General features: G+C 35.8%; 1 protein-coding gene across 1 annotated transcript; it reads left to right on the top strand.

Annotated features, from left to right (window-relative positions):
- Positions 1 to 72195: 72195 nt before the first annotated feature.
- Positions 72196 to 139141, top strand: LOC118184967 (uncharacterized). The gene is made up of 2 exons (XM_035354727.2): positions 72196 to 72377; positions 135639 to 139141. The coding sequence occupies exon 2, from the start codon at positions 135642 to 135644 to the stop codon at positions 138891 to 138893; it is 3252 nt and encodes a 1083-aa protein (XP_035210618.1). The 5' UTR covers positions 72196 to 72377; positions 135639 to 135641; the 3' UTR covers positions 138894 to 139141.
- Positions 139142 to 144179: the final 5038 nt, after the last annotated feature.

Here is a 144179-nt window from a genome sequence, read left to right as displayed (position 1 = left end):
TTTTGAGACTTTGTCTCTGCTTCAAGTCTTAATCTCTCTAATTCATACTGTTCTTTCCTTCTCCGCTCTTCCGCTTCTTCCTGTCTCCTACGTTCTTCTCTTTCCCTTTCCTCCCTCTCTTTCCGTTCTTCTCTTTCCCTTTCCTCCCTCTCTTTCCGTTCTTCTCTTTCCCTTTCCTCCCTCTCTTTCCGTTCTTCTATTATTGTGTCTAAGACTCCTTTGACGAATACTTCATCATAATCTCTACTTTCAACAATTTTCTGTTTTAAATCGACTATTTTCAAATCTGCAGTCACATGAACTCCCAGTTCAGCCGCGAGATTTTGCAAATCTTCCTTACGAGTTCTTCCTAAGTAAGACATTGTTTCTATGTTTAAAATTAACGAACACTGTTTTCTTTATATTTCCTCAAAATAGCTCAATTCAATTACTTTAATTAATTAATGCAGTCAGGAATCACGAAATTAAATGCACTTTGTTAAGTACGTATACCTCAAAAATGAAATATTTAAATTATATGAAGTTCATTCTCTCTACCACATTAATTGTGATTAAAATAAGAATAATAACATAGAGCAATATATATATATGTCTACCGTCTGCACAACTAAAATGAATATTAAATATAATATCAAATACGGTAATAAAATAAGACAATTTAATATTAACAGGAAATAATAATCTGGTATCGCTAATATTGCGTTCAGTGATGAACTAATAAAATAAAGCAATTCTATATGAACAGGAAGTAATAATCTGGTATCACTAATATTATGTTCAGTGATGAACTAATAAAATAAAAATACGCACGATTATTCGATCTTGGTCGGTGCCTCCAAAATAATTATGACTGTGATACTTCTTTGACGAAATGAAGCAATTCCAATGATGGAACACAGCAATAACTTTTATTTAACACTCAAAAAAATGGCGACATACAAACAAGAAAGAGAAAACATATTCTAACATTTAAAAATAAATTACATTCTTCGTGCGAGAGTCGCACGTGGCACTCGAGTCTGGTTTCGAATATTGCCATTCACAAATAACTTAATGTTCATCTATTTAAATTATTTAAACTACAAGATTTTAATACTATTTAAAGCTGTTACAACGTGTAAAACGTTTCTGCTAAATATTCCGGTTGAAGAATGCGAGCACTATAAAGTCCAGGATTCATTTCAAAGACACCTATTGTATATCCCGAACGTTCTCGGAAATGCGTCGCAAAAGGCAACACATACTCCGAACTCAATTGTCGATGAAGAAGGATCAAATCGAAAAAATGTTCGGGCAAGTCACAAGAGCTGCTGGCACTGTAAGATCTCCATTGCATCGAGTGGGATGTAAACAGGCAGTGGAATCGTCTTTGATTGAAATTATTTAAAATGAGAAAACAGGCATAATCAAAATGCCAAGGACATTTGGAAGGAGCATAATAAACAATTTCATTCACGTGTTCAATAATAGTATGAGTGGTGGATCGACTCATCTTCTTCTTTCTTTAAAAAAGAAAGATGGTGGTGGTCTGTGTATTAGATATGGATGAGACGCTTGGATACTTTGAAGGAGAAACATTTCAAACTCGACCCAAAACCAATTTCCTGATCCAGTTTTTACGTCTTTGCAATATCGATATCATTTTGTGGAGTAAAGGTTCGGATGATTATGTCGAGCGAGTGATCAACAGTTCATTGCACGATATTGCACGATATGCGTATCGGATATTTGGCCGCACGCAATGTGAAAAGTCGTGCCGAAAATATAATATTTCAAAATGTTCGGAACATATCAGAGTCTTGTACGATTACGACATTCTTTTAATTGGGGTCGATGATAACGTCAATGAAAATATGGACGAGCGCTATGATTTAAGAATTCACGTGAAGCCGTACAAGCAGATAGATCCCCGTGATCAAGAACTGTATAAAGTCGTGGAAAAAATTACCCAATTTTGTATAGATCATCAACGAGAGTTGTAGATGAAGCCAGATAGGGTTTCTGCTATGTCAGCTGGGAACCCCATTCCGTATAGAGAAGTGAGTACGAGAAAGTTATGTGTATATAGTTCTTGAAGCAATGACATCATTTTTAAACAAACCAATAGCGAGCCAGTTTTAAAAAATGATGATTGGGAAAAGGTCGGTTCAAAATCTGGCTGGAAAAAAATCTGTCAGGAAAATTTACAACTATTGAAAAAAAAAAAAAAAAAAAAAAAAAAAAAAAAAACTTTTTGTTAATTTTTATTATGTCTTCTAGACATGATAAAAATTAATGACCCCCTTTTTTGTTTTCAATGATGTCTCAGCACCATGTTTCTAAAATACACCATGACTCACCATTTCTAAAAATAGAATTCCAAGAAAAGAATGAGTCATAGTTTATTTTTAGAAATGGTAAGACATCATTCAGAGAAAAAAGGGTGGTAGTGTTAATTTTTATCATGTCTTAAGACATGATAAAAACTAACAAAAAGTTTTTTTTTTTTTTTTTTTTTTTACCCTCCAGATATTTTTTTTCCACTCGACTTCATCAACCAAACAAGACTGCAAAATTCTTTCTAGAATGAATTCTCGCTTATCTATTTAAGTCATGCTATTTTCGCTTCAAATCAGTTTTTGCTGCTGAAGAGGTAACATCTCCTAAGGCCAGTAGTCTAATAACCAAGATACTACATTCTACTTTGTTCGAAAAAAAGAAGTCTATTGAGTAAGAATGGATTATTCGTTGATTATCAAGAATATTCTTTCTTCTCCCATCCTTGAGAAAGCTATCAACGAATTAAAAGAACGACAAGGTGCTCTCAACTTAATATGTCCCGACTGGGAAGATGTTTTAAATCACGATCCGCTGTACGAGACACATTGTCAACAAAAAGTTCAATTTTCCAAAGGAACTCGAAAAGATACTGTTCACATCCGAAACATTATTGGTTTACAAAATTGCTATAATGTTCTCGTGGCTGGTTATTGGTATTTGAAACCGGGGGAGAACAATAAAACAGGAACTTCGTTCATGACTCGACTGTGTGCTCCTTTAACTAAAATTGGCGAAAGCATGAAAGAGAATCCGCAACACAAATTTGCGGAGAATTGTCGTTTTTTCATGGACCGGTGCGATCCCGCGTTTTGCTCTGCTTGTAAAGGAGCCCAAGATAAATTTCAAATTCATAGAAATATGTGGTGTATACGAGAGAGTCGGATCTTTAATGGAGAGGGTTTAAAAAATACTTTTCAGTGTTCGATTGAAAATATGTTTGGTACGCCGACTTCTTTTCTAGGTATTCTAAACCTTCAAATTTCTAACCGGTACACTTTCGGAGAAAATTCGTACAAGATAGGAGGTTTAGTTCGCGAATTTATCTTATTTAAAGAATCTGTTCTGTTCTCGACCGATCTGGATATCGAAACTCCTATTTCCCTCCCTGTAGTCGAAGAGATGGAAGAAGGGGAAGAGAAGTGTCCCGAAATTATCGGCATTCCCAATTACTTAAAACCCGTTACTCATTTTTAAATAAGAAGAAAGCATTTAGAAATGGATTTATGGAAAATCCATCGTCGACATTTATTATCCAAACGACGTTTGGATAATAAACGTTAACGATTTTTTGCCAAGATGGCTCAAAAAGAAATGGATCAACTTCCCTATCTCACCCCTCATAATATGTTTATTCATCGAGGTTTATCGGAATCGCTGTTGAGTAACAGTTTTGTGATTACCGATCATATGCTTTCCAGCATTATACACCGAAAAGAAAATATTGATCCTCAGTACAGTCAATATTTGAACAAAATCGTTCCTTGCCGCAATTTTAATCAACCTCTCCTCCTTCAGTTAATAGCCACCTCGATCGCGGAAACGGTGAAAACGGAACAGAAAGAATTACCGATGGACACAAGAGGACTTCCTAAAGACCCAATAGAGGATCCAAATGCTAGGAAAGTAAGTGTTATTAAGGGGGGTCCAGGAATCTCCACGGAGGATGCACTGAATCAAATGTTTGGCGTAAACAAGTCATTTAAAAAATAATGGACGACCCTGTCAAAATGGTGAAGGCTCAACGAAACGATATGGTCTACAGTGTTCGAAAGTATTTATTATTGATCCAGAATCTACAAACCAAATATAAATTTTTGCAATATTTTGAACAAATAGGGGCCCAACGAGATAATGCCGGTCTGGTGCATGAAGATCGAGGCGATAAAATAAAAGTTGTGAACCTCTATTGAAAAAAAGAAGATGACGCTTTGGATATTTCTTCTCGTCTTTTATCTTTACCTGATCATGATCTACCTGTTTCGAAACGAGTCACAAACGACTACAACCCCTCCTTGGCAATCCATTTCCTACCACCCTCCTCAGCGGACGACGCTTTATTCGACTTGCATTCACGCAACCGATTGTGACGACGATCAAATATGTTTTCGGGGTGAATGTCTTCCCAAACTCCTTCCCCATGCCACTTGTTCTTCAGCTACGGGAGAGTGGGTTCTGGTGAATCAAAAAGGATTGAAATTCGCGACCTGTTTTTGTAAATACCCTCATCTCGTCACGCAAAAAGAACGCGGGGGGAATTGTGACGTAGACATTGCTTGCGGACCTCACGGCCGATTAGAAAGTTTAGACAAAGATCCTTTGAAAGAAGGTAAATGTGTTTGCGATTTTGGATACAAGCCGCTTTTGCAAGGTTTCGGGTGTGAAGAAATGACCGCTCACGAACGATTAGCATTTTCGAAGGAAGAAGAAAAAAACAACGTATGGGATCCAACCGTATTTTCCGAAAAGTATCTCGCGTCTTTCCAAAAACCCGGTTACTTCCAGCAGCCCTGTTCCTTCGATGCTTTTACAGGTCAGCCTTTAAAACATACTTTTTATCATGCAGAATTTGGAAGTTGTGTGTGTGATCCGAGATATGGGAATATTGGGGTGCGACTCGATCATCCCTATTATTTGAAAAATAACGATAAGGGCTATAATGCTTGCGCGAATATTTTTAAAAGCGAACCCGATTCCCCGATCCATCATGTGAAACTGTTTGCCTATTTCTACATGTTTGATTATTCGCCGGTCGCGTTCATCGAATTTGAGAATTTAGACCCGATTCAATTATCCTATCCTTTCAATTATTACGTGGTCCAATCCAAGAAACACCATCTACAAATCGAAGAAACGTGGCCTTTTGACTACATGCAATATGTTTTTAAGTACCTTCCCTTTACGGTGCATACGCGTCACTGCCACGAAGATCCTATTTTTCATGTTAAAACGTGCTACGAAACCATTATTCGACAAAACCAGCTCACGCGTTGCCAGTTGATCGAGCAAGAACTGGATGGAAAATTAAGTCAACACGCGAACCCCTACACGCTCCTGTATCGATATCCCGTATGTCTTTTTTCAGAGGAGGATCGACGCGTTCCCGAAATTTATCAAGGCCATGTCGTTCTCAATCCTTTCCATTTACTGTTAAAAGCCCTCCCAAACCTTCTTCGATCGAACGGTATTCAGATGAAACCGAATGAGGAAGGCATGTGGCATGTTACGTTTGCTCGAGCTCCTTATGTAGAAACATATGCGGCGACGTTAGATCCAGTCGTCTTTCCCGATATTAAAGGAGAACCCACGAAAGCGTTGGAAAAAAATCATATCTTTTAAAGAGAAAGAGAGAGAAAATCAAAATAAAAGAAAGGGAGACATATAATCAAAATAAAAATGAAACGCGCTCATGAAGAATCCGAAAAGGAAATGGACCATGGAGAGGGGGAGAAGGAGGAAGAAGAACCTACCCATAAACGAATTAAAGAGTCGGACGTGTCTCTATTATTAGAGCTTCAAAATAAACACACAGATCCCGGTCAGCAAATGAATCGAGAATTGGAAACGGCTCGCGAAAAATATCTCGTTTCTTATCTACGGAAAGTCATTGAAAAACTGCCCATGAGTGAACATGTTCTAGATTCAACGACCGAAATTCCAGAAGGCTACGAAGGATTTTTAAAAATGTACAGTATCGCTAAAACATGCGTCCATTCGGAAATTCAGTTAAAAAAATTGATGGCGTTTAATTCCATCTTTGACATGTTGAATGGCGTGATCGGGAAAGTCATTCACGATAAATATATCGCTCCATATTTAACGAAACTAGTCACCGATCACGATTTGAATCGGGCTTTTGCCGTATTCCAAGAAACTCTGCAAGCAGACGATACGAACGTATCCACGGAACTTCATTGCGTTTCGTTTTTGATTCAAGACGAATTGTCAAAGAAGGAACCTCTCAAAGTCCCCAATCCTTTGTATAATCGTTTCACGCAGCAAATGTATGCCGTCAGTAAATACGTGACAAGTATATTAATGGCGATCGCAGCGAATCATGCAACTGCATCTACGCCTGACTTTGAAATTATCGGAACACCTAGAAAAGGAGAAAAATAACCAATGAAAAAAAAAACTTAGGAATACGAAAGTCCATTAGTAACAAAACATGACAATGTCAGATGGAAACATTTTCTAAGAGCTGAAAAAAAAAAAAAAAAAAGAAAAAAAAAACTTTTTGTTAATTTTTATCATGTCTTTAGACATGATAAAAATTAACTCTACCCCCTTTTTCTTTTTTGTTGTGAATGATGTCTCACACTTTCTAAAACTAGATTTCTAAGCAAAAGAATAAGTCATATCGTTCTTGGAAATTTATTTTAGAAACATGTTGACACCTGATTCAAACCAAAATAAGGGGTGAGGGGTGGCAAAGTTAATTTTTATCATGTCTAAAGACATGATAAAAATTAACAAAAAGTTTTTTTTTTTTTTTTTTTTTTTTTTTTTTTTTTTTTGCCAGTTTGATGTGGACAAGAAGTTACCCTTTTTTAACCAGAATAAACTTTCACTTAACTATTTAAATCGTCAGTCAGTGCTGTGGCCTGGATCCAAGCTTATACTCCATCATAGGAAAAACCTTCTTATTTGGGTCCATATTCTTAAAAGAATTTCTTTTTTTGAATGTCTATTCTCCATTTGATAAACCACGCAACCAACACCAGAAACACGATCCATCGAAACTGAAATATATAGAAGAGTATAGGAAAGAAATGAAATCCATGGAATATAGTTTCGGCCGCTTCATGGTACCGTAAACGCCGATCAAGGTTGACGAGCTGTTTAACCGGTTCAGGAGCGATTAATAATTGTCTGTCTTGATTCACCAGAATCACGGAATAAGCCCAATCCACCTCATTTAAAGAATCCACGTTGAATTTTTCTGCCGAGGGGTAATTGGGATAAACATGTTCCGTTACATATCGTAAATGCGCGTCTAAGAGTTGAGCTGTAAAAATAATATTTTTGGGATACGTCAATAACAATTGACTTCTTAGAAATTCTTCCTGGTAAGGAATCCAAGCTGATGAACGATCAAGAATCGTTTCCATCATGATATTATTTCATCTACTCTGTTTTTTTCTTCTTTACCTATTCCAATGTTTCATGTACAAAAATTTACTCGTCTATTATTCAGGACAATCGATCCCTTTACATTTCAATCTTCTTCAATGGTATCGACAAGTCCATCAAGAAATCACATAATAAAGGAATCATTAGTGGATAAAACAATGTTTGGTTTTAATCTTCGTTCGACTCTCGCCATAACCATTTTAATATGTCTGGTGACAACACTGGTCATCATGGCCCTCATCGTATATCGTCTCTCCTACGGCAGTGTGGCTTTCGTTTACGATGCTGCTGATCCGAATAAAGTCACGACCAAAGGAACGACAGCGAGCGATTTCTGGGCCAACAATAAAATGTTGCTCATTGCTCCAATGGTTGTCAATGTGATCAATATACTAATGGTCGGTTTATTACTTTAACCGAAAAGAGAATAAAGACTAGATTCAAAAATACATCACGATGGATACAAAGGCTATCATGGTAATTATCTTATTAGGAATTGTATTTGTCTCGTTACTCAATTTCGGCTACCTGGCAACAGCTATTTACAGTGATGCGACACCCAAAACAGGAGCCGAACATTTTAATCAACGCAACTGGATGTTTTACGGAAATATAATGCTACATATTATTGCTCTGATGCTAGGTGGAGGCATTTTTATGAAACAGTAATGATTTAATTAAAAAAAATATGACAAGACCTACCCAAGATGAATCCAAAATCTTTCAGAGAAATACTTTCATAGATAACGATGAGTCACTCCTATTCATAAACACGTTCAAGGTGATGGACGGGCGTAACTTCAATCCAAGAAGAAATATACCAACAACTGCTTTTATTGACATCTTGCCCACTCAAGAAGGAAGAACAAGAATGATCAGAGTCAGCTAGGAAAATTTCCCAAGAGCTAAAAAAAAAAAAACAAAAAAAAAAAAAAAAAAAAAAAAACTTTTTATTAATTTTTATCATGTCTTCTAGACATGATAAAAATTTAAAAATTCACTCTACCCTCCTTTTCATTTTGAATGATGTCAACATGTTTCTAAAAATAGATCTCTAAGAATGAATCATACTTTTCTTGGAAATCTATTTTTAGACACATGTTGACATCATTCAAAACGAAAAGGAGGGTAGAGTTAATTTTTATCATGTCTAAAGACATGATAAAAATTAACAAAAAGTTTTTTTTTTTTTTTTTTTTTTTTACTACTAGAGAATATTTTTCTCAGCTCTCAGAAATTTTCCCAGCCAACTCGATTGACCAGACATCACCATTTTCTTACAATAATGAACTTTCACTTATTTATTTAAACCATCCCAGTTTCACTTCAAAAAATCATTCTGTGCTATGACCTGAATACAAGCTTCTGTTCAGGTATGTTAATAATATATTTTTTGTTTCTTTGGCTTTTCGCGTTTAGTTTATGTGATTCGTCTTTCGCTATAGAGATCCAATATTTTATAATGGCAATTTTGATTTAATATGGTCACCATTTTCGCCATTTTCCGTAGCGCTTGATCTGCTCGAGTGTCCATGTTGCGTCTATCTTCATAAGACATATCTAAATACAGCTCATTGGCGTTCGGTTCAATATTTAGGTGATACACTTCATGATTGCGTTCTTTGTCCATGAGAAACTTGAACACATCAAATTCATTTGGCCGGCGATCTGATTTGAACGGTTTCAGGACTCTCGGACTGTAAAGTCGTTTCCCCTTCGGATCAAAGACGAAACCCGGACAACGTCCACCTTTTTGAGAACGAACTTCCACCTCGTCCGGTTCGACATCTTCTTCGACCTGTCGGCCATTGTCGGAACGATACTGTAATTTAAACCGTCGCCAATTGTCAATAAACGCGTCGAGAGTATCCTCCGATTCTGGAAAATATTGTCGGTAAAGCGTTTCGGCTTGAGTTTGTTCTTCGGGTAATAAATTGGCATAGTCCACATATTCAGTGAACAATTTCCGGAAAATAGGATCTTTCTCACTTAAATAAGTGGCCATTTCATCCAACGTCATTTCGTATAACTGTTCGACAAAATTCATGATGGAAGTGCTTTTTTCTTCTTATTATTATTATTGAATTTTCAAAGCGGACATTATATCTTCCATTCTCTCACATTGATAGGGTATTTTAAATATTTGAAAGATGTGATGGCCATGAGCGCTAGAAAAATGACGAGCGTTAAGACCGTGAAATGAAATTTAAAGTGAGTTTCTTCCTCATGCACAATCAACACGCAAATGGAATAGAGTAATCCGCCCGCTAAAGCAAAGATTCCGAACGGTTCTAGCTTCGAAATATTCATGGGGATCCTAAAAGCGACTGGGCAACTCTCAAGTTAGTAAATACTTTATTCCAAAATTCTTCGTGAATAGCGAGCGAATTTTCTAAAGAGGCCTGGAACGTTTCGTACTGAGGCAGAGTTTGAGCAAACGATAAAATACAGTCTTTGGGATTCTGCATCGGCGTATGAACTAACCATTCGCGTAACCGGTTCCACGTCTCGGGCCAACATTGAATTTCTTGGTTGAACCGATCGGCAATCGAGGGACCGAACGTTTCATTCAAAAACCAAGAAATGCAAGCTACAGTTTGTTTCATAATCGTTTCTGAATTCATGGTTCCTTATTTTTAAATATTTTTTTTTCATTTATTTCAGGAAAAGAAAAAGAAGAGCAAAGAATGAATCATTTAGACGAATTGTTTCAGTACCTTCTCCAACACAAGAAAACAATTGTGTTTGGGAACCTGAGTCGATTGCCCTATGTGATCAACGATTACATTTCCAAACATTTATCCCACCTCACCATTTTTGTCATTTGTCCCTTTTATACGTACCCGTCTTCCCCTCATGTGCGTGTGATTAAACCGGAAGAATTGAGCACAAACACGTGCGATTTATTATTCTACATTGAACCTTTTCCGCATGCCGTTTTACACCACGACATTAAAACGGCTCAACACCTCGTCATTTTAACAAGCCACATGATTTTTATCGATCGATACCATACGTGCTCCTATTTATCCTATTTTCATTTCCCGGGAAGTTTAGAAAGGTATATGGAAAAAACCAAACAGCTGATGGATTTGGAACAGACGTTCCTTTACAAAACGGATCTACCTGAAGTTAAAGAGTCCAAGAAAGCTCTTTCGATCGGTCCTAGTCCTACCCTGGATCGATGGATCAGTCCCGAGAATCCCGATCCGACTCCCTTAGAAAACATGTCATGGATTTTAATCGACCTCACGTCCTTCCGGAATACGTCGTCACTGTTATTTCATTTTTGGACAGCTTTTGATTACATGCTGAATCATATCGATCGCATTGAAGGCTGGCAATTGTGTTTTAAAACGTCCGCGGAAGCTCGTGCTTATAAGAAACTCGTTCAGAAATGGATCGATTATCTCTGTTGTAGGGAATTCCAGCACGGGAACGTGTTACAATTGAATGAAATTCTCTCCCTCACGCCTTTTTATCGAGCAGGGACGGTCGATCTTCCCATTATTTTAGAAAAGAAATGATTCGGACCTTTGGAATATATTCTTTGCATATCGGTTCAAGATGCGTATCGAGCTTCTATGCGATATAACTTAGATCCTGTCGTCGGATCCGTGTTTCGATTGAAATAAAGTCAGAATGAATGATCCTAACGAGGATGATGTTTCGAAGGAAATTCCACCTCTTGGAACACCCGAAGTTATTTATTATGACGATATTCTACCTTCACAAATTCAAAACCAAGTCGACCTTCCCGACGATTTCGAACTTCAATTTCCTCTCCACACGTATGCCAAATCCGATGTAACCACTAGCCCTTACATTATTCGACCTTCCGTTTCTCCTTCTTCTCGAAGTTCGAGTCCAAGTTCAAGAAGAAGTCCAAGAAAACGCAGTCCGAGTCCAAGAAGGAGCAGGAGTCCAAGTCTAAGCAGGAGCAGGAGTTCAAGTCCAAGAAGAAGAAAAAGTCGGAGAAATCGTAGTCGTAGTTTAGAAATACGTCATACTAGAAGAAGAAGTCCTGTAAGAAGAAATCGTTCGGCTTCCTTTTCATCGTCTGCATCTTCTTCTTCCTCTCCTTCCAATATGAATCGTAGAGGAACACAAAGACCCATTCGTAGAAAACCTATGAGAAAACGTCGAGGATACGTTCTTGGATCTCGAACCGTTCGTGTGGGTCCTAATCGATTGCTTCATAAATATGGTAACCATTCCATTACGTTTGTGACCGAAGGTGGGGCCCACATACGAAATAAGAAAATTCCCAATAAAGCTTGTCGATATCTATTAAGTCATTGCTCACGACGGCATCCAACAGCTCGAGATCGATTGCCACGACAAGCTCGTATTGTTTTGAGAAAGAAAAGAGCTTAAACACAACGAGTTGAAAAAGAAACAATATCCAAGCAATTCAGAAAAGCCAAAAAACAATTCAACAAAATAATAAAGTTCACTTACCAAAATGTGTATATAATAGACTTTAACTGAAGCTCTTTCGAGGCTGGTATCCAAAGCACAAACTGATCTGAAACCGAAACTCGAGTAATTTAAATAGTTAAATGAAAGTCCTTTTTCTGGTTTTATCGATCGAACTAACTGGGAAAAATTTTCAGAGCTATATTAAAAAAAAAAAAACTTTTTGTTAATTTTAATCATGTCTTCAGACACGATTAAAATTAACTATCCCCCCTTTTGTTCAAATGATGTTAATCTGTTGTCTCGATATGTTTCTAAAAATAGAACATGACTCATTTCTTTCTTGGAAATTTATTTTTAGAAATATGTTCGAAAGGATGAGACATCATTCCCAGACAAAAAGAAGAGAGAGTTAATTTTTATCATGTCTATAAGACATGATAAAAATTAACAAAAAGTTTTTTTTTTTTTTTTTTCGAAGCTAAATTTTTTCCTATTACCCAACTTTTGCTTCTCCTTTCTACCTCCCCCCCTTTCGTTTCACAGTATATAAAAAGCTGGAGCTGAGACGATTTTCTCATTTCATACTGAGGACAAGATGGATCAGGAAAACACTGTAACCCTGGAGCCTTTGACATTACCCTTGAAGGATCGTCTCAAGTACGTGTTGGATGAAGTCGTGCTGGAAGAATTTAGTCAATCTAATTTGTTTACGACTAAAACCACCGTTCAGTTGAGAGTTTTAAAAAGAATAGCTAATATGATGATGTTTCCGTGGACCTTGATTCAAGATTTGAAACCTCTTGTACCCGTCCATCGATACTGTTTAAATACCATTTGGCGTTTATGGATGGATGTGCAACAGCAGTTGGTACAAAATAAAACCATCTCCACGCCAGATGAATGGAATATGATCGAGAAAGTTTTATCTAAAGACTATTCTAGATCGACCGATCTAATAAGACTTTCCAACATCTTATTCAAACGACAGGAAATACCTAAGATAGAAGTGTATAAATTATTTGCCGTAGACGGATTGCTGGGCGAGGATCTGCAAAAGTATGTTTTTAATCTACAGTACGGAGGAGATGAAAAAACACCTTTAAACGAACAAGAAGCTCTAGATTTTAAAGCAGTTCATGCTCGAATCGTCCGTTGTTTATATCACGAAGTTTCCAAACGATCGGAATCTCTTCTCTACGTGGATGTGATTCGACGTACTATAGAAGAAATAATAAACACTACACCTTCTACCAGTGATGAAGTAAGCGAATGGGGTGCATTGTATTTAAAGTATCTTGGAGAGGATCTATTTTCAAATATATTTTACGAAATTAAAGTCTGGAAGACGAAAGAATTGGAACAATACCAGGCGAAAAAGAATCAACAAGAAAATAATTCTCAAAAGAGAAAGAATGTGAGAGAGGATCCTAGAATCAAGAAGAAAAACAGAAATAATATGTCGGACCCTACTTTAGCTTCGAGTGATTATTTCGACCCTTCGATTGTCGATTTGCAACCTGTTCGTTATCCTTCTCCCAAGAGTCCACCTCCATCGGAAAAGGGGGAAGAAGATCCTATTTCTCCCGAGAGTCCACCTCCATCGGAAAGGGGAGGAGAAGATCCTGTAGAAGCTTCCTTCGAAAGACTAGAGTGTGAAGACGAAAATGTAGAAACTACAAGTAGTGAACAAGGCAAAATGAACCCCTAGAGACTCGGAACATTTTTTCCATGGCTCTTTAATGGAATATAAAGAGTGGACAGTCCAATCATACATTGAAGGTATGTGGGAGACTATATATATATTTTTTTGGAATAGATTTGAATACTTTAGATGCACAAATATTAGACGAAATGAACTTGTTTTTGTCCCTTACAAGAAGAACTACTAACCATGATAAAATGTTTTTCGAATAGCATCCTTTCCAAAATATTTTTTCATCAGGTTCCATCCTCAACTGTAAAAACTGATTTTGACAAGATTTTATAGATAAGATAGTTCATTAAAAAAAATTTTGAGAACTGGTTTTTATCGCTATTCCATACGCAACTGTAAAAACTAAAATTTATAGGATTTTATAGTTGAGACAATTTATTTTTTAATTAAAAAATTTTTTTTCGAACTGGTTTTTGTATATGTTCCATACGCAACTGTAAATACTGAATTGAATCTCATTTTATACTTGTTACTATATAAAAAAAAGAATCCTTTTATTTTTGTTGTTAAAAAAGCAACAACATCGAACTTTTTTTCGATATATAGGAACAAAGCCCTCCTCCAAGATGAAATGGGATTCGTTTCAAAATAGAAATGAATATACTGTCACTTCTTACGATCTCGATCACGCTATTCGGTATGCTCAAGAAGCGACTCAACTCTATATTTACGAACAAGCTCTTCAAAGTCGGTACGCTTTTATTTTTAAACATACCACCTTCCAAATAAGAAAAGCCGACTCCAAACGGGATTACTACATACCTAAAACCCTCGATCCGGAACAATGTCACGTCGTCGAAAAATTTGTTTTTACGCAAACGGGATGTAACATGATTGCCTGCTTCCCTTTTCAAGAAAATTTAGAATCGTGTTTCCCGGAAGATGAACCGCGATGGATTCGACTCGGAACGGGTTTCAGTTTAGCTTGCCAACCCGCCTGCGATCGTTTATATTCCAACACGCAGCAGAGTATGGACACGGAATATCGAAATGGAAAATGTGTAGCCGTAAATCTCGCCAAGAAATTATTAGCTTTCTTGCCCGAACAAGTTTTCTTTCAATCGAATCATCCTTCTCTTCCTCGTCATCATGCCGGCCTCAATCTCGTCGAGGGTCATTTACGACTCAACCAGCCTTATTGTGAAGCGTACGGTCTTGTTTTCAACGGGTCTGATTGTGTGACGACGACGGGGCAAGATATTGGCGAATTTTTCTTGGGAAGCAGTATCTATCGATCTATTTCCACTCTGCAAAAAAATCATACGTTACCACCATATCCTCCTCATCTTCCCGACTTTGTACAAACCTGGCCCAAGAAACATGTGAAACGGTCCTTGGTTCATGAATTGGCGATTGATGTAGGGATCGATATCGGATTAGAAGCCGCGCAAAAAATCCTTGAAAAACGGATGCCTAAACTCTTAACCAAATTGAGTATGCAGTCTCTTCCCATTCAATCGGCCATCCTTCAAGCCGTCGTTCGGACCCAATTAAGTACGCTCGCAACACTTTCCAGAATAGCCGCGACAGGATTCTCGGTTACTTCCAATGTGCTGACGGGTATAAGTATTCTGTCCGCCGTACTCGATATATTGGATCCGTTTCATTTCAATAAAGTGCTGACCGCTCGAACTCTTTACGATATCGACTGGCGATTAGACGTTCAGTTTTATCAATCGGAAACGGACCATGTTCTAGAAATCACACCCGATCTTCTATGGGACGTGTTAGAAGAAGATGCGAGCGATCGATACCTCTTCTTTGCCGAGAAAGTGCAAGAATATTTAGATGCTATCCATAAAGTGCCCATGACCGATCGACCCCAAACGCGAATGTCATTTCTCCAAAAATCACGAACAGACGAAAGAGCCCCGAAAAATTGGATTTATTTCACGATAATTGTTTATTTGTTAACAGGATTCACCTTCCTATTTCAACCCTACATGCATTACTTATGCGTGACCATCTTTTTCCTATTTGTGTTTTATTTTTATCGTCATTCTAAATGAAAGCTGAAGATTTTTGGAGGGGAAAAAAACGAATGACTTGGAGGGGGAGTAACTAACCAGTGAATAAACTAAAAAATCAGTTAGTACTTACAAATTACAAGAAGACGTTTCTTCTTTCACAGCACAGAGTGATCTGAAGTGAAACTTGGAGTTTAAATAGATAAGCAAGAATCCCTTCCAGAAACAATTTTGACATGTCTGGTTTTGTGGATCAAGTCGGCTGGGAAAAACTCTAAGAGCTAAGAAAAATTTATAAATTAAAAAAAAAAAAAAAAAAAAAACTTTTGGTTAATTTTTATCATGTTTTTAGACATACTTTCTAAAAATAGACCATCACTCATCCTTTCTAAAGAATAGAATTCCAAGAATGGGTTCTGGTCTATTTTTAGAAACGGTGAGACAACATTCCCAGACAAAAGGGGGAACTAGTTAATTTTTATCATGTCTAGAAGACATGATAAAAATTAACCAAAAGTTTTTTTTTTTTTTCCAGCTGTAAAAAATTTTGAGAAATTTTTTCCCAGCCGACTCGATGGACAAGATACCATTTTTTAAGAATGGACTCTCGTTTACCTATTTAAGCTTTCCAAGTTTCGTTTCAAATGAGTTCGTGCTGCGGATACTGTTTTCCTGAAGATCTTTCAATAATACCACTTTCTCGGATAAAATTCATCACCATTCGCTTTTTTAGCATAACTTAGATAGATATAGAGAAATTCCTCGTTTTTATGATCTTTCGGGTAATACTCATTTCCATTTTCGTCTCGTGCATATCGGATGTAATTCGTCTCTGACTTTTCCCGAATTCTATCCTGTATATAATATTCTTTTCCAATGCTGGATTTAGGATAAATCTCTCCTCCCCTCGCATTGACAGCATACGTTTTCACATTTACATCCAATGAATTTAACGGGTATTCTCCTCCATTGTTTAATTTAGGATAAAACTCGTCTCCGGAATTGGATTTGTCGTACCGACGAGGAAGCGCTATATATTCATGACCCCGATATTCCACAGCGTAATATTCATTTCCATGCTCGTCTTTGGCAAAAATAGATCGATTGTCATTATCGAAATAATACAGCTCCTGTTTAGGTTTTTTAGGATCTTTCGGATATCGTTCTTTTCCAAATTCATCTATGGTGTAAACCGAAACCATGTTTTTTTCCTTTACCGATCTTGATATTTACATGAGTCACCTCCGATTATCCAGTTATCTTTTGATACATCTTTCGAATCCAGTCTTCAATCGATTGGCCCGTCGTTTTGAGATGTTCGGAATTATGAACGGTCAAATAAGCCATGTAAGCGGCTAGACCAAACGTGAGGACTAATAAAAATAAAAAGATGAGCCGGTTCGTTAAGAGGGTGACTGCGACTAGGACGATGCTGATATAAACCGTAGAGTAAAACAATATGCCTTGACCTAAATAACGATCCATTTTTTTTCTACTTTATTCCATTTGAATCAATGAGTCGGCCGAGACCGGATAGTCATCGGTCGTGACGGGCTTTTCGGTCATTTCACCCGTGTACAACAACGTCATGTCAGGATCGGGGAGGGCTTTTAATTTTCGGTCTTCCCAGTAAGCTGAACGAGGATGCGTGACGAGAATTCTAAAAAACAATTTCATGTCGCGCTCGGTCCAAATTTCATAGACTGAGGTAAGGAGGGGGATACCTTCGGGATGCTGCGTCGCATCAAAAACAGCTTCTCGTCCATCTATTTTATATCGCGCTCCATGTTCCGGTATAATACGACTCAGCTCTTGAACTTCAAGTCGAAGGGTTAATCCAGCCGGTAAAATCCCTTCATAGGCTTCTTCTTTGGGTACGCATACGTGATACCCGTACGGAGTGGCTCGAATTCCTTCTGTGGAGGAAGAAGGACAAAAGACAAAAGGTTGACGCCAATTACAAGTGGCGTATAATACGGAATCGGGAATAAATCGTCTCGATCGTATGCGATGGCCTTCACGACACGTTTCGGGAACGCTATAAGTCGAAGCCTGTTTCACGAATCGCTGCGACCAAAATTTCAAACCTTGCCGTCGAACGCGTTTCTTTCGAATTTTTCCCTTTTCGAAAAGACACATGTGAGGAGAAGTGGGTAAATAAATAGCCGTTTTCAATTGTTTGAGGAATGAGTACGGCGTGCAGTCGGGATGAGAACAAATATTATAGCCGGGAATATAAACTTCTTCGTTGGTTTCGTCACAAGAGGCACGAGGTTCAAGATCAAGAGTCGTCCAGGGCCGAATCCAATTCGCAACGATCGATAAATGATCGAATTTAAACACATCGAGATGCCGATACTGAAACGCGCCGGGGATGCGCGGTCGACATTCATTTCCGTCAAAAAATGTTTGAGGAGGACACGTTTGAATTTCCCTCCGAGCGCAATCAAAATATCGATCGCTCGTATCGCCTATCGCGAGTTTCGACGATGACGACTTATCCTCACAAGCCCATTCAACCGTATATTGATCCGACACTCGATAGCCTGGTTCTAGAACAGTACGTTTTCGGGTTGGATCACACGTGTAAGCTACAGCTCGATCCAAGGATGTTGAAAATGGATAGGACGGGAGATGTTTCGTATACTCGTGAGCGGGAACGACAGTTTCTTTCGAGCTCGGTTGAACATTTTCACAGAAAAGAGGCGGTTGGCATGTTTGGGACGTTTCGTCGTACACCATCGGTAAATGGAATAAGGCATCGCCGGTCCATGTGTCCCAGGAAAGAGGACAGGATACAGTGTCGCAAACCATTCCGTTTTCACAAATCGCGTAACCCGGAGAGTACAGAAATATCCTTTTTGGACGATGGGGAGAGGTCGTTGCGTATTATCCGGAAATCCGTCGCAGAAATCAGACACGCATCGCTGATAATGTGTCGAATATTTTTCTCCGGGCGGACAACGAATCATTTTCGGTCAATGGCCACGACACTCGATATACGTCACCTCGTCAATCGGAAAATGTTGACCGTCTTCACAGTAAAATACGAAATGTTTTCGCGAAGTGCAAGCGTCGTAGTAGAAAAATGTCTTGGGCGGACAGGCGATTCGAATCGGTTGTTCGTTCTATCATTCGTAATAAAAACGTCGATTGATTGGATCGGGTAAAACCGATCCGTCATGCTGATCGATGCAGGGATTGACAGGAATGCAGGTAGAAGGAGAATGTTCTTCTTGACACATGAGCACGTCTAGAACACGACCGTGCCGACATCGATAATAATAATACATCATGGACTTTTCGCGGGGTACAAAACTCTGCGATCGTAATAAAAACAGGTAGAGGTTTTTCCCCGTTGCGGGGAGCTGAGTATCATCGGGCTGTCCAAAACATTCATCCTTTTCTCAAATCCGTCCTTCCGCGAAATAATATTCGGGTGGGAGAGGAAACGTCCATGTTTTTCCCGTGGAGGTGTGAAACGAAACCTCGTTGTCGTTTGAGGTCTTGATCTGATATTGGAAACGCGTCGTTGTCGTCGGAGGAGAAGAAGGAACTTTCGGGGACGGGACCGAAAAATTATAGAAATACAAGTAGCAGTAGTATAAACCCAAAACGAATAAAAGTATGACGAGCATCCAGCCTTTATTCATAAACGAGATGTGCCAATTATGGAAAGAGCAAAAAATTCCGAAAAAGGACGCAGCAGCGTGTTGTTCCAAACCGAATTATCGACATTTTCTAAAACAAGATCGCGCGTTGGATGAAATGCCGGCTCTGTATCGTGAATGTTTATCCTGTCAACAAAAAAGAAAGATCTTGGCGCGATAAAAAAGTAAGTCAGAATGGATTCATATCGTCTAACCCGACGTTATTTTCGTCAATTGCAACGGCTTCACTTCCTCTCGCAAATGCGGCAACGCGATTGGTATCATCATATCGTCATCCGATACGTGATGGATCCCCAAAAAGGACGCCATTTCACACTTTTTCATCCGGCTATGGATACCCATACAGAAGAGTCGCTGGTTTTCTTTGGAAAACGTCGCTTGTTTCTTACGTTTATGTTGAAACGGATCGTTCACCAAGGTTTGAATGCCGAACAACGGTTACAACCGAACGTGTTATTGCCTCTCAAATCGCTCGACGATCCCGTCTATGAAACACAACGCAAGGCTATTCAAAATATTTGGGAGGTCGATGCTCATTGGTATACTACGGAGAATAAAAACGATATTGCCGTGAAGAATACGGCTCCTTTCATCAAAACCGAACCTCAAGCTCTGTAATTTAAAATATCCATCGGATGGGTGAGATGATTCGGATACGACACGATTTCAATCGTATGAGGCCATTTTAGCATGTATTTATAATGTAAAAGATCGTGCCGTCTCAGCGTATCGAGCCGGATAGCTGAAATATAGGTTTTTTCTTCGTTGGTTTTCTCGTACAAATAACAAATACCTTGATCGACGAACACGTAAACGTCTTGAGGAAACAGTTGCAGAAGCGACTTGTCCTTGGAAAAGTGTCGAATCACAGTATAATGAGAACTCGTAGGGATCGGAACCGGTTCTAATTTATAAAGGAGGAAAGAAAGAAAAATGATACACCCGAGCGCGATCATTCTATGCATTGTATTTCTAGTGACTCTCTTGAATCTTTTTTATAAACCCGATCTCCGGATGCCTTCTATTCCTCCCTCATCATCATTAGCCTTACCAGAAATTTCAACCGAGACGTATTGCCCTTTCCAAATCTTTCAGTGTCCCGATAGCCATTGCGATTGTTCTCAGCTCTGTGAAACAAATCCCACGTTTTACGAAAAACTCACTCTTTCTGATAAAACATGGAATCATCTCGAACCGGGTACTTATTGTATTCCCCAAGGAATCCGGACCGCTTGTCTTTCTTCCTCGCTTGTCCTTTTCGGCCTCGGGATGGCTCTGTGCTCCTCGTTCCTCTTTCACCCATCCCTGTCAACATCCAGAAGCCCGTGATCCTTCTCTCAATGTTTTAATAGATCGTCGAACCCAACAACCCACTCAAGAAGTAGCCGATTATTACGAAACGTTAGAAGATGGATCGTTCCGATACCAATGTCAATGCCATTCTTTAGATCGACGAGGTAATCGAATGATTCAAACATCTCCGTGGGTCTGTTCTGTCGATTACTGCGTTCGAGATTTGTGGAACGTGCCCGGATTAGGATGGGATGCCGAACGACACGTCTGTGAATGTGGACCCTACGTGCATCGAGTCCTGGGCGATCTATCTTCCCCCTGTGTTTTGGAATATACACACATAGACGAAAAGCATAGGTTAACGGGAAAACGAGAATGTATGACCGACCAATCTGTTGAATTCCGACCGATTTATTGTCCAGAGAATCAGTCGGTTTTACGGTTCACAAAACGGGTCTTGCGAGGCAACACAGCGTACGATTATGTCATTGTACATGGAACAAGTGTTCCTAAAATTTCGAGAGGTCAAGAATGACATCTCATTTCAAACGAATCGAGAAAAATTTTCAAACGGACCAAGAATTGAGTGGGTTTGAAAAGGAAGACGAAAGCCCCAAAGAGGAAGGATGGTCGAAGAGACAAACGTTCGCCATTCATTTACTACTGGTAACGGCGGGTCCTACGATTCTTTTCGCTTTACTGGGCAACGTATTGAAGATTCATTATTATGTCGTCTGTTTAATTCTATTATTTTACTTTGGAGCTCTGGCCTACTTGATACGATACCGATTTCAGTGGCTATTGCAAGCTTTTAAAGAAAGTCAGAAATATATTCGTTGAATATGGGACTTGAAGAGTGGATTATATAAAAAAACTTTGAAAAAAAATGAAGAGGGAGAAGAGTAATAAAAAGGAAGAAGCAATAATTTAACCATGGCGATGGATCCTGTACTTATTCATCTATCTCCCAAAAATTCTGAAGGTAAAGAGTTAGATTTGGAAATATGGATAAACCCCGATGATACGGATGACAAGATTATAGAAATACATCGTCATAATCGCAAAGACAAAACGAAAGAATTTGAACCCTGTTGTCAAAATCCTTTTTTAACTCCCGCTATCCTCCAACGCAGAGAAAATGAAAAGAATAAAACGATAGATAAAACATTAGAATTGACCAAAGAAGCCATCCACATGTTGAAAGAAGTCTTTTCGGGAAATGGAGAATTCAGTACAATGGAATTTGATGCATCGTCCACTGAGGTAAGAGCTGATTTTAGACAGCCGACCAAAGAACCTGAAGTTGAGAAAGCAACAAGTTGTCAAGGTCGTAAACATAAGAAAAGAGTTAATAAAAAGAAATAATACATTTAAAAAGACCTCCCCATCCTTCTATGAATTTCTTGAACAATGAACTGTTTTCACGAGACTCAATCCACATCTTTGCTGGATCTAAAGAGAATCTTGAGAGAAGACATGGCTTAAACTGTTTCCAGAAGAGTTGAAGTGCAGGCTTTTTCAACAGCGCAGAGGGATCTGAATCAAAAATTGAAATGCTGAAATATATAGAAGAGAAATTCCATTCTTAAAAAAAACTGGGATTTCTTGTCAATCGAATCAGGTGGAAAAAATTATAAAGGCTTAAAAAAAAAAAAAAAAAAAAACTTTTTGTTGATTTTTATCATGTTTTTAGACATGATAAAAATTAACTCTACCCTCCTTTTTGTTTTGAATGATGTCTCACCTTTCCTAAAAATAGATTTCTAAGAATGATCATGTTTTTCTTGGAAGTCTATTGTTTACAAACATGTCTAGACAACATGTTGACATCATTCAAAACGAAAAGGAGAGTAGAGTTAATTTTTATCATGTCTAAAAGACATGATAAAAATTAACAAAAAGTGGTTTTTTTTTTTTTTTTTTTTTTTTTTTTTTTTTTTTTTTTTTTTTTTACTGAAGAATTTTTTCTCCTAGTTCTTAAAAATATTTTTCAACGATATCTCGATACCTCTACCTATTTTATTCCCCCCCTCTCTTAGTATATAAATGGTTGAAAAAGAAATCGGGGTTCATTCTGTTTCGTAAAAAGATAGCGAACACATGGCAACGGATAACTTAGTCATTTCATGTGAAGAAGATCCCTTTGAGGATATTCCAGATACGGAACCCACTTTTTATGGACCATTTTCACCCGTTTTTAGAGTACCGAAAAAGTCTTCTCCTTCTCCAACTCATTCTTTGGAAATACTGTCTTCTCCTCCCTCGTTATCCACTCATCAGTGCTCTAGAAAGAAGAAGTCCTCACAGACCAAGCTCCACCAAAAAATTGTTGGTGTGTTGGCTGTCACCTCTGATGGATATACTCTTACGAACTGCGTCCGGTTTATAGCCAGAGACCTGAAAACACATACGAAGGAATTTATTCAGCAATTGAATGCGGATCTGGAACGACTTCATATTGAAAAACTCTACGTGGCGAATGAACCCACTCGAGAAAAAATTCATCAAAAGGTACCTCTCAAGTTTTTATGGACTGTTATTTACAAACCTCAACATCGTCAGCCACAGCAATGTCCATCTTGTCGATCGAAATCTTGTCATCGATTTATGGCCATGCTAGCGCTCCAACAATTAGTGAAATTTGCTGTTCATAAATGTATTCATTGAGTGGATAGGTAATCAAGGAATTTTTCTCTCTTTTTCCTTTTTTCAGATGATCCAGAGAAACAAATACTCTACTTCATATGGTTTAGTGGTAAAGACCTCATCAGGATAGGTGGTGATGATTCATCGAAAAATGCCATACTGTTTTCAAAATTATTTAATTCAGCTTTTAAAAAATAAACGTATCGAACCACCCTTCGATTTGGAAAAAATATCGGTGCTTCAAGATGAATTTGAAAACCATATTTATCCGACTCTCCATCCCAATTTACAAGACGATTATGATCGGTACAAGGCTAAATTAGCTTATGAAGATGAATGGGATTTCCCGCATGGACAAATGGATAAAAGACGCTTCAAGAAAGACGACAACCCTCGATTCAAATGGTTCAGAGTCGCGTATCAGGAATTTGAAGAAGAGTCCGGCTACCGATTCGCCTACCAACCCTCGGACGTGGCTCAGTATCCCTTAATCAAACTAGAATTTACGGGATTAGATCAATGCATTTATACACAATACTTTTTTATAGTCGAACATCCTAAACATTTACGCCGTAATACCTACTTTGATAATTATTCTCCTTTCCAATCTCAAGCTGCTTATAGAATGGCTCTCGAACGCAATATCGGGAGTATTGATGATCGGATGGTCTATCGGGGTTACTTAATTAAAATCGAAGAGGCTCTAAAGTATCTAACACGTCAACAGGAAATGAAAAAGGACGGGAAGGATCAAGTGTTGCTATATTTTTTAGAAGGAGATAAATGGAATCCACCCGATTCTATTTGTTATTTAGAAAAGTAAAAAAAATGGAATAAGATCCCTTAACCACCCCGCATTTCCCATTTGAAGAATCCATCCTATCTATTCTTTTTTTAAATGTCTCGGGATGTCATCCGACGCATTCTCTCCGCCAAAAAAAAACAAGTTCCTCCCACCTACCCCAAAAAGAAGAAGAAGAAGAAATTTCCCATGAGTCTTTTCGAGAACCCTTCCCCCCTCTCTCTTCCTATATATAAAAGAAGCCGAGAAAAATGTTGTCTTTTCTTTTTTTTTCCATCTCGTCCTCAGGAGAGAGAGAAAACCAAATGCCATGGAGTGGTTACGGCGAGAGTCTTTTTCCCTCGCGATTCGTTTCCGTTTCGCCAAGACAATTCCCCTCACGTTTTACTTGGGGTCGGGCACGCTCTATTTTCGAGGATCGGAACTCGTGACTTGCCTTTCCCAGCAAGGGACTTGGATGAGTCCGAAAGGTCAACGGACTATTCAGCAATGGATCTCTCGAGCCCCTTTTCATCCTTACCGATCCTTAACGACGGATCTCTGGATCGATACGTCGGACCGCCCCAGCCGGATTCTCCGCCATACTCCTTTTATCACCTTCGATTCCCTGGAAAGACTGCTCAACGATTTGGGTCCAGACGCTCTCCTCTTTTCAACCTGGCTTCAGAGTGTGATGAGAGAACCTCTTCAAATCCAAAAAGATTCTCAGACCGGGAAACTTATTTTAGTCCCGTGGAGAACAAGGTGATGGACTTTCAGTTTCAAAATTTATCGGAACTGTTTCAATGTGCTTTATGTTTTTATTCTTCTTAAAGAGTGGGGGGGAAGAAAAACTAAAAATTGTAGAATAATCATAAAAAATAATTTTGTTTTTCTTTAAAAAAAATATTGAGATAGTCCAATCTTGGGGAGGAGGTGGAAAATTCAAAACTATTATCTAAAACAGATGTGGCGGTCAGTCCATTTCGATCCACGGAGGAGGATATGCGTGAGATTCTCTGATCCATAGAGAGTTTCAGGAAAAAAACTGCGAAAGTTTCCCCCCTCTCTCCAAAAAATGGGTATCCAGGTTGAATGAACAGTACAGACTGATGGGAAGCCGAAACTCGAGTTTCTTAAATAGAAAAAAATGAGAGCTCCTTCTAGAAACAATTTTAGATGTCTTGTTTGGATGAGTGAGTCGACTGGAAAAAATTTCTCAGCGCTGTGGAAAAAAATTTTGTGTTTAAAAAAAAAAAAAAAAAAAAAAAAAAAAAAAAAAAAACTTTTGGTTAATTTTTATCATGTCTTATAGACATGATAAAAATTAACTCTCTCTTCTTTTTGTCTGGGAATGATGTCTCACCGTTTCGAAAAATAGAACATATCCCATTCTTGAAATTCTATTATTTTAGAAAGGATGATGAGTGATGGTCTATTTTTCAAAACGGTGAGACATCATTCCCAGACAAAAAGAAGAGAGAGTTAATTTTTATCATGTCTATAAGACATGATAAAAATTAACAAAAAGTTTTTTTTTTTTTTTTTTTTTTTTTTTCAATTCAGGAAATTTTTCTCTGAGCTTTGCCAATTTTTTTTCCCAGCCAGCTCCATCCATAAAACAACACCTCTCAAAATCTTTTCTCATTTATTTAAACCACTCGAATTTTTGCTTCCAATGAGTCCACGCATCTTGGCCTTTCTTCCACTCTGCTCTGAGAAAAATAAGGTAGATTGTTTTCCGTGGACCGTCCTGTTGACGCTTCCGATTTATATAGAGAGCTATATATAGATAGGGTCCCTCCTAACTCCCTCTATTATAACTATTAGTCTTTTCTTTTTATTTTCCAAGAAATATACAAAGAATGATCCACAGTTTTTTTTTCCGTTAATGAAAAACAAATATGCTTCTACCTTCCGACTTCTTTTTAGTACCTCTTTAGGTGTCTCCTCCTTCTGGATATTTTCCTTCTCCTCTCTTCCTCGCGAGCAGGGAATTGGAAATGCTGTTCAGGATGGAACGCTCGTAAAGGCTCCACTTTCTTCCTGGAGAGGGCGTCTACGGCAAACACCGTCTTGTCATGAAATTGGAGTTGGTAGTAAAGAGGTCCGTGAATAATGTACACGGAGCGAGCTCGCAGTCGATAGGGAATCATACGATACCCGTCGGCTTCTGATTCCATTTCCCATCCATAAAGACGGATAGAAGCTTCTCCGGTTTGAAGAATATGAACCCACTCGGGTGAAACGTAAAACAGTTTTAAAAAGGTTCCAGCATCGACGGCGATCACATTTTCCCATCGCAGATAAGCGTGTAAGCGAAAGGTTCCTGCCTCCATCATCGATTGGAAAGCAAAATGCTTGAAAACTTCAATGGACGAAAAATAATGCAGGATATTTCCATCGTAACAGGATAAATAGCACATGGTTTCTTGGACGATTTGTTCCATACGCTCCGGGTCCCGAAACCATTCTTCGAAACGGGAGAGAGGTTCCCATTGATCAGCTACTTCGAGATGACAGACGGGCGTGATTTCCACCAGGGTAGGTAGAACTGCAACGGCATCGGTCGACATTTTAGTTTTGCTCGGTTGAGAAGGAAGAACGAGAATGAACCCTGTAGGCAGAAAAACTCGGATCTATATAAATACTAGTGGAAAAAAGGCGGGGGGAAGGGAAGTTCTTCCTTCCTCCCAAAGAAAGAAAAGTGGGTGGAAAGAAAAAAATCATTTCACTCTCATGAAAAAAAAAGAATTTTTTTTCTTGTCAACATGTTGTCTAGACATGTTTCTAAAAATAGATTTCCAACAAAGGTTCATTCTTTTCTTAGAAATCTATTTTTAGAAAAGAATTGACATATCCTTCAAAACAAATTTCTTTTTTTCCCTCCCTCCAGCAGCCAACTGGATGGGCAAGCGTTTCGGGTCAGATCAGTCCGTGCTGACATTATTTTTTTTAAATACAATGGAATTAGTATAGGAATGTACTAGAAACTGACCCACGGTTGAAAAGAAAATATCAAAATCAATACTCACTTCTTGACGATTTCTTTTTCCAAAAACCTGTCGAAGAATTCTTGATGGGTTATCCAATCTCTAGACCTGTCTGAAGGGAATTCAATCTAAGGTGAGCGCGCATTTACCTGACGCGAAACTCGGAATATCTGCATAAATAACAAAACGTCCATTCTTAAAAACTTATCGTCTAGTCCATTGAGTTGGTTGGGGGGGAAAAAAATTCTCAGAGCTCTGGGAAAAAAAAAAAAAAAAAAAAAAACTTTTTCTTAATTTTTATCATGTCTTATAGACATGATAAAAATTAACTGTCCCCTCTTTTTGTCAAGGAAGGATGTCTCACCGTTTCGAAAACGAAACCAAAACTCATCCTTGTCATGGCAATTATTCCAAGAATGAGTCACGGTTTGTTTTTCGAAGCGGTGAGACATCCTTCCCAGACAAAAAGAAGAGAGAGTTAATTTTTATCATGTCTAGAAGACATGATAAAAATTAACAAAAAGCTTTTTTTTTTTTTTTTTTTTTTTTTTTTTTTTTTTTTTTATCACTCAAATTTTTTCCAAAGCTCTGAGAATTTTTTCCCAGCCGACTCGATGATCCAAACAAGACAGATCCAAATTGTTTCTAGAAGGAACTCTCCCTTCTCTATTTAAACCACTCGTGTTTCCAACTTTAGTTCAGTCTGTGCTGTGAATTCGACCTGGATACACACTTCTCCCTCCTGGAAAGAATTTCTGTGAAGGTATGCGAACATTTTTCTCAGCTCTTAGAAAATTTTACCAGCTGACTTGATCGACGACAGACATTTCGAACATTCTGTTATCTGCGGAAGCCGTTTCATTTTCGTGCAGTCCATGCTGTGGACTCACCTGAATATCCATTGCTCCCTCCTCCTTCTGGAAAGGGTATTAGCTTTTTTAGATCCTCGTCGCTCTTTTTACGTTTCGTTGGATATCTAGGACGAACATTTTTACCTTATTCCTTTCAAACTCTAATATTGCGGTTGGAGAGCCGTCATGGAAAATTAGCCATGATCCTGACGAATCTAAACCGACTCCTTGAAAGCAGAGCTATGTCATGTTTTTTTGATGACAGATTTCCAAGCTCCGAGTGATGAGAAATTTAGAAATTTTGCAGTGTTAACGGAAAGGAGGAGACAGAAACCTGGAGAATGGAAATGAAGCTGAGAAAAAATGCTAAGAGCTCAGAAAAAAAAGGCTCTTTCCAGGAGGGAGGAGAAGCGCGTATCTAGGTTGAGTGCACAGCACACACGGATCTGAAGTTGGAAACGCGAGGGGTTTAAATAGAGAAGCGAGAGTTTCTTCTAGAAACAATTTTGGATGTCTTGTTGTTTGGATCATCGAGTCGACTGGAAAAAAATTTCTCAGAGTTCTGGAAAAAATTTCTGAGTGAGGAAAAAAAAAAAAAAAAAACTTTTGGTTAATTTTTGTCATGTCTTCTAGACATGATAAAAATTAACTGTCCCTCCTTTTTGTCTAGGAAGGTTGTCTCACCATTTCTAAAAATAGATCATGACTCATTCTTGGAATAATTGCCTTGAGAAAGGGTGAGTGATGGTCTATTTTTCTATTTTTAGAAAGGGTGAGACATCCTTCCCAGACAAAAAGAAGAGAGAGTTAATTTTTATCATGTCTTAAGACATGATAAAAATTAACCAAAATTTTTTTTTAATCTCATCTAGAGAATTTTTCTAGCCGACTCGATCGACAAGACGTGACATGACCATTGTTTTTTTTTAATAATGGACTTTCACCTATCCCTTTCAACCCTCCGAATTTGGCTTTGGATCCGTGTCCTTGCTTCCACATTCAGAGCTCTTTTCTTCAACATTTCGATGCAGGGGAAGAATCAATTCTCTCACGACGTTTAGATATTCTTTCAGAATGCTAGAAAACTCATTCAAAGAAGAAGTATCTAAGGGTGGAGTTGCCGGTTGAGGAAAATTCACGAGTCTTGGAACCGGATTATGCGAATCCGTCTGTATGCCAAACTGTAAAGGTGAACCACCCGCTTTAGGAGAGCAGATAATAGTAAGATCCATCTTTTTTCAATTTTTGATTTGAATATACTTGTTTCTTCTTACTCGGAACATTTTCCTTTTTCTTCCTCCTCATCCAGGAACTGAATTCCAGGTGGAACGGAAGTATTTGTAATAAACTGTTGTTTCTTGGTTCCACACACCTGACATTTTCCCGTGACCATCGGCCGTCGATTTTTCGACATGCGATAGTGGACGTCGACCGTATCGGTCTTGGCTCGGCATTTCACACACCAAATGGAATACGAAACAGGTTCCGCGTCAGAATGCTCCATTGCAGTAACACACTCTTTATTATTTTCTTCTCTTTCGATAGAGAGAGAGAGAGAGATCTTAACCAGAAGTGTAGATATAAAATTTAGGATACGTTTCGGATCCGTCGGCTCTTTTCGCATACCCCACTTCTTCACAGAGGTATTCCGTTTGCTGATCCGCTCTTCGAGGATAAAACTCGTTTCCCCAAGCATCGCGAGCATAACGAATTCGATCGCCGGCCGTTAAACAATATTCGACTCCATCCGCCTTTTTAGGATACATTTCATGCCCCGATTCGTTTTTGGCATAAGGGAATAAAACAGACGTATAAAGCGAATACTCGTCCCCATTTTGAAATTTCCGGTAGTATTCTCGTCCAAAAGACGTTCGGGCATACCGTCGAGGAGCTAAAATGCATTGGTTTCCGTTTAAATCTACTGCGTAATACTCATGACCGTTTTCGTCTCGAGCCAAGATAGGATTTCCTTCAGGATCCGTAACGTATAATTCGTAATGAGGATGTTGGGGGTCGGTCGGGTATCGTTCTTTCCCCGATGCGTCCACTCGATAAACAGACATGCTTAGTTCTCGTCGCCTGCTCCTTGCTTCCTCCCACTCGAGACCCGTTGAGATGAGGGTATGAGGTTGATATCTATAAAATGAGTTGACCCTTTCAAACTATTCTATTGTTTAAAGACGGGTGGGTTAGGAAAAAAAATATTAATAAAAGCAAATATCTGAACGGTTCAACACAACGGGTGAATGGAAAAAAGGAATAGTTCTCTCTATCCAGTCACAGGATGGTTTCTTCTTCTTGAACGGCTCACACTCAACTGAAGCGAAACTCGGAACTCGAAATGTTTAAATAGATCATAGAGTCCATTCCAGAAAGAATCCGGAGATGTCTTGTCCAGCCAAGTTGACTGGGAAAAAAATTCTCAGAGCTCTGAAAAAATTTTCTGAGTTAAAAAAAAAAAAAAAACTTTTGGTTAATTTTTATCATGTCTTATAGACATGATAAAAATTAACTGTCCCCTCTTTTTGTCTGGGAAGGATGTCACCCATTCGAAAAAAACAAACCATGACTCATTCTTGGAATGGTTCCCATTAGAAAGGGTGAGTGATGGTCTATTTTTAGAAAGAGTGAGACATCCTTCCCAGACAAAAAGGGGGTTCATTAATTTTTATCATGTCTAGAAGACATGATAAAAATTAACCAAAAGTTTTTTTTTTTTTTTTTTTTTTTTTTCAGAGTTATAGAAATTTTTTCCAGCCGACTCGATCGACAAGACGTCCCCATTTTTTATTTAAGAATGGATTCTTGTTTATTTGTGTAAGCATTCCGAGTTTCGTTTTAGATGAGTCTATGTTGTTGAAGAGGAAACATGGGTACCCTCATTTTTTTTCCTATCTGATTTCTAAGATGAATTCAGTGAGTTCACCTTGACCTTTTCAAATTTTGTTTGTTTACTTTTAGCCCAGAGGTCGACGGATAAATCATTCTGATTTTTTATATATTTTGTGTCCCTCTCTCTCTCTAAGAAACCTATCTCGTTCCAAGTCTTCTCGAAGTGCTATTGGTTCGTTTCGAGACGGGGTCATTTCACACACACACCCCTCCTCCTCAAAAAGTATATATATATAAATTAAAGGAAGTGATTTTCTATACACACACTTCACCTTTTTTGAGTGGTGTCACGATGCGCCTATCCAGTAGAGAACGTCTTAGGGAAAGAATGCGTGAACAGAAACGACGCTGGCGAAGCAATTCAGCTAATCGAGAGCGAGAACGAATACTTCAAAGGGAACGTTATGCTGTTCTTAAAAAGAACTCCCGACCGCGAAAGAAACATCTTCCTCCCAAGCAGTGGGAAAGCTATATGAATTTGCAGTATAAGGATATGTGGTCCGAAGAAGCCTATCAAAAATGTATTCGACAATGTAACAAAGAGCAATACAATTTCCTGATCTACGTTCTCGTCCGTTTGCACACCTATTACGCGTTACCTGAATCGAAACGTCCCCCTCCTCTGGATATTGTTGTGCAAGGATCTGCCGGAACGGGTAAATCTTTCCTGATCCAAGCTTTATACCAAACTCTGACTCGAACGCCTCTTTTTAGCGAAGCGTGCTCGGTTCTCAAACTCGCACTCAGTGCTCAAGGAGCGGTCTACATTACGGGAGATACTTTACATCATGCCCTGCGTCTTCAAATGAACGGGACTTTTGTTCGACCTCTGACCCAAGAGACTTTAGACTATTACAGACCCCTGTATGCTCCTTTACGGATGGTGATTTTGGATGACGTTTCCACGATCGGATCCAATTTATTTTCGCGCCTCGACCAGCAACTTCGACAATTGTGTCATGTGCCGGATAAGCCGTTTGGGAATGTGCATATGATTAAATTCGGAGATTTGCAGCAGCTCCAACCGATTCGCGACACGCCCATTTTTTATTCTGAAGGGTGGTGGACGCCTCAATCCACGCTCTACTATGAACTAGTCGAATGTATGCGATTCTCTCTGGATTACGAGGAGAGACTCGATCGTTTAACGAGAAATCACTTTTTAGAACCGGACGATGTGGCATTTTTCAGTCCCGCGTTCGCAGTTTCGACGAAATTCCTCGCGAAGCTATTATTCTCTGTTTTTCGAGCAAGGATGCAGAGAAATATAATATGAAACGTCTCCAATCCCGAGGGACGTACTGTTCGTGTCTGGCTCGAGACGTGATTTATTCCGAGAGCGAAAAATTGCGGAAGAGGATGATGAAACGGAGTCGACATTTACATCGATCTCAGATGGCGAATCTCGAATCCGTCCTCCATTTACAAAGAGGAGCGCGATATCAATTGACTAAAACGCTCGACATATCCAAAGGATGGATGAATGGAGCGCTTGGAACACTACACCAAATAGACCAGGACGAAGACGGAGTTGTGACGCGTGACGGAGTTATCGCGAACAGTTTCCTTTGATGTTAGCCGAAGCGATTACGGCTCATAAAGCCCAAGGATCCACCTTTCCGTCGATCGCAATATACATGCACGGACCTTTTAATCGATTTCAGCAATATGTCGCTTTTTCTCGAGTGACTCAACCCCAGGGATTGTATATTCTGGACCAGTTTCGTCCCCGCATGAAATTGGCGAGCAAGCAAAAATACGAGGAGGAACTGGAGCGATTGCAAAACATGTCCCGGATTCCGTATGATATATCGGCTCGAAAAGAGAACCAAGATCCATACGAGTTTCTCATGAACCTTCTTCAATGTGGGAATCGTCTTTCCTTCCATCTTTCCAATAGAAACATCTCCCAAGAAAAAGAAGTCGTCAAACTAGAAGAAAAACCTTCTTTCCATGTAAAACCTGTTATAAAATGTCACTCTTAAATCTTTTTTTAAAAATTCAATAAAAAGAAATATTCTCCATCAAAACCCCTCCATTCTTTCAAAGCTTCACAAAACGCTCAACAATGTCCACACAATGGGAAGAGAAAAATCGATCTCAACGGTCCACACAACATGTTGACTCCTCAAAATATGTCTCTCCCAAGTGACAGGATGCTTCTTCTTCAACGGCTGACACTCATCTAAAGCCAAACTGGGAATGCTTAAATAGATAAGCGAGAGTTTATTCTTAAAAAAATGGCGCTGTCTTGTCAATGGAGAATCGAGTCGGCTGGGACAAAATTTTGAGAGCCGGGAAAAAAAATTCTCTAACTCTAAATAAAAAAAGGAAAAAAAAAAAAACTTTTGGTTAATTTTTATCATGTCTTTCAGACATGATAAAAATTAACTCTACCCTCCTTTTGTCTGGGAATGTTGTCTCTCCGTTTCTAAAAATAGACCAGAACCCATTCTTGGAATTTTATTCTTTTTAGAAAGGATGAGTGATGGTCTATTTTTAGAAACGGTGAGACAACATTCCCAGACAAAAGGGGAAGGTAGTTAATTTTTATCATGTCTTAAGACATGATAAAAATTAACCTAAATTTTTTTTTTTTTTTTTTTTTTTTTTTTTTTTTTTTTCAGATTTAGAAAATTTATTTTCTTGGCTCTCAAAATATTTTCCCAGCCGACTCGATTCTCCAATTGACGACACAGCGCCATTTTTTTTTAAGAATGGACTCTCGTTTATCTATTTAAGCATTTCGAGTGTCACTTCAGATGAATGTCAGCCGTTGAGGAAGAAAAACGCAGATTCCCATTTTCTCATTTCCTTCAGAGAGAGAGAGAGACCTAGATTTTCGAGACTCGATGACTTTTCAAGCACTTTTTGTTTAAGCTATTCGACTTCATATTTGTCTGACGTTCAAGAGTATGATCTCTCGTGGATGGATCTCTTCCACCTCATTCTCTTTCCAGTCGATTTAGAAGGGGAAGGGGAGATTTTTTTTCCCTCATGGAGGATATCTCCTGAATACCGTTCAAAGAGTCTATGGAGAAATTATATGGTCAGAGTCACGGATTTCCAGGGCAATCTGCTTCTCAGTTAAAAAAAAGGATCTCTCTTTCCCAGTCTGTCTTCGATTGCCTCGTTAACTGTGAAACCCACCGCTTTTCCGATTTTATGGTTCTCCCAGTATAATCAGACAGTCGGTCACAAAAGTATTCGAACACCGGTACCCTATCAGAAAATGACAAGATGGCTTTTTTTTCTCTTTCTCTCTGTGTGTCATGTTATTCCATCCTAGGTTTTCTTCTCCCCCCCCCATCTTGGAAAAAACTGGAAAAAATTGGTCACGATCTCTTTTTGAATGTGGAAATGCCATTTTGAGAAAAAGCTGACGACCCTATCTTCGAGAATGAACATGACCGCTCTACACACCCTTTCTCTCTCTCTCTCTTTGAATTGGGAAGCCATTTTGGGAAAATGCAGACGACCCTATCTTGGAGAATGGAAATGAACGCCTCTCCCTCTCTCTTTGAAATGGGAAGCCATTTTGGGACCCTCTATTCTTGGGGAGGGAGAAAACTGAAGTCTGCATTTCGCTGTCTCTGAATACGGAAAGCCCTTTTGGGAAAAGCGGACCCTCTTCTTCTGATCTTGGAGAACTGGAAATGAATGCTCTACACGATCTCTCTTTGAATTCAGAAGGTATTTTGGAACCTTCTAATGTTGGAAAACTGAAATGAACGCTCTACGCATTTTCTCTCTCTCTCTTTGAGATGAGTAGCCATTTTGGAGGATTCTCCACCACCATCGTAACCTTGGAAAACTGAAATGAACGCTCTACACCTTCTCTCTCTCTCTCTCTGAAATGGGTAGCCATTTGAAAACTCCCTAACTTTGGAAAAAAACAGAAATGAACGCTCTACACCATCTCTCTTTGAAAATGGGGGGTGTCATTTTGAGACCTCCCTCCCCTAAACTTGAAGAAAAAAACTGAAATGAACGCTCTACACTTTCTCTCTTTGGACATGGGTAGCCCTTTGGGGACCCTCTCCTCTTGGTAGGAAAAAAAAGAACTGAAGTGAAGGCTCTACACAATCCCTCTTGGAATGGGATCCATATTTCGGGAAACGTAGATCACCTCATGCTGGAAAACTGAAGTGAACCACCAAGATTGGACTCTATATAATATTTTTTTTAATTGACATCATGACCCTCCTCCAATTTGTTATTAAAAAAATTTTTTTTTTGTTTTCGTTTTTATCCCATTTCCGATGTGATTTCAGAAATGCAATTCCATAACAGTTCAATTTCATTCGAGGTTAAATGATCTAAACAGTCTTTGACCCACCCATCCGTATGATTATTTTCTTCTCCTTCCTGTTGCACCAAATTTTGTAAGTCCATATAATCATTCCATACGGGAAGGGCTGGATCCTCACAAGGCTGTCTTGAAACACTTGGAGTCTCTTTGGGATGAGTGGAAGGATCTAGGATGTCTGGACCCGGCTGCGATTCTACCTCCATGATTTCTGGTCCCGTTGGAACTTGTTTACCCGGCTGAAATTCTACCTCTACGATTTCTGGACCCGTTGGAACTTGTCAACCCGGCTGTGATTCTGACTCCATGATTTCTGGACCCGTTGGAACTTGTGGACCCGTCTGACATTCTACCTCTACGATGTCGGGACAGGTTGGAGGAGAAGAAGAAGAAGAGGATACTGGAAGAGGTTCTGTCTGTCAGGAGTCCGAAAGAGGCTGCCTGTTTGAACAAGTCGGGGAAGAAGAAGAAGAAGCTTCTGGGTTCTGAAGCGGATCTTGCACGCCAGGTAGGTTCCGGTAAGTCGACCGTTTTTTAAGAGGTAATTTTTTTCTTCCTCCTCATCTTCAATTGTGATGACTTCAATTTCATTCCGTTGCCGGGTCGATTTTGTTTCGGGAAATAACGGTTTGGTCCAGCTCCTCTTATCATCTAAGGAAGGGATGGGTAAAGGTGGCGGAGGGTTTTCTTCTTTTTCTTGAAACATCATCGGCGATTGGAAAGAAATCTCCTCTTTCAATTGTTTCCAAAGCGAGTACGAGCACCGATCGACGAGAAAGAGACTCTTCTGGGTTGTGACGATGAGATATTGAGTTTTCGGGGGAACGACATAGTTTAGAAAAGGTCTTAGAATATATTTCTTATATTTCATCCTGTGGCTGACTTTAAAACTTCTTTCCTTCAGATTGGGGGACGATGATTCGTCATAGGCGAGAGGAGCGGCTGTGGTTTGAACAATATGAACTTCGTCCTCAGCCGTCGTTCTCATTCCAAACGTAAAATATCGTTTCGTGAGAAAAATATTCTTCCACCGAAAACTCGTGCGCGGATCCGTATATTGCTGGTCTGTTTGAATGGGCCGTCTCAAAGCTCGATCCATCCGATTCCAAGAGAAGGGAGATTCCTCTTTCGTTTGTTGCGATTCGAATAAATTTCTGTATATATTCTGAACGAGCAGGTTGGAGGATTCGACATCTTGGTTGAAAGAAACGATCGCTTGATGAGGTGGTAAATGCGGAATAAATGTCGCACAATGACACGCCAAAAAAATTTTCAAGTTGGAGATTTGCTTTAGCGTCTTCAAATCCTCCCCGTTCGAAATCCGTTGAGTTGGAAAAACGTCTAATAGCGACTGGCTCCCAATGGAAAAGAAATGATCTCGCCCAGTACTCTCGCCTTTTTGTATATATATAGACACACATAGAGGCTCTATGACGTCCGTTTTATTTGTTTTTTTTTTTTGTTTCTCTCTCTTCTTTCCAAGAAATCTTATCTCCATGACCTCTTTTTTTTTCTTAAAAGATGAATGTGTGTGGGAATGAGGAAGTGAATGTAATAATTTAATAAACAACAAATTATCCAACCATGACCTTCTTTTTTTTTCAAAGTCACCCTTTCCAATCCAAGGACGTCCAGAGATAGAGGAAGCAGGGATAGAGGAGGAGGGAAGGGAAGGTCACACTCTCTTTCTCTCTATAAATAAAAGGGGAGAGCCCCAAAGTCGTATTTTTGTCCAAGTGGATCATGAGGAGGCATCCCCGGCTCACTACGTGTATTCCTTTCAAATATAAATATGTTGATCTTTCCTTTTGTATCATCCAAGGAGTCGTTTACCTGAAAGCCTCCGATTTTTCAAAATGTGCGGGTTATCATACCGTGGGGAGTTATCAAAAGATGCGGGACGAATTTTTATCCGACGAAAACGTGTTGATGGCTCGTGACATTCCACCTTTGGATGCACAAATTTTGTTAATGAAACGAGCCAAATATTTTTACACGTCTCACTTTCTAACCGTCTCGCAAATGAATAGGATTATGGATCGTCTTGAGAAGACAAAAGGGATTCTCGTTCATTTTAGTGAATGGTTGCACAAATGTTTGCACGAACCTCTCTCGATCGAGAAGACTGGGAAGAATACTTATTATATTCTTCTCGAGGACTCTCCTCCTTCGTCTCATCTTAGAGAGGCCACGACTTTTGAAAAAATACTCGAGCAAGAAAAAATAGAATGGTGGAACAACTACCCCATCACTCTCCCCGAGCATCAAGAGGAGCCTGTTCAGAAGAAAAAGAAAAAACCTTTCCAAAAGCTTATCCTCATCCTCCTCGATAATGATGGGGATGAGGAGAAGCCTGTTCAGATTCCTCTCCGTTTGTCAAAACCCGTCGAGGATGAAAAACCTCTCCCTTTCTCAAGACCCCTTGAGGAAGAGAGACCCCTCGAGAAGGAGAGATCTCTCCCATTGTCAAACCTCCTCGAAGATGAAAAACCTCTCCCTTTCTCAAGACCCCTCCAGAGGGAGGGACCTCTTCCTTTATCAAACCCCGTCGAAGATGAAAAACCTCTGCATTTATCAAGACCCCTCGAAAATGAGGGACCTCTCGATTTGTCAAAACCCCTCGAGGATAAGGGAACCAAAACTTCTCTCTCTTTCGAAGAGGAGGGACCTCTCAATTTGTCAAGACCCCTCGAGGATAAGGGAACCGAAAATCCTCTCCCTTTCTCAAGACTTCTCGAGGAGGAGGAGGAGGAGAGACCGCTTCATGTCTCAAGACAGGACCCCCCTCTATCTCTTGAGGATCCGAGGGAAACGATTCCTATTGAAAAACCATCTATCGACAATCCCCAGAAAAGGTCTTCGGAGGAGATTAGACTTCCATGTAGAAAACGAATCTGCCACAATCATCATAATAATAATAATAATAATAATAATAATAATAATATACCCCCTTCTCAACAACAGAATCCTACAACATTTGCAGATAAATGCATTCAAACCAATCCCTTTATAGTAACCCTTTTGATTGGAGAACCCGTGCATTAGCCTCGAAAAAAAATGAGATTCTAGACTGTTTCTATGACCAGAATGTTAAGCCAATAGATAGGTCTAGCTCAGAATTTTTCTTTTTAAAAGAAAATAAATAAATAATCCAAAGACTATTCGTAAATATAAATGGTAAAGTCTCGAGTCGGCTGGAAAAAAAATTTTCAGAGCTGAGAAAAATTCTCTAACTCAAAAAAAAAAAAAAAAAAAAAAAAAAAAAAAAAAAAAAAAACTTTTTGTTAATTTTTATCATGTCTTAGACATGATTTTTTATCATGTCTTAGACATGATAAAAATCGTCCCTTTCGTCTGGGAATGTTGTCTCACTCTTTTGAAAAACAAATCGTGATTCATTCATGGAATGATTGCCATTAGAGAAAGGATGAGTCATGATCTATTTTTAGAAAGGGTGAGACATCCTTCCCAGACAAAAAGGGAGGGTCATTAATTTTTATCATGTCTAAAGACATAATAAAAATTAACCAAAAGTTTTTTTTTTTTTCAGCTCTGAGAAATTTTTTTTCTCCCAGCCGATTCGAGACTTTACCATTTTTTTTAAGAATGATTTCTCACTGATCTATTATTTCAAAATTCCAAGTTTCGCTTCAGAACCATCTATGCTGTTGAAGAAGTAACGTGATATATGTATTTTTTTAATGAGTTCTGTCAAGATTGAATTGTGCAGGATCGACCTTGCGAATTTCTTCTCTGTGTCTTTAAATAATAATGATACCGAACTGCTTTTTGTAGAGCGCAATGGAAAAAACCTTTTGTATGGTTAGGACAATTCATGTGTTCGATCCCATCGTATTTGAGAATCTCTTGCCTCGATCCCGAAATGCAATAAATGGATCTTTGCAACCATTTCTCTAAAAACCGCCGTTTCATTTCTCCTCGCACCCAAATCATGGAAAAAGGTTCCGTCAACATCGTTAACACCCATGGAAAATAACTGTACGGAATTTCTCCTTCGTACCACGACAAGCCGTGATAATAATCACTCGCCCACACAGCGGTTCGTTTTTCTTTCTCGGTGAGCATTTGCCATGGAAACGGGGGTTTAAAAACAAATACCCCTCGAGAAGTACCGTCCATTGTGACGTAAGCCAATTCTTTCACAATAAAGGCTCCTTGAGAATTGTAGAAACCTTCAAAGTCGAGCACGAGTTCCATGTTTTTTATTTCTTTTTCTTTCCAAGGTGACCTTTATTATTATTATGATGGATGTGTATTGAGATACGCACGATATTATTCAAAAAACAAATATATATATACGAATGTGACCTTTCCCAGAATTCATACGACCTGTCACGTGCAACCTTCTCTCTCTCTATATATATAAAAGAGGAGACGGCGAGAGAACGCTATCCATTTTTTCCTTCAGGACACACAGCGAGAGAGAGAGAGAGAGAATTTTGTTTTCTTTTTTTCCTCAATTGAAGAAGATGGACATTTTGAGTGCCAAACCTCTCAAAGATTCCTACATTGTTCTGGACATGGAATACTTTCACTGTTATGATGGAAAGACGGGAGATTATGTTTCATCTTGAAAGAACTGGGCTACATCACTTGCGATTTAACCTTATGCGGATCCATGATTTTTCTCCCTCCTGTCCATTACGATGACTTATCGTCCCGCAATCAAGCTGTGGTCAACCAGACTACAAATAACCGACACGGCCTGCAATGGACCGAGGGTCGTCTTTCCTAAGAGCATCTTGCTACGATCCTGAAAATGCTGACCGAAAATGTGGAGGTGATCTACGTCAATGGATACGATAAAGTCGAATTTTTCAGCAAGCTCTGCCAGCGATCCGTTTATGAGTTTTACATCCCAGGGAAAACCGAGTGGCGGAACAAGTCGAAATGCACGCGACACCAATATTTCCAAAAGATGATTCATTGTGCCGAGAACAAGGTGAGAAATTTTCGATACCATTTGATGGAGGGTAGTTACGTTTTCCGGAAATTACATTGTTACCCCTCCGAGAGCAAGGCTGTCGAAGACGAAGAGGAGGCGGAAGAATCTCCCCAGGAGAACTCGTGCGACGATGAGGAGGAGGAGGAGGATGAACTTTCTAATAATAATAATAAATGTCTAAGTTGGGATGCTTTAGAGACCCAAGAATATTGGTCTCAACCCTTATCTCACCTAGACCTGAAAGAGGATCCTCAAGTGTACTCTTTGTGGCCCTCTTCTAAAATTTGGTCTTGGAGAGAACCCTTGAATGTTCATGAATGAAATGGTATGTAAATCCCTAGAGGAAAAAAAATAGAAAAAAAAGTTCTTTTTCTTTGTAATATGTTGATTTCTTTCCAATCCCATTTCTTTTCCATAACTCCACCCCAATCGACAAGAAGAAGAAGAATTTTCCAAGTTACACAAGACGAATCTTCCAAGTTATACAAGACGTAGAAAGATTTCATAAGCATTTATAAATTACACGCTCCCACATGATATATGTATAGAGAGAAAAAGACCCTCTGTTCTCTAGCCAATACGTCAAGACTTCCCTAAACTAAGAGAGATCATCAGTACCGAGGAAACCTTAGCAGAGCAAGTGGAAAGACTTTCAAAGAGATTAGAAGAGTTAAGACGGGATAGATTTACAGTTCCGCCGACTAAAGAGGAAATTATCATCGATTTCAACAAACCGCTGTACTTTCATCCCCTACCCCAAAGAATGAGACGAATAGACTCGCCTTTGAACAGTTCCAATGAGAAACAAAATGTCACTTATTTGAATAGTCAATTTCAACACATGAATATTTCATAAGTATTTTTTTGTTTTTTTCCCTAAAGCGTAGGGAGATCGGATCAGTAGTTTTTCCCTTTTCATCGTCGAAAAAGATTGGGAGGAAAAATCTTTCTCAGCTCTCTCAGAAAAATTTTTTAGCCTTTAAAAAAAAAAAAAAAAAAAAAACTTTTGGTTAATTTTATCATGTTTTAGACATGATAAAAATTAACTCTACCCCCCTTTTGTCTGGGAATGTTGTCTCACACTTTCTAAAAATAGACCATCACTCCTCCTTTCCTAAAGAATAGAATTCCAAGAATGGAATCTGGTCTATTTTTAGAAACGGTGAGACCCTATTCCCAGACAAAAGGCGGGTAGAGTTAATTTTTATCATGTCTAAAGTTCAGGGTCCATCCATCTTCTTATGTGAAACGATGACCCTGACGAGATCGAGATAAACAAGTCCTGTGAGTTGTTTTGTAATCTTGACGCGATCCAAGAAAGACTTTTTATTATTTTTTTTTTTTAAATAGGCGGGGAGGGGAGAGAAAATGTTCTCACGACCCTCAGATATGTTTTCATAAATATATTTTTTATCAAAGTGTTTCTTTCATTCCGATCCTTTTAAGAGGTTGGAATGACCCTGACATTTAGATGGGGTCGCGATCCCGACAGATGTCGCGCGAGTATAAAAGTGTGTGTCCTCCGCAAGATTTCTTCAGAGAACAGAAGAAGACGTGAACTGAGCTGGTAAGTCCCTTTGGTCCTATGAATATGGTTATCTATAAAATCGATTTGATTCTTAGTTTTTTTTTTAATAATCATAATAATCATAACTTCATTTAAAAAGACCTTTGAAACTTTGAAACTTCTTAACTCTTTGAAAAGAAAAATGTCTCTTTCAAGACGACGACTCTAAAACGTTTTATTGTTTTTTTTTCCCTTTCTAGATCTTCCCTGTTATACATATATACCTTTTCGATTCTTTTTTTGCTCCTGTTTGTGGGAGACATCACCGTATTCATCGCCATGGCGTGTTCAGAAAACTTTATCGTGCTCGATCTAGAGGGTTTCCAGTCCTACAACCACAAGAAGGGTGAATTTACCTACGTTTTAAAAGAATTGGGCTATGCGACAAAAGATTTTTTGACCGTGGGATCGTTGACGTTTGCTCCTCCTCACCCCTTCCACAAACTGAGTGAAAAAAACCAAAAGACGAATGCCTGGCTGACGAGAAACCGGCACGGACTTCGTTGGAACGAGGGTCATATTCCCTACAACCATTTAGGACGCATTCTCCAATCGCTCACTCACAGTATCAGGTTCAATGTTTCTTCTAACCTTCTTCGGAAACATACAATGACCTGACTAGAACAGAGAGCTTACTAAAGCTATGTTCACTAATTGTAGTAAGTAGACAGGATACAGACGAAGGGTATACAAAACCCTTTATTTTTTTCTTTATATACAATGACTTCCGTACTTCGGAATACAATGACCCTCCACTCGGGGTCTAACTTAAAAGATATCAAAATAAAACTAAACTCTAATTTAACTTTAGAATAAGATTGGCCTTATAATAACAGAAAGCGTATGTAGCACAGAGACTGTGAACACTACAATACGTTTAATTTATCAAGAGGATTAAAACCTCTGGCCTGGAAGGCAAAGTAGCAACTGCGTAACTTCTAAGGTAAGCGGCCTGCTTCGAACTCACGGCTTCCTCTCTTCTGCTTGGCAAAAAGGCCACACTTAAATACTTGGCGTTCGCCAGACAACTTTGCATAAACTCCTTCACGCTTATAATTCTGGCCGGAAGTAGAAAATAAGAAGTGATAGTAAAGATTTAAAATAAAATAAACGTTAGTAAAACTTAAGATCCTTACATACTTCCTGCCAGAGTTAATTAGTTTGAAACTGAGGTCTAAAACGACCTTGTTGAAAACTTTTAGCTCTAGAAACTAACGCGAGGCCAACCTTTAACAATCATAACTTAGCTAGAAACTAGAAAATTTTAAAAGAAAGAAATTTGTTACAATAGCAGCTCCCGGAATATACAACAATCTTTTTTCTTTTTCATCTGTACTGCATCAAAACAGGAGCTTTATTCAATTCTGGTTCCTTCCAGAGATCTGGAAGGAAAACTAGTTTAATGAAATGTTACAGAATGACATTGCAAATAACATATAGAATATACTTTTCTTAACATTCTTATTTCATTCATGACTATTTTAATTATCTCTCCCCGTGCTCTCTGACATGTGTTGTAAAAACACCAACCACGAATGTGTTTCTGTCTATGTGTTCAACACTTCCTCCTACAATTAAAACACTAACGTGTTAAAATTCAACATACGAGACCTCTTAACACACCCTAATTTCAACTCTAGACCCTGAGGTACTATTCTGAAAGTGGCTAACTCTAAAGTGTAGCGTCAGAGAGCCTAACTACATCATTCAACCTTTAACACATATTCAGCATGATTTAATCTTTACAGTCACACGAATAACAAATTTTTTAACATTACTTTCACTTTTACCATATCACGGTATTTCTAAACATTCAAAATAACAGTTCACATGCATACAAGAACATATCAAGATGCCGTTAATTTTACACATTTGAAAACATACATTAGTAGTACATTGTTAACTTCTATTCTTTTCAAAGCAAGTGCCAATTCTTTCTACATTGAAATAATACTACATTTCAAAAAGTCTTTCAGACTAAAACTTCTTTCTTGTTAGAATGTTTTAAATAAAATTTATACAATAACTTTTTACAATATTTAAGTCTTTATACAACGCTATTATACATCAACTTTAGTTTTACGTGCGAGTAATTGAAAAACATAATAAGAAAATCGGTCACAACTCATTTCTCGCCCTTTTGGCGATAAAGGTAGACCTCGCATGAGGTAAAACTTCTTGAAATCTGCCACTTGCAGTAAGAATGAAAGATTAACTTAAGTTTGTAAAGTAACATAAAATTTTACTTATCTTTGTAATATTCAGACATCCTTTTCTGGGCCCAATCTTTAAAGGTGCTGCAGACCGTAGCTTGGTTGATCCTCCTTCTTGTACGGGCTCGCCCTTCAGTGCTTTCCTCTGGAAGCTTCCGTTTTTCACCACTACGGCCACCCTTGAACATCTTCCTTCTGTCCTCTGCTTGTGGTCTTGGCCGTTTGAAGCCAGCTGGTCTTGGTGGAACGGGGAAACTTCTGTCGTGATCCTGCTTGGACCTCGTTGTTGGCCGTTCAAATTTTTCTTGTACTTTTTCCTCCGCCGCTGATGGCCCTTCCGCAGTTCGGCGACTTTTGCTGCGGAGAGTTCTGTCGGATGAGTCAATCTTCCGTTTCACAGCCGGGTTATAGTTGCCGTCCTTTCTCCCGGTCTTTTCCACATACGTCGTCCTTCTCCCTTCTTCATTCTGGGGGTGTTCGTGAACTCTGTTTTTTGGACGGTGGAACGGCTTCTTTTTCTTTGTACCTTCAATTTTTCCGCGGAGCAATTTTCTTTTCACTTGCTTCTGTCTCTCATTGGCTTGTCCTTGTATTTGTCGTTTTCCCACCTCTGGAACTGGTACCTGCGGTGTCTGCCGTACCGGATCCTGCAAAAGATCTGAAAAGATTTGCATTTTATTACGATCGAAGTAGGCCTTGATTTGATCCATATTTGCGGAACAGGTTTCACCATTTCTTGCCTTTAACACTACAACAGCGTGAGTTATTTTTTCTATAACATATGGTCCTTCAAAGCGTGGAAAAAATTTGGCAGTTTTATCTTCTGGTGCTGAAGAAAGTGAATGCTTAATTTTTAGTACTTCATCCCCTACTTTATAAGTTACTCCCCGTCGTTTCAATTCATAATACAATTTTTGTTTTCTTTGTGCTACTTCCGTATTCTTTTTTGCTTCTTTTATTAGTTTTTCTATATCACCCATTTTAAATTCTGGGGCTCTTTGTTGCACATAAAATAGTTTATCTAACGGTGTTATAACCTTTCTGCCTAAAAATAACTCAGCAGGAGTTTTGCCCGTTGTATCATGTTTTGCGGTCCTAAGGGCGAAAGCAAATTCATTGACATAGTTATCCCAGCTTTTATGAAAATTTTTAACATAACTACGGATAATTTTCACTATATTTCTGTTGACCCGTTCCGCTATATTTGATTGCGGCCGATACGGGACCATTTTTAAATGACGTATGCCCAGTTTTTGGCACATGTCTTCAAATATATTACTTACAAATTGAGGACCATTATCCGATATAACTTTTAGGGGCGCCCCGTATTTTAAAATATATTTATTTAAAATAGAATCGGTAACTAATTTCGCGGAGGCTCGTTTTAAGGGAACAATTTCGGTCCATTTACTAAAATGATCAACTATAACAAGGAGATAGCGACTTTTGTTTAACTGACTTTTTGGGAAAGGGCCCAATAAATCGATGCCGATTATTTCATTTGGAAATTCGGATTTAATACTATTTAGAAACCCGGCCGGGCGGAAATTAATATAATTAACGGCTTGACATGTTGGGCAGGACTGGACATACGCCCTTGTTAACTTTTGCAGTTCAGGAAAGTAGACTGCCTCGCGTACGCGTTGAGTAGTTTTTCGAATACCAGCATGAGAAGCTAAAGGGCTGTCATGGAGCTCTTGCAGGATATTTAATCTAAGACTAGCTGGGATAACAGGTCGAAATTCGTTGTTGGAATTCGTAGTTTTTGTATAAAATAATAGACCATCTATTAGTTCGTAATGGGCCGCCCTATTTCTTATCGCCACAATATCTTGGTGGCTAAAATTTTCAGGATCCTTCAAATACTCATAAATACTTCCAAACTCAGGATCCTTACCCAGTTCGGTTATTACAGTTTCTCGGGAATTTATTGTACACGCTGTCAGCATTGCCACTTTTACGGTATTACCCTGTTCGTCTAATTTAATTCGTGACAGGGCATCTGCTACGATATTTTCCTTTCCGGGGGTATGCTTGATTACCAGATTATATTCTTGCAGCTTGAGTGCCCATCTTATTAACCTTGGGGATAAATTTTTTCCAGAGTACAATCTAGTTACCGCCGCATGATCAGAATATACTGTTATCGGCGCCTTTCCAAAATAGACTCGGAACTTTTGCACTGCTAACAGAACTGCAAGTGCCTCTCTCTCGGTCGCGGAATAGTTTCTTTGTGTTTGATTTAAAGTTCGGCTAAAAAATGCCACTGGCTGCTGATTTTGCGAAAGTACCGCTCCTACCGCATACTCCGAAGCATCCGCTGAAATTTCTAAATTTTCATCCTTTTCAGGAAATTTCAACACAGGGGCTTGCGTTAATGCTTGTTTTAATTTTTCGAAAGCACTATTGGCTTCGGCCGTCCACGAGAATCTTGCCTTTTTCCTTTTTAATTTTAACAATGGCTCAGCGATAGCCGCAAAATCTTTTATAAAGGACCTATAATATGAACAAAGTCCTAGAAAAGAAGAGAGCTTCTTTGCCGTGTTTGGAGTCGGATACTTTTGTACAGCGATTATTTTTGATTCATCTGTCTCGATCCCTTTTTGCGATATTTTGTAACCTAAATATTTTAATTCAGGGGCTGCAAATTTGCATTTTTCGACATTAACTTTTAGACCGGCCTCATTTAATAAAGAAAACAAGTGTCTTAAATCCTGTACATGTTGGTCTAGATTATCACTAGTAATAATGATATCGTCTAAATAGATAAATGTGGACTTTCCGAGAACAGGTCTTAACACAATGTCCATGCATCGCTGAAATGTTGCTGGGGCGCCTGAAAGGCCAAACGGCATTCGCAAAAATGCATAAGTGCCAGACTTGGTTATAAAAGCAGTCTTAGGCACGTCCTCAGGCCTGATCCCTATTTGAAAATAACCATTCGTTAAGTCTAAAGTTGTCATAAATTTGGTTGATTTTATGTTCCTTAAAATTTCTTCTATAGTCGGTAACGGATATACCGGATATTTCGTTATGGAATTTAATTTACGGTAATCAATAGCGAATCTCCACCTTTTTGGATGCTCCAAACGATAATCATTATTTTTCTTACATAAAACCACCGGACTAGCATAACTACTTGAGATAGGCGTTACGATCTTTTTATGTAGCATATCGGTAATATGCCATTCTATAATTTTTTCCTTATTCTTATCATACCGGTATGGTTTTTGACGAACCGGCAATGCATCTCCGGTGTCAATACTATGGTTAGTAACCTGGGTAAATCCTGGAATATCACTAAATAAGGAAGCAAATTCACTTACCACTTGTCGGATTCTATCTTGCTCGTCATTAGGCAGGTGGTCAAGATTTAACCTCGGCGGTTCAACCTTTTCTACACGCACTGGTTTCATCGTCAGCTTAAGAGACGCTTCATTAAAATCCAGTGTAGCTTGTGCGTCTGAAAGAAAGTCTATTCCTAGTATTAAGTGTGCTTGCAAATTCTTTACTATAAAAAACATCACCTTTACTTGTTCGTCCTTGATACGGATGTACAAAGGTACTTTACCTACGCACTTACATTGTTCTCCTTGCGCCGCTAATACTGTTGTATTATCCGCATTATATATGCGGTATTTGCGAAAATACTTTCTAAAAAAGACTTCTGCCACACAGGAACACTGCGCGCCGGTATCCAGGAGTGCGGTGGCCGGGATATTATTTACCAAGACTTCAATCTTCGGAAGAGTTAAATTTTTCACCATTACTGTATTTAACTTGTAGGAAGAGGGGTTTTCGTGGCCTTCGGATTTCCGCACCCTCTCGTCAGCAGAAATCCGTTTTAGTTTAAATTATTTTTTCTTTCGGTGCTTTCCTTCTTTCTCCACTGGCCTTGAGACTTTTTTCCTGGGTTGCTATTGAACTGTCGACGTTCGCCGGCTGTTTTTGAATGCTCGGGTTTCCTTGCCCACTGATTCGCTTTTTCTCCGTAGCCATGTGCTTGAGTTTGCTGTAGTCTTGGCGTACCAAATTGGTTTCGCTGTTGATATTGGCGTCTTCTTTCGACGTCCGCCGTTCTTCTACTTTCAAACTGGATTGCTAGCTCAAATAATTTTTCCAGTGTAGTCGGATTTCTCAATTCAATAAAGTCTTGCACTTGGGGTAGTAACCTCGGCAAAATCACTTGAATTATTTCAGGATCCGGACGGTTTCCATACAAGAGCTTGAAAACGTGAATTTTTCTTAAAATAAAACTCGAGAGGTTTTCCATTCTTTGTTGATATATACTGAAAAGTTCTGTTTCTAATTTCGCACGATCCCTTACAACAGGGAAGGCTTTTAGTAGGGCAGTCTTGAAATTTTCGTAGGTATAGGTGGGACTTCCTGCTTGACCCAAGAGACTTCTGCCGATACATTTGAACCAGTTAAGCGCTTGGCCCCTCAAAGCGCTGGTAGCTAAGGTAACTTTTTGAAACTCGTGCACGGGGTAGAGCATGAAGTGGTCATCCAATTTTTCCAAAAAACTGGTTACCTGTGAGTTTCCATTAAACGTTGCTTCTGGTTTCATCGAAGCGCGCATGGTCTGGACAATATACCCAAATCCTTCCAGGGCGGCAGCTGGCATTTCTGGATTCTGAGCTGTTTCTGCAGGCAGCACAGGTTCTTCTTGAAACTCGGCCATGGTTATTCTTCGTCGGGCGCCACTATCAGGTTCAATGTTTCTTCTAACCTTCTTCGGAAACATACAATGACTTGACTAGAACAGAGAGCTTACTAAAGCTATGTTCACTAATTGTAGTAAGTAGACAGGATACAGACGAAGGGTATACAAAACCCTTTATTTTTTTCTTTATATACAATGACTTCCGTACTTCGGAATACAATGACCCTCCACTCGGGGTCTAACTTAAAAGATATCAAAATAAAACTAAACTCTAATTTAACTTTAGAATAAGATTGGCCTTATAATAACAGAAAGCGTATGTAGCACAGAGACTGTGAACACTACAATACGTTTAATTTATCAAGAGGATTAAAACCTCTGGCCTGGAAGGCAAAGTAGCAACTGCGTAACTTCTAAGGTAAGCGGCCTGCTTCGAACTCACGGCTTCCTCTCTTCTGCTTGGCAAAAAGGCCACACTTAAATACTTGGCGTTCGCCAGACAACTTTGCATAAACTCCTTCACGCTTATAATTCTGGCCGGAAGTAGAAAATAAGAAGTGATAGTAAAGATTTAAAATAAAATAAACGTTAGTAAAACTTAAGATCCTTACAACAGCTTCTCCACGATTTATGTGGTGGGATGCCAAAAAGTTAAATTCTTTGCTAAAGCCTTGGATTATCAAAAACCCGTGACGGAAATTTATGTGCCAGATGGAATCATTTGGAAGTATCGGGAAAAATGTGGCCGACATCATCAAAGGAGGAAATATTTCCATTGTGCCGAAAACAAAGTGCGCAACTATCGATGGCATATTACGGAAGGAGATTTTCATATCAATCACGTCTATCCAGACGGAACGGAGAAAGAGGAGAGGATCCAGGAGGAAGCAGACAATCCTCTGCAAGCTTTTGATAAGGCCTACGATCAGTTAGAGAAGGATCCGTCCCCAAAAGCGTACGATAACCTCATCCAGAAATGGGATAATCTGTCTTGTTTCCAAGTGATGGAACATCCGGATGAGCATACGCCTTTAAACTTGATGGGCTCTTCTACTTCTTCTTTGTCGTCAACTTCCTCCAATAACTCGAGGAAGACGGAGGGTTGGGGACACATACCTGAAAATATTCCCCATTACGATCCAGCAGCCTGTTGGGACGAACCTTCCAAAGAATCTCATGAGACCCCCAAAATATCTTCAGAGGATCCAAAGACAAAATCCACTGAGTGTTGGGACAATGAACGGACGACTCATGCTCCAAAATCCACTAAGACTATGTCCACTGAGTGTTGGGACAATGAACAGACGACTCATGCTCCAAAATCTACTGAGACTATGTCCACTGAATGTTGGGACAATGAACGGACGACCCATGCTCCAAAATCTACTGAGACTATGTCCACTGAGTGTTGGGACGATGAAACCGAAAAGACGACAGAGAATTGGGATGACCGTTCTCAAAAGTATTTGAATTGATATATACATAAACTCAGGAGAAAAAAAATTAAAGAAAAGATTTTTAGAAATAAGTAGGGAAAGGTTCTCCGCTTTCCCTATATTTATGGAAATGGACTGAGAAGAAAGAGAGAGAGACGAATCAGGAGACCAAAAAAATGGGTCTTGGAAGGAATGAGTGCAAATGCATTCGATTCCTTCCGAGACCCATTTTTTTTGGGGTCCCTCTCTCATCCAATCTTGGAAAAGAACTTTGTCCTATTTTTCTAGGTCCATTCAAAAAGAAATGAATCTATCCATAAATTTTCTTAAAAGAAAAAAAAACAAAAAGATCCTTTACCTCTTGACGGTCCAAAGTCGAGAATCTTGGAAAAAGTCATCCACTCTATATCCAGTCAAGCTTCTCTGTAGAAAATCTAGTAGGTGCATCTGCATTCTTGAACACCCGGCAGTTATTATTGGACGCGAAACGTCGAATGCTGAATTAGTTAACAGTGATCCCATTCTTAAAGAAACGGGGATGTTTTATTCATCCAGTCGAGTGCGGAAAAATTTCTGAGAGCCGGAGAAAAATTTCTCTAGCTGAAAAAAAAAAAAAAAAAAAAAAAAAAAATACTCCCCTTTTAGTCTGAAAATTGATGTCTTCAATTTTTCAAAAATTGAAGACATCAATTTTCAAATTTTCAGACTAAAAAGGGGGGTAATTTATTTTTCAGAAACTTTTCCCAGCCGACTCGATGTGAATAAAACTTTACTTTTTTTTAAGAATGTTATTTAATGGATCGATTTCAACCTATCGAGTATCGCTTGAGTTCCGGCCGTGCTGTGGGCCCACCTGGATACAAGTTTTCCCCTTTTGGAATAGAATAAAACTTTACTGTTTTTTAAGAATGTTATTTAATGGATCGATTTCAACCTATCGAGTTTCGCTTGAGTTCCGGCGGTGGTGTGGGCCCACCTGGGTACAAGTTTTCCCCTTTTGGAATAGAATTTCCGTCAAGGTAGGCTACTTTTCCTCTTTTTGCATTTTTCATGTCATTTCATTTGTATTGGAATTTGTATTGAAAATTTTGTATTGGAATATACTAAAAACGGGCGTTCGAACTGATTTCTAGGCTATTTCTATACAAATGGAGCTCGATCCAAGAGAGAAATGATGTCTTTTTTTTTTATTTTGTGGACTGCCAATTTGTATTGGAATATACTGAAAACGGGTGTTTGAGTCGGTTTTCAGTATATTTCAATGCAAATAGAGCTCGATCCAAGAAAGAAATGATTTCTTTTTTTTTATTTTGTGGACTGCCAATTTTGTATTGGAATATACTGAAAACGGTTGTTTGAGTCGGTTTTCACTATATTTCAATACAAATGGAGCTCGATCCAAGAAAGAAATGATGTCTTTTTTTTATTTTGTGGACTGCCAATTTGTATTGGAATATATTGAAAACGGGTGTTTGAGTCGGTTTTCAGTATATTTCAATACAAATAGAGCTCGATCCAAGAAAGAAATGATGTCTTTTTTTTTATTTTGTGGACTGCCAATTTGTATTGAAATATACTGAAAACGGGTGTTTGAGTCGGTTTTCAGTATATTCCAATACACGTGGAGCTCGATCTAAGAAAAAAATGATGTCTTTTTTTTTATTTTGTGGATTGCCAATTTTGTATTGGAATATACTGAAAACGGGTGTTCACGTTGGTTTTCAGTATATTACAATACAAGTGGAGCTCGATCCAAGAAAAAAATGATGTCTTTTTTTATGTTGTGGACAGCCAATTTTGTATTGGAATATACTGAAAACGGGCGTTCACGTCGGTTTTCAGTATATTTCAATACAAATGGAGCTCGATCCAAGAAAGAAATGATGTCTTTTTTTTATTTTGTGGACAGCCAATTTTGTATTGGAATACACTGAAAACGGACGTTCACGTTGGTTTTCAGTATATTTCAATAAAAATGGAGCTCCATCCAAGAAAAAAATGATATCTTTTTTTTATGTTGTGGACAGCCAATTTTGTATTGGAATATACTGAAAACGGGCGTTCACGTCGGTTTTCAGTATATTTCAATACAAATGGAGCTCGATCCAAGAAAGAAATGATGTCTTTTTTTTATTTTGTGGACTGCCCTATTTGTATTGGAATATACTGAAAACGGGTGTTCACGTCGGTTTTCAGTATATTCCAATACAAGTGGAGCTCGATCCAAGAAAAAAATGATGTCCTTTTTTTATTTTGTGGATTGCCAATTTTGTATTGGAATATACTGAAAACGGGCGTTCGAGTCGGTTTTCAGTATATTTCAATACAAATGGAGCTCCATCCAAGAAAAAAATGATGTCTTTTTTTTATGTTGTGGACAGCCAATTTTGTATTGGAGTATACTGAAAACGGGCGTTCGAGTCGGTTTTCAGTATATTCTAATACAAATGGAGCTCCATCCAAGAAAAAAATGATGTCTTTTTTTTATGTTGTGGACAATCAATTTTGTATTGGAATATACTGAAAACGGGCGTTCGAGTCCTTTTTCCGACTATTTCTACACACATTCCACTATATTAAAATGACGTTATGTTTGAGTCCAAACAGAGTCGTCCCAGGACAGAGTCGTCTCCGGACAAAGTCGTCCCCTCTTTTCTTTGAATTCTATTCTTTAAAAGGATGAGTCATGGTCTATTTTTAGAAAGTGGGAGACAACATTCCCAGACAAAAGGGGGTGAGTTAATTTTTATCATGTCTAGAAGACATGATAAAAATTAACAAAAAGTGTTTTTTTTTTTTTTTTTTTTTTTTTTTTTACATCTCAGAACTTTTTTCTGAGCTCTGAGAAATTTTTCCTAGCCGATCCCATTTCGTTTCTCGACTTTCACTTTCAACTCTTCACTTTTCCTATCCACTGTCGTTGGAATTGTGTTCACTGGAGGCTATTTCTTTTTTTGCAATCTCGCTTTTAGTTTTCTCTGAGATTCTTTAGAAATGGCTATACAAATTTCACCATCTATATAGAAATGATGTCCAAACAAAGTCGTCCCCCGGACCATCTTGATGACCGAATATGTATAGAAATAGTCTGAAAATGGGCTTGAGGGCCGGTTTCTGGACGATTCTTCTACAAATTCGGCCGCATCCAGAAAAGCAAAAATACATAGTTTCTTTTTGGGTGGACAGGAGATGATAAATTTCTTTTCTGTCTCTCCCAATATTGGAGGAGAGAGTGGCCCAAGAAAATGGGTCTCGGAAGGAATCGAATGCATTTTGAAATGCACTCATTCCTTCCAAGACCCATTTTTTTGGTCTCCTGATTCAACTCTCCAGTCTATGGAATTGGGAAAGCGGAGAACGTTTCCCCTTCTTTAAGCAACTGGAGACCATATCGTATCATCATCATCATCATCACCATCATCCTCTTTCTGATACTTTTCAACGAAGGTTTGATGTCTCTGGATGATTTTGGGGAGATGATGGATCCCGAATTGAGTGATGAAAAATAGAGGACTCTTTTTCCTTTCTTGTTCGTCTTGCACAGTCTCTCGGAGGGTGATATACGTTTCCCCGTCCTCCTCAATTTTCGTCAGAGATCTCATGAATATTTTACACATCCAAGGGAAGAGCGACTTGTTATGCAGGGATTTCGAAGCGACGAAGGCCGCTTCATTCGAAGTGAGGACAATCTGGTTCGGTTGACAACATTCTTTGGAGTAGTTGTCCAAATCGCCTAGTCGAAGAAAATGGTGTCGATTAGGAAAAAAGACTTGGAGAACACTCGTCGTATGCGAGACGTTCGTAGGCAAGAGAGTCAAGATATCTTTGGCATTCCAGTACAGGAATCCTAGATCCACATACGCGTGCACGTAATAGTCATCGTTATATTCCAGTTTGAGCAGCATGGCTTTTGTATTTTTTTTTCCGTTCTCAAGGCGAAACACTCGTCTGATATGAACAAGAGCTCGCTGGCGATCCGTTTATATAGACTCCTGAGAGAGAGAGAGAGAGAGGGAGAGGGGAGGAGGAACAAGGTTGATGAATTCTAAAATAAAAAAAATGATAAAACATGAGTGTTTGTGAAGGTCATAGAGAGATGATTATAAAGTTGTTTTATTTTTTATTTCCTCAAAAGAAAAAACCAAAAGGGTCCCATTCCATACGACATGGCCTTTGAGAAGGTGACGGGGTCATGTGTCTACAAAGTTGATAAACTTTAGAATAAAAAAAAAGCTTTCATCACGTAGCTCTCGAGAAGAAAATGACAGGGGTCTCTAGGAGAAGGTCATAGGTAGTATACAAAGGATGGTTGTTTTTTTTTCTTTCGTTCCTCTCAATCCCATGACCTTTGAAAAGGTGACGGGGTGTCCTTTAGGAAAAAAATAGAAGGTCATAGAGAGAAAGGTAGACAAAGTTGATTTTTTTCTAGAAATCAACCGTCACGTCGCCCATCACGTGGTCTTCTCGTATATATAGAGAGGCGAGTGGAAGACAGACTCTATTTCCCAGAGAGAGAGACTGCTGTGCGTATCCATATTTCTACTCAAGATGATGATCCGCGTCTTATATAATGAGTTTGTGAGCATTCGCTGTTATGTGGATGACGGAAGATTGTTTTGGAACGCTACGGACATTTTGCCTCTGATTCATACTTCCAGTAAAAGAACCTGGGACATTCTCTCCGTGTTTTTCGACGAACACCACGTCTTCAGGAAAATAAAAGATCTTGAGAGTCTCGGCAGTTCTCAAGAGGGATATGTCCTCTCCAGCGAAGAAATGTTACATCTGGCCGAAAATTATCCGAAAAATAATCAGCTTCTGGCCTGGGTGTATAGCATTTTAACTCAGTCGCTGGTTCGAGTTGTACCCAATCAACCCGTTTACCGACTGCTCTATCCGGGGGAGAGATTTCCCTTCATCACCCTCTTTAATCTGGGAGTGTGCTACATACCGCCTCATCCAGGCATGACGGATTCTTCTACTTACCCTAAACAATATGCCAGCGCTTATTGCCAGACAGACCCCCGTCAAGAAAAGGTCGTCGAGACTCAAACGGATCCTCTGGTGGTCTCTTTAAATGTCACTAAAGTCATCACCTTCTAAAAAAACAACCACCACCACCCAAAAAAAAATTTGCTCCTCCTCCAAATTTTTTTTATCTTCTCGAAAGAAAAAAAAAGAAACTTTTCCATCTAGCCTCTTTCTTTCTATCCCTCTTAAGAGAGAGGGACGAGAAAAGAAAGAGAGTTCTGAGGAGGCAAAAGAAATGGGTCTGGAAGGAAACGGGTGCATTGCGAGAAAAAGAGGGTCCTCTTTTCTTTTCTCGAAATGCACTCTTTTCCTTCCAGACCCATTTTTTTGATCACTTCTTCAAGCCAATCTTGGAAAGGTGGGGATACAATAAATTGTGTGTAAAGTCCATTTCGATCAAGACTGGATTTTGTTTTTGAAAAGAAAACATAATGTTATATATAGATAGCTAAATCTTTATCATGATATTCTTTAAGAATTTCTTAGCCATTTGTCAAAGAAGGGGACTATAATTGAAGAATTTATGAATTTGGGAACATGTCACCCATGGCAAATCTAAAATCTTGGAAGTGGATACTGGAAAGCTCAGCTCTGATTATAATTCTGAGTTCTAGCATGGGACATTTTTTAGATCAATAAGCTAAACTATTTTTCTAGTCTCATATTTTCTCGTGACTAGGGTTTCAAATTTGGGTAGAGAGAGACACTGTTCTGAACAGAAACGTGGAATGCTTTTATAGAAAAGTGAAGAGTTGAAAGTGAAAGTCGAAAAACGAAATGAGATCGGCTGTCAAAATATTTTCAGAGCTCAGAAAAAAATTCTAAAGTGTAAAAAAAAAAAACCTTTTTGTTAATTTTTATCATGTCTTCTAGACATGATAAAAATTAACTCACCCCCCTTTTTGTCTGGGAATGTTGTCTCCCACTTTCTAAAAATAGACCATGACTCATCCTTTTAAAGAATAGAATTCCAAGAAAAGACTGAGTTCTGGTCTATTTTTAGAAACGGTGAGACAACATACCCAGACAAAAGGGGGATGAGTTAATTTTTATCATGTCTAGAAGACATGATAAAAATTAACAAAAAGTTTTTTTTTTTTTTTTTTTTTTTTTTTACATCTCAGAATTTTTTTCTCAGCTCTGAAAATATTTTGCCAGCCGATCTCATTTCGTTATCATTTTTTTTATTTTAGAATTCATCAACCTTGTTCCTCCTCCTCCCCTCTCCCTCTCTCTCTGTGAGGAGTCTATATAAACGGATCGCCAGCGAGCTCGTGTTCATATCAGACGAGTGTTTCGCCTTGAGAACGGAAAAAAAAATACAAAAGCCATGCTGCTCAAACTGGAATATAACGATGACTATTACGTGCACGCGTATGTGGATCTAGGATTCCTGTACTGGAATGCCAAAGATATCTTGACTCTCTTGCCTACGAACGTCTCGCATACGACGAGTGTTCTCCAAGTCTTTTTTCCTAATCGACACCATTTTCTTCGACTAGGCGATTTGGACAACTACTCCAAAGAATGGGGTCAACCGAACCAGATTGTCCTCACTTCGAATGAAGCGGCTTTCGTCGCTTCGAAATCCCTGCATAACAAGTCGCTCTTCCCTTGGATGTGTAAAATATTCATGAGACCTCTGACGAAAATTGAGGAGGACGGGGAAACGTATATCACCCTCCGAGAGACTGTGCAAGACGAACAAGAAAGGAAAAAGAGTCCTCTATTTTTCATCACTCAATTCGGGATCCATCATGTCCCCAAAATCATCCAGAGACATCAAACCTTCGTTGAAAAGTATCAGAAAGAGGATGATGGTGATGATGATGATGATGATGCGATATGGTCTCCAGTTGCTTAAAGAAGGGGAAACGTTCTCCGCTTTCCCTATTCCATAGACTGGAGAGTTGAATCAGGAGACCAAAAAAATGGGTCTTGGAAGGAATGAGTGCATTTCAAAATGCATTCGATTCCTTCCGAGACCCATTTTTTTGGGCCACTCTCTCCTCCAATATTGGGAGAGAGAGAAAAGAAATTTATCATCTCCTGTCCACCCAAAAAGAAACTATGTATTTTTGTTTTTCTGGATGCGGCCGAATTTGTAGAGGAATCGTCCAGAAACCGGCCCTCAAGCCCATTTTCAGACTATTTCTATACATATTCGGTCATCAAGATGGTCCGGGGACGACTTTGTTTGGACATCATTTCTATATAGATGGTGAAATTTGTATAGCCATTTCTAAAGAATCTCAGAGAAAACTAAAAGCGAGATTGCAAAAAAAGAAGTAGCCTCCAGTGAACACAATTCCAACGACAGTGGATAGGAAAAGTGAAGAGTTGAAAGTGAAAGTCGAAAAACGAAATGGGATCGGCTAGGAAAAATTTCTCAGAGCTCAGAAAAAAATTCTGAGATGTAAAAAAAAAAAAAAAAAAAAAAAAAAAAAAAAAAAAAACTTTTTGTTAATTTTTATCATGTTTTCTAGACATGATAAAAATTAAATCACCCCCCTTTTGTCTGGGAATGTTGTCTCCCACTTTCTAAAAATAGACCATGACTCATCCTTTTAAAGAATAGAATTCAAAGAAAAGAGGGGACGACTTTGTCCGGAGACGACTCTGTCCGGGGACGACTCTGTTTGGACTCAACCATAACGTCATTTTAATATAGTGGAATGTGTGTAGAAATAGTCGGAAAAAGGACTCGAACGCCCGTTTTCAGTATTTTCCAATACAAAATTGATTGTCCACAACATAAAAAAAAGACATCATTTTTTTCTTGGATAGAGCTCCATTTGTATTAGAATATACTGAAAACCGACTCGAACGCCCGTTTTCAGTATATTCCAATACAAAATAGGGCAGTCACAACATAAAAAAAAGACATCATTTTTTTCTTGGATGGAGCTCCATTTGTATTAGAATATACTGAAAACCGACTCGAACGCCCGTTTTCAGTATACTCCAATAAAAAATTGGCTGTCCACAACATAAAAAAAAGACATAATTTTTTTCTTGGATGGAGCTCCATTTGTATTGAAATATACTGAAAACCGACTCGAACGCCCGTTTTCAGTATATTCCAATACAAAATTGGCTGTCCACAAAATAAAAAAAAAGACATCACTTTTTTCTTGGATCGAGCTCCATTTGTATTGGAATATACTGAAAACCGACGTGAACGCCCGTTTTCAGTATATTCCAATACAAAATTGGCTGTCCACAAAATAAAAAAAAGACATCATTTTTTTCTTGGATCGAGCTCCATTTGTATTGGAATATACTGAAAACCGACGTGAACGCCCGTTTTCAGTATATTCCAATACAAAATTGGCAGTCCACAAAATAAAAAAAAGACATCATTTTTTTCTTGGATCGAGCTCCATTTGTATTGGAATATACTGAAAACCGATGTGAACGCCCGTTTTCAGTATATTCCAATACAAAATTGGCAATCCACAAAATAAAAAAACAAGACATCATTTTTTTCTTAGATCGAGCTCCACTTGTATTGGAATATACTGAAAACCGACTCAAACACCCGTTTTCAGTATATTCCAATACAAAATTGGCAATCCACAAGATAAAAAAAAGACATCATTTTTTTCTTAGATCGAGCTCCACTTGTATTGGAATATACTGAAAACCGACTCAAACACCCGTTTTCAGTATATTCCAATACAAATTGGCAGTCCACAAAATAAAAAAAAAGACATCATTTCTTTCTTGGATCGATCTCCATTTGTATAGAAATAGCCTAGAAATCAGTTCGAACGCCCGTTTTTAGTATATTGTAATACAAATGAAATGACATGAAAAATGCAAAAAGAGGAAAAGTAGCCTACCTTGACGGAAATTCTATTCCAAAAGGGGAAAACATGTATCCAGGTGGGCCCACAGCACGGCCGGAACTCAAGCGAAACTCGATAGGTTGAAATCGATCCATTAAATAACATTCTTAAAAAAAAGTAAAGTTTTATTCACATCGAGTCGGCTGGGAAAAGTTTCTGAAAAATAAATTACCCCCCGTTTTAGTCTGAAAATTTGAAAATTGATGTCTTCAATTTTTGAAAAATTGAAGACATCAATTTTCAGACTAAAAGGCGGGTATTTTTTTTTTTTTTTTTTTTTTTTTTTTCAGCTAGAGAAATTTTTCTCCGGCTCTCAGAAATTTTTCCGCACTCGACTGGATGAATAAAACATCCCCGTTTCTTTAAGAATGGGATCACTGTTAACTATTTCAGCATTCGACGTTTCGCGTCCAATAATAACTGCCAGGTGTTCAAGAATGCAGATGCACCTACTAGATTTTCTACAGAGAAGCTTGACTGGATGTAGAGTGGATGACTTTTTCCAAGATTCTCGACTTTGGACCGTCAAGAGGTAAAGGATCTTTTTGTTTTTTTTTTTCTTTTAAGAAAATTTATGGATAGATTCATTTTTTTTGAATGGACCTAGAAAAATAGGACAAAGTTCTTTTCCAAGATTGGATGAGAGAGGGACCCAAAAAAAATGGGTCTCGGAAGTAATCGAATGCATTTGCACTCATTCCTTCCAAGACTCATTTTTTTGGTCTCCTGATTCGTCTCTCTCTCTTTCTTCTCAGTCCATTTCCATAAATATAGGGAAAGCGGCGAACCTTTCCCTACTTATTTCTAAAAATCTTTTCTTTAATTTTTTTTCTCCTGAATTTATGTATATATCAATTCAAATACTTTTGAGAACGGTCATCCCAATTCTCTGTCGTCTTTTCGGTTTCATCGTCCCAACACTCAGTGGACATAGTCTCAGTAGATTTTGGAGCATGGGTCGTCCGTTCATTGTCCCAACATTCAGTGGACATAGTCTCAGTAGATTTTGGAGCATGAGTCGTCTGTTCATTGTCCCAACACTCAGTGGACATAGTCTTAGTGGATTTTGGAGCATGAGTCGTCCGTTCATTGTCCCAACACTCAGTGGATTTTGTCTTTGGATCCTCTGAAGATATTTTGGGGGTCTCATGAGATTCCTTGGAAGGTTCGTCCCAACAGGCTGCTGGATCGTAATGGGGAATATTTTCAGGTATGTCTCCCCAACCCTCCGTTTTCGAGTTATTGGAGGAAGTTGACGACAAAGAAGAAGTAGAAGAGCCCATCAAGTTTAAAGGCGTATGCTCATCCGGATGTTCCATCACTTGGAAACAGGACAGATTATCCCATTTCTGGATGACGTTATCGTACGCTTTTGGGGACGGATCCTTCTCTAACTGATCGTAGGCCTTATCAAAAGCTTGCAGAGGATTGTCTGCTTCCTCCTGGATCCTCTCCTCTTTCTCCGTTCCGTCTGGATAGACGTGATTGATATGAAAATCTCCTTCCGTAATATGCCATCGATAGTTGCGCACTTTGTTTTCGGCACAATGGAAATATTTCCTCCTTTGATGATGTCGGGCACATTTTTCCCGATACTTCCAAATGATTCCATCTGGCACATAAATTTCCGTCACGGGATTTTGATAATCCAAGGCTTTAGCAAAGAATTTAGTTTTCTGGCATCCCACCACATAAATCGTGGAGAAGCTGTGAGTGAGCGATTGGAGAATGCGTCCTAAATGGTTGTAGGGAATATGACCCTCGTTCCAACGAAGTCCGTGCCGGTTTCTCGTCAGCCAGGCATTCGTCTTTTGGTTTTTTTCACTCAGTTTGTGGAAGGGGTGAGGAGGAGCAAACGTCAACGATCCCACGGTCAAAAAATCTTTTGTCGCATAGCCCAATTCTTTTAAAACGTAGGTAAATTCACCCTTCTTGTGGTTGTAGGACTGGAAACCCTCTAGATCGAGCACGATAAAGTTTTCTGAACACGCCATGGCGATGAATACGGTGATGTCTCCCACAAACAGGAGCAAAAAAAGAATCGAAAAGGTATATACGAGTATGTATAACAGGGAAGATCTAGAAAGGGAAAAAAAAAACAATAAAACGTTTTAGAGTCGTCGTCTTGAAAGAGACATTTTTCTTTTCAAAGAGATAAGATGTTTCAAAGTTTCAAAGGTCTTTTTAAATGAAGTTATGATTATTATGATTATTAAAAAAAAACTAAGAATCAAATCGATTTTATAGATAACCATATTCATAGGACCAAAGGGACTTACCAGCTCAGTTCACGTCTTCTTCTGTTCTCTGAGGAAATCTTGCGGAGGACACACACTTTTATACTCGCGCGACATCTGTCGGGATCGCGACCCCATCTAAATGTCAGGGTCATTCCAACCTCTTAAAAGGATCGGAATGAAAGAAACACTTTGATAAAAAATATATTTATGAAAAGATATCTGAGGGTCGTGAGAACATTTTCTCTCCCCTCCCCGCCTATTTCAAAAAAAAAAATAAAAAGTCTTTCTTGGATCGCGTCAAGATTACAAAACAACTCACAGGACTTGTTTATCTCGATCTCGTCAGGGTCATCGTTTCACATAAGAAGATGGATTGACCCTGAACTTTAGACATGATAAAAATTAACTCTACCCGCCTTTTGTCTGGGAATAGGGTCTCACCGTTTCTAAAAATAGACCAGATCCCATTCTTGAAATTCTATTCTTTAGGAAAGGAGGAGTGATGGTCTATTTTTAGAAAGTGTGAGACAACATTCCCAGACAAAAGGGGGGTAGAGTTAATTTTTATCATGTCTAAGACATGATAAAATTAACCAAAAGTTTTTTTTTTTTTTTTTTTAAGGCTAAAAAATTTTTTTGAGAGAGCTGAGAAAGATTTTTCGCCCCAATCTTTTTCGACGATGAAAAGGGAAAAACTACTGATCCGATCTCCCTACGCTTTAGGGAAAAAAACAAAAAAATACTTATGAAATATTCATGTGTTGAAATTGACTATTCAAATAAGTGACATTTTGTTTCTCATAGGAACTGTTCAACGGCGAGTCCATTCGTCTCATTCTTTGGGGTAGGGGATGAAAGTACAGCGGTTTGTTGAAATCGATGATAATTTCCTCTTTAGTCGGCGGAACTGTAAATCTATCCCGTCTTAACTCTTCTAATCTCTTTGAAAGTCTTTCCACTTGCTCTGCTAAGGTTTCCTCGGTACTCATGATCTCTCTTAGTTTAGGGAAGTCTTGACGTATTGGCTAGAGAACAGAGGGTCTTTTTCTCTCTATACATATATCATGTGGGAGCGTGTAATTTATAAATCCTTATGAAATCTTTCTACGTCTTGTGTAACTTGGGAGATTCGTCTTGTGTAACTTGGAAAATTCTTCTTCTTCTCGTTGATTGGGGTGGAGTTATGGAAAAGAAATGGGATTGGAAAGAAATCAACATATTACAAAAAAAAGAACTTTTTTTTTCTATTTTTTTTCCTCTAGGGATTTACATACCATTTCATTCATGAACATTCAAGGGTTCTCTCCAAGACCAAATTTTAGAAGAGGACCACAGAGAGTACACTTGAGGATCCTCTTTCAGGTCTAGGTGAGATAAGGGTTGAGACCAATATTCTTGGGTCTCTAAAGCATCCCAACTTAGACATTTATTATTATTATTAGAAAGTTCATCCTCCTCCTCCTCCTCATCGTCGCACGAGTTCTCCTGGGGAGATTCTTCCGCCTCCTCTTCGTCTTCGACAGCTTTGCTTTCGGAGGGGTAACAATGTAATTTCCGGAAAACGTAACTACCCTCCATCAAATGGTATCGAAAATTTCTCACCTTGTTCTCGGCACAATGAATCATCTTTTGGAAATATTGGTGTCGCGTGCATTTCGACTTGTTCCGCCACTCGGTTTTCCCTGGGATGTAAAACTCATAAACGGATCGCTGGCAGAGCTTGCTGAAAAATTCGGCTTTATCGTATCCATTGACGTAGATCACCTCCACATTTTCGGTCAGCATTTTCAGGATCGTAGGAAGATGCTCGTAGGAAAGACGACCTTCAGTCCATTGCAGGCCGTGTCGGTTATTTGTAGTCTGGTTGACCACAGCTTGATTGCGGGACGATAAGTCATCGTAATGGACAGGAGGGAGAAAAATCATGGATCCGCATAAGGTTAAATCGCAAGTGATGTAGCCCAGTTCTTTCAAGATGAAACATATATCTCCCGTCTTTGGATCATAACAGTGAAAGTATTCCATGTCCAGAACAATGTAGGAATCTTTGAGAGGTTTGGCACTTAAAATGTCCATCTTCTTCAATTGAGGAAAAGAAGAAAACAAAATTCTCTCTCTCTCTCTCGCTGTGTGTCCTGAAGGAAAAAATGGATAGCGTTCTCTCGCCGTCTCCTCTTTTATATATATATAGAGAGAGAAGGTTGCACGTGACAGGTCGTATGAATTCTGGGAAAGGTCACATTCGTATATATATATTTGTTTTTTGAATAATATCGTGCGTATCTCAATACACATCCATCATAATAATAATAAAGGTCACCTTGGAAAGAAAAAGAAATAAAAACATGGAACTCGTGCTCGACTTTGAAGGTTTCTACAATTCTCAAGGAGCCTTTATTGTGAAAGAATTGGCTTACGTCACATTGGACGGTACTTCTCGAGGGGTATTTGTTTTTAAACCCCCGTTTCCATGGCAAATGCTCACCGAGAAAGAAAAACGAACCGCTGTGTGGGCGAGTGATTATTATCACGGCTTGTCGTGGTACGAAGGAGAAATTCCGTACAGTTATTTTCCATGGGTGTTAACGATGTTGACGGAACCTTTTTCCATGATTTGGGTGCGAGGAGAAATGAAACGGCGGTTTTTAGACAAATGGTTGCAAAGATCCATTTATTGCATTTCGGGATCGACGCAAGAGATTCTCAAATACAATGGGATCGAACACATGAATTGTCCTAACCATACAAAAGGTTTTTTCCATTGCGCTCTACAAAAAGCAGTTCGGTATCATTATTATTTAAAGACACAGAGAAGAAATTCGCAAGGTCGATCCTGCACAATTCAATCTTGACAGAACTCATTAAAAAAATACATATATCACGTTACTTCTTCAACAGCATAGATGGTTCTGAAGCGAAACTTGGAATTTTGAAATAATAGATCAGGGAGAAATCATTCTTAAAAAAAATGGTAAAGTCTCGAATCGGCTGGGAGAAAAAAAATTTCTCAGAGCTGGAAAAAAAAAAAAAACTTTTGGTTAATTTTTATCATGTCTTTAGACATGATAAAAATTAATGACCCTCCCTTTTTGTCTGGGAAGGATGTCTCACCCTTTCTAAAAATAGATCATGACTCATCCTTTCTCTAATGGCAATCATTCCATGAATGAATCACGATTTGTTTCTCAAAAGAGTGAGACAACATTCCCAGACGAAAAGGGAAGGGGGTCGTTAATTTTTATCATGTCTAAGACATGATAAAAATTAACAAAAAGTTTTTTTTTTTTTTTTTTTTTTTTTTTTTTGAGTTAGAGAATTTTTCTCAGCTCTGAAAATTTTTTTCCAGCCGACTCGAGACTTTACCATTTATATTTACGAATAGTCTTTGGATTATTTATTTATTTTCTTTTAAAAAGAAAAATTCTGAGCTAGACCTATCTATTGGCTTAACATTCTGGTCATAGAAACAGTCTAGAATCTCATTTTTTTTCGAGGCTAATGCATGGGTTCTCCAATCAAAAGGGTTACTATAAAGGGATTGGTTTGAATGCATTTATCTGCAAATGTTGTAGGATTCTGTTGTTGAGAAGGGGGTATATTATTATTATTATTATTATTATTATTATTATTATTGTGGCAGATTCGTTTTCTACATGGAAGTCTAATCTCCTCCGAAGACCTTTTCTGGGGATTGTCGATAGATGGTTTTTCAATAGGAATCGTTTCCCTCGGATCCTCAAGAGATAGAGGGGGGTCCTGTCTTGAGACATGAAGCGGTCTCTCCTCCTCCTCCTCCTCGAGAAGTCTTGAGAAAGGGAGAGGATTTTCGGTTCCCTTATTCTCGAGGGGTCTTGACAAATTGAGAGGTCCCTCCTCTTCGAAAGAGAGAGAAGTTTTGGTTCCCTTATCCTCGAGGGGTCTTAACAAATTGAGAGGTCCCTCCTTTTCGAAAGAGAGAGAAGTTTTGGTTCCCTTATCCTCGAGGGGTTTTGACAAATCGAGAGGTCCCTCATTTTCGAGGGGTCTTGATAAATGGAGAGGTTTTTCATCTTCGAGGGGGTTTGATAAAGGAAGAGGTCCCTCCTTCTCGAGGGGTCTTGAGAAAGGGAGAGGTTTTTCATCTTCGAGGAGGTTTGACAATGGGAGAGATCTCTCCTTCTAGAGGGGTCTCTCTTCCTCAAGGGGTCTTGGGAAAGGGAGAGGTTTTTCATCCTCGACGGGTTTTGACAAACGGAGAGGAATCTGAACAGGCTTCTCCTCATCCCCATCATTATCGAGGAGGATGAGGATAGGCTTTTGGAAAGGTTTTTTCTTTTTCTTCTGAACAGGCTCCTCTTGATGCTCGGGGAGAGGGATGGGGTAGATGTTCCACCATTCTATTTTTTCTTGCTCGAGTATTTTTTCAAAAGTCGTGGCCTCTCTAAGATGAGACGAAGGAGGAGAATCCTCGAGAAGAATATAATAAGTATTCTTCCCAGTCTTCTCGATCGAGAGAGGTTCGTGCAAACATTTGTGCAACCATTCACTAAAATGAACGAGAATCCCTTTTGTCTTCTCAAGACGATCCATAATCCTATTCATTTGCGAGACGGTTAGAAAGTGGGACGTGTAAAAATATTTGGCTCGTTTCATTAACAAAATTTGTGCATCCAAAGGTGGAATGTCACGAGCCATCAACACGTTTTCGTCGGATAAAAATTCGTCCCGCATCTTTTGATAACTCCCCACGGTATGATAACCCGCACATTTTGAAAAATCGGAGGCTTTCAGGTAAACGACTCCTTGGATGATATAAAAGGAAAGATCAACATATTTATATTTGAAAGGAATTAACGTAGTGAGCCGGGGATGCCTCCTCATGATCCACTTGGACAAAAATACGACTTCGGGGCTCTCCCCTTTTATTTATAGAGAGAAAGAGAGTGTGACCTTCCCTTCCCTCCTCCTCTCTCCCTGCTTCCTCTATCTCTGGACGTCCTTGGATTGGAAAGGGTGACTTTGGAAAAAAAAAGAAGGTCATGGTTGGATAATTTTTTGTTTATTAAATTATTACATTCGCTTCCTCATTCCCACACACATTCATCTTTTAAGAAAAGAAAAAGAGGTCATGGAGATAAGATTTCTTGGAAAGAAGAGAGAGAAACAAAAAAAAAACAAATAAAACGGACGTCATAGAGCCTCTATGTGTGTCTATATATATACAAAAAGGCGAGAGTACTGGGCGAGATCATTTCTTTTCCATTGGGAGCCAGTCGCTATTAGACGTTTTTCCAACTCAACGGATTTCGAACGGGGAGGATTTGAAGACGCTAAAGCAAATCTCCAACTTGAAAATTTTTTTGGCGTGTCATTGTGCGACATTTATTCCGCATTTACCACCTCATCAAGCGATCGTTTCTTTCAACCAAGATGTCGAATCCTCCAACCTGCTCGTTCAGAATATATACAGAAATTTATTCGAATCGCAACAAACGAAAGAGGAATCTCCCTTCTCTTGGAATCGGATGGATCGAGCTTTGAGACGGCCCATTCAAACAGACCGGCGATATACGGATCCGCGCACGAGTTTTCGGTGGAAGAATATTTTTCTCACGAAACGATATTTTACGTTTGGAGTGAGAACGACGGCTGAGGACGAAGTTCATATTGTTCAAACCACAGCCGCTCCTCTCGCCTATTACGAATCATCGTCCGCCAATCTGAAGGAAAGAAGTTTTAAAGTCAGCGACAGGATGAAATATAAGAAATATATTCTAAGACCTTTTCTAAACTATGTCGTTTCCCCGAAAACGCAATATCTCATCGTCACAACCCAGAAGAGTCTCTTTCTCGTCGATCGGTGCTCGTACTCGCTTTGGAAACAATTGAAAGAGGAGATTTCTTTCCAATCGCCGATGATGTTTCAAGAAAAAGAAGAAAACCCTCCGCCACCTTTACCCATCCCTTCCTTAGATGATAAGAGGAGCTGGACCAAACCGTTATTTCCCGAAACAAAATCGACCCGGCAACGGAATGAAATTGAAGTCATCACAATTGAAGATGAGGAGGAAGAAAAAAAATTACCTCTTAAAAAACGGTCGACTTACCGGAACCTACCTGGCGTGCAAGATCCGCTTCAGAACCCAGAAGCTTCTTCTTCTTCTTCCGCGACTTGTTCAAACAGGCAGCCTCTTTCGGACTCCTCACAGACAGAACCTCTTCCAGTATCCTCTTCTTCTTCTTCTCCTCCAACCTGTCCCGACATCGTAGAGGTAGAATGTCAGACGGGTCCACAAGTTCCAACGGGTCCAGAAATCATGGAGGCAGAATCACAGCCGGGTTCACAAGTTCCAACGGGTCCAGAAATCGTAGAGGCAGAATTTCAGCCGGGTAAACAAGTTCCAACGGGTCCAGAAATCATGGAGGTAGAATCGCAGCCGGGTCCAGACATCCTAGATCCTTTCACTCATCCCAAAGAGACTCCAAGTGTTTCAAGACAGCCTTGTGAGGATCCAGCCCTTCCCGTATGGAATGATTATATGGACTTACAAAATTTGGTGCAACAGGAAGGAGAAGAAAATAATCATACGGATGGGTGGGTCAAAGACTGTTTAGATCATTTAACCTCGAATGAAATTGAACTGTTATGGAATTGCATTTCTGAAATCACATCGGAAATGGGATAAAAACCAAAACAAAAAAAATTTTAATAACAAATTGGAGGAGGGTCATGATGTCAATTAAAAAAATATTATATAGAGTCCAATCTTGGTGGTTCACTTCAGTTTTCCAGCATGAGGTGATCCACGTTTCCCGAAATATGGATCCCATTCCAAGAGGGATTGTGTAGAGCCTTCACTTCAGTTCTTTTTTTCCTACCAAGAGGAGAGGGTCCCCAAAGGGCTACCCATGTCCAAAGAGAGAAAGTGTAGAGCGTTCATTTCAGTTTTTTTTCAAGTTTAGGGGAGGGAGGTCTCAAAATGACACCCCCCATTTTCAAAGAGAGATGGTGTAGAGCGTTCATTTCTGTTTTTTTCCAGAGTTAGGGAGTTTTCAAATGGCTACCCATTTCAGAGAGAGAGAGAGAGAGAGAGAGAAGGTGTAGAGCGTTCATTTCAGTATTCCAACATTAGAAGGTTCCAAAATACCTTCTGAATTCAAAGAGAGATCGTGTAGAGCATTCATTTCCAGTTCTCCAAGATCAGAAGAAGAGGGTCCGCTTTTCCCAAAAGGGCTTTCCGTATTCAGAGACAGCGAAATGCAGACTTCAGTTTTCTCCCTCCTCAAGAATAGAGGGTCCCAAAATGGCTTCCCATTTCAAAGAGAGAGGGAGAGGCGTTCATTTCCATTCTCCAAGATAGGGTCGTCTGCATTTTCCCAAAATGGCTTCCCAATTCAAAGAGAGAGAGAGAGAAAGGGTGTGTAGAGCGGTCATGTTCATTCTCGAAGATAGGGTCGTCAGCTTTTTCTCAAAATGGCATCTCCCCATTCAAAAAGAGATCGTGACCAATTTTTTCCAGTTTTTTCCAAGATGGGGGGGAGAAGAAAACCTAGGATGGAATAACACGACACACAGAGAGAAAGAGAAAAAAAAGCCATCTTGTCATTTTCTGATAGGGTACCGGTGTTCGAATACTTTTGTGACCGACTGTACAAATAGACAATCTTCTTAGTAGAACATAAATTTTATTTCTAGTTCACGGACAAATTTTATACAATTCTTAAGTGGCAAAATTTTTATACTTCTCCTAGCTGGTAAAATCTTCAGAATCTAATCTTTTTAAAAACAATATCTCACGTTGCTCAGTAACGGTTTAATACAAATATGGCGTTGCCACTTCAACAATAATTATATTTATTTATTAAATAACATGATATTACAATAAATATAAAACTGTATAAATACCAAGGTTGGAATCCCGCGAACGGGCTGGTTGCTTGGACGTTTTCGTGGTTTTCCCCATGTGTTACGCGTATACGAGTTAGTTTTCCTTAAAATGTCCTCCACGAAGGCAACCCTCACTTTAGGCAGGTAGCCCTCGAGGCTTTTCCGTAATTACATAAAACCAAAACTAAGCACTTTTTTCATCTGAATAAATATACACAAAACTGATGTAATATCTAAAAGCAGATTACATTAAAAAATCTGATAACTAATTATAAATCTTGCATTATAATATTCACAAGAATTTAACTGACAATTATACAGGAATTTAACTTGTTTTATACAGGAGATTCTAGAAACTATTGGAAATTGACATTGATATCGGTACAGTTAAAACTACTTAAATAAATTTTTTAACTCAAAGCAATTTAATGTAAATATTGAATTTAGGATATGCATAGTTTGAATTATATACTGCATATTCTTTAATACATGTCTAATGTATTACATTTTTATACACTACAAAATCAAATAAAAGTAGAGGGAAATACATTATAATTTAAAACATAAAATTTCAAAATTTATAAATTACTCATCAAAACATGAAATTAAGTACATTGATATATATATATTAGTTTAAAATTACAATTTTAAATTAAAAGTATGCACCCCTTCTTTATATGTGAAATAGGAAAACACCAAGTATATTATTTTCACTAAAATTTAATTAAAGCATTGGTAATGTAGAATAAATAAATAATGTAGAATCGTCAGCATAAAATGCGTTATTTCTATAGCGAAATACTCGAGTTTTTCACAAATCTTAAGAAATTAAAATATCTATTACGTACACTTTCAAAAACAATCAGTGACCTCCGCCGTCCTCAGTTTAGCTCTAAAACGACAGTCAGAAACTTAAACGGCAGCTGTCCAGCTGACGGAAAAATTTCCGACGCATCAATCTCTGTAATGATCGAGACGATGACACCAGACTCGCTCCCTGTGGAGTAGATCGCAAAAAGCGACCCGTTCTTCTATCTCGACGGTGTCCAGATTAGGGCCCATAGATTCAGTTAGACAGCTTTGAAGTGCGTGAATCTTTTCAAAATTTACTATATCTCAAATTAGTTACTTCCTAAAATATTTCGAAACTTTTTGTTCGATTTTGGGTAAATTGTTAGCCTAGGCACCCAGGTGTATCAAAAATCGTTCCACAAGAAAGAGCTGCAGTTTCTCGTAACTCAGTAATGGCAACACAGACTCTAGAGTCTGTGTTGATCAAATCCTTGATGACCACAACTTGTGACGTCACAAAACCGCCATCTGGCTTGTAGTAGAGTCGGTGTTGGTAACAAGGAGGTTAGAATAGAAGGAGGGAGGGTTCGCAGTTTCCTCCATTATCGGGGAATGAAACTCCACGGAACAAGCGGCGTCCATGTTTGTTACTTCAAAACATTGCAATACCGTAGTGAAACGTACGTGTTTGTAAGCTGTTCTATGCATGAATTTTCCAGTAAAAATATGTTAAATTTATAATGAAATGCTTCGCTATTGTTAGTTTTTTGTTTTAAAGTTATAAAGATGATATCTGTAATTTACTAAATACAGAAAATCATTCAGAAATATTTCGAAATCTAAATGCATGTGCATAACATTAAAGCCTTGACAAATTATGTTTCTGCATAATTTCAAGAATTTGTTTAGGTTTTATCAGCAACTTCTCTGGTATACTTTCCAATTGTTTCTTTAAGAAGTGATATTTCTGATTTATTCGCAATATTATTATAATTTATTAAAGAATCATTTTTCCTGAAATTAATAGCAGATAATTATCTAAAAAATGGTAACATGTTGCTTTTTTTTTTAAATGAAAGTTTTAAATAGATTCTTTTCGCAATCAACAACCTTATATCAACAAGAAAATAAATATTAATAAAATAAAACAGATTTATGTGAATTCAATGATTTCAGTTTATGCGCGTTTCATATTTATGAATCTCAAAGAAATTACCTTGAATTAAGCTGAATTACAGAAATATACCTATATAAATTTTTGGATATATATCTTTCCACATGTTCAGTTGTGTAAATATTTTACTTACGTTTATCGCTATACTGCCCAGAAATTTGTAAGCTTATGCAAAAACATTTTAACAACAGAACAGTTTATCTTGATCAAATGCACAAATTATATTCGTAACAGTTCACAAAACTTAAGAATGAATAATAATTAATACATAAAGAAAAGCGTTGCTTTATTTAACACCTTTACAATTCATAAAAATGGTAACAATTGATTTCTTACTTTTCATGAAAATTATAAAACGAATTATCTAAGCGTTCAAATTATACAGCAAACATATAATCCTAGCATATATCATTGTATGTTAAGGAACGAAGATACCAGCTGTAAGCAAAAGCATTAAAATGAATTGTATTTAACATGTTTCGATTATTATTAAGTCTTTTTTGTCACATCTGGAAAGAAAACAACATGACATTGTGACATTTTTTTAACATATTTATGAAATTACATAAAAAAAAAGAAAATACTTACGAGTGAACAGTAATCCCAGGAATATTTTTCGAAAATCTATTTGTGCATCCATATGCAATATACGCAGACATGCTTCAAAAAGAAAAGGGGAAAAAAAAAAATGTTACAATTACAGACTTCCTTGCACAAGTCACAGTGATAACAGTAACATGGCCGCCAAGCTTCACCGTTTGAGTTGAACCTTCCCTCCTTCTATTCTAACCTCCTTGGTTGGTAATGGCATCTGCTCTTGGAGAAACAATACTGCTGGCACAGTATAGTTCTTGTTGCGGTTGCATTTCGATGATACGATTGGCCATTAGTGCCAGTTTTTCGACATCTTTATAGGCTCCTGATTCCAAATTGATATTTATAATTAGAACTCCGTTTCTTTAAATAACTTCAATCCACATTTTTTTAAATTCAAAAATAATCTTTATTAAAGTTCTTAGCCACTATAAACAATTCTTAGAACAACAAAATTGAATCATTTTTTGTTACCATTCCAAAAACAAATAAAACGATATTAATCATTATTTAAAATATCTGCATAAGTTCAAGCTACAGCAATCTTCATCACTAACGATTAAAATATTGCGTACGGCATCCGGCATTTTCTGCAGAAATAATGTTTTATGAACTTAATTCGAAATGTCATTAGTAGCAAGATTTCGCATTTTCTGTAAAAGTTGACTAGATTTACTATCTCCCAAATCTATGCCTGTAAGCAATCCCGTAGACGTTTATTTTCGCCTCTCTTTAGTAGAGGTAGGATTACTCTGCCGTTGTAAGTTCTTTGGTTTAATGATTTGGCAGCAGTTACAATGTGATGGTATTTTTTTTTTTTTTTTTTTCCTGAAGGGATTCTCAATTGCAAGGTGGAAATGCCGCTAATTTTGTTTTGAAGAATCCTATGGATAACTGATACATTTTTCGGAAGATAATTCATCTAGAACCAGATCAGCTATTGTAATCTTCATTGTAGAAACTATTTAAAGATTTTTTAATAATTGAAAGAGGTAAACGATCCCTTTTTTCTCCCTCAGCGCTATTTCGTGTTGCGCCATTTTGTTTTGTAGTAAACTTTAATTTAAAACAATGACATGCTAATCTTTAATATGTTTCTGAAGCTGTTTTGGAATTACAATGAAAACGTTTTTTCATGAACTTGTGATTAAGCATTTAAACAATATGAGCATTAAATGTTCTGTTGAAATTAAACCATGAGCATATCCTGTAAAAAAAGTCACTTTTGTTCATATTCCTGAAATGTATGAATTGAAATCGCGCTCTGTGATTTGTCATATTGTATTTAACACATTCTGTACATTTATGTTGTTGCTTTCAAGATAGGCGTTTTTTTCGCTCCATCCACAACGGTTTTAAGTTAAATGATTTATAATGTGATATAGGATAGTTAAACTATGGAAGTGCTTTTTAAATTATTTCAATAAATAAGACATTTTGATAAAAAGTTTGTAAAACAAATTCTGCTGCCTCTTTCGTTTCTAACAACAGTAGCTTTTAAGTTATTTAGTTATAATTTGAGCATATATTTAAACTAGCATTCGAAGTATTATTTAGTTAATTACCCCATATCTCATGTTTGACACATTAACATTTTGTGCACACATCTTTTATGTAATATTGCTGCTTAAACAATGAAGCTGAGTTTATTTTCCATATAATGTTTTAAATGGATGTCTGATTGAAACACTTTGTTATGTTAAACAATATTGCCCTGACTTATTTTTAATTTCGTTTATTCACATTTATCCACAAAAATGTTTTCTGTTGTTCAAAGAAAGCAAAAAACTAATCTAAATGAACCCAGTTAATGATCAGTGCAAGTCTGTTTGTAGTTTACTCCTTCTTAGTGAAGAGAGGAGGTCTTTTTTTGTCTGTGGAGAGCAGCATGTTAATTTGAAACAAATTTAACATTAACTTTATTTACATAAATACAGCTGATTTTGGTTTCGTTATTCAGTTTTCCCATTGTTTTGATGATTGTTGGAGTGTTCAGATTCTGATTTACAAAGTCTATTGCTAAAACACCTTTAGTGTTTCAATACAGGGTGGGAAAAAAGGTGTAGGAAAACAAGCAGTGACTACCTTAGAATAGTGAATGTTCTATTCTAAGTTTATAGTAATTTTTAGCATAAAAGGGTAGATTTTTTTTTAACGCCAAGATCGGCATCAGAAAATCGGCCAAGATCGGCACAATTTCAAGATGCCGCCAGACAAAACCAAAATAAGAAGTCAAAGAATTGCACAAACTCTTTGTCTTTGTACACATCGATCTATTTTCACTTAAAAATCAGAATTGCACAAACTAGGCATTGTGCGCTGCCTTAACATTGTCCATGTACACATCAATCTTATTTTCATTTTTTTTTTTTTTAAAAAGAGGAAGCTGAAACAAAGTTAAAACTATCAAGGTAACCAGAAATGAGGTTTCATTGCCAAAATTTATTAAAATTTGTCGCTAATCAAAGGGGCACCCAGTTCTACACTAAAGCTCATAAAACAAATTATTGAGGCATTAAGAACTAAAATTGCATCTATTGGTATTGAATAAATGCCTTTAAAACATTTGTTGCATTGTAGTAGACTAAGAAAAAATTTCGTAAGAGCTTTGAAGTAAGGGGAAACGCGAATGCATTTCTATTTGATATGTGAATTAAAAAATAAAATATTATGAATATGTAGGCTGTGGATCTTGAGTGGATATGTATCATTTAATAATTTTTTATTATTTAAAATGTGAATTTAGCCTTATGAATTCCCTTATGTATGAAATTTAATAATAGATTGATTTCACTAAAAATTTGTATGTAGTCCCTACATACTTTATAATCTAGACCTTTATTAGCAAACCATTGGTAAGCGAACATTTAGCAGTTAAAAAATATAGATGATTATTCTTTAAACAAAATAGATTATTCTTTTATGTTCAACATTAATGTTCGATAGTTCATTTGGTAAATACCTTATATTTTTCAGGTGCATTATGTTTCTTTTTCTGAATTGTAAATACTTTTTAAATTCTGATATTTATATATATATATGTAAGACACAACAAAATACGATAGCTGCTTTAAAAATAATTGGCAACCTCAAAATTAACATTTTAGATTTGGTGCTGTCATCCTAAATTCATCTGTTCTATCAAATTCAAGACTTTTCTACGTTATATAACGTTAATGGAAAAGGCAACTAAAACTAACCAATCGTGGCTTATTTCTAGAATCGCACCTACTTTGGTATAAATACTCCTAGCGAGCTAATTACATCATTATTCTGCTAGCTTCTACCTTGCTAATATCTCTCACTTTGTTTCTGTAAAATGCCTGCGTCATTATTTAAAAAAGAACAAACATTGTACATAGAAATTTAGGTTAATCTTTGGATTATGGTAACTTGTCGATTTTTTGGCGAAAATTTGGGGACCAACCCTGCTACAGCAACCTGCTAGTTTTTGTTTGGACGCCATTTTGTTTTCACGAAGTAAAGGCATTTTTTTTTTTCCCCTTCAACATTTTTTTCCAACAACCTGCTAGCCGAATTACGCTTATGCTGGAACTTTTATGGAGCAAAAGTGCCTAATCATGATGAAGATTAGGTGTGAAATTGGGAGAAAGTGCAGAATCGCAAACTGCTTGCCACGTTTTTAAGAATTGCACATACACGGTATCCATGTACATGTCAACCTATTTTCACTTAAAAAAACATTCCTCTTCTGTTTCAAAAATAATTACATATATATAAGAAAAAGGGTTTTCATCCGCAGAGAACCCGTTGGTGCTTCGGGAAAAAACCCGTTGGCGCCGTTGCATTTTTACTCGCCAAGCTCGCGGTCGGCGATGAGCCGAGCCGCAAACGTGATATTTTGTAAACGTGATTGTTAGTGCATGTAAATTCAAGTTAGCAGACAAAACAATATATTAAGCATATGGTAGTAAAAATTCACAGATAATAAGCATGTAGATGTAAAACTAACCTGTTAAACGTGATATACGAAAATTATATTAAATTCAATTTAGCACAGAAAAGAATATATTAAGTATAAGACAATATATAAGCATTTATAACGGAAATAAAAATTCATTTGAAAAATATAAATTAGTATTAATGTACTGAAATTAACCTGTTAAACGTGATAAACAAAAAAAAAAAAAAAATGTCTTAAATTCCAGTTAACACAGAAAACAATATATTCCTTACACCAGCAGTGGTTTGCTAATTTTGATGACCATGGTGATGCATCAAACTATTCTGTCATGTTAGGTAATGAATAATCTTTTTTATTTCAACTCAATCATCTATTTATGTCACACTTGCCATCCTCTGAAAGGTTATTGTTACAAAAGCATTAACAATATATTATCTTGTTAAAATTTTATGCCAGAAAATTGATTTATTCTCATAATTTAAATGACAATAACCAATAATAAAAATAAAAGCATTACTTAGTAATTTAAATTGCTGGTACTTAGAGCTGTTAATAATTAAGAACACAACGTGAATAGCCGTGTTACAAATTAGCTTCACCCCTCCCGTCGTATTTTCTTCCTTTCATCCTGAACCGAGAACCGGCATCTATCTACGAAAATATTTCTATCTATTCGTTGTTAAAAAATTCAGAAAAAATAATAATAAGAGAAGAATAATATAAATCTGCAAATGCGAACAACGACAGTGATAATTCAACAAAATGAACGCAAGAGGAATGGTTGCAAACTTCAAATAAGCGAATAGGATAAATCCGCTGGGTTACCAGGTTTGAACTATTATCGCCAAAGTTGGCGATGTTTACATTTACCGGGTTCTCTGCGGAAGTGCTTCCAAGAAAAATAAAGAACATGTAAAAGTCAAGATTTAAATTAGCAGCATAAATTAATTTCCCTTCTCTATTCTAAAAAGGAGTAATCTCCTTTTACTGCATCATTTCGAGATTAATCCATGTCATATGATTCTTACATAATTCTGGCGATGTAACTAAAACTTGAACAGCCAATAATTTTACAGCAGTATTAATTATCCAGTCAAAATGCATTGAGAACCAGAACTGACTCTGTCTGAATTATTTCACCCTGAACATAGCACACTTGCTACCTACTCTTCGGCTTAGCTGGACGTCTGCTGCTTCCTTCGTACTGCAAAATTATCAAAAATGTAGACCTCGAAATAGGCACAAATAATGTGCCAAGTTGTTTGTGGCCACAACACGTTTACTGAAATAAAGGATTTTATCTGTCTCTGTTGCTAGTTGACATCCAAATTCATCAAAGTTACAAGTTTGTTTCCATTACATTTATATATGTATTGTAAGGCTGCAGTAATTTGTCAACAATGGGTTTTGATACCGAACAATGACAAATGTATCATATCTCCCCTTAAAAAAACTGGATACTTGTTATCACAACCACCTTAGTAGAAATTGCCAAATTTTCAGAATTAGCCAAACTGTGGCAACCGTGCACATAACCATTTTTCAGGCAGTCATGCTGATAACACTCCCTCATGTTCTCAGTTACACTAAATAGATGATTATTCTTTTACAGTTAACATTAATGTTTTATATTTCATTTTTTAAATAACTTATAGTTTGCATATGCATTATGTTCATTTTTCTTATTTGTAGATACTTTTTAATTTTGATATATTTATTTATTGTAAGACTGCAGCAATCTGTCAACAATGAGTTTTGATACTGAATGATGACAATATACCATAGCTCCCCTTAAAAAAACTGGATACTTACATATTATAACCCACTTTTGTAGAAATCGTCAAATTTTCAGATAAGCCATAGCCATGTGCGTAATCATTCTCTGGGCAGTCATGGTCATAATACTCCTTCAGTGAAACAACGACACCATTTTCATATGCGTTCTTTTTGTTCTGTGTTAATTTCTAATGGTTTTTTTTTTGCAAACAACCCATAACACATTTTGCCTTAAATTTTTAAAGTAGGAGCTTGTGGAATTTGCTAACAATGGAAGAAACTGTGGTATAATTTCTATAGGAATACAGAGTTCTGCCAAAAGATTTCTAAAGGAAATGCAGAGTTGCCAGCTTACCTTATTTAGATGGTAGACTCCAGATTTCTGACTACTCTCCCGCCAAACCGATTTACAGCGTATTTCTTCCAACTATCTCTTTTTCTTAAAATTACGTATGATTTTTATCTGGCTTTGTTATTTGCATAAAAAAGTGATTTTGAGTGTCTGAAAGAACTTAATTTTTCTCTAGATTGCATGTAAAAGAAAATCATCAGAGAGAAATGGCGTGCTTCTTCTTTCTTATTTTGGTCATCTTATTACTTATTGCTGAGTGGTGTGAGTAGACGGGTTTTCCGTAAATAGTTTAAAAAATGACAGTCTTTTGCTTTAGTTACATCTGCGCCCCCCCAAAAAAAATGTAAAATACTTATTTATTTTTTCAGAAACGGTACACATATGACTTTCCTTCTATTATTTCTTCAAGGAAATGTAATACATTTGAATTGAAAACCTTTTGCCTTTGTGATTTTTCAATTTTGCTCGGTGAAAGGGCCAATGTTTTCAAACAGGGGCATGCACAAAAACATAAGGACAATATGAGATTTATCTGGGTGGGGAATCTACTGAAAGCCTTCAGATTTTACAAACTCGTTATAACTTTTCTAAGGATTTATAATTTATTGAAATGACATGGACTTTAATATTGGATTTAACACCAGGGTGCCAATGTAGGAAAATAAATCCATTAAAAATATTTGCAGGTTGTAGGATTATAACCAACATTATAGGAGAACATTTCTGAAATACTTATATCCTTTCTAACACTAGAGTGCCAATGTAAGAAATAAAAAAAAAATATTTGCAATGTAAAAGATAGTTGCAGGATTATCAACAATATCATAGGAGAGCGTTTCTGAAATACTTATATCCTTTCTGTTCTTAATTTTATTCACATTCACTTTACAGTTTACCTAAAGTATTTGCTGATAATATGTTGTAATCCAATCCCAATTTTTTCCAGGCATGAGGCAATGTATTGTCTTTGCATTGAAATTTTGTTATCCTCCTCCTTTTCTAAATAACACTTTCTATGCATGTGTATATACTTCTTCAAAGACATCACAAAAAATATTCTAGGCTGTACATATATGCATACAATAAGACATAAAGTGAGAAATGTAGAACTAATGTTTCACAAAGATGAAAATTTTGAAATTCATAATTAATAAATTTCAAAGAATAGTAAATGCAACAAAGAATTTAATAAATGTGAAAACTAAACTTTTAAACAATCAATACTCCAATCCAAAAAATTCCATAAAGAAATTAAAAGAAAAAAGAACATAACAGAAGAGTAATTCATTCAACTTCAATGTTACTTCATCAGGGAAAAGGAACATTGAAATCTCTTTTCTACAAAAATCCTTGCTTTTCTGTATCCAGAAATAGATGATGAACCATTTTAATTGTAATAGTTCACCTGAAAATTCTGGCCCTTCCCTAAAGCATGGGAGGGGAATCAATTAAAACTTGTACTTTTAATAGAGAATTCTATTTTGTTTAAAGTTTGAAACCGAGAGTGAATAATTAAAATACTTCAGTGGAAAAAATAAATCAAAATTTTACTTTTTAAACGTATATCACATAATCCAAAGTATTTTCACTTTATTAAAAATCATAAAACTTAAGTGGACACATGACAAAAATTTTCAATTTTGGGCTGAAAAAATAAAGTAGCTTGAGACAATTCCAAAAATATGTAATTTATCCATGTTTAGAAATTTTAAGACCCAAATCTTTCATTAAAAAATGTAAACAAGCACTAGCAAGCCCACCAGTTGAGAAGGGACAGATGTTTGGTGTGGCAACTTGTAAAGCCATATCAGCTGATAAAAAGTATGTTCATAAACTTCATTCTTTGTTATTATCTGTTTTATTAGCTGACAAGTCTTTTTGACAAAAAACTACTGTCAAATCATGGAAGAAAACAAAACCCACCGCTCAACCAGTATAGTGGTTAGCGACGCTGCCGTGCCGAAGAGCCTGTGTTCGAATCTCGGAGAAGGCATTGATGTTTGTAAATGTATAGTGTCAGTGCGGCATGGAAGCATTCGAAATATTCGCCGAGTCGAAAGTTCTCTCGAGAGGTGGGTGGTAGGGGAAGAAGGGTGGAAGGCCTTAGGACCCTTTCGTCCTGGGGTGCTCTCCATCCAAATTGGGGTCGGAACTGAGCTAAATTGCACTGACACCTGTAAGGTGCTCAAGGCTATTGCCAACGGCAAGTGCTGCTTGTGCTGTTATACGTCAGACTAGTGAAGAACAGCAACTCAAAACCCGAATGAAATTTTTAATAATTTCATCTGGACACGCATACCAAAAACTGTTTTTGTGAGTGTTATCACACTAAAATTAGGTTTATTAGATGCGGTAATATGTTTTAATGATAGTGTAGAAAGTCGCAATAACTAATGGAATTATTGAGAATACAACCAGGATTTTATAAAGTTTTTGCGAAAATAGATTGCGATAGAATTCGTGAGGCCCATCTCGCTTACCAAAAGCTTTTTAAAATGGCTAGAAAGAAACGTAAGTTAATAAAAAAAAATAACTATATGCAGAAATGCCACTTCAAGATGATTATGGTGCAGGAAAATGTTAAAATTATTTTTTTTTTTATAAATTATTAGTGTTTAAATTGTTTTTGAGTTTTCTCAAAACGTTTTTTTTTTTTGTTTTTTGGTACACTTTTCTTGAAAACTATTCAGCCTAGAAGGTTTAAATTTTCCACAGTTGTTTATCTTAACTATTTCTTTGAAACTAAGCAGGATATAAAATTTCTGATCAATAGTTTTGGATATATTAAAAATTTAACACCATTTTTTCTGTGATTTTTCAAAACATTTTACTAATTTATTTTTAATATTTTTTCTTTTTAAGTAAAATGTAAAATATTGCTTATTCTTAAATGATATGTTTTAACCATCATGCAAAATTTGAAGGATTTTGATGCAGTTTATTTTAACCCTTTCTGGCACGCTACCTTTTAAAGTCAGAGTTTTGATTAAAAAAGGTAGGCTGTTTAATTAGGCCTAGAGGTAGTACACAAGTAAAATTTTGTGAAGATAGCACTTATTGTTTATTCTGTGGGTGTGCCTAAAGTGGGCATACTGATTGAATAGAGCTTCGAGAAGAGTGCTGAAACGAGCATTGTTGTCAATGAACTGACCGAACAAAGAATACATACTCTCAGTTGTCCTAGATTAACAGTGAGCCTGGTCTCGGCACACCTAGGGTTCGCTGCTTGATTTTAGGCAAGATTTCAAGGTAAAAATTTAAAACTTATATAGAATAAGGAGATAAATATACAGCCAAAATAAAATAATGTAGAAATTTCTTTTCAAACAATTCCTTTTATACCCTAAAAAAAATCTGGAAGATTTCTTTGAAAAATGAGGGTCTTAAAAAACTAAACATGGCTAAAATATATGGACTGGTTTGTGTTGAGCTGACATCTACTATAAATAAAGAATGTTCAGAGTAATCTATAAATCCTTTTCCATTCAATTTTTCTGTGCATACAGAAGGAAATTTTTAGGTGTGTCCAGACCAGACACACTGTGCTGCAAAGGGTTAAGAAAAGTGTACCAAACTAGCACACTATCATAGAAGATTCGTCAAAGGTAAGAGAAATTAAACAAACATTAAAATTTAAAAACATTAAGTTTTAAATTTACTCTTGTGTTTTATGTATACAGTCAAAAGTCTTTAATCTGGATCGGCGGTTCCGGATTATCGATTTTTCCGGATTATAGATCATCAGTTTAAATCTGGTAAGATGGCATTCAGAAATTATAAAATTAAAAACATGAAACCGTAATTTATGAAATAAAGAACAATTATGATCTAAAGCAGGGATGTCAAATTCATAGGTACACTTGGGCCAAACAAACAAGGTTTAACTTTAGGTGGGCCGCAAAAAAAAAAAAAAAAAAATCAATATTCATAGAAACGTAGATTTATTTCGAATAATACAATAATAAACACATATATATATTTATATAGAAAAGAACAAGAAAAATTTAATGTTTACGTCCTGATACTTGACATCTCTTCTCTGCTATTATCTTTCGTATTTCGGGAGAAATTTTGTTTGAAGTGATAACTTTCAACGCTGACCCAAGGTGAGCATCATTAATACGGTTTCTAATAGGAGACTTATTACCTTTCATGACTGAAAATAACTGCTCGCACCGATAAGTGCTACCAAACATAGAAATAATTTCATATGCGAATTTTCGAGTATTTTCAAACCTGGCTGGTAAATATTTGTAAAATTCAGGCACGCCCACTTCAATGAATTTTGCTTTCAAATTTGAGGTGATCAAATTTGATCGAATCAATTGAATCTCAATCACCTCCATTTGCATATGGCTGGGTACTGAGTCAATACTTATTGAGAAAATCGAAGAAAACAAAAAAAATTTGTCTTCGTGGGAACTAAAATCATTAAACCTCGTTTCAAATTCAGTTGTTAAATTTGCAATTTTTTCTGTGTATTTTTGATACGAACAAGTATCACCTAAACCTGATTTTTTCATGCTGCACGTCGGGAAGTGCGTCAAATCTTCATTTTTAAGTTGTTTTCCCCAAAGAACTAGTTGACATTTAAATGCTTTAATTATATCAATTCCTTGTAACGATAAATTTAAATCGGTTAAGTGTTTGGTTATATCAACCAAGAAAGATAAATCTTGTGTCCATATTGGATTGTAAAACAAACTTACGTCTTGATTTTTCGTTTTTAAAAACTGACATATTTCTTCTTTCAAATCCCAGAATTGTTTGAGAATCTTGGAGCAAGATAACCAACGTACCTCGGTATAGTAGGACAAACCCGAATATTCACTATCTAACTCACTTAAGAAAGCAGTGAATTGACGCTGATTTAAACCTCGAGATCTTATAAAATTTATAACTTTTTTTATATATGGCAAAACATTCTCCATATTTATTACTTTCGTGCATAGAACTTCTTGATGTATAATACAATGCATATGATGAATGTTTGAACCGTAAATTTCACTAAGTTTTTTTCTTAGTAATGCTACGAAGCCCTTGTTTTTCCCGGTCATTGATGGAGCGCCATCTATAGCTACAGAATTTAATTTTGCCAAAGGTAGATTGTATTTCTGCAGAAGTCCAAAAACACAAGTAAATATATCTTCTCCTGTGGTAGTACTAGGTATCAGTATTAGTTCCAGTAATTCCTCAAAAATGTTAAATTTCTTGTCATAAGAACAAAGAAACACTGCTAATTGAGCTTTGCCACTAATGTCCGTGCTCTCATCACAGGCAATGGAGAAACTTTCGAAACTAGATGATTTTGCTTTGATCTGATCACTTAAATTCGCGGCTAAATCAGTAACTCTTTCTGCAACTGTATTTCGAGACAATGAAATTGATTGAAAAGCCTTCACATTTCCCGGACAAACAATTTCTCCAGCTTTCATTAGGCATTCCTTGATGAAATCACCGTCAGTAAAAGGCTTCGAATGTTTAGCAATCAACTCAAACAAGACGTAGCTTGCATGTACCGCCGCTTAACTTTCTTGCAGTACTTTACTAAACATGGACTGTTGCTTTTTCACTCCTAACTTGAGCTCTTTCAACTTTTCTTCTCTCATTAATCCTTCGTAATTGTTATATTTCGATTTGTGTTGTTCGTAATGACGTTTAATATTATATAACTTTGGTACATTAATAGTATTATTACATATCAAGCATATTATTTTATCTTTTATTTCACAGCAAAAATATTCTAATTCCCATTTTACTTGGAATATTCTATGTTCGTCAGCGATTTTTCATTTAATTTTACTACCACTTGGTTTTGATATACTGAATACAAAGGGCTGGAATAAACACGTTTAACGTTAAAAAGTTAACAAAAATTTATTCTTACCACAAGAGAATAAATCAAAATGCTGAAATATTTCTTCAAAAATATTCTAACAATATCACAAAATGTCCTAGAACTACAGCTACTACCGAGATGAGTTGTTTGTTCTCGCCTTTTATAAGCTTTATAATTAATTTCTCTAATATACTGGAAACATCTATAAATATCTGGATGGCAACAGCAATTACGAGATATTTATTTATTAGGTATTAAATGTACACGCTGTTCTATTTTTAACCTTCCAACGCAGCTGTCTTTTCAAAAATCGTCTGCGTTGCTAAGGCAACATGAAGCAAATCTAATTACAATTCTAAATTAAAAAACTAATTAAATAAATAACTATGAAATCCGAAACAATATGAATTAAGTAATAATTAATAATAAAGCTAAGTGCATGCACATGCATACACCAATATATCGTACAAAACTATGATTGGAAAACTGAGACAATGAGTTCGGCTATCGAGGGATGCGTACAAGTTCTGAGTGCACGTGTCTCCCAAAAGCCGAAGGTAGCTGAACGCAAGCTACTCGCACGCATTTGTAATTTAAGTAGTGTGTGTGTCAGCTCGCTGTGAGTAATTTAACAACACTGAATAAATTATCGTTAATTACTTAGCAGTAAACATTTCATTTTTTTCTTCGTCAATATGTTATTTTATTATTATATATTATTATTTGCAGATATATTGGCCGGGCCGCAAAAATATTTGTTGTGGGCCGCGAGTTTGACATCCTTGATCTAAAGGGTATCAAAATTTACAAAAAAAAAAGGGTTAATATGTATTTGTTTCTATATGATACCATAATTTATGAAATGAAGAACAATTATGATCTAAATGGTATCAAAATTTACAAAAAAAAGGGTTAATATTTATTTGTTTACTTAATTAAACATTTCTTTCAACACACACATGCGTATAGTATACATTACGCATAGTCGTAATTAGAAAATTGCAACCAGAAAACTATTTGATGTGTATTCGTGATATTTATAATGAATTTGATTTAAATCATATCAGTACATCGAGATGAAATACTACATTTAGTAATGAATTATAAGCCGAATAAAATAAAACATCTGCCCTGAAGATAAGTGGGACAGATCAACTTCTAGTTCATTGCACGCAGCGATGTTCCCCTTCCCTGCATAGCAGCTTTAAATTGATAAACAGATTTTGGAATGGTTAGAGAAACAAGGGATATGCTTTTATCCATTTTTTGCAGCAGTTCCACTTTTTGTTTGATGGACATCAAAACATGCTTTCGCTTTGTAGATCCTTTGGCAGCTCCAGCATCGGAAATTCTATTTCACATAATCGAGAGTTCAAGCTTACTTTTATAAAATTTCTCTAACGGTCTGCAAAAAATAATAAGCCGGATCCAATTCGAAGATTAAGGAACAACGCAATCTGCAACATTAACTGAAATAGATAATTAGATAATTTAAGCTTAGCTTATGCCGTCTGTTATACATTAAACGCACATGCATACACACATATGTGCAATGCGTTGACACATGCGCAGAAAGTTTAGCTTTGAGTTCCGGATCATGGGCGTCCGGATTAACGACTTTTGACTGTATAATCTGCAAGCTGTCTATTTTAAATGAAAAAAAGAATTTGAAGTATACATTTATTTTGAAAAAAGTTATACCGTAATAACCTTTGTTCTGAAATAGTTGCATTTCGCCAGTCGATATGTCACATGTTCCCTTTGGTGAAAAAAACAAGGAAAAAAATTCACTTAGAACTCATACTTTAAATAAAGAGAATTTTATTTTGTTTAAAGAATTGAAACCAACATTGATTCATATTGTGCAGTTATGTTGTGTAGACTATACATTTCAATTCAGTAAACAAAATTTTTCATTACCTTATAGATCGTTCACCAGCTAACTCGTATCATATGAGAAATAATGTGAATGCAATTAAATCTAGTTCGACATTATATTGCCAAGACATTACACCTGCATTAAATAGATTTTAGCATTCAGTAGTTAATTTTTCCAAAATAACATTACATGCAGGCATGTTACATAGTTATTAATTTTCACCTCTGAATTTGCAGTAAGTATGTAATTCTTTTGTATCTGTTGATGTGGAAGAATACATTTGCAGTTAATGCCAATTTAATTTTTTCTCCTTTTCATTGAGTTTTTTAAAAATTTTTTTTGGGGGGGAGTAGAGATAAATGTGTAGTAAGTACACCTGTTTTTGAAAAACCAACATCCGTACCTTTTAGATTTGAAGAGAGAAGGAGCAGAAGTTGGCAGCAGCAAAGCAAGAGAAAATATGTGATATGCTCAAGATGAAAGCAATTCAGAATGGTTAATTTCAGTTCGAATTTTTTCCTATTGGCTTATTCTGAGTTCTGATACTCAATTTGAAATTACTGTTGACTGAAGCATTATGTAACAATATAACAGCAATTAATTTTGAAATAATGCACACACTATATATATATACACACACACCCTACCCAACTTAGAACTGAAGTATTAACAACATTATCTCCATTGTTCATACTCTATTTTGTAATTTACGGAACTTAGAAAACATATTCACCTTTTCTGATCAAAACCTCATTCTGCCTCCCTTGCAATTATACCAGCAACTGTGTGAGTTGTAATTATATTCGGAGCACCTCCTGTTGATCAGGCTGTATATGTGTGTGCAGTGCATGTGTTCAATGATATTTTCCCTAACACTTTGAAATAAGTACTTACACATGTGTAAGTATATATATTTGTGTGAAAATAATTAAGGCAGTGTATTGAAAAAAAGGCTCAGTTATAAATTGATAGGTGCAATTTGGAATTGTCAAGAAAAAACACTTAGACTTTTTTAAAAAAATATTGGGGTTTTAGCACCAAACTCTTAATTAGTTAGAGGGATAATATTAAATCCAAATTATATTCACATGTTGCAGATGCTACGCCAACAAATTTCACAACCTTCCCAGTTTTATGAAAAGTAGCTTTATTTGATTATATTAAAAGAAGTTCTAAGGAAAAAATTATTCTATATAGGATAAATAAACTAATGAGATTATATAAAAATTTTTCTGTTATAGTGTTTATATGACAAAAAGCAGTCATAAAGTTAATGCAAGTATCATGTAAGGATTCTTGTTCACTTGGTAAATCTGAAAAATGGTCAGAAGAAATGCAAACATTTTTTTAAATGTCAGGGAAAATCAGAAGGAAAGTAAAATCAAAAGCACAAGTGAATCCTCTCAATTGCTGAAAAGTTTATTTTAAATAGTAACATGTAAAACAAAAAAAAATGCTCTTATTAAAAGGAAAGCAGATGAATTATTTTAATATGTTTTTCAGAAAGAACTTTATCCAACTCGTATTTAATGGAATTTTACTTTTTGAATCTCTTCTCCCTTTCTTAGTCAGTAACTGATTACCTTTCTCTTCAGAAGTTTAAATATTCTGCCATTTTTCTAAATGTGTTATTGTTTGATGTTTAAGTATACAATAAATAATTCTGAACTAAACAATCCAGTGTAATTTTTAGCTGCTGAGTAGCAAACATCATGAGATTATTATTTTGAATGATACACTTTTATCAATTTCTACTGCAGCATATCGGCACTGTTGTGTTATTAGGACCAGGTTCAGAAATGTATGTATGTGTATACACACACATACATTCATGCTTGCTTGTGTACATTCATACATTAACATATCCATCTATGCATTACATACTGTTGCTTGCGTACGGGTTCGTTTGGAATTGAATGCACAAGTCTGATGAAAAAATAAATAAAAACTTATTATTATCACAACAAATATGCTTAAATTTCCTCAAATATTCGTACAATATTACATTATCTCACAGTAGTGATCTTTTAACTACTCAAATGTTCAAGAGAACTTAATTCAAAACAGCTAGAGAAAGCTAATCTGCAAATTCGCTACAGTCAACAAGAGCAGTTTTCTAAACAAACTCTTAAAACAACAAGAACAAACTAACTGCAATAACAACGAATTGAGAGGTTTTCCTCCTTTTTATAGCATTTTTAAATCGCGTGCGGGAATTTTCTGGAACTTTCTTAAAATCAAAAAGAGATGTTTATTTATTAAATGTTAAATGCATGTGCTCTTGTATTTTTACTAAATATTATTTCTAAATAAATAAAACAAATCAAATGCTACCAAATACTAAATACAAATCAAATACACATTTAGGAAAAAAAAAGGACCATGGTTTTACACTATTTACAATTATTTACAGTACGTACTATGGCCATTGTAATGAGCTAACCTGTCGTAATGAACGACTTTAGGTTTAGAGTTTGAAGACTTGCGGATCATGACGTGATTCAGTCTGTTCAGGACTGTATCTTGACCATCCGAAGGTGACTGTAATTTAGGACAGTTCTTTTCATTGAATCGGGTTCCACAACCACACCTTGTCCCCTTCTTTGAATTGATGTTCAGTTAGCTCCTATGTCGTGTCGGGTCTTCACCTTCTCTGTCGCCAAGTTTACTTACCCTCATGCAAAGTTGTGCACCATTTCAATCCGGACCTGGAGATCTTGAATATATTCCTCAAGCGATGAAGGCGCAACCCAGGGTTCGTACGGTCCTTAAGGCCCATATCACACGGCGTTTGTTTCACACGAACAACTGTTTCGGACAGTTTTTCTGCCTGGTTTACTGTTGAAAGAAAGACGTGCGACTTTTTCCTTCCTTTCCAAAAAAAATTACAGGTTGTTCGTTTTCAACCAATCAGCTATCAGCTTGTTTGTAATGGGGAACCAGTTTTCCCTGCGTTAACCCCAAAGTGATCTGTGTTGATTGGCTGTTGTGACAAAGCAGAAAAATTGTTCCAAACAGTTGTTCTTCCGAAACAAACCGACGTGTGATAGCAGCGTAAGAGTCCTTAGAAATCCTTCAGTTTTTTGGAATCAATTTTTGGTCCTTTAAAGTCCTTAATTTCGGCCAAAATCTACAGAAGTCCTTAATTTCAATCATGTGAAATTTTAGTCTGTCTTTACGACTGTTTGTTTTTACATAAATGTCTGTTTTTACGACTGCCATTTTGAGTGTGAATTAACATTTTGGAGGTATATTTTTGGTGATTTGCTGACAAATATGGTTATCTTTTGAATGGGTTCATGGGTTATAATTTGTTCCTATTTCTAAGATGGGATACTCATAGTTTCTGAGCTTATGTTTCAGTAAACGTAAGAATTTCGAAATTATTTCATTTTTTCTAATGGAGAGCTCTTGAACAACTTTTTGCTTTTTGGAGTATGAATTCTTTAATTAAACTGTTCTAAATTTGGCAACTTATCAACATTTTGGCGATTTTAAGATCTGTTTCTATATTTTTCGACAGTTTTTTTAGAACATTCTTAAGCATTAATTATTGAATTATTTTAATAATATTTAATCTTTTAATTATTAGTGATTTTATTAGTCATTTTTATTTATTTATTTTTGTACATTTTCCTGACTGTGTTCCACGGGGCTCCAGCACATATAATTTTAAAAATTAAGCCCTGTTTTTGTCTATAGAATTAATTTTGCACTTTTTTCCTCCGATTTTATTTCAAAATATTTCTGGCTTTATGCTGTTACAGAATTGGTAGGGGTAATTTTTTTTTAGAATTTTAGACATTGCTGCTTGAAAAGCTAAGAAAGATAGATATAGAAAGGCAAGATTTATAGACTCACGATTCGAGAAGATTCCAGAAAAATGTGACAAAAGGAAAAATGTCTCCATGGTATTAATACATAATTTCTTACTTTTTGGAGAACGTCTGGAAAAACAATGAAAACATAATAGTTGAATGTTTTACTTCTGATACTAGAATCGTTTTCTTAACATTTTTATCTTCCCTTTATTTTCTCTGCTTTTCACTAGATACAAACATGGAAAATATCAAAAATGCTTCTAATTTTATTGTATAGACAGACATTATAGAAAATAATTTTTTTATTAATAAAGAAATTGAAAACTTGCAGTTTAAACAATTTATCTAATATGTCTTAATGTGTAATACACAGGGATGGCGCTAGGCATTTTCCCACCTGATGCAATCTCTGTGGATCCTAAATTCTGCTTCCAGTGCCTGTTTTAAATTCTAAAAGTTTCTTTCATTTCTAGATTTTGGTCTCGGTGTGTCACTAAATTCTAAAAATTCTGCCATACCAGCTCTGTAACCGGACCTTACCATATATATTTCATATTTCTTATGAATGTTCATATTACTATAGAAATAAAATTTGCAGCTTTTTCTATGCGTTCTAAAACATTTAGTGTTTTTAGAATAAGAGAAATTTTTAAGTAAATCCAAAAATTCTAAAACGAAAAGAAAACGTGGAAGAAAGAAACTAATTACATTAAAAGAATAGGAAATTATTTTTCAAAGATATGTACAGATATTATGTAAATTACCTAGTTGTTTACAATTTAAGCCTTTACTATAATTTCCGATTTCTATTTTCTCACCAGAATGCAAGTCACTTAGACAATTTTTAAACTGAGGTTTTTGTTGTGTAAGACCAAGAAGTGTGTTTCTAACCTTCACTTGCTCCCTGCATTAGTTCCTGCCAGCTCTTATAATTTGTAATTATTTGTCTTTACATTACCGATGCTGACATTTGAATTCGTTATGACGATAGAGGTACTGAGACCGCTCAAAATGAAATGAAATTGTATAGTTTTTGATCACTAGTCCATATTTTTAGTTTGAATTTGATTATTCTTGTTTAATTATATCACCATGAGCTGTAATTGATTTTGTTAGCATAAGAACATGCCTTTGTTTTCTAAGTTCTTTTTAAATAAGAAGCTTATTTAAACCGTTGTCTGACTTTGTAGTTACTTTTAGACATAGCAATAATTTGCTTGACATCTGTCCGGAGGGTTTTGGACTATTTAACTTTTACCAGATCAAGTAAACCCTCATAGGTACATTTTGGAGAGGTTGACAGGTTAGGAGATAAAACACGCAGAAACTAGAAAGAACATTGTCTTAACTGGTTACTGTTAAAAATTATCTCTGCATTTTAAAGCGAGTTATTGACTTTTATTAACCCTTATCGTGGTCACTAAGGTAAAACACAAAAATGTAAAAATTCATGTAAAACTTTTTCTTCGCATCTAGTGAGATTTAAAATAATGCAAAACAACTGATCACCTCTGGTGCTTTAGTGGATAATTAAGACCTTAAAGTATTGTTACGAAATGTACAGGTGCAGTAAGATGGCTTTCCTGCAAGGCAGGGTTGCCATATTTGGTGAGAAAATCTCCCATTTGGTGACAAAATTGGCAATATACCATGGACGGATGGAGAACCTTCTGGAACGAATTCTTACCGTTTTAGCCCAGAATGTTCTCGAACACAAGTCGAAAGCTATATAAACCCTGCTGGTCCGCAGTCAGTGTGTGCCTCGTCTAGCGAGTTGATAGTCAGTCATTGACCGAGTGTCTCAAAGTCTAGCGCCGAGTTGGTCGTCGAGTTTTATCCTAGACTGTGCTGAGTCGAGAGCTATACTCTTGTGTATCGTTGAGTGCATCGCGTGGAGAGTCTCGAGAGTATGTGGAATTCCGAGAATAACCAAACGGTGTCGGAAGCTGTACTCTGGTGCTTTACAGTGAAGCTATCTCCACTGTTATTGCCTGACAGTGTCGCTGATTGTTTCAGCGTGTTTATAGTAGATTTTCGACGACTGTGAGAAGTGTTATTGGAGCTGTCCTGATTAATATTGTCTAAATAAAGTGTGTTTCGATACTTCATCAAACGTCATCGTAATTCACTCCAAATCCACGAACCCTGTACGAACGTGAAGGAAGAAAATAACATAACAGCTGTTGTCAGGAAGAGAAAATAACATAACAGTATGTTAACTGAGTTACAACCCCTGGAACTCTACAAGAAGCTTTGACAGTAACTGCGTCGGACAGAGCCTAGCTAACTTTCAAAACTTGCGAACCGTGCTTATATCATGCCTTTCAGGTTTGTTCTGATCAGCAGGTCTCTCTCTAGGGAAGCAGGAGTGGCGACAACAGCCAGTCTTTTGTTTTGAATCATGCTGATTGTGATTGTACTTCTCATTTTAACCTATGCTGCTTGACGTAAAATTTACTTACTTTTTACTAAACCCGTAGACTTGAGCAAGTATGTGACAAAATAAGACATTAAAAAAAATCACCATAAAGCTATCTGTTAGTAAAACCTAAATAAAATGTGACTTATCTTCTTTCAAATATGTCCAGTTATTATGAGTGTAAAATATTTAAAGCTACTTGATAAATTTCATAAAGTTGATTTTATTCTCAAATTTATTAATAATTATGTTTAATAATAACGCATCCTACTGACGAATCTATTTTATTTTTAGGATGGTATTACAAAAGTGAACTTCAGCATAGCTAATATTTTTAATTGAATTTATTCGGTTCCCATTTGCTTTTATAGGTCCTTAATTTCTTTCATTAATGGTCTTTAAAAGTCCTTAATTTTCGTGTGCAGAAATGTGTACGAATCCTGGCAACCGTTAGGCGACTAAACAGGCGGTCACCAGGCAGATGAAGGTCTCGACCGAAGAGCATCTGAGATGGAGAATAGCTGGTAGGCTTGCGTTTCTTTTCGATCCTAGTATGATTTTGGCAGCTTCCCAAGCTGGGTCTTTCGGACAAGGCGTCGGCATTTCCAGGTGAGGATCCTTTCTGAGGATGGATATGTCTTCAGATGCTGAAAGCAGTTTATTGTTTCTGAAGTCTAAGGAAAAATTGTATTTCCTTAAGAAGTCCAATCCGAGTATGCATGGATCTGTAATATCCGCCACATATGCCATGTGGTGGTAGGCGGCACTTCCAAACGTGTAATGTTCACGTTTAACTTCTCAGCTATGCCGATCTTATCACCAGATGCAGTCTGAAGGGTAACAGAGGATGGCGTCCAAATAAGTTTATCTTTAAACTGTTGAGCTAAATATCTTCGAATGATGGTAACATTAGCTCCTGTGTCAATGATCACATTGCAAAGAACTCCATCGATATGCTCCTTGATGGACAGTCTGTTGCCACTCACTGTAGAAATTTTGAGCATTTCCGTCCGATGGCATTTAAAGGCCCGTCTACGCGTAGTGATTTTCTCGGCCGACAATATCTGAGATAGCTCGCCTGTCCACACGGAACGATTTTCTCGTTAGTACAGGAATTCACTCAGCCAATCACTATGAAAGGAAATGTTCCCGCCCTCTACAGCATCACACCGTCTACGATTTGTAAACAAAGCTTACGGTGGTGTCAAATAGTCAAAATAATGGATGACTATTTTAAATTGCTACTATAGATACAGCTACGATTTTGAAATTAGCTGCTGCTACAGAAGGGGAAAAAATGCGTTTGGACCAGAAATTGGGTCAAACGACGAGAAATTCATAGTGCCTTCGTAATTCCCTGCTCCGGGAGTTGCGTGTTGAAGACACAGTGCAATTCAGAAAGTATTTGCGGATGATGCCGCGTGATTTTGATTTTTTGCTTAATTTAGTTTGCAGGAAAATTTAACCCCCCCAAAAAAGCTTTTCTTTTGTGTACTGAGTACACAGATTACTCCTTTTTTAGTTTATTTATTTATTTTTAAATTTCACTTTCTGGCACTCCTATTTGTGCATTTAAATCTTGAAATAATAAAATAACCATGTTTCAGAAAAAAATAAGTAACTATTGTGCTTTAAATCAAAACCTTTATTAATGAATAAATAGACAATAATATCATGAATATCAAACCAATATGAGTAAAAAGTATTAATAAAGAATAAAGATTAATTACTACATTACAAAGCAACAGTGTAATTTCAGTGCAAAAATTTTAAATAAAAATATCATAAAGGTGCAAAGTCTTAAGTAGTATATTTATTGAACATTAAAAAACTAATATCAACATAATTAAATAACTAATACAGTCTGAAAACTATGATTATATGACTCTATCAGTTAATCAGCGAATAAAATTTAGCAATATTGAATTAAATTGGGCTGTAATTTGCTTTCGCAAAATTCAATTAACACAAAACTGAGTTTGTGACTTTTGACTTTCTTTTGACCTGTAGATCTAAAACATGTTGCAATGGCCATTCGAAAAATAAAAAGACGTTAAAATTCAATAAACACCTCGCCCGTAGGCGAAAAAATAAAATGTGACTTTTAAGTCATGCAGTTCAAATTTAGTGACAGAGAAACTAAATTAAAAAGTTCTTCCAGGCGCAGAAATACCAAAATAAAGGTGGGGGATCGAACCCACGATCTTGACGTATGAAGAAATCTTAGTCATCTCTTTACCACTAGGCAACGATCGCTCGTGTAGGAGTTGTCAGAAAAGCTATGTACTTCGAAGCCTGATTAACTCTCATTTTTGGCGAAGTCAATTGAGTCTCTGCGCTGCTTTATTCTCGACTTGAGATTTTGCTTTTTGAATTTTTTTCAATAAGTGCGACCACAGTTTCAAGTAGTTTCTGAATATTTTTGTCTAGTACCCATGACATGGCATTATTAATAGTTTTCAGAACTTTTCTTGGGGGAGTTAAAATCATTTTCAACCTGAATTAGAAAACATTTGAATATATAAAGTAATGGGGAAGAAAAATCTTATCAAAATAAGAGAATCCCTTAATTTTTTATTTTTAAAATTTACATTATTTGTGTGCCACAACACAACATTTTCTCTATAGAAATCTATTAGTTGAGTTTTGCTCCAATGAAATGCAGCCATGTTTATTATTCCAAATGAGGAGAAAAGCACGTGATCACTCAAAGCAATCTTATTGGCTGGAGACTCCGATTTTATCATACGCCAGTGAGCAGTGAATACAAGGTCTGAAGTCGCGGCAGAGAACATGACCAATTTTTGGCGCATGCTCAGATCCTTAAAATTGTTGCTCTACGAGAAAGTCGGCAGAGAAAATCGCTTCGTGTAGACGGGCCTTAATTGTCTGTTCAACTCGTCTGTCTTATTTTCCATGCTCTGGGGAGTTCTGCAGTTCCTTCGCATGTGGCTTTCAACACCGCAGTTCCAGCACTTTAGAACTGGTTTCTTTTCACTTCTGTCCCGTCTCAAGCTACTGATGAGTCTGGTAAAATCTTTATATTCCGTACCCTAGGGTGTTCTGCAATTCCGTCTTAGGTGACCTTCACTACCACATCTCCCAACACCTTAGAGCCACTTTTTTCTCACTCCTACTCCGTATTAAAGCGTCGTTTTGTCTGCATAAATCATCTAAACAAGCCAATTGATCCACAGGCTTGTGGACTCGCACAGCTCTTACTGGGTAGCGATCTGTACGAGTAGCTTGTTGGGCTGCCTCGAATTTCACGATGTACAACAGAGCGCTTTTTATGTCCTTCACATCTGCCATTCGCAGTGCCTTCTGTATTTCAGAATCCCAGATGCCATCGATGAAATATTGCAGCGACAGGATTTCTCTTGTTTCTGCTGGGCACTCCGAAAAGGCGAGATGGGACAGCCTTTCTACATCCGTGGCAAGCTCCTGGAGTGTTTCGCTGAACTTCTGTTAATGGGATTTTAATTGAAACCTGCTGTAGTCTTTTAAACATTTCTTGCCGAAGCGCAGCTCCAACACGCTGGACAGAGCTTCGAAATCTAACCTTTTGCTTTCGTGAAGAGTCTGAAGGATATCCGCCGCATCTGCTCTCAAAGAAGCAGCGAGATGACAGGCCTCAGCTGGGGGATCCCATCCATTCGTTACCGCCACTATTGAGAATTGCGTCTTATACACTTGCCAGGATCTCTTCCCATCATATGTGGATAACTTCAGTGAGGGACGAGCAAGCATGGGTAAAAAATTAAAACCATCCGAATTGCTCCCTGCTGTCTCTACAAATTCCTTAAAGTATCCACTTCTTTGGCAACTGCAGAAACCCTATCATCAAATTGTTGTTTGACGGCAGAAACTCTCTCCTCTATATGTTTTTTTACAGAAGAAACTCTCTCTTCTATTTCCGCTTTCACCGAAGAAACTCTTTCTTCAATTTGATCTTTTACAGAAGAAACTTTTTCTTTTAATTTGTATAACTTTATTGTCAACCATGTCCATTCTGTTTTCCATAGCTTCAAATTTGTTTTCTATTATGCAGGTAATTTCTCTTTTCATTTCTTCTTGACGTGCTTCAATCTTTTCTTCACCGGCTTGAACAGCTTTCATTTCTTCCTTAACGGATTCTTGGCACAATTTCATCTGTTCCTGTCTCGCTTTCATTTCTGCTTTAATGGATGTCATCTCTACTTTAACAGAATCTTTCATGTCTTCTTAAAATGATGCTTGGCCAGCTTCGATCTTTTCCTGGCTAGATTTCATCTTTTCTTTCATTTCTTTTTTAAACGAGGTAAAGGCTGATATCAGCTGCCTTAACTGTTCTTCCGTTGCTCTTGTTATTGGCATTGAAATCCCACTTCTGACACAAAAAAGTGTTGCGTGCGTACGGGTTCATTTGGAATTGAATGCACAAGTCCGATGAAAAAATGAAAAAAATTTATTATTTTCACAACAAATATGCTTAAATTTCCTCAAATATTCGTGCAGTATTTTAATATCTTGCAGTAGTTATCTTTTAACTACTCAAACGTTCAATGGAACTTAATTCAAAACAGCTAGAGAAAGCTGATCCGTGAATTCGCTACAGTCAGCAAGAGCAGTTTTCTAAACAAACTAACTAACTCCAATAACAAAGAACTGAGAGGTTTTCCTCCTTTTTATAAGACTTTTAAATAGCGCGCGAGAATTTTCTGGAACTTTCTCGAAATCGAAAAGAGAAATATAATTATTAAATGTTAAATGCACATGCTCTAATATTTTTAATTTTCCGGCTTAGCTTTCCTTTAATATTTGTCACGCGCCACACTGCGCGGGAAATAAAACCATTTAATATATAATTCAACTAACATTAGCTATTTAAATACCAAATCCGTAACATATCCATCTATGCATTACATACGTTTCTGGATCTGGTCCTGATAACAGAACAGAACCGAAGTCTCCTCAGATTTGATATTTCTTTTTAAAAACCCTTCCAACTTTTTTAATTCATTATATTTGGAAAACATTATTTGTTATTTTTGTGTATATTATTTTAAATAAATAAAATTTAATTGCTCAGAAAAATTCAGACTCAATGGGAGTCTTGTTATATAGTACTTACATATAATAAGTAAACCAAGTAAGATATTTCATTATATTTATGCATTAAATATGATGAACCATGAAATTTACTTACACTTTCATGATTTTATTGCATGTTAACACTTTAAATCTCTTAAATAAATAAACTAGATTGAAACATTCTGTATGAATGAACAACATTTAAAAATAGTTCAGGTAGAACTGTAAGATGGCATTCTAATTCTTCTAATATAGAAATAGTTTATGTAGCTTTGGTTCTATGTAATCTATAGAACACATGCAGTTTTAAATTTAAGGCATCAGTGTTCAAATGATTCAGAATTGCAAGTTTGCTCATTGAGCAAAGGTTTAAACAGAACTACTCACAACAAAATGACTGAGTTCTCAACTTAATTGTGGAGCCCTTTGTGAACTTGGTCATTAGTATTAAAGGAGAATATGCAATTGTAATATTGAATTTGAACAATCATTCTATACCCTTCTGGTAATTTTTTAGAAATGTTCAAAATATCGCTAAGATCTAATAGTCTTCTAGTTTATTATATCTCTGATCTTGACTGACCTATGATGCAATTCCACCATATATCTATATAGAATTATTGCAAAATAATAAACTAGTTAACAGCTGCAAAAAAATAAGCAAGCATAAACAAAATTATAAAATAATACCTAAAACAAAAAGTAAAAAACATATATATTAATACAAAAACCATCAAAGATTAAAATACAAATATGTGCAAGTATTTACATAAAGTTACACATGCAGAATATAAAATATTTTGCAATAATAATTTTTCTTTTGATATATTGTTGCAAAGGCATCACTTGAGTGAAAAAAGACAATGAAAAGATGAGAATGGGTAGGGAAAGCTAAGGATCACTGTTATTACAAAAATTGCTCATTAAGCCAGTTATATAGCCACTGTATATCACTGGCATAGACTAAGGTTCATTCTGGTTTTCTTAATATATATGAATAAAGGTGTAAATAAAACAGGAAACAAAGCATAGCAAGGCTACAAGGGAAATTATTAAGTTAACATATTTATATAAAAAAATCATCTAAGACTACTAGTAATGTAATCCTTACTGTCAAACATTTCATTATAGGAACACAAAGGGAATGTTGTGTATTATTCTTTTTACAACATGTAGTCAAACCAAATGATTATGTCAAAATATAACCGTACAAGTTTTATAAATTTTGAATATAAATTATCATCCATAGGAAGGATAATTATTTTTACTTCCTGACATTTAATTAATGCCACAAATACTTCTAACAAATTTTAGGTTATTATTTTGATTCTTACCTTTCAGTTGATTTTAATTAAAAAGTTTGCATAATTTTTCAGTGAAAAATAACAATTGTGACAAAGTTTTTTTCCCACTTACTAAGGATATGCTCCTTTTTGTTTTATATATTATATTGGGATTGTAATTTACAGTCCTTTGCAAAACTGATCTCGCCATTACACGTTTTAATTGCTGTAAAATCCCATATAATTGTTACGTTACATAAATAACACAAAAAATGCATGTATTTCGTTAAAATGGTTTTTCAGAATACATATTGCACAAGGTGAAAAAAGAAAATTGAGCTGTTTACCATGCACATAAAAAGTTAGCTATCATCCCACTCCAAAATCTCCATCAACATTAGAAACCAAAATTTTGTATGTTTACAGCCATCTAAATGTAATCATTTGAAACCCCATTTTCTGCTTTTAAAAGTTGTATACAGATATAAATATAAGTTTTGCAGTGCTTTTTCAGACTATTTTCAAATAAAAAATGTGCGTAGTTCACTTTCTGACATCTAAAAGAAAAAAGTGCCTCAATGCATAATTATATTTTCAGATTTCTTACTGCTTTATGAGTATATTGAACCAAATGTTTAAAGAAAACTGAATTATAGTAACACTACTTTTTAATGAATAAACAACATTTAATAAGAAAACAGAGCACCAGGAAAGTTCTTTATGGTATATCATTCATCTAGCATAAGTCAGTGGTATCATCAAATGAATCTAAAGTATAGATTTTCATTTCTCATTGATATTTTTAAAAACAGATTAAGCTTTTAAATTAAAAGTCTCATAGTGATATTTTAAATATTTTATTTAAATTTTTTCAAACATGTGTTAAATGCTTTTAAACTAATTAGCAATAAATAAGATTAGGATTAAAAGATTATATGATTAACATTGAAGAAGATTAGAATTATTGAACTTCCAAGCAAGTATAAAATTGTTTTAAATAAATGAAAAAAAAAACTGTATATGGTAGATTTTACTTTTGCAGTCTTGGTGTGTATGTTGTTTATTGAGAAGGTTATAGATGACTAATCTGATAGCATCGTTTCCTTTGAAGAAAGTAGATAGAAGAAAAAGAAAGTGGAAATATGCAGTCAAACATTCCTATGATAAATGCTGGTATAACGATATAATCATTCTATGAAAAAGTGCCGATTCTCTGACAGTAAATTTTGTGGGTGTATTAACTTCATAACATCAACAGATTTTATTTTCTCGAGGTATAGGAGTTTCATGGAAAGGATCTTAAAACTTCTTTATTTTCTGTGGATAAATGCTGTGCTCTACAATGTTAAACACATCTTCGTATAATGGGTACAACATACTTCCTTACCTAAAGTGTACAGTGTTTGGACAGACTAGTTGTATTTTTGTAGTAGATGCTAAAATCTGTATTCCAGAGAAATTCCAAAAGCTACTCTCAAAATTATTAAATTCAGTTTTGAAATTTAAATCATAATATAAAATATATAAATTAACAGTACTAACATTCATTTAATTTTTCTTTCAAATTATTATCTTTGTTAAAAAGAAGCACTTTAATAAATACAAGTACAGTCACCATACATATTGTTCCTGCAGGAAGAAGGCATCTTAATTATCTATATTTTCTAATTATGTCTGTGTGGTGGTCATGAGGAAGCTGTGGCACTGAAAATATGGTGCCTAATTTCAGCGGAACATCCATTTAAATTGAACAATTTAAATTTTAAACAAAAAATAGCCATATCTCATTAATTAGTTAAAAAAAACAGGATTTAAGTAAAGTAAGTTTTTGTAAACATAAGTGAAAAAATCGATGAGTGAGCATTTAGCAATTAATAATAATTCAAGTGCAGATTATAGATTTCCTTCATGAAAAATAAGGAAAGGATTCTGAAGATTAGAATGATCATAATCAATATTTTGTATGTGACCAAGTATACTATCCATAAATATGTTATTCATTAAATATTTTTTTTTTCTTATCATTTACCCTGAATAACGTGATTTTCGTCTGAAAAACCAGTTATTTCCATTTTACAGAAAAAATATTTTATATCACCAACATATGCAGGTAGAGGATTATTTAGTCATAATTAGAAGAATTAGTTAAATATATATATAAAAAAGTAAATTTTGGTACTTTTTCGTTATGCACCTGCCATGCATTTTTGTGGGTTTTTAATTATAAACACACAATTAAATGTGTTGAACACCATACACATGCAGATGGTTTGGTCCTGTCATGGCACTATTATAGAGGCTCTATCATTTGTTTTGCCTTTCTTTCACAGTCACAAAAAGTGTGGTAAATGCGTAATGCAAAATAAGAAAAAAATATATAAGTAGAATAGGAATTTTTTCTCCCATTTATGAGGAATTTTGTTATTATATACATATATAAAAACTACACAGAGGTTTTAATGTAAATATGCCTAAATCTAATGAAAAAATTACTTATTCATTTATATAATGAGGTAATCTAACAAAGAATATAATGTTAAAAATGCATGACCTTATGCATTGTTTGGAATTACAAATGCCAAAAAGGAAACCGATTTGTGATTGTAAAAATGTGTTTAATAATTTTTTAAATGTTATACGAAGTGCAGTAATTATTGATAACAATAAGAGATGCTGTTGTTTTTTAATACCATCTCTTCTAACTGCATTTAATTTATACTACTTGTAGTAATTAAATAAGTTGCCATGTTCATTTCAGTCAATGATTTTTCTAAATCAGTAACTTTTTTGTGCATACTTTATACAGGAAAACAGAATAGTATGCACAATTCTTTGTTAAGCAGCATATATTGAGAATCCTTTTCACCCATTTATGATAAATTTTATTATGAATTACACAAAATTAAGCAGTGAAATTTGAAATGTACCTGAATATTATAACAAAAAGCTGAACTCAAGTATTCATATTTATAATAAGAATGATTAACCAACAAGTATATATGACAGTCATATGTTAAAAATCCACGAATAAAAGTGTTTAAAATTACAAATATTATAAGAAAAATAGTGAAATTCGAATTTTCAATCAGTAGAATAAAAATACTTGTTGTTTTTAAATTCTTTTAGCTTCTTTTTGAAACAGAAAACGTGTGTTACATTTTTTTAATAATTGTTTAAGCAAGTACTAACTAAGAAATTCAGTTGCCAAATCAGCAAATTTTATTTGTTGGTAATACACCATTATTAATACAGTAGAAAGTCCAAAATTCAGACTCGCTGGCGATTCTGGATTTTTCCGGATATCAGATCATCAGTTTAAATCAAGTAAGATGGCATGAAGAAATTATAAAATTAAGATTTATGAAATAATGACGTATTTATGGTCTAAAGGCTATCAAAATTTACCAAAAAAAAAGTTCAATATTTATTTGGTTACCGTATTAAACATTTCTTTCAATGTAAGTTATTTAAGATGCTTCATTTTTTTTTTGTGCTAATACTTCTTTCTTTTTAATTCTGTAGACAGACATAATCTTGAAGTTCTATAACTGCTGTTTCGAGAACTCCGACTAACTTGTCAATCGAAATTTTCTCGTTTTCAGTTAACTTCTCTCTCACTTTCTTCACCATCGATAGCGGTATTTTCTAGATCTAGAATCATACTACAGATTTTGCCATTCATTGATTGATGATTGAGAAGCATTGTCATCACAATGAAAAACTTTTATATCATCATGCACTGATGTTAAAAAAAAATCTTGGATTAGAATTTGTTACAGAATAATTGTTTTGTGTAAAATCTAAATTTTTATAAAACTGTCCAGAAAATATTATAATGCACTGAAGATTCAGCCATGCTCTTACGTTAATCTGCCTCATAGGTATTACATGACCTGTCTTAAGGTATGTTAGTCATAGGCACGATGGAGAAAAAATTGCTAAATTTGGGTTGTGTAATTTTTTAATGATTTTTTAAAAAATTACCGAATGCCAGAATGCATTTGTATTTCTCAAACATAGTATATATTTTTATATTACTTATTGGTTCTTTATTGACATTTATATGTAATATACTAGTTTAAATAAAAACATCACATATATGGTCATACCAGCTAAAAAAATAATGTGTTTGTAATTGTGGGAAAAGTTGATAGCACATAACAGTTATCTCAAAAAATATACAACATACTGAATAAAATATTTGAAATTGCATGATAATCCAGACATTTTGATTTAAAACAGGTACTTGATAAAACATTATGGGAAACAAATTCTTTCAGAACCTAATTATTAACTTTAGCAAAGTCAATTTAGAGCAACATGAGAGTAAAAGAAGTAGTATCACAATAATGCGATGTAAGTTTCAGACGTTTGATATTCTATGGATATTTTCATGATAACATCTGGTACCACTATTCAAAATTTAATTTTCACCATCTTATTCCTTTTGAAGTAGTGGTTCTCAACCTTTTTTGCCAAATGCAACCCTTTCATTGTTGTTTAATGCTCATCCTCCTTACATTCGCAACTCATAAAACACTTAAAACATTTATGTAAATTTAGATTATTGAAAAAAATATTTTATAAATTAAACAAGAAAAGGCATAGAAAGTGTTAATAAATACCAGAGCATGAATAAAAGTAGCTTTTTATATTCAAAATTATATGTTCACAGATAAATAATGACTGCAATCCTAAAATTGTATACAAGCTTGTGTAAAATTATTAGTTCATAAAAATATTTAGCCAGAAGTAAGGTGTGATTTTGATCACTTCAATTTATCAGCAAACAATGCTCAATAAAAATACTTAAGTGTTATTACCATGTTAAGTTCCTTTTAAAGTTGACTAATGGTTGTAAGGATAAACATAATTTGACATTATCTGAATATTAAATACCAGTATCTTCTTAGATTGCAGCCCACCAGCGGCCGAGCGGTAACGTCGCTGAACACTGGTAGTTCGGTCTGAGGTTCGAATCCCGCGAATGGGCTGGCTGCGTGGGTGTTTTCGTGGTTTTCCCCATGTGTAACATGTATACGAGCCAGTTTCCCTTAGAAAGTCCTCCACGAAGGCATCCCTCCCCTTAGGCAGATAGCCCCAGTAAGCTTTGCCATAATTAAATACACCAAACCTTCTTAGATTGCAAAATGAGTTATCCTCCAATCTTTATATTAAAACCTGGAATGCTAAATGTATAACAATAGAATTAAAGTCAAATAAAATTAATTCTTGCTGGCTGAATAGATAACACTGATTCAAATCACAGTTTTAAGGTAATAACCTAGTTCTGCAAAACATCATGAAAGCAAATATTTTGTTTATCTGACCATATTTTGAGGTTATTTAAATGCTGATATTAATAAATAATTATCAGCTTAAAGTAACATTGTAAATAAGCATGAGAAAATGGAAATAAACTATAAAGCTAATATGAATTTAACATTAGTCTTTGTATTAAATCCAGGTTGTTTAGATTTAACTTTTTTTTAATAGGAATACATTTATTACTTAATGCACTGCTTGAGTATACTTCTTGAGCCTTTTGTGCATTGGAATATGATGATATCGTCATAGAATTGATTTCAGTTAGCTTTGTTGCTTAGATAACATGTTAATAACTTATACAAGTGGTATTCTTTCAAACATATTAATAAAGTGAAAAGCTAAAACATTATGACCACCTACTCAATAATGCATTACAGGACCAAACAGCTGCAACTTGCCTATGCCACAAGTTCTTGATAGATGACTGGAGACAGGTTGGACCAAACATCTAAGCAACGGTCATGCAAAGTTGAGATACTCCAACATAGTAATGTTTGAGCTGCTCCTGCATGACATCTCAAATGTGCTCTGTCAGCCTCAGATCTGATGAGTTGTGTGAGCAGGACATTAATTGGAATTCATCCTTATACTCCTCAAACCACTCCAACACAGTTTGAACCTCGTGACATGGAGCGTTGTCCTCCTCTTAAGATACTGTTTCCATTTGCGAAGACAGACACCATGTAAGGGTGCAACTGATACGCAATTATGTTAAAATAACCCACAGCTTTCGTGGTTTGTTTTACTGCAGCTAAGATTACCAGAGCTTCCCATGAGAATGTCCCTAAAAGCATAACACCACCACCAGCCAGCTTATATATGACCTGCTTGTACATGGGGGAAGAGCAACTGCTTGTCTGGAAGACTGGGTATCCTGACAACCATCGTAGGTATGAGTGAGAAATTATGATTTATCAGACCAGGCAACTGTTCCACTTATTCATGCCTCAGTCTCGATGTTTCTGGGCCCACTTTAGGCATAGTTGCCGATGGCTTTTGGGCAACAGAGGCACATGAGTGGAACATCTGCTGCACAGTCCTGTATCCAACAGTGTCTACTATATCTAAACTCTGTGTGTTCCGAAATACTTGCACTTGGACCCGCATTGTTTTGGGTTGTCAGCCGAGTGTCTGTCTGGTGCTGATTTTACCAAGTGAGATGGTCTCCAACATCCTTTTTCTTGGATGAGGTGTGAATCTCCAACACCTTGGCGTCTACTGCTGGTTTCACCATCATTTATCTACTTTTCATAAATACTAATAACAGCACCTACCAGTTGTGTAGTTTTGGAGATAACTTGAACAAAGTCTTTGGATCATTATGATCTGCCCATGATCAAATTTGATTAGATCAGCAGCCTTTTCCGTTGCTTGCAAAAGTAAGTGCAAGAATAATTCCTTACTTTCTTCAGCAGCACTTAACTACCATTTCCACCTAATCATGTGCCCTCCACGTTATCCTACTTCATGTACTTAACCCTGTGTTATAACTGCTATAGGATGTTTTATTATTGTTATTGTAAAAATAATTTAAATCTTTTGTAATGACATAACATTTGTGCATCACCTTTACACAGCTTTATATCATTGATTCACAGTTCATCCTGCATGATCACATATTCACCATACTGCTGAAACATCTTTTTCATTAATCAGATTTCTTCACAATCTCTTCATTTATTCAAGCCATTTTCATACTCAAACTTAAGTGTAAAATTTGCCCTAACAACCTCAGCCTTCCTTTTCTATGCAAAGTTTCTAAATTTCTAGTTAAATTAAGGTTACTAAACTGCAAAATTTGATGGTAAGATAATCCTGTCTTGTACAGTACTACAATTTTAGTGCACATTAATGACTTTGTTTGCTAAAAACATTCTTTAAACTACTGTAAAAGAATTTAAAATTGTAATGCGAGAGTTTTCGTTGTCAAAAACTGCAAGCAGTAATCATTCATTAAAACAGGACTTTGAACCGAAAACAGTTATTTTGGACGGTCTACAATTAGAAATTATAAAATAAAATTAAATAAACATCTACAACTCAAAACTATTTAATGTAGCACTAGAAAAACTTTGAGCGAAAGTGGAAAAGAGAGCTGTTCTAGTGAAAAATCAAACAGCTAACTGATAAAATTGTTCTCCTTCAGAAAATGAACCCAACAATTTCTTAGTCGATAACCAAACCTCCCCTCCCCCAAAAAAGAAAAGAAGAAAGAAAACCAGGAAATGAAACACAGATCTGGACCCACCTTTTTGTTGTAAATGACCTGACCAATGAAATACAAAGAACGCCGTTCGATTTTAGTCAAAATTTCAAGGTAAAAATTTAAAACTAATATATAATAAAGAGATTGATTAGTTTAAAGCGAAAAAATAACATGGAAATTTTTTTTCAAACAATTCCTTTTATACCCTAAAAAGAATCTGGAAAATTTCTTTGAAAAATGAGGGTCTTAAAAACTAAATATGGCTAAAATATATGGACTGTTTTGTGTTGAGCTGCCATCTACTATAAATAAGGAAGGTTCATAGTAACCTATAAATCCTTTTTCATTCAGTTTTTCTGTGCGTACAGAAGAAAATTTTTAGGTCTGCACAGAGCGAGTATACTGTGCTGCAAAGGTTTAAATATGTTTATCTTAAATATTCAGACAAATTATCCAGTTATTATTTACACACCTAGTATGCTAAGTAACAATGGAGTAAAAGCCAAACTGAAACTTATATTTTGATGTGAATTTGCAACAAACAAGTGTAAAATTCCATTTTGTTGTCCATTTAATCCAAAAGTTGATCTTTCTTCTTGTCTTCAACTCTTTCTGGCCCACCAGCGGCCGAGCAGTAATGTTGCTGAACACTGGTACTTCGGTCCAAGGTTCGAATCTCGCAAACGGGCTGGCTGCATGGGTGTTTTCGTGGTTTTCCCCATGTGTAACGTGTATACGAGTCAGTTTCCCTTAAAAAGTCCTCCAGAAAGGGATCCTTCCGTTAAGGCAGATAGCCCTCGAGTGCTTTGCCGTAATCTAATAAACCATCAACTCCATTCCTCCAACTTTGTTTTTAGAAAGCAAAAACCTGGCCTCCTTCCTTCTCTTATTAATCCATCACTTTCATATTTTTTTTCACGAAACCAAAGAGATTGTTAAGTTTATAAATCAAGATTTAGAAATTTTATTTTTAAATCCAGGATTTTCCTTTAAGGCTGAAAATGTCTCAGTATGTCTGATTCTACTATTTCAGTCACCCCCCCCCCGGAAAAAAACCGTAATGTTTCAGATTTTAAATTACGTCCAAAGGGACATTTTTTTAAACATTTTGTGTGTTACCGGTATTTATTAAATATTATGTTCTTTGCACTTATACCATAAAATTCAGTTCCAAGAGCAATATCGCAAAATAATTTTAAATTTAGCATATCAGAATTTCCGATACACAGTCTCACGCGCTGGAGATAAAAAAATGTTTTTCCTGTACAATGTTGCCATTGCACTGCACCCTTTGAAATCCTTGAGTTTGTTAATCAAAAATTCGTTAGTCTTACAAAATATGAAATCAATAATAAAACAGATTTTAAATTTGGGCTTCCAGATGCCCATATTCACGGTAGGATTAGGTCATTCAAAATTTTATGTCTTTGTGTACCGTTGTTTTATTACAATGCGAGAAACATGCATACATTTATGTAGATTCTTCATTATTTAATTTCTTCAAATATAATACAGGGCGATAATATTTGATGGCAACAGTTTGAAAAGTGAAATGGACATTCAGAGTGATTCATCGCAAAGCGAAAACAATAGTCCCTCAGAGACCTCAATAGTCCTTTTGGGCTAACAATCTTGTGTATACAAAGACTGAAGCAGGCATTTTCGGATCTCCACATCATGTTGTTTTTCTTCATTTACAGTGTGTAGCAACAATATGATTCTGATATTTGTGTATCATAAGTAAGTAACACTGACAAATACTGATTTCAATTCTCAAGAAATTATTTCACCCAGGTTGATTGCAGACATAAATTGGGCTTCAGAAAAATAGCTGTTGTCTTCAATATAACAATGATAGTTGTTAGAAAGATAGGGATCTTATTGAAAAATTAATTGAAGTCAGTGCCACAAAATGCATAAAAATTACTAAGAATTATTTGTTAAGAAGTCATTGTTAGATCCCCCTTTTTTTTATTATATGTCTAAGCTGGAAATTTTTAATAAATTTATTAGAACATTTTTTAAATAATTTGAGTAATGCCCAGTTTTACTCACTGAAATAAAATTATCTAGTTAACAACATGGCTTGCTTTTATTAAATGTGTAGAAAATATTGTTAGAATATTTAATGCTTGATATTTAAATTATACATAGTTAATTTGCATTATTAAGTAGAAATGAAAATACCAATAATTTGGAACTTGGTTGATAAATTACAGTTACAAGCTGCATTATTTACCATTTTTTAAATTCAGAATTAATGTTATATAGTTCTTTTATTGACAATATTATAGAACTGTTAATTTATTTTTTGGGACAAGTGCCTATAATATATAAATGTAATAAAGGAACTGCAGAAACTATTACATAGAGAAATAAATAAAAAGGGGCTTTGAATATATCAGGTTAACTAAAATATGTATACTTTTCATATATTAAAAAATAAGTAAGGCTTAACAAATTATAAATCAAGCAAATTAAATAACATCTTTATTTATGGGATTCTTTAAAAACATCACACACTAGCACAGATTTCTGAAAAATAAAAAATCAAGATTTATTAAATAACACGTGCAATTTGACAGTTGTGAGCATGATAGAATGGGGGGAAAATATGGCTAAAAATATATATATATATAACAATTTAATTAACATACATATACTTTTCACATGTTAAAAAATACATGCTTAACAAATTATAAATCAAACAAAATAAATAATACCTTTATTCATAGAATTCTTTTGAAAACATTTAAGGATTTAAAAAATAACAGGTTTCCTGATTATTTGGCTGTCATATGTATCATAGAAAGAAATTTAAAAATAACAGGTTCCCTGATTATTTGACTGTGATATGTATCACAGAAAAAATAAAAAAGAACAAAAATTGCCTCTAAAATATGTGGTAATTTAATTACATATATATACTTTTCACGTGTTAAAAATACATAATGCTTAACAAATTATAAATCGGGCAAATTAATATCTTTGTTTATAGAATTTCATTAAAACATTTCAGAGAACACATATTTCTGCAGGATACAATATCAAGATTTAAAAAATATGTTTCTAGCTTCTTTGACAGAGTTGAGCACATTTGAAAACGAACAAATCATCAAAATGCGAATCCATTCTACATGAAAAATGCATTCTAGTTTCCAAGAAACAGACCTTCTATTACTTGCTTGTATATGCACAAGGATGTGTATGAGAAAAGTAAATGTAATAAAAGCTACATACACAAAACTACAATGAAATGATTTGAGATTAGGTTGAAAAAGTCGTGCATTAAATATGTTTCTCGTTAAGAATGGAAAGGTTTAAATAGTGGGAGCTGTTAATTCAATGAAAATTGAGACTAAATAAGCATAATTTTTCAAGTATTTTTTTGGGACATAATGAATTGTCACAGGTGGTTACACTATTAGAAAACTCCATTTGACATCTTGATTGATCATTACAAAAGTAAAATTTTATGACAATTAAAAATGTATATGTTGAGTCTTTTTATTTAGTTATGGGATTGTACATATATATATATATGTCAATTGGAGCATATGTATTTTATGTTGTACAGCTGAAATCATCCTGAAATTAAAAAAGAATATCTTATACAATAAGTAAGATAAAATTTGTGTTTTTGGAAGTAAAAAGTAATCATAACATAAAAGATGAGAAATATTTCATCTGTAACCATTTTTATCCTAGAAGAAAGGAATTTTTTACTGACAGTAATTTCAATTTAGAATTTATCCACAGTGACTGTACATCTTAAGTGCCAGCAATAAAAAAAAGTTAATATTTCTTCTATGTATTTAAATAACAATACAATATTGGATTTTATCATATTATACATACTTAGGCATTCATGCAATGACAACAAAAGAGAGTTCACTCAGTGTGAACTTATTCTGTAAAACTAAGCAGAACATAAATAAACTAACTTAATATTTGAAGAGCACCCGAGACAGCGTTTAGAATTTCATTCAAACTCCTGTATTTTATTTGTTAACCTGAAAAAAATGTTTTGTGTATCTTATCCATTAGGTTCTTTAATTGACAGATTCTTAATGTGGTAACTTTAGCTAGCAAGAGTACCTGAAAGTGCAGTTAGTGAGCATCTTGTCAGTGACGTGTTTGTGAGAACCTTTGGCTGTTCATAAATATACCCATCTGTACATGATCAGGTGACTAACTGCATCTTTTTTATCACATATGCAAAAGAAAAAACTTTTTTTTAATGATATTAAATACATAAAGAGAAATTCTTATTTTACAATCTCAACATACTTTATTTGCCTCTGTTTTCAAAGAATAATCGGGAGTAAACAGTGGATTTGTGCAATTCCTAGAATTTATAAGACATCTATCATACATAATTTTTGGCTGAAATAATAAATATTTATCAAATTACACATCTCAGGAAACAAAACAAAAAAAAAAAAAAAAAAAAAAAAAAAAACTGTATCAACTAAAATTAATAACACAGTATCTTAATTTATGAGGATTTATGAAAATAAATTTTAAATCATATCAGTGAACAAAATTTTTCCTTTTGATCACAAATAAAATTTTTTCATCTGTTAACTTGAAATTCTTAGCAAGAGCATTTTTTGATAGTTGATGTACAGTGCATAGAATAATAAATTGCAGCTATATGTAATACAATCAACACATCAAAATCACACAATGGACACACACAAAAAATAAACTGCACATGATTTTATTTCGAGAAAAATGTAATAATTTTTGTGAATACACAATAAATTTCGTGCATCTGGTATGATATGCATTTTTCTTATCTGACACAGCCCGAGGCATAAAAAGTGATAACAGTAAAGAATTGCAGATTTACAATTTAGGTTTGGAGCTGGCAGTGCTCTCATTTTTGCTGTTCATTATTTGATAGTTTTGCAATTCAGCATCCAGAAATCCAGGAGGTTAGAATAGAAGGAGGGAGGGTACGCAGTTTCCTCCACTATCGGGGAATGGAACTCCCCCGAACAAGCGGCGTCCATGTTTGTATCCATGTTTGTAACTTCAAAACATTGCATTACAGCAGGGAAATGTACCTGTTTTTAAGCTGTTCCTTGCATGTATTTTCCACTAAAAATTTGTTAAATTTATAATGAAATACTTTGCTATTGTTAGTTTTTTGTTTTAAAGTTATAAAGATGATATCCGTAATTTACTACGTACAGAAAATCGTTAAGAAATAGTTCAAAATCTAAATGCATGTGCATAACATTAAAGCCTTTAAAAATAATGTTTCTGCATATTTCAAGAATTTGTTTAGGTTTTATTAGCAACCTGTTGTGTGTACTTTCCAGTTTTTCCTTTAAGAAGTGATATTTCTGATTTATTCACAATATTATAATTTATTAAAGAATCATTTAAAATATATTTAACCTGAAATTAATAGCAAATAATTATCTAAAAAAATAGTCGCAGGTTGCATTTTTTTAAAAGAAAGTTTTAAATAGATTCTTTTCACAACCAACAACCTTATAACAACAAGATTATAAATATTAATAAAATGAAACAGATTTATGTGAATTCAGTGATTTCAGTTTATGCGCGTTTCATATTTATGAATCTCGAAGAAATTGCCTTGAATTAAGCTGAATTACAGAAATATACTTATATTTTTGGATATATTTTTCCACATGTTCCGGTTGTGTAAATATTTTACTTACTTTTATCGCTATACTACCCACAAATTTGTAAAATTATGCAAAAAAATTTTGACAACAGAAAAGTTAGTTTTTGATCAAATGCACAAATTATATTTTTAACAGCTCAAAAAACTTTAAAGCGAATAATAATTAATACGTAAGGAAAACAGCATTACTTTATTTAACACCTTTACAATTCATAAAAATAGTAACAATTGGTGGGTAAAAGTATAGTTTAGGGTACCTCTTGGCGGTACATGGACACCAATTTTGTGCAATTCTTTGACTCGTTATTTTGGCTTGCGACGCTGCTACGCAAAGCCAAAATAACAAGACAAACAATTGCACAAACTCGGTATCCATGTACACATCGACTTATTTTCACTTAAAAAAAAAACCCCGAATTTCACTAAAATGGCATTGCGCACTCTCTTAACTTTATCCATGTACACGTCGACCTATTTTCACTTTTAAAAAAAACCCTCGAATTTCACAAAAATGGCATTGCGCACTCTCTTAACTTTATCCATGTACACGTCGACCTATTTTCACTTTTAAAAAAACCCAGAATTCCACAAACTTGCATTGCGCGCTCCCTTTACTTTGTCCATGTACACATCGATATATTTTCACTTAAAATGTCAAAGGAGCACCAAATTCTACAATATAGGCAAACAAAAAATACATAATCTCAATAAAATACATTTTAAACCAAACAATAAAATAACATGAAAAAGGAAAAACATGTTATACGTTTAAGCACTACCAAAAACAAATATTCACTTACCATGATTTTCGAGTTCGCTTCGTACACCCAGAGCCACGTAAATATCAAAATATCAATCGTATGAAATGACTTTTTCCAAACCAGGTACTCTTTCTGATCGAATGCTTCACATAGTGACTGTCTGAACCTTTCCTACAAACCCATTCAAATCCATCTAAAAGGTTTTAACACGCACCACAAAAACGCTTACAAAACATCCCATGATTCAAAATTTCCTAAAATCATGCACCCGATTACGTCACAACAGGGTTTCCATAACATTCAAATACTCAGGCTACCATAAATGAATTAACAACTTCGCCATAATACGAGGGGTACCATAAAGTCTACTCTACCCCAATTGGTGTTTTACTTTTCATGAAAATTATCAAACGAATTACCTAAAACGTTCAAATTATGTAGTTTAAATGCTAGCATACATCATTGTATGTTAAGGAATAAAGATGCCAGCTATAAACAGAAACATTAAAATGTATTTAACATATTTTGATTATTGTTAAGTACTTTTTTTTTCACATTTGGAAAGAAAACAACACGATATTGCGATATTTTTTACCATAGTTTTCAAATTATGTAAAAAGAAAGAAAGAAAATCAATACTTATGCGTGAAAAGTAATCCAAGGAATCTATTTCGAAAATCTGTTTGTGCATCCATATACAACTCAAGCTGACATGCTTCAAAAAGGAAAGGAAAAAAATATTGCAATTACAGACTTCCTTGCACAAGTCTCAGCGATAACAGGAACATGCCTTCCAAGCTTCACCGTTTGAGTTGAACCTTCCCTATTTCTATTCTAACCTCCTTGCCAGAAATAGTGCTCCAACATGTGTTAATGTGCCTCCATGAAGTTTTTATAATCATAAAAATGCTTTGCCAGTTCTTCATAATGTTACCAAGAAATACTTAGATGTTAATGTCGAAAATGTATTTTGAGGGAAATTCAGTAATATAATTTCACTGTTCTTACCCTGGCTGCATGAAGGAATAGGTATTAGAATTTTATTGAAATGTTTTTCAAATTTACAATCGTAGACAGGAAATATATATATATATACACACGCACATATATCATGACTCGCAGCTTTCCATTTTTCAATGGGAGAATCCCTTTTTTTTTCATTGCACTTCCTGCTAAGATACAGATCTCCCAGATTTTAATTTTTAGCCCTAAAAAGGAATGAAAATTATATAAATTCAGTTTCCACCCATAACTAATTTTTAGCATAATTTTTTATTAAATTTATTTGATTTGAATTGTCTTGGCTATGTTTAGGCAGTTAATATTTATTTTATGTCAATATAGGTATATTAGTAAATTTATCCTCACGTAAATATTAGGTTCTATAATTAAAAAAGTATGCAGTTATATCTTTGATAACAGTTATCCTATTTGTATGTGGAAAAACTTAGTATGTACATTAATTATTTATTGAATTTAAAATTACCTTATTATACATTTAATAAAAGCTTTCCTTCCATACATAGGATTTTTCAAACTCTTAAGAAATCAAAAATCATATAAATAGTTCAGTGACCCAAACTAAGCATTATAAAATGAATTCAGTGGGAGTAGTTTTAAAATTGTGTGACTGCACTGCAAGAAAACACCGATTTTCTGAACTTCAAGGTTGACAGCTGTGGTACGTATGTAGCACCTGAAAATAAGTTGAAAAATGTGGTAATAGAAAAGGATTCTTTCTGAAAAATATAAAAAATGCTAAAACAAGTATACAATCATTAAATGCAAATTATGTAACTATGTATACAAACCTAATAAAAGAACATGCTTCATAAATCAAAATCAGCTCGTCATTGAAATCGAAAATATATCCGGTTATAAAAATATCTGAAAAATGTGTTATCAGAGTAAACTGCTAATTTGTTAATTTACCTGTCCCCCCCCCCCCTCCTTGTTGAAAATATGATCGTGGAACTTTTGGCAACCAGAGCAGGGGTAGTCAACTTTAATCCCTGCCTGTCTAATGATGAAGATTGAAGCACATTCACACATGCATGGATGTATTAAACACATGTGAATGTTTAGTTCTGTGCTTAACTGCTTCCTTGCATACAGTACTCTCCTATTTCCATATATTTATATGGCTTTGTCACTCTCTTAGGTGTTCTGTGATTATCACATGTAACGAGTGATGGTATAGAAACTTTTCCAAAAAGTATTTTCTTTACCATTAAAGGGTTCGTAGCTGAAACTGTTTTGTTGGAACTCATGTCCACTTCACATTCAGCAGGTCTATGTACAACATACATTTTTCCGTCTACTGTAAATATATACAAAATATAAATAACTATATATATTTTACTAAACCTTCACTCAAAAAATAACTTTGCAATTGTTCTAAATTAAGTTACTGCAGAACTAATGCACAGTAAATTTTACTACTTGTAAAGTGGGTGGTAGGCATAGGAAGGTTGAGTACCTCTGATCTAGAGCTTTTTTTAGGAGCTGAACAAAACTTATTTCACATTACAGAAACTTTCTTCTAATAGTTCTTGCATATTTAATTATTCCAAAATGCTAGGACTGCTTCTGTGCAGACTAAAATAAAGTACATCATGATACTTCAAAGTGAATGCTTTCATGAAGCTAATCTGAGGGAGACTAGAAATATATTTTTATATTACATTTGGGAAACACCATTATATGCTGAAAATTAGGACTTTGCATCATTAAATATGAATCCACTATGAGGTTTTATGTATTTAGTGTTTGAGCAAGCGTTTGTTGCACACATTCATACAGGTATATTTCACAAGCATATGATTTTCAATGAATATAATCTTCAAAAGGAAAGAAATCTTAAATCCTTTTTTTTTTTTTTTTGGGAGGGGGGCTTTCTTTTATGTATGTCTTTTGTTGTTTTAAGTTGCAAATAAATTCAATTTGAAGGTTAGGCAGAATTTCTCAATTGTTAGACTAAATTTGGATTATAGTAGTTACTTTTACATTTTATCAGAATGTGAAAAAATATTGGAATTTTATTTCGTAACATATAGCATTATTTTCCTGAACTGTCAGGAACATTTTTCAAATGAAAGTAGACATCTTTAGTCATGTTTGCAAAACAGGAAATTCATGTTAATAGTTTGAGTTGAATTAATTGAAATGATTTAAAAGTTTTGAGATAGGCATTTTATTATCTTTTACTTTTAGCTCACTGATCCAAATACTGCAAGTGAAAGCACTACATATTGCAAGAAGGTAATACAGTGGCAAATGTTCATATTGGGTCATACAGAAAGTTTTCCAGTTTTTTTATAATAAATGCAAATGAAGCAGTACGGAAACATCGGAAAAATTTCATTCAATTGCTGAAGTATAATTTTGCTGTATGACTTTTTGCCATCTCTCTAGTAGTTATAAAATTCCTTTGACATTTACCATAGAAGTGAATGTAGTGTCAGTTAGAAAACTTTGAAGTGATCTGAACAGATGAAATTAGAGCAATGCTTGGTAAATACAGAGGTTGTACAAAGCATCGTGGCCACACTCAGCAGGTTTTTTTCTGATATTTAATGATTGAGCATCGTCATGATATAAGTGACTACAATGATGGTTAGTTCTGGGAGCTTAGCTTGGATGTTGGCTTTTAAAACTATAATTTAGGAAGATTATTTTTCTAAATTTGTCTGATTTGATGGTAATAATGCATAGTATACAATTTTTTTGTAATCCCACCATAACAAAGCATTACTTTTTTTGGGATGCAGCCCTTCTTTTAATGTTATGAAAGGTGGGTTCTTTTTGCTTACCCAATGATTTGCTCTTTAAGATTATCCAGTTGTCATTTCTAGCAATAAACTTTTTTTTTAAAGAGTTTCTTTTTTTCAAAGACTTGCATGCTAAAACTTGAGCAAGCATATTCTCTGTTAAAGTATGAAGTAATCAAACGTCATAGCTGCTTACATTCCCACTCTTCTTTAAGTGATCTTGAAAATCTGTTTGGAGTATTTAGTTTGCCTGATAGCTCCTGAACTGTAAAATGCATGCTAAAACTTGAGCAAGCATATTCTCTGTTAAAGTATGAAGTAATCAAAGGTCATAGCTGCTTACATTCCCACTCTTCTTTAAGTGATCTTGTACATCTGTTTGGAGTATTTAGTTTGCCTGATAGCTCCTGAACTGTAAAATAAGGATTTTCAGCAACAGCTTATCTTAATAAGTTTTGTTTATGAATGATTGCAGTTCAGAGTGGTGGCATCTTCAAGGTTGAAGTTTGTTTACTTCGTAAACTACCTTCAAACAGTGTCAGAAACAGCACTGTGTACATTTAAGCACAAATTTTAGGGGCAGTCTGACTAGCAACATTCCCCTTTTTTAAAAAATAAAAGAGTATAATATGGCAGAAATGAACTTTGGGTTCTTATTCTAAGCACCGCACTGAAACAAAAATTATGACATGACACATGGTAGAATTACACATGAACAAAAGTATTTTTCTTCTGCCATCTTAGACCATCTGTTTCAATCAACAATAACAAAATAATTAAAAAATTTACTTTTGTTTGAAGAAATGATCTAATTAAATCTTGGTTTTTTCTAATGAGTAGGTTTTCATTGTATAATGATTTGCTGGTATTTCCATCACATGATATCTAAAAGATAGAATTTTTTTCAACATTTTAAAATTGTAATTTTTGATTCAAGGCCATGTGTTCTGCCATCAGGTGTAGACATTGCAAAATAGGTTTTATGCAGAACATTATTTTTTTCAAGTAAATAGGCGTGACTTCGATTTGTACATAAATATGTCAATTGTGTACTGCTAAAGCACTGGTTTATACTGAATTAAAGGTTATAGAAATTGAGGTGACTTGAGTTAATTTTAAAACAATTATTCCAGAAATGACAGTTTTTAGTATCATTCTAAAGTAAGGGGAAAAAACAATTTTTTTAACACTATTTCATCACGAAATGACACAATATAACCATATTGTCATGAAAAGAAAAATATTGAAGTTCTGACTTCATCTTTCAGATCATCTGAAAATATGCTAGGACATGGGAAACTTAAGTGTTTTGATTTTTGCACTGTCAGCAGTGGTGCTAGTGTTGAATCTTTGTAATGATGAAGTAAAAAACTTGGATAATTGCTTTTTCATTTCAGTGTAGGAATAAAATTTTATTTTCTACAATTACTATCGAATCATCACATAAAGCTGATACTTAAATTTCCCCTTTTTAAACTTTTTCCAAAAAATTTCAAAATTGAGAATGCTTTTCAAAGTCATTTGTTGATGATATGATATGTTAACTGAAAGTGCATGTGTAAATCTGTATGCTAAATTGTGTAGAATTTAAAAATTTGGAGATTTCAGGGTAGTGGCACTTTAAATTAAATAAGAAAAACTTCAGCCTGATTGGGAATGAACATTTGTTTAGAAGTATTTGCTATAAGTAATTTATGTAACAAACATTAGATATGCAGGATGTTCATAAAATTTTTAGATAAAAAAAAATCTATGAACCAAATTACTTTGTATATTTATAGTTTTTCAAAATTAGCTTCTTATACTTTTGCGTTTTTCTCCATTATTTAAACCAATTGCCATTTATTGTTAGTACGCTCAAGTTTCTAAAGTTTGTTTTAATTTTTTCGGATTTTGAAGTTTGTTTTAATTCTTTCGGATCTGAAAGTCTGTTTCCATTCATAATATTTTATTATTCACTGGAGCAAAAATGGAAGTTACAGGTCAGAAACATATGTAAAATATTTATTCTTTCTATCTTCAAAAGATATTCATAGTTAAAGATTCATAATCTTTAATTATGCATAATCAATGCAGTAAAACAATTCCAAGTACCATGACAGGTGCACTGTTTATTCAACAGTTTCAAGATTTTAGCTATAGATTTCCCATATTCGCATATATACCTGTTTGCTAGATGAGCAAATGTAACAGATTATACTTCTAATGTTAGATTAAGAATCATAAAGTTGCCTTATAATGCAACAGAAGGATATAGTACCGATTAAGTTCAGTTATTATCAAGTAATGAAAATTTCAATTTACATACTAGTGGATGAAAAAAAATTTAGATTATGGTGTAAATAGCACCTGCATTTTATAAAAATCATATGACAAAGATGAATTGGTACTGTTTCATTTTGAGGACCGCAAAAAAATTGCATCGAAATGTATGCACAAAAGTGCCAAATCTAGCAAATGCGCCCATTTAACAGCACGCCAAATCTAACGTACACGCTGATTTCAGATTGCGTAAGTTTATATAGTTCTTTGTTTCTTAAGACGCCATTGAAATACTAGTTTAATTTTTAAATCCTTTTTTGATATCCTATGCATTTAACAATTTGGGAATTGCCTATGACGAAAAGTCTGGAACAGAATTTTGGGTAAAATGCAGAATCACCCACCGCTTGACGCGTTTTTAAGAATTGCACATACTCCGTATCCCTGTACACATCGACCTATTTTCACATAAAAAAAAATCCCAGAATTGCACAAAAATGGCACTGCGCACACCCTTGACTTTATCTATGTACACATCGACCTATTTTCACTCAAAAAGTAAAAGAAAATTGACAAAAATCCAATTGTTTTTACACTTGTAAAAAGCGGCAAACAAATAAGTGGGCGATTCTGCACTTTACCAAGAATTTTTCCAAAGAAAAGGCATTATTCATTATAGAAAGTTGTTTGAACAACCAACGAGATGAAACTATGCTTTAGCGATAACTCGGTAGCGAAATAGCAATGCAGGCATCCGTTCAGTTATGTTTAGAAATCTTTACATAAATTATAATAATGATCTGAATTAGTTATTTACTCTTATGCTTCTTTTCAGTCATGTTTAGCCTTTTTTATATACATTAAAATAATAAAAAAAGTATATGAAATTTACCTTTCATCTAAATTAAAACATCAATCTTAGATAGTTCTTTACTATTATACTTCCCTTCCTGCATTAGGGTTGCTTCAGTAATGTTTGGCAGCACTGGCATCAACAATAGTTTGGCAATTTTTTACGGCCCTCAAAACCGAATAGTGCCGATTAATTTTTAGAATAATCTGATGTATTTCAGAAAGATTTGTAATTAACATTTTATTATTTTTAGGATAGAAAGAGATAACATTAGACAAGGGGTAATTTTATAATTAAACACTCCAGAAATATTTATTAGTAGTATTTTATTATTTTAAGGATAAAAGTGAAAAATAATAAATTAAAATGGAAATTTATGGGGTTATTACATATCAAAGTTAAAATTTTATTCCTGTTCCAGAATACCTGTTTTTTTTTTTTTTTTTTTTTTTTTTGTATGGGAGGGAAAAAACTTCATATTTCTATAAGGAAAATAAAGTACTATTAGTAATATCCACAGAAGTACTCAAGAAAGAATATATATATATATATATTGAGAAGAAATCACTCTCATAACAATAAAATGAAGCGTTGTGTATGACATGAACCTTATTTAAAATCTTTTTTGACTTGTTTGTGATGATTAGAAAAGGAAGACCTGAAACTACTGATGAAAATTACTGTGTTTGATTCCAGTATAAAACAAGAAATAATCAAGCATGAAATGGAAATTTTAGTGTTACTTTGAAATCTAACCACTAGTAATGTTTTCCAATACTGTTTTCATTACAGTTTAATGAGATATATGCACCAAAATAGCATGTCAATATAGGTGATGATTTTTAATATAAATTTATGTTGTTTCTGTTCATCAGTTTATATATATGTATACACCTAAATTAGAAGTAAAAATGTAGCAAGAAAGAAAAATTATATATAATATAAGAAATATGTAAATCAGCTTTATTTACTTAGCCTCTTAATTCCTCATTTTTAATTTGAGTATTTCCTCTCTGTATTCCAAAAGCAGTATGCTGTTTCTAGATTTATCTATGTTACATGGCTTGCATAATGCTGATGACATAGCTAATTCGGAACTTGAACTCAAAATTTTGAGTACTGAAACCTTTCTAACCTAAACCCAAATTTTCTTGATGAACTTTCATATTAGATAATTGTACTGTTTAGTTTTTATTTCTGTGACATTTCACTGTACTCTCTTCCTTTTGCAATAGTATCAAAAATGTAAATATTCTGGAAATAGGCACAATTAAGAGTGTTAAGTAAATCGTGGCCACAAATGTCAATTGAAATAAAAATGAAGATTTAATCTGCCTCGACTGTTAAGTCTGCAGTTCATTATTGATTTAACATTTTAGCATTGTACGCAATTAGAATTCTTCTTCAATGTGGATGTAAATTATGTACGTACTATGCCATCAACATTACTATGTCTTTTTCATCATAGATTATAAATATCATACATGAAGTGCTGATTTCAGACAACAGATGGCGCACCACTGCAGTTGGTGTTATGATTTGACACTGTGCCATTTTGTTGTATTTTCAATAAGTGTCAGACGTGCACGAGTGACAAATTGAAAAAATGTGTGCGTATTGTTGTGCTGTGTTCAATATGTCGAAATTTGTACGGAACAAAGAACGTTTTCGATTAGCATTAATTTTTTGTTTTGATTTGAAGAAAACTGCTGCTGAATCATACTGATTACTTTGAGAAGCTTTTGGTGAACACGCTTCATCGCAAGACACATGTGAACTATGGTTTCGGCATTTCAAATGTGGTGACTTCAATGTTGCAGACAAGGAACATGGAGGAAACCCCCTAAAAAAGTACAAAGATGTGGAATTCCAAGCATTGTTGGACACAGAATGATTCATAAACACAAAAACAACTGGTTAGCCGATTGGAAACAACATTAATCAACAAGCTGTTTCCAATGGACTACGAGAGATAGGAAAAATTCAGAAGACCGATAGATGGTACCACATCAGTTGAATGACAGTTAAATGGAAAAGTGCAAAAACACATGTGATATTTTGCTCACTCAGTATGAAAGGATGTCAATTTTGCATCGTATGATACAGGGAATGAAAAGTGGATTTATTTTGGGAATCTCAAGCATAAAAATTCATGGGCACCATCCACATGGACCACAAGACTGAATCGTTTTGGCAGAAAGATGATGCTTTGTGTTTGGTGGGAGCAGAAGGGCGTAGTGTACTGTGAGATGTTAAAACCTGGGCAAATGGTTAATACTAAATAATATCAATAACATTTGCGCTGTTTGCTTCTTTCAAAAAGGCCAGAATACTAAAAAAAGCAACACAAAGTCATTTTTCTTCATGATAGTGCTCCATCACATGCAGCAAAATTGTTGTGTGACACATTGGAAGCACTCAGCTGGGAAGTTCTAACCCATGCATCTTCCTCACTAGACTTGCCTCTTTCCGATTATCATTTGTTTGCATTGATGGGTCGTGTACTTGCTGAGCAGTGCTTTGGTTCGCAGCAAAAGGCGAAGATTTTTACTGGCGTGGTATTCACAAATTGTCCCAAAGATGTAAAAAACGTATGACACGCCATAGAGAATACTTTGAATAAGGCACTTTTTATCATTCTTCAGAATTAACATGTGATTCTAGGAAAAATATGCCCATTTCATACCTGTGCACCTGGGGTGTATGTATACAGTGCAAAGTCTTTAATCCTTACTCGTCGGGACTTCAGCGATTCCAGATTCGGGTTTTTCCAAATTATAGATCATCAATTTAAATCTGGTAAGATGGCATGCAGAAATTATACAATTAAAAATATGAAACCGTAATTTATGAAATAAAGAGTAATTATGATCTAAAGGACATCAAAATTTACAAAAAAAAAAAAAAAAAAAAAAAAAAGCTTAATATTTATTTGTTTACTTTATTAAACATTTCTTTCAATGCAAGTTGTTTAAGTTGCTTCATTTTATGTGCTAATACTTTCTCTTTAATTTTATAAACAGGCATCATTTCTTGTTCAGTTACAAAATTCCACTGTTCCAGTCCTGTAATTGCTGTGCCGAGAATACTGACTAACTTGTCAATCGAAATTTTTTCATTTTCACTAACCTCTCTATCACTTTCTTCATGCCTTTATCCATTTTTTGCAGCAATTTCACTTTTTGTTTGATGGACATCAAAACATGCTTTCGCTTGGAAATTCTTTTTGACATAATCGAAAGTTCAAGCTTACTTTTGTAAAATTGCTCTAACAGTCTGCAAAAAATAATAAGCCGGATCCAATTAGAAGATTAAGGAACAACGCAATCTGCAACATTAACTGAAATAGATAATTAGATAATTTTAGCTTAGCTTATACCGTCCGTTATACATTAAACGCACATGCATAGACGTATTATGCGCATGCGTTAACACATGCGCAGAAAATTTGTAGCTTTGATGTCTGGATTATAGATCATTCCGGATTATGGACATCTGGATTAAAGACTTGACTGTACATAAAACGCGCATGCGTAAATGCTTTCCATGCGCAGAAAGTTTGTAGCTTTGAGGTCCGGATTAAAGACTTTGCACTGTATATATACGTAAGATAAGAAATATGTAAATGAAAATTATAATTTAATCTAACAGCTAGGATGTAATTTCACTGGCCTGCTTTCTATCTCAACACTATCAAAAATAGAATTAGAACCGCCTCGACTGCCAAGTTCTTTAGATATTACCAAGTGAACATATTAGCATACTACACAATCAGAATTCTTCAATATGGATCTAAGTACGCATCAACAGTGCTCTGTCTTTTCTTTTATTATGTCATATATATATATGTGTGTGTGTGTATACAGTGTACTCTTGATTATCCAGTTTGATGTCATAGAAGCAGGTCATGGATATTTTAGAAATATATTTGATCTGAACTATCAAATTTTCATGCATATTCTGTGTATTTATTTCTTAAAAAAATCTGTAATTTTACTTTGTTTTTTGACAACATTTAAATATTTGTCAAATTTCACTGCATGTTTTTTGTTTAACAGTATTGCAAACAGTTTGTGTGCAAATTACATATTCTTTAGCAAGCTTTGTTGTTGATTCACCATGTTCAAATCTTTGATTCATGTATGTTCTTGTTTTAATGTTTAAAACAATTTTTTGCACTTAGTACTTGTAGCATGTTCTTTATTCCTTTTCAGTTCCAAAATTTTATATAAAATTTTAAAAGATTAATAACTATGGATGAAAATGCATACCCCAAGCCCCACCTCGAAAAAAATTCCCAGTGATAAACGGAAATGATGCCTTTGATTATGTATGTGCAGAATGAGCAGTTGTTGAAACTTAAGCTAAAGATGCAATTCAGCAATTTTTAAAGCATGCTTGGACTTGTTCATGTTTATTTTTTATATACTCTCGTGCATAGTGTTGAGCATGTTTGCATGGACACTGCCAGTCACCGGTAATCCACCCCTGGATAATCGAGAATACACTGTATATATATAATGAACTTACTGGTGGCATAAGACGTTTGATCCATACTGAAGAGCAAACTTTGCAGCCGAGGCAGATTAAATATTCATATTTATTTCAGTTTACATTTGCAGCCACAATTCACCTCGCACTCTAATTGTGCCTATTCAAGAACATTTACACTTTTAATACTGTTGCAATAAGAAGATAGCAACAAAGCTGCTGCTTAGTGAGAACAGAGGTAGAAGCTAAATTTGGAATTATCCAATATGGAAGCTCACAAAGAGAAAGGTTTCAGGTCTAGAAATTTTGAGTTCAAGTTCCATGTTAGCTACATTATTAGCAGTATGCAAATCATATGATATGGAATGATCCAGAAATGATGCAGACCAAAAAGCATTATTTCTATTTTTAGAATACAGGCAAAGTACCCAGAATAAAATTATGCAATTAAGAGGCTGTTGCTAATTAAATTATAATTTTGATTTACAAATTTTTTATCTTGTATATCCTCGCCCCTTCGAAGCAAAAACAGCTTGGCAACAGAAAAGCCGTTTTAAGAGATAAAGTGCTATAAAGCATGAGCAAATGAAGAGAGATAATTTATAAAGTACTGATAATAAAACTTCTTCCAAAATAATTGTTTAACTAATTGAAATTTAAACTTTGATACTGCTGAGTGTTGTGTTTCAGTGCTGTGAAAACTTTGCACACAGTTATAAACATTTTATACACCCATTACTTATTTTGAATAATCACAAGAAATTTCAAAATTTTGTAACATAATTTTTTTTTATTATTACTTGTTATTTAAGCATAAAATGTTATATTATTAAAATTATGATTTTTACTATTATTATAACATTTCTAATTTTCTTATTTTATGCAAAGCTAGAAGACCCCACAGCTTTCTCCAAATACAAACATATCCATTTGTTGGACAAGTCCACTGGTGTATAAATTCATCAGTAGTTTTAAGGACTGCTCTGGCAGTTTGTTAACAATGGTTCCATTCCTTACGTAAGGTAACTAAACTGGCTGGACTGCACTAGAACATCCTATTATACATAAAATAAATAAATAAATAAAACCACACTCCATTACACATAAAAGACAAATGAAAATAATTATGTATGAAAAAATTATAAGATGGGAGTCTTCAAAGTTTATATTGTATGCATAGGGTAAAAGGAACAATTATACAGAGGGAATATTAGGTCTCTGTTTCTGAACCAGTACTCCCTCAATATACTCTATTCAGTTATTTATTACATAATTACACTCATGTCCATAAATTAAGGATAATGCAAAATCAGGCAAAGGAAGAGTTAGAAGCAAAACAAATTTGACTTATTTGTAAAGCTTATTTATTAAACAAAAGGTAAAGAGCAAAAATAGATGCTATATGTTTGATATGATTAAAAAAATTAGCGATTTTTTTCTCCCTGGAGCAAATTACAAAAAAAATCCTATTTACAAAAAACCAATATTACATGGTTGGTATAATTGTTAATACATTGTATGTCTCTCAGACAAGGCAATACAGTCCGTACAATGCCTAGGCATGCTGAGTTTCAAATTATCAATCTGATCTTGGGGGATATTATACCACGCAAAAAGCAATGCTCTCCGAAGTTCCGGTAGACGTGTAGGAGGAGGTTGACGGGCTGCAACTCGTCGGCCAAGCATATCCCACACGTGCTCTACTGGATTCAAGTCCGGTGAGAATGCTGGCCAGTCTATACGCGTGATATCCTCCGATTGAAGGCATTCGCTTACGATGTTTCCACGGTGAGGACGGGCATTGTCATCCATAAACACAAATTGTGCGCCCATGGCGTCCCGAAACAAATGTACATGTTGTTCCAGAATGACGTCCCGATAGATTTGGCTTGTCATGGTTCCAATTTGAACATGCAGGTCAGTTCTGAAACCCAGAATAATTCCACCCCGAACGAGCGCTCCTGCACCACCGTAACGGTGTCGCTCAATGATGTTTTCTTGGTGGTAACGGGTACCTGGAGCTCTCCATATGAAAGTCTGGCGAGAATCAGACTGCAAGCTAAACCTGGACTCATCGGAAAACATCACACAAGCCCACTGTTGCAGTGTCCACAATGCATGTTCCCTACTCCAGGCTAACCGCAGGCGACAGTGAGTTGCAGTAAGTGGAATGCATCTGACAGGTCTACGAGCATATAGACCAATCTGCCCTAAGCGTCTGTACACGGTCTGCCTTGAAATTGTTGTACCAGTGGCTGATTGAGTTGAGGAGACAGGTCTGAGGCTGTGCTTCACCTGTTTCTTTTGGCAGTAACTGCCAAATACCTGCCCTCATTCGGCGTTGTAACTCTGGAGCTACCTGTGCTGTAACGTCTACTCACATTACCATCATCTTTGAATCGTTGCCAAAGCCTGGAGATGACACTCTGGGCAATTTCGAGTTCGTCTGATACTTCCAGTTGGGTACGCCCACATTCCAGACGGCCGATAATTCTACCACGTAAAAAATCATCCAAATGCATCCTTTGTGTCATAACTATTCGGTTATTGCACTGAAATGCTTATAAAGTGCCTGCGAAGAATTTTACTTCTTTGCCTGTATTCCTTATGCCTCTCTTTTACACTCTCGTCATTGTCACGTACCATCGGTGTCATCTAATTACTTCCTGAAATTTGCATATGATTCTTGAAGATGTGTGTAGTGATTTTACAGGTGATATATTTATTTTAGAGTTCGATTTCCGTGTGACTCCGAATTATCCTTAATTTATGGATATGAGTGTATGACATTCATCTACTATAACTTGAACTTTTATCTCAGCATTTCACTTTTTAGTTACATTACACATATTCAGTTCATTACAATTATTAGATTTTTAATGTTTTTAATATTCATTATGATAAAAGTTACACATATTTGTATTTTCTATATTATTACTTAAAATGCATTTCTTTACATTTTGTATGCGAATGCTCAAAATTATTTTAATTTGTGTTTTATACACTGTTGGCCATTAAAATTGCAATACCATGGAGGAAAGCAAATCCAAAACAGATATTTATGGCATGAGAACAAAATGATTAAATTTGTAAGCAGTTTTCGGGTTTACTGCGGTGCGAAATCGGTAAACAGCTACCACCCCTAGCAGCTAAGATGGCCTTTACCCGGTTAGGCATGTATTCGAACTGGGTGTCGATGACAGAAACGAGCAACTCATTCCATGCTGCTTCAAGTTTATGCCACACTTCATCAACTGTTTTAGCTGGAGAAGGATGGCGAGCCAGTCTCTCAGCAACCCGTGACCAGACGTTTTCAATGGGTGACAGAATCTGGAGACCATGCACAGCCAGGGCAGCAGTCGAATACCCTGTGTATCAAAGAAGGTCAGAATACAATGTGCAACATGTGGTCTTACATTATCTTGTTGGAAGATGTCGTTTAGCAGGCCTCGAAGATAAGGTACAGCGTAAGATGTCAGAAATTTACTGATCTGCATTTAAATTACGGTCAAGCCGAACTAGAAATGCGTGTGTCGTGTACCCAGTGGCTGCCCATACCATCACACTAGGTGCAGGCTGATATCGAATATAAGCAGGCGACATGCAGTCTCCTCGGAGCTTCCAGATACGTATAAGGTCATAAGAACACGGCACGCAGAACCGGGACTCATCTGAAAAGACGATATTTTGCCACTTCTGTATTCAGCTGCTTTGTCGTCTCTGTGTGTTCTGTATTGTCAAGGAAAGCTGAAGTAATGGTCGCCGTGCTGATAGTTCACGCTGCTGCAAACGTAGACGCACCATACGAGCATATCCTGGGCGAGCTGCAAAAATGCTCATTTCCTGACTAATGGTCTGTTATGTGGTTGTCTGATTTTGCAGGGCTGACCTCACAATTATGTCTGGCCTGTAAGGCGTTAGGTCACAGTAGGGCATTGAGGACCCTCAGCAACCCATTGATTCCATATTTACAAGACAGTCGATGGATGTCGACCAGTGCGACAGGTGATATCACGGAACAATAATCTGCACTCTCGATAGGGAACGATTCTGCCTGTACCGAATTGCGACACTTGCTGATAAGCATTTCTTCTTATTATTGAAGGCCTAACATGACATTCTACTTAAACTCCCACCTTACAAATGAGAAATCCACTGCACAACTTTCCTTTTATGCAGTGCTTCAGATATCGTTTCTTCCTACATCGCCTAAATGTGCTGAAATACTAATAATTTGCATATCCCAACCTTTTCTTCCTTTCATGTGATTTTGATGTTCATCAGATCATTCCTTCCTGGTGTTGCACTTTGAATGGCCAGCAGTGTATTTATTTCATTCTCATAATAATAATAATAAAATTCTTAATATTAATTAAAACATTTTTCAAATAATTCAGAAACATAATGATATCACATTACAATTTAATAATAATCTTCCATGAGAAAAATATTAAAATTCTTTATTTAATTAATTCAAAAATAGTTTAAATTAATTTTTCTAAAAATAGTTTAAATTTATTTTTCTAATACCATAAAATTTTAATTTCTATTTTCATAAAAGTGCTTTATATTTTAAATTCCGTATGATAAAAAATCATAAATTTGCAATTTGATTACAATACAAAATATTAATTGCTTTTATTAGATGAATAAATTACTTATGAAGCATGTTTAATAATATACTATTACCAAGGTAGCACATTAAATGTACTCGCATATTTCACGGCTGAAAATCATTTAAGGGGAAGAAAATATTATTAAATTTTACTTATTTTTAAAAAATTAATATTCTTTTCTGAAATTGCTAAATCAAAGATATAAAATTTTAATTTTACATGAAGGCATCATGCTAAGTTGGAAACTCGGCACTTTTATCAATTTTTTATTACTGAGTAGAAGCACAGTTTTTTCCTTTGGATGACATCTCTGTTAATTTATATCTAATACTGAAGTAGACAAAAAACATCTGACTTCATCTGTGAAATCATTTTATTATAAACATTTGAATTGAATTTTTAAGTATTAGTACACCACAATAAAATGACAATATTGTTTTCACTTGTATTTTTAGAAATTGCTATTGAGCATCTTATGCAAGCAAGTATTTGAATAGATGGACAAAATACTATGCAGGCACAAAATAAATGTTTAGCATAGCAAAAAACTAAACAGAATGGCTTGAGTGTAGAATTTCTCAACTAATCACATCATTTCAAAGATCCACTCATCCATTTTATAAATACATGTTGAAGAATGGAGCATTAATTTCGCGAACACTCTTTGCGAAACAGAAACTTTTTGCTGAGACAAATGAATTTTTCCAATGTTGTACCTGCACTTACTATGTCCTGCTAACTAATGAAACAACAGACTTAGATGTAATGATGTAGAAGCACTGATAGCATTGAATATTGATCCGTGATGAACAACAACGTGGTAGCCGATGCAGATAAAATATTCATATTTATTTCAGTTGACATTTGCAGCCATAATTCACTTAGCACTCTAATCATGCCTAGACAAGAACATTTACATTTTTGATTCTGTTGCAATAGAAAGAGAGCAGCGAGAACAGAGGTAGAAGCATAGTTTGCAGTTATCCAGTCTGGAAGCTCATTAAGAGAAAGGTTTTAGTTCTTGAAATTTTGAGTTCAGGTTCCCTATTAGCTATATCGTTAGTGTTATGCAAATCATGATATGGATTGATCTAGAAAGCATGCAGTCCACAAACAGTTATTTCTATTTTTAGAATAAAGAGAGAAAATCCCCAAAATAAACATGAGGAATTAAGGGACTATTGCTAATTTAAATTATAATTCTGATTTATATATATTTTTTATCTTTACATATACTATGTATATATTCACACACACATACCATGCTTTCCCGAAAATAAGACCTGGTCTTATAGTAATTCTTGCTGCAAAAGACATATTAGGGCTAGTTTTCAGGGAATGTCTTATTTTTCACGCACAGCAATTAACATTTAGTCATGTACATGATATGCATTTCCTCTGGTTCAAGAAATTTAAAGATAAGCATTTCCTCTGGTGGATTTATTCAGGTGCAAGATATATGTTTATTCACTTTCAAGAAACATTTCATATGAACAATTTATTTATTATAATATAGCCACGTTGTCTTTTTCTGGAACATTGTCATAAAGCTCAATCAGGAATTCTGGCATGAATTTTTTGCAATTTAATTTCCTCAAAGAACATCGGACCTAGCCTCTCTTGTCGAGCTCATATAAGCTCTTTTTGTCTAAGTAGCCTACTTGTAGGGCATTGGCAAAATAGCTGTCCATTATCTCATACATTCTTCATCCAAGTAATGACTTCTTGTAGTAGCTTAGGCTTCACAAGTTTCCTCGTTGATTTCTCTTCATTCTATTTTGAATGTAGTTGCTGATTTTTGTAACGAATAGTCTTTAAATGGCTTGTTTATTGCAGTTTAAAGATGTATGGAATCTGACAGTCATTCCTACAGGAATTATTTGATCAATTCTTTCTGCAAGGAAGTTCTTCACGGTTTTAGTACAGTGAGTGCTGCCAGGATCCTATACTAGTGTACTTCTTCGGGTACCTTGCAAAACAAGTTGTAGAAATAAATTAACCCATTTTATTATTGCTGCTTGTGTGCACCAAGCTTTTTCAGTTTCAAGAACATAAATACCTGAACAATTTCCTCTTTCTTCGATTTGTATATGAGTAGAGAGTTTTTCTTTCCATCAAGATGAATTGCCAATATATATATAAAACATGCACGTTTGTAACGAGTGGGGGGAACCTCTAATCAATGGTAGTTTAAGACACTTGACCCATAAACACTGCAATTTCATCTATAGCGATTATGTTCAAGAGTTGGCACCTAGAGAAGTCAATGCGGTCTATGAAACACTTGAATGCAAAGTTTATGTTTAATCAGTGCAATATGTTCCAATTTGAACAGTATTGTTGATCTTCCGTGATTCTTCTTGAGTGTTAAAATTCCGGAATAAACATTAAATTTGAAGAAAGTGTAAATTCAATGTTAAAAAAAGCAAAAGTGATTCAACGTGTACGTAAATCCCAACTTGACAATTTATGTGCTGAATTCTGCAGCTTTTTGTCTGGACACCTCTGCATTGTGACAAATAGGTATTATAGGTATATATGTGTGTACATATGTATACACATATATGTAAAAAACATGTACCTGCAGAATGTTTGAATATTAGAAAATTGTTTAATAACTGCATAAAAGTGGTTGGTTATGCCACCAAGAGTGTTAGGAATTATGAATGCACATACTTACCTGAAATACGAGGGCTATCCAGAAAGTAGATTACGTTTTGGAATAAAAAAATAAACAAAGTATAGGAAACAAATTTTATTATATACAGATGAAAGCCACACTCAAATACTACTTTTCTACATAGTCACCATACAAATTAAGGCATTTATCGTAGCGATGTACGAGCTTGGAAATTCCTTCGTCGAAAAATTCGGCCGCCTGCGCCTTCAACCACTTCGTTACCTCTTCTTGCAGCTGTGCGTCGTCATCAAAACGCTGCATAGCCAGCCACTTCTTCATTGCTGGGAATAGGTGGAAGTCGCTCGGTGCCAGGTCGGGACTGTACGGCGGATGAGGAAACAACTCCCACTTAAAAGATTCAAGAACTTTACGAGTGACATTTGCCGTGTGGGGCCGGGCGTTGTCGTGAATCAACAAGATCTTAGAGCTCAACATTCCTCTGCGCTTGTTTTGAATTGCTCTTCTGAGTTTTTGGAGAGTTTGGCAATACCTTTGAGAGTTTATTGTAGTGCCTCTTTCCAGGAAGTCCACCAAAATTACACCTTTTCTGTCCCAAAAAACAGTCGTCATCATCTTCCTTGCCGACATTGTTTGCATGCATTTCTTGGGTTTTTGGGGAGAACTTGTGTGCCCTCACTGCATTGATTGCAATTTCGTTTCACAGTTCACATGTTTCACCCATGTTTCGTCACCAGTAACGATGCGATCGAGTAAAGAGTCACCATCCTTATGGTAAGCGTCCAAAAAGTTCAACGCTGCAGCCATTCGCTGATTTTTGTGGTCCTCTGTCAAGATTTTTGGAATCCATCTTGCACAAAACTTGTGGTAACCAAGCTTTTCGCTGATGATTTCGTGCAACAAACTTCGCGAAATTTGTGGAAAACTCAAAGAAAGTTCCGTTATTGTGAAATTTCGATTTTCACGGACTTTAGCATCGACTTTTTCGAGAAGTTCGGCGGTCACTATGCTGGGTCTCCCACTTCGATCTTCGTCGTGAACATTGGTTCGGCCATTTTGAAATCTTATGACCCACTGACGCACTCCACCTTCAGTGATAATGTTGTCCCCATACACTTCACGAAGCTGCCGATAGATTTCTATCGGTTTACAGTTTTTTGCAGTCAGAAACCTTATTACTGAGCGCACCTCGCAGCTCGCGGGATTTTCAATTAACGCAGACATTTCAAACCGTCACAGTATCTGAACGGAGCACAGCACGAACCTCTCACTAGCACGGCTAGATGCAGACTGAGCTGCGCAACGCTCTGACCCCAAGATGGCCGCGCTAGCCCCGCCCCTAGCGGACACAGACGGAAACGTAATCTACTTCCTGGATGGCCCTCGTAATTTCTTGGTTGTTTTAAAGAAAAAGAGATGTGTAATTTATTTAGCTGTGTAAAACAATGTATTCTGTAAGATATATTGAAGTGATGTTGGATTCAATTTAATTTCACTCTGAAGTCACACACGATAAAGTGATTATATTCTTATTCATTGTGATGTTTCCAATTATCATTGCAAAATTGTCATCATAGCGGAATCTAACAAATATGCATAAAAGCATGTTTTGCAAATGTTTTTCAGAAGTCAAACAACAAAAATCAGCGTTATATTTTCAAATTTTCACAAGACTAGTTTTGTGAAAATTTGAAAATATAACGCAATGTTTGCATTATATTTTATATTTTAAAATTTTTTATATTTATAAATTTGAAAATTTATTTATTTTATATTTATGAATTTGAAAATATAATGCAATGCAAATGTTTTTCAGAAGTCAAACAACAAAAATCAGCGTTATATTTTCAAATTTTCACAAGACTAGTTTCGATGGTTTTATCGAACCATCATCCTCAGCTGCAAAAACTGAAATGAACGAGATAGGATATAATGATTAGATAAGATAAGAAAGCCTGGACATGAGATAAATAAACTAGTGGTGCCATCTGTTGATGAAACCAAGAACTAAAATATAATTTCTTTAACCACTTGCGCTAAAAAGACGTGCCACATACGTTGAGATGCTTTTGTTTCAAATCGCAAGCGACGTGAACACGGCGTCGATAGGCATTTATTGGAAAAATAAAAATAACATGGTGCACACGTTGCCTAATGACGAGATTGTTTATTTCTCGAGTTGCAGCTCTGGATTTCACTCGCAGATGCGGAACGGCGTAAATGAGACACTTTACAGCTTGTTATATTATAACGCACGGCACTGCAACCATGAAGTTAAGTTGTAGCGCAAGTGGTTAAAGGCCGAAGGCAAAGGTGGATTGGAATTAGGATCGTTCACTAGAACAGAAAGATTTTTTTGAATGTGAAATGCCTCTAGAAAATCCAGTTAAATATTTTAAAATTTCTGACTGGACAAATTTTATGCCCTTCATCCTGCAACATGCGAGGAAGTACTTGTTGGGAAAGCTAACTTTAACATTCTCTTTTTTGCTGCTTAATAGACGACAATTGCTCGTAGCTATTAAAAATAGGGATTTTTTAAACATGTGGAAGTTCGGGAACTTTCCTAGTTTTTTCCGTTTCGTACATATTTTGATCGCTAGAACACATCAAGGTTGTCGAGATTATTTTCCCAGTTATAGAAACATGGTGCTATCAGCTTTGAAAATATTTTTAAATCTTATTTGTATGTAAAAATTAAGTATGATTGTGTAGAGTAAAGCTTTTTTTACACCGCATAAATGTACTTTACCTCTTCTCCTGGAAAATGTACAGTCTCCGCTTCAAAAATAGGCATTGTCGGGAAATACTTTGACTGGGGCAAATGATTGGCTTCCTGACCTGATAAAGTAACCTGGGTGAAATTGCCCGCGAAAAAATATACCACGACGTCTTTGGAAACATTCCTACTTCCTTCTTTACATAAATGTTCTTTGGTTAAATTTAGGCTATTTTGTTACGACGAAATAGTCGAAATTTAACAAAAGAGCATTTGTGTAAAGAAGGAATGCTTCCACACAGACGTATATAAACCAGTTTAACTACTGCGCCGCTAAATCGTAGAGGGACAAGTTCTCGTGGCAAAATCGCCATGTGTATATGAAATTTAGGAATACAGTCCGAAAACCAACGAACTTACATGATTTCTTTTTTGACTAAGCGTTTCGTGATTGAGATTTTCTTTTATTTATTTATTTATTTTTTGGTTCCGTTCTCTCTCTTTTAACAATATTTGCATTTCATAGCGTAATTTTTACAATGCAACTCTGGAAGTGGTAGAACTGGATTTTACGGCGAATCCAGTGTTCTGAACTGGAAAAAGGTATATATATCTTATTTTTAGTTTCAATTCTAAAGTGAATATCAACTTTTTACGCCATTCGACAAAATTCACGATCTGCTTTCAATATTTAAAAATAAAATTAAAAATATTTTCTATATTTTATATATTTAAAAAAATTAAAAACAAGACATATAAGACCGATAAACTCAACAATATCAATGTTTATTGGCACTTATATTTCAGAATTATTGCTATACTTAGATACTTTTGTGCAAAACATGTAAATATTTTCTAAATTGTATAGTAATTATTTAGAATATAAGTCGGAGGGTACCAAACGCTTGTATGCTTCGTTAACCTGTATGTGGTAATTATTAGTGTGGCGCCTTACCTTGCAAATAGTTATGAAACATTTTTAAGCACTTTTAGGTTTATTGAGATTACGGTAAAGTACACTAAGGCTATCTGCTTAAGGGGAGAGATGCCTTCATGTAGGACTTTCTAAGGGAAACTGACTTGTATACACGTTACACATGGAGAAAACCATGAAAACGCCCATGCAGCCAGGCCGTTCGCGGGATTTTAACCTCTGACTGAACTACCAGTGATCTACGACTTAACCGCTCTGCTGCTGGTGGGCTTATATTTTTAAGTAAAATATGCCTATCAGATGCATGCAACATCAAATTTGAACGTATATGTTTTTTTATAATACGTCGCGGCGCGCAATGAACTGGAAGTTGATCTGTCAGCACTATCGTTATCTTCAGGGCAGATGTTTTTATTTTATTCGGCTTATAGTTCCTTACTAAATGTAGTATTTAATCTCGATGTACTCTGTCTTTGATATGATTTAAATCAAATTCCTCGTCATTATAAATATCACGAATACAAATCAAATAGTTTTCTGGTTATGCGTAAGGTATGCTTTACGCATGCGTGCGTTGAAAGAAATGTTTAATAAAGTAAACAAATAAATATTAAGCTTCTTTTTTTGTAAATTTTGATACTCTTTAGATCATAATTGCTCATTATTTTATAAATTACAGTTTCATATTTTTAATTTTATAATTTCTGCATGCCATCTTACCAGATTTAAACTGATGATCTATAATCCGGAAAAAACGATAATTCGGAATCGCCGAAGTTCCGACGAGTCCGGATTAAAGACTTTTGACTGTATATCTAAAATGTTGTGATGGATATCATGACTATTAAGCAGGCAATTTTCCACTACATTTAGTCATTCAGTGACTCAAGGTCTTATAATATTTATTTTTCATCGTAATTTTCAGTGTCATTCTATTCTACTGAAGTAGTATCTCATGGCCAGGTACTTAGTGTTGCACCAATACATCATCTAAGTATCAAGAATTGTCAGGACTTCTTTCATTGTTCTGTAATTCGAATGTAATATCTGAAATTGGTATTTTATTTCAAATGAATAATAATTGATGAAATATTAGATTTTGTGCTTATATTAGTGTATTTGCGTTTTATGAATGAAAAAGTATAAATTCATTTGATATAAAGTGCAGTTTTTATATTATATAACTATCATGTGCATCACAAAGCAATATTATTGAATTATGAATTGAATGAATATGTCATTATATATGTTGTTATAAAAATGTCATTTCACCAAGACAATTGTAGGTGCGCTTTCGAGTGATGCAAAAAGAAAGAACAATAAAATAAAGATTTTACTAGCGGATTTCTGTAGTGCTTTGAATAGTTAGTCTAGTGATAGCCTATGAAGCGTTACATAATTTTTCGGTTTATCCAGTTCAGTCCCTGTTGTGTTTAAAACTTCCTGTAATATCTGCAATCTATTGTCTTGTATTACATTTCCAAGATTTCTGTATGTGGGAAAAATAGAGTTAATTGCTGCCTTAAAAATAAGAGATTTATTTATTTATTTTGCATGTTATGATTTTTCCAGTGGTATTATTGTTGTGAAATATATATTTGAAAACAAAAATTGAAATTAAATGATTTTTTCTCTCCTCTTTTCAGATTATGTCTATCATTATTAGACTCCAGAATCTGCCATGGTCTGCCAATTCTGTGGATATACGCCGTTACTTTTCCGGTTTGTCCATTCCGGAAGGTGGAGTCCATATCGTAGGAGGTGAAATGGGGGATGCGTTCATAGCATTCAGCACCGATGAAGATGCTCGTCTTGCAATGGCTAAAGATGGTGGCAAGATTAAAGATATGCAAATAAAACTTCTCCTCAGCAGTCGTACAGAGATGATGCGCGTTATCGAGCAAGCACGGCAACAGAACATTGGGGCTAGTGTTCAGCCGATTCAGCCAGCAATAATCCCTCCGCAAATTCCTGTTTTGCCTCCTCCTCAGCAACCTGCTAGGATCATGGCTCCAGCTGTAGACAGTGATAGAAGAGTTCGCAGTCCAAGCCCGCATCGTCGAAGTAGAGAAAAATCTCCTTCAAGAGACCGCCGTCGTACTCCAGATAGGCGCTCTTCTAAGCGCGATCGTAGTAGGAGCCCTGCTCGGAGCAGTCGTGGCTCTAGTAGAGACACTGACCGTCGTAGTGATCGCTTCAAAAGAGATGACCGACGTTATGAAGAATCGTCTCGTTATAGAGATGAACGGCGATCTGGAAGAGATGGGCAGCAAGAAGTAAAAAAGTATCCTGATGCAGACCACGTTAATAGTAGATCTCAACTTCATGCTACTGAAGGATTTCGAGAAACAAGTCATGGATTTTATGATAATGTAACATCTTCTGCAACAACTGGTAACTATTCTTATTCTAATCCGCAATCATCTGCAAACAGCAAAGTTTACCCTGGTGTTCTTTACAACTTACCATCTAGCGATCAGAATGTATCGTCACGTCAGACTGATCTTACTGGAACACAAAAATCTGATATTGCTCCTATATTAGATCCACGGACATCAGCTGGGCAACAAGCAATGCTTTATGGCGCATTAGGTTATGAACAAAGAAACACATCCACTTACGATCAGCAAAGTATTCCGCCTTTTGAGCAAAAAAATATTTCAGATTTTGAGCAGAAGAGCGTACCACCCTATGAGCAAAGGAATACTTCCTCTTATGAACAGAGGAACACTCCTACCTATGAACAGAGGAGCACGCCTACATATGAACTGAGAAATGCACCATCGTCTTATGACCAAAGAAATGCACCAATTTTTGATCAAAGAAACGTACAACCGTACGAACAGAGAAATCAGCCCTTGTATGATCAAAGAAATACATTACCTAAAGATACAGTTCCATCTACTAATAAGGACGAGCAGTTTGAAAAGCCACGACGTCGTACACGATTTGAGCCTGAGTTTCAAACTCCACAACAGACTCCTTTCTTTTCTTCTTCAGAACCTAATCACAAAGTTACTCTATCTGATTCACGTGAGTCACCGTCTTATAATGGAAATAAACAAATGCCTCCCGATCCTCGAGTTGGACCTCGAAGTGCTTGGCCTCGCCAAACAGAAGATCGCGTAGAGAATGCATCTTGGGCAGACAAACGTCAAGGACTGCTAGACCCTCCAGTTTCAAATAATAATGATTTTGTTCAGGTTGTACCTATGGAACTTGAATCAACTCCTGATGCTCCAATTGAAGAGAACATTTACATAAGACCGGAAGAACCTCAGAGAGGGCCGCTTTTGCCTTCTAGACCTGCGCATTCTTTTCCAAGAGGCAATTCACCAAGAAATGATGATGTAAGACGAGAGATGCCGAACAGAAGAGCTCCAAATGATCATCAGCAACATGTATCTCCGACGCTTACGGTTGAAGTTAGTAGACTTCCATCTAGTGCTAGAGTTGATGATATACTACATCTTTTTCGTGGCATCCCTATCTCCCCATCTAACATCCGTATTCAGACAAATGCTCAAGGAGCGGAAAAAGCGTTTGTACGGTTTGCAAATTCTGCTGATTTTGAGGAAGCTCTTACTCGACATACTCCTGGCCAGTTTGAAGTGCATTCATGTCCGTCTTCTTCATTTGATGCAGCCCTTCGTTCTCAAAAATCTCGCCCAAAACCGAAGCCTCGGGAAGAAGATTTGTGTGTTCAAATGCGAGGCTTGCCATTTTCATGTAAAGAAGACGATGTTGTGTGTTTCTTTGATGGTCTAGGAATTCTTGATCTTTTTATAGATGTCGGACCTGATGGAAGAGCTACGGGAGTTGGATATGTTGAACTCGGAACTCCAGAAGATTTTCGATCGGCACTTGCAATGAATGGTAAGATGATTGGTCACCGATACATTACGGTGTCTGTTGCTAGCAAAGAAATGATGGCTCTTGCAAAAGGAGAAGAATATGTTCCACCGCCGCCGCAACCAATAGGTCCACCTCGGCCTTCCGGACCTCCACGTCCATCTGGTCCTCCAAGACCATCTGGTCCTTCAAGATCATCTGGTCCTCCTCCACACAATCAAGTGCCTTCGAATCAAAATCGAAGTCCCTCATTCTGTATATCCTTAAGAGGTGTGCCAGAATGTGTAACAAGCAGAGATATAGCAGACTTTTTCAGTCAAGTGAATGTTATTCCTAGGGCTATTCATATTATGTTTGGTCCTGAAAAAAGACCATCTGGAGAAGCATTTGTGGAATTCACATCGAAACGAGAATTCGAAGCTGCGATGGAGACAAATGGTAAATCTCTACTCGGTAATCGATTATCTTTGATGTCTATCCCATTTAGGGAAATGAATGAAATTATAAGGAGGCCTAACCCATTACCTCCTCCTCCCACTCCTGGACCGTTACTTAGAACTCCATCTGAAATCGAGAGGCCTCGTAGACCTCTTCTTCCCCAAGCACCTACTGATGTGGCTTTCAGAGAAAGACCGAGGAGAGATTCTCCCATTCGGGGTAACCGACCTCGTATGGAACAGTTTAATCGCATGGAAGGACCTGGCAGACCACCTTTTTCACGTATGCGCGGACCTTACCCAGTAAGGCCTTTCGGCCCAGAAAGTCGTTTTCCCCCACCAGCTGATCGTTCGATTAAAGATTTTGGTGCTCCTGGTTGTGTAGTTTCAATTAACAACCTGCATTTTCGAGCAGGTTTAGAAGAGTTATTAGACTTCTTTAGGGGTTACACTATTTCAAAAGACAGTATTATTCGAAAATATAATGAAAATGGACAGACTACTGGTGAAGCTAGAGTATCTTTTCAGAGTCCCAGAGAAGCACAGAGAGCTGTCAGAGAACTAAACCAGAAACCAGTCATGGGACGACCCCTGACATTGTCAATATTATAGATTCATATTTATAAAGCTGTAAGTAAAAAGATCAGAAAGTGTGAATTGGTTTATTAGCTTCCTCTGAAGTAGACGTACTTGTAAAGCATGTTAAGGTACTACATATGTTTCACAAATCAACATATTCTGTACAGTGCATTCATTATATGTATTATGTCTTTGTATAAAACATCACTTGTAATTTGCTACTCATTTTTTTTTTCATTGGAAGTATTTCCAAATAATAAAGAATTTAATATTGATTTCACTATCGGTATTTCTTGCCTAAATAATACCTTTTTTTTTTTCATGATAGAATAACGAAGAAAAAAATACCCGAACCTCTATTCGCGTTCCTCCGATTACTGTTTCTCCTGCGCAGCTGCATCGGGTTCCGTTCAGGTTTGGTTTTATTAATGAATGTAGTGAGAAGTAGGGGAAAATCATGTTTTTAATATATGCAGTTTTGCAATGCACCTGTTGATTGCTGAAAGACTAAATATGCTTTTAATTCATCTTTTAGACATGTGCTCAGTGGAGTGGAAATAGAAAGGTACCTGTTTTTTATATTATTACATTAGTACTGTAAATATTGAGTGGAGTTTTATATTTTGAACATTATGGTGTCTGTACGAAATAAATGAGAAACACATTACTAAAATGAATTTCAAACTTTTTCAATCTTTGCGGTAAAATTAAATAAGAGATTGCAACTTTATGTTTAATTTTGTTTAATACTTGTATTATAAATAAATTCGCACGAGCTAGGTTACCAGAAAACTGTTAATAGCGACACGCACACACATACATGTGTTGTATATATATATGTACACATGTATACAGATATATATATAAATGTGCAATTCAGTCAGTTATGGGAGCACATCGCTTGCAAGATTTCTGCAGTCTTCTTAGTTACAAGAGTCTCGGTGATGATTGCGTTTCCAAGCCGAATATCATACTTCCAACCTTATTTCGGAGTACTAAAACTGAAAATTCAATTTCATAAATGAATAATTTAAGCAGAGAAAAAGAAACTATGCTAATACCATTGACACTCTTTTTCTCATTCTTAAATTATTAAGTATTTGAGTGTTGACTAAATAAAAAACCGTGAAGATGCATATATTAGTTAATAAGTTGCAGTTTTCATTGAGTAAAAGTGAATGCATATACTGTTATGTATTCTACAAGAAAAGAAGCATTCCGGAACAACTTAGTGCATTATGGAATTATTATTTATCGAATAAATTAACACTATTTTCTAGAAGAGAAGTATTTAGTTGTCTCTGAAGACAAAGGGGGCGCTTAGCAATTCAAGTACATTAAATAGAAAATTCCTTTATACGAAATCTAACATATAAAATTACATTCAATACATTAATAGATATTTCTAGAAATCATAACTTATCAGGCTTAAAGATGGACAGAAATGGAGGTAAGTAATTTTTAATCATGCTTTGTGTTGGAAAATACAAAGGTTGGGGCAAAAGTCATGGCAACTATTTTTTTCTTGTAGATATGTGAACGGATCACTAAACCTATATATGTCATGTGGAAGTTCTGCAGGCATAGTGTGTATGCAGAACAACAGTGATAGCTGGCTCTGTGGTAGCGAGGGCTCTGAAATCAGCCAGTTGGTGAGTGCCATGCGAGACGGAAGTAACCCGTGTTGAGCAGCACGCTTACATCAAAATAGCCGTTCTCCGAGGGAGAAATGCGATGGAATGTCACAGTGAATTAGTAGAAGCCTTTGGGAATATTGCCCTACTATATCGTACAGTAGCACAGTGGGTAGGAAAGTTTCAGCAAGGACGTGTTTCAACCAGTGATGAGCAACGTTCGGGACGACCGGTGACTGCGGACCGACTTTGCACATGCCGTCATCGAGTACCACATGGATGAAGACAGACGATGGACATTACTGGAGTTAGAGAGGGCAAGTAGCATTGAGAAACGCACCGTCCACAGGATATTGCGTAATGAGCTAGCGTCAGAATCCTTCCCCAGTCAAATTGATGGTGATCGTCGCGTATCACGCCAGAGGTGTTATTGTTTGCCACTTTGTTCCTGAAGGCAGAACAGTGACCGCACAGTACTACAAGGACTTCCCGGTGCGATAGGTACGAGGTGGCGTTCAGGATAAACGTCCGGATTTTGTGGACAGTGCAATAATTCTGCACGACAATGCAAGACAACATAAAGCAGAGTGTGTAAGGCAGCTACTCCAACATTGGGGATGGGTAGAATTGGAGCACCCACTGTACTCTCCTGACCTTTCACCCTGTGACTTTGATCTCATTCCCAAGATTAAGGAACCAATACGTGGTAGGCGGTTTGTAACACGAGAGGACATTGCTAATGCTGTGCGCCAACAGATGACCCGATTCACACATGGTGCGGCAAATGCTGAGGCTGATGGTATTCAGCGCCTCCCACATCGTTGGCGGCGTGTGGTGACAGTAGCAGGGGACTACATTGAGGGTCTTTAGGCCCAGTTTTGTCATGTTAACTTTATGTGTATTGTGTTATTATTCTTTTGCACGGGGAAGGCTATATTGCCCTGTATACTACCGTAATAAATTCATGTGTTACGATATTTCAGTGCTATTCACTGTCCACGCATATAGTTAAGACCTTGTCCTTTCGTCTGTATATGTCACAATTTTCAACCGGAATGGTATCTTCAAGAAAAAAAGTAGTTGCCATGACTTTTGCCCCAACCTACGTATGTGCTTGCGTTTCGCTAAACAACCAAAATTAGCATCTGCATTTTTACAAAGACCTTCAGAAACTCAAGTAGAGTTGCACTAATTTCAAATTCTAATATCAGATGTTCCTATTAGGTACTGTTTTCGAGTACTATGTACTTTTTATTCCTCCCTTCAAAAGTCTTACTCTACACGCATAATCTGTTACAACTGGTGGACTGGAAACTCGGAGAACGGGCTGGCTGTGTAATTTTTTTTACTCATGTAACGTGTATACAAACCAATTTCTCTTAGAAAAAGCTCCACGAAGGCAACCCTCGCCTTAGGCAGATAGTCCTCGAGGCTTTGCCGTAATCACATAAGCCAAAAACAAACATTTAGAAAGTCCTCCACATGGCATCCTTTCCCTCAGGCAATAGCCCAGATGTTCTTTACCGTATTCACTTTAAATGAACAAACTTATTCTTAACAGAACTAAGTAATTCATTAATTCATATGACAGGAAGCTTTTTGAAAAGTAATTTAAATGGCACAATCATACTTAAAATAAAATTATAATATTTTTCATAAATAATTCTGGTGCCAATTACTGATCTTAAACTGAGATTGGGTTATTTGTTGTTATGTTTCCAAATATGTGATGAACATGTATATGGTTACTGTGAGGGATTAATGTAATAATGAGTGCTAATAAACAAATACATTATATAGTCAAAAGTCAATGGGCACTTAAAATTTATAGGTAAATGCGAGACGGGTTGTTGTCTAACTGTGGTAATGTAAATAAAATTCGACTCTCACTTTCCGGTAATAATTCAAAGAAGAATGCATTTAGAAGAATAACAACAAAATGATTTCGAAATCGATTTCTGTACTGTAAAAATAAAAAATATGACGTGTACAACACGACTTCCTTGTACGGAATATTAAATTATAAGCATTTTTTCTTGCATTTCATTTAAACTTATTGGATTGAATTAAATCTACTTTGTCGACAGCGCATAAACCACAATATAATAAATGCACTCTTTAAAATTCACTATATTTGTTTACCCTAGTGACACTCTGGCGCTAGGTTCACTTAACAGTGTTATATTTCGTTCATATTATAACTCACAATGCACAAAATTTATATCATTTGAAGAATTATCTAATCGTTGCCACATGTTCTATTCAAATACTATAATAAAGCTAGAACAGTATATAAAAGAAACAGTGTTTTGCAGACAATTTAGTACTTCTCATTCAATTAATTCAGTTCACACTTCGCGACAAGGCAAAAATACATAAAAACTCAAAATATCTATATTAAAAATTACGAAGTAAATCTTAAACACTTATTTCCTCGAAAAAATTCCAGAAAGGATTAAGCATGATTTAATTCGCAATAATAAATGAAGGTGTTATCTTTGTTGTTGCGAGCTAAGTTTCTCTAGACTGGCAACAAATCCACTATTCTGCTGTTTTAAATGTAAACAAGCAATGGCCGCCATCAAAAACATTATTAGGCTTACCGGCACTCCAGCAACTTTAAAATTGTTGATAATTCTAAAATATTGCATATGCAAAATTAAAGATAAGAGAAATTGTAGAAAGCTCGCCAAAAAGTTAACCAGGAGCTGTGGCTCCAAGAAAAGTTCAACACATTTAAAAAAAAAAAAAACGATGTCATTGAAGGGTGAAAAATATGCTATGCGGTAAATTAAATATATATATATATATATATAAATATATTTATATATGTTTGGTGCGGCCGATTGCTACATGTTATAACAGTCCTATAATACAAAATTTCAACGTTCTGAGGCTACTCGTTTTTGAGTTATGCGTGATACGTACGTACATACGTTCGTACACTGCCTGAAACTTTTCGCGATTACAATAATACTTCCTTTTTACTTTGTACAAGGAAGTAAAAATGAGCTATAACTTTAAGTTTCTGCCCCTTCCCCATAAGAGGAATTTTCCACAAATTGTTATTTCCTGAAAATGTAATGTTTATTTTAGCATTAAAAACACATGCTCAGTTAAAATTAAATTAATTTTTTTTTAATGCTATTATATCATCAAATATTCGCTGTTTCCAATTTAAATTTCATTTAAATGTTTCTCTTGAATGCAGTCACGTTTTTCATTAAACTGTTTGAAAACTTTGCGTGTTATTATAACAAGGGGAAAAAAAAAAAAAGAGGAATTTAAAAAAAGAACGTGCTTTATTTAGTACGCTTGTGATTTTTACCTCTACTGTATATAGCGTATACGAAGTTTTGTTAAAGTTTCAGATTATTTTCTGGACACTGGGTGATCAAAAATCATTTTATTGTTGCTTCTTTGTTTTCATAACTAATTTTCTGGTGGAAAATGTGAGCGCAAGAGTGTCATTTGCATGGACATAGAATTATTTGTGAGTATTTCTGTTGAAATTTGAAAAAAATTCTAAAATCCAAAGTGTCCAGTGACTTTTGGCTGTATAATGTATATGTTTCCGGAAATCTATGAAATGCTGGCATTCTGCAGAATACCTAGGCATTGTATGCCTGGCATTTTTAAGCAAAGTATGAAATATGAGAATTATTTTATACAAGTGCTTTTGTTT

The sequence above is a fragment of the Stegodyphus dumicola genome, chromosome 8 (assembly GCF_044657685.1).
Source record: "Stegodyphus dumicola isolate Sdum_Otavi_A_Nest chromosome 8, ASM4465768v1".
Taxonomy (NCBI): domain Eukaryota; kingdom Metazoa; phylum Arthropoda; class Arachnida; order Araneae; family Eresidae; genus Stegodyphus; species Stegodyphus dumicola.
Note: the sequence above shows the minus strand (reverse complement) of the source record. Positions and strands in the feature narration are given on the sequence as shown.

What these genes read in the sequence shown, in the direction of transcription:
- LOC118184967 (XM_035354727.2), top strand. Translation starts at nt 135,642, where the DNA reads ATGTCTATCATTATTAGACTCCAGAATCTGCCATGGTCTGCCAATTCT.